Raw genomic sequence first — 140,933 nt, 5'->3', positions numbered from 1 at the left:
TTGTGAATATGCTTTGCACCCCTGCCTACAGGATACTTGCCTGTGGAAGAAGGCTATTGCTGCTAACAAATTTATACAGAAGGAATAGAGAAAAGTATATCCAAAACCCAGCAAGAAGACTTCATTCCAAACTCCAACTCAATTCCTGTTTAGGATTGAATCAGGCCTAGGGAAGATGGAATGTTGCTCTTTCCTGAAGCAGAATCTGTCGTGCCCAAGTTCAGTTTAGAATTATGAGATTTCAGGCACCAAACAAAAATACTTGGTCGAGACAGGAAAATAAGAGTGCCTCAAAGGCATTCTATGTTACATTCACCAGCACCACAAAATGAATGGTTAGCACTGAAAGGCTGAAAGGAAAGGACCAACAAGATTTAAGCCTAGTGGGACTGGATTTTAAGAAGGTTTTCTTTTTGGAAGGGTGGGCAGGAATTAGTAGAATAGCACACCTCCTTATATTCACACCTCCTATATAAAGTCATGTGGCAAATGTCCTAAATAATAACCAGTAGTTCATTCTCCAAGAAGACAGCAACTGCCAACAAGACACATAATGGACCATATTGTAGACTCCCATTAGTATCCAACAAAAAAATGGGTTTTATAAGGAAGTTCCCAATCTTTGTAGAGATGTCTCTTCAAACTCTCTCACCGCCTTCCACCTCCGTTCAGCTACATGGTTAAAGCAAAATAATTCTACCCACAATTTTTTCCAGCAGTGGGGGAAGAATAGTGTGCAGCAGCCCAGTTCACTCAAATGGAGAAAACCATTTCCTGTTTGACCAGTAAGCATTTGGTGAAGCAGAAAAAGCGTCATGCAACATTAAGGGTTGAGTGGTACCTAACCAATATTTCCAATGCAGAACGTGTTTCATGTTGGCAGATGTGAAGCTATGCTCCTGCAAAAGGAGAAGAATGACACATGCCTAAACTACAGGCTTTGGAAACTGGAACTTACTCAGGACAGTTCTACAATAACAGTTCTTAACAGTAAATGTCAAGGTCAAGCTCAAAAGAGCACCCTGCCAATGACAAACCTGTGAGCACAGAAGAGGAGCTGCAGGATTCCTAAAAAGCCTTCTCTCTGAGCATGACATTTGTGTAATAATCAATTTCATTCTATAGAAGCAGTGCAAATCAGAAAGGTGAGCTAAGGATAAGGTCACACAGCAGAATTTTCTTCAGGATGCTTTAAATAACCTGCTGCTAATGGAACCCTTGGAGTTGCTTGTGTCACTGCTAACTATTCCAATGTTTAGCCATCGTTGAGGATTTCTGGCAAGAAACATCCCACAGCAGATTTGTCTCCTACGTAATTTCTTGCTTTCAAAGCAGGAGTTCTATCTAACAGGTTTCCAACACTCTTTGGATTGATGTTCCATACTCTGTTTCCCTGAACAGTACCTTGCAAAGGAAGCATTCTAAACTAAGGTCCTTCCTTTTCAAGTTGCCTTACTCCACTTTCCAGTTAGTTTCTTCTTACGCTAATAACTTCCACATGATATTTACAGAATACCAAAGACATGGTGGGTACTTCCTCAAACCCAAAATAAAAAGCTACAAAAGCAGTACAGGTGACAGTTCTCTGCAAAAGTCAGGTCTGAAGCTGGGATTCAGTTAACTGGCACTGCTAGCGGAAGCCTATACAAGGACCTTCATTAGAACTACAAGGCTTTTCCCTCTCCCCTCGCACCCCACACCTTCCCAATTTGCTGGGGGGGGGGAGGCAGGAGAACTCCCAGAGGAGCCCCCAGGGAGGAGGAGGAGAGAGGAGATTATTCCATTGGACAAGCAGAAATGCATGTCCTGATGGAACGTTTGTAACAGCATGTTGCTGAATTCCTCCTGACATGTTTAACATGCAAGGCTACACAAGAATGCAGGGATCTGATAGATAAGCTAAAAGGGCCGCCCCTCTAAATCTGGATAGCCCGGGCATTAATATCCCAAGACTGTGTCTCCCTGATCAAGCCTCTGCAAAAGATGACACACACATAGCCCCAAGAGATGAGATTGTATGCAATAGTTGGGAGCCAGCAGGCCCCTCCTCCAGCTGCTGCTAATCCATTACGTGCATTCTCTGAGGCAAGCAGACACATCAAACAGGCTGCCATTTCTTTGATGTGCTGTTCTTCAGAAGGGGAACAGCAGGCAGATTAGATTCCCTCATGTAGGGATCTGACAGGGCCTGTAAACATCTTGTGTAAGGACTAGAGCATGCCGAAGGAGGAGGAGGAGGAGGTGGAGCAGTTCACAATAGCTTCCAGACCTTCTTCAGACCTAATTAGCAGAAATGGACACAAGGGACCTGGGGGGAAATTCCAGTGGGTTTACCATACTTATCCCCCTTGTGCTCCAAGAAGAGTTTCAGAACTCCAAGAAAACTCTCCAAATGGGGCTGCCAAAGGAGGATGCAGAAGGGTCAAGCAGCTAGACAAACAGCTGTGGCTACCAGCATCCATGCTAAAACAGCTACTGAGCCAGATGGCTTACAAAACTCAGAAGCACCCCAACTTACACAACAACCAAATGCAGCCAGGAAGATCACCAGCTCAGTTCACTACTCTGCCAGATCACGTATGGCTTTTTAGTGTTCCTAATTTTTTAAAAGCAGAATACCATCCAAATGGCTGCCTTCCCATCCCGGAGGGCAGAACATCCCAACTGTCTGTCGTGGACTGAAATTAATAATAATTAGAACTTCTGCTAGTGCTTCTCATCTTCAAAAGAGATGTTTCATCAGCACTGTCATACCTTAAACCACAATAAGCCAAATGTCTGCGAAAGAGAAAGAAAAATGCCAGCTGATAAACCAAGCAAAGATATTGCAGAGACCAAGAAGCCGTGCTCAGGGGGTATGCACTCATCTCAGAAGCTGATAGTTTCATTGGGCAAACATATGAAGCTGCCAAAGACCAAGTCAGACCAGTGGCCTATCTAACTCACTCAGACTGGCAGCAGCTCTCCAAGGATCTTTGGATCATGGTACCCAAAATTTGTTAGTTTGTTTTAAATGGATACACTAGGGCACCGAGACACTTATTCGTGTAAAGAGTCTGCCATGGCCCTGCCCTTAGGTAAGACCACAATTTTAGTTCTTAAGGTGAGTTCCACTGGTATTTCTTGTATTTCTTTTTAGAGAGAGAGTTCTCTATTAAACACGTTTAAGGACCAAAGTAGTGGCACCAGCCTAGCCACATCATTGGGCAGCGAGCACTACTCTCCAAATTTTAAGAGCTTCCGAAATTCTCTGAAAGCAACACCAGACCCAAAATTTATAAATATATACATCCTGCCACTTCATGAAATGGTCAAGAGAGAGAGGACGTAGGGCAGGGAGAGGAAGCAGTGTGAAGACGAAACTTCCAGACTACTTTAAGAGAAGGAAACAGGAATAAGAAGTGTGCAATAAATCCTCCAAAATAAGCAAGCAGATTCCCAACTTCAGTGGGATCACTTGTAAGGGACAGAAGAAGAAACGTATGCCTATGGCAAAAGGAGGGAACATAAATTTAAGTAAATAGCAGGCTTCCAAAGAGAAAAGACAGCAACAACATGTGACACCAGCAGCATGAACAGAGTAAACTTGTATTCTGCTTTATGATCAGAAGCCAACCAAATTAGGCTAGGGGAAAAACCAATAAAAATTTTAAATTAAATGCAGCCTTTTGAAATACAGTTAGAGCCTCCCCAAGAGTTGAGCAGATGCCCTGGAATCAATTCAGTATTCAAGCAACAAATTAAAAAAACTAGTAGGACCCCCAAAATCATTGATACTGAAGTAGGATTTTCCATACACAGAGTTCTTCAAAATAACATTAGCTCATGAAATAAGATGACAGCATGCCACAAAACCAAGAGCAGGGGGAAACCTACTAAATGAACCAAACCCTTCTTGTTTTGTATTGCCCTTCCAGTGAATTTCTTATACGTCACAGAACTCTGGAAGGAAAAATATTTTGAAACATGAACAGTTTTGTGGCATCGAGACCTGACAGATGCAATAGACAAAACAAGTTTCTAGGAAGATAGGTATGATGTGCTATAAAAGTCGTAGAGCAAGAGTTGAAAAGCTTTACACACTAGTGGGGGTAAAAATAAAAATTAAAAAGCTATAGAAGAAACAATACTTCCCTACAGCACAGAAACTATGGAAGATGTCATAGAATGTCATCTGGATGGTCTGACTCTGTATTGGGTAGTTTCCCAATTTCAGAACTTTGAGGAGTAACTCTCATGCTTTGTGTGCTGAGGCACGCTGAGGTGCCACTACTTTGTCACACAAGTTAAATAATGAAAGGCTTTTGTGAGCCCAACTTTTCACCAAAAGAACCGGCGACCTGCTACATCTTTTCTATAATTCACTGCTCCAGTCTCACCTCCTTCCAATCAGCCTCTGCTGAAGGTGATTAGTGACTTCAGATGGAGACACATAGCAGAATTACCTGAAGTCGGAGGAGGCCATACGTTATTTTCAGGAAGAAGGCCCAGATCAACAACTCAGGAACTCCTCCAAGTGTGGCTATTCTTGTGCTCACTAAGAGCTTTAAGAATTAGCTGCGTTTTCAATTTTAATTCAGGAAACAGAAGTATATATCCCATGATAAAGTACGGGAGATGACGGCTTAAAGATTTCATAATCATAGAATAATCCATGACAAATTCTGCATGTCAAGATGCATTTGGAGTTCACAATAAAGGATGGGCTATCGTTGCGGGAACTAGTCTACTTTGCTTCTCATCTCATGCACTGACCCCTACTCTACAAGCTCCACCGCAAGCACCCCAGTGTACACCACGGTGTCCTCAACCTTCCCTGGCAGTGAGAGCAGAAGGTCTGCAGGAGGCTTTTACTCATGCTTGCGTGAAGGCGAGTAGAATCCTCTGATAAAACAGGCTCCCTGTCTGCAAGGAGTCTACTCACAAACACACACAATCAAGCAAACAAACAAACAAACAAACAAACAAATGCAAACAGAGGTTTCCTACAGATCTTCTCCATACAAGCATGGGGAAGTCCAGGGACTGGGGCGCCACACACTTCCAACACTTTGAGCATTTGCATGATCAGGTAAATTCCTAATAAGAGTCAGCAAAGTAAGGCCTGAGGGAATTTGTGTATGGTAATAAACAGAACAATCTTTACACAGATCCATCAGTTGGGGCTGAACTACAGAAAGAAGACTTCCAAGCGGATCCGAGGTAATCCCTAGTGTTTCTACAGAGTGTGGTGTGCACTGTGTACAATAAAGCCATTAGATGTGAGCCAGCACATGGACAAAGGGCTAACAGGTATATCTTTTGTAAACGTCTGAAATTAGGAGTGCTCTGCGGCAGTCACACAACGATGCAGATAGACATAAACAGTATTACTTGTGAGGTTAATGTCTCCAATGTGTTGGGCGGGAGGGGGGACGGGCAGGAATACAGAGACTGCAAATCCACTAGCTGGCAACGAAATAGCACTCATCTGCTTGTTGTTATTCATACCAGAGTCCAAGCTGGCCCACCCACCCCTTTCCTGGTAGTTCTATCATTTCAGCTTTAGAAGTCCTGGTACGACAGTAGGTCGATGACTCCTTTAGATGATTGTTGGAATGGTTTCTGAGCCCGAAAGAAACAACCGCCAATTACACAATCCTACAACGCAGCACGTGGACTACGGAAAAAGACCTTTAAATAGAACGGGAGCCAAGAGCTCCCATTGGATCAGAAAGAGAACTTGGAACGAATTCAAGAAGCAGAGATGACAGAAACCGTACGAGGCTGAGAGCCCCTTCCCAAGTGTTAGAAGATTTGCCTAATAAGTGACTGTGATGGGGGGGGGGGAGAGAGAGAGAGAGAGAGAGAGAGAGAGAGAGAGAGAGTGTTAAAGACGCTCCAATAGAATTTGTAGCAATCGCCCTCGATTTATGAAGTTCAGTCTTCCATGCCACAAAAAAGAAACAAAGTTAAGCAATAAAATTGTCTTGGACTACGGATCAATCGTTTGACATTTTGATTTGAAAGAGCACCTTTTGTTCTTGAATCCTCTTCAGGAAGAAGGAAAGCACTAAATGTAGGCTGCAGCAAGAGGGAGGCAAACCCTCACAGAAGCTTTCTAATACAGAGATGCTATATTGGAGGTGTAGACCGCTTCCAGGTTAGAACAAGGCCTTGCTCCACTAAAACCATAACTCAGCAAAGGTTTGAAAAAGCCCATTCAGTCAACCCTATGAGCTGCAAGCATGCTTGGAACTTCTCTGCACAGTCAAAAGTGTGCTCAATCAGGTTCTAGCCTTGGCACAATTCTCTTACACATCCCCTTTCAATCCCATCTGTGCATATGGGATTTCATACAATACAACCCTTCTAAAAAACAAAAACAAAAAAGGGATCATTAAAAAATATAACTATGAACAACATGATGATACTGTTACTCAACTTGTGAAATGTACACAAGAATGGCTGGGTTTTAATTTCTCTTTTCCTTTGCTTTCTTTTTGTTAAATATGTCATTTCTATTGTTTTATTACTTTTGAATATAAGTGACTTTTTAAATCAAAAATGGGGGGGGTGGAGAGCAGGAGCATACAACCACTGAAGACTGAAATAAAACACTGTGTTGGGGGTGGGGTGGGAAGAGAAAGGAAGTTGTGTTTGTGTCTCGCCAGTCATACGGCACAATAGCTCGTGGCACTTGTGCAACCACATTTCATAGAGCAACCAAAACAGCAGCAAATGTACCCTCCTGGTGAAAAAAATCACATCATCCTAGATAAAAAATGTTGTGTCTGAAGCGGCAGTTCAAAGGATACTGAGGCAGGCACACAGAGACATGCGAACAATGTACAGTCATTGATATACAAAATGCATGTTAATGGCACAATAAACTGACTGTGAAGAAGTACCCCTGGAGAAAACACACACATACACGGCTTAACAGGGTGTGTGGGTGTATCAAAAGCTGCTTTGGAAGTGTGCAAGAGGTAGCAAAGAAGCAGCAGAGGAAAAGAGGCACTTTAATGAGATATAAAAGAGGCACTCTAATGAGATATAAAACGGTATGTTTGGACAAAGGCACAAGTCCTCTTCAAGTGCTCAAAAGAACACATGAGGACTTAAACTGGGTAGGGGGTGTGAATGTGCGTGCACACACACTCTACCTAATTTTCAGTACTCGTATGTTCTTCTGAATGCATGAAAACTGACGGCTACATTTTAAACACTATGGACAGGGAGGGGTGATTTGAAGCAAGGGACTGATAGGTTAGGTAGGAAAGGGTTAGCTGCTCCCTTCCCTCACCACTTCTCAGCTGAAGTCTTCCACAGTATCTGTTAACTCACAGAAAGGGCATGGGGCTGCAGTTACATGCCTTTGTGTGTAATGAGTAGTTTGGACCTAGTGGTGTATCTTCCCGTCTTTCTGCTGGGAGCTAAACGAAACAGGAAAGAGGAGAAGAAGTCTGAAAATGGCAAAGTACTTAACCAATACTCTCTTGCCAGCATTATTCTCCTCAAATGCAGACTGAGCTATCATCCACTTCCATTGCTGAACCCCCGCTTTTAAGCAGTGATTCCAGCTTCCTTGAAGGAAACTAGCAGTTTTTGCCCTGAATGAATCAAAGTTCCAGGACAATGATGAAAGGTGATCCCATTTGCAGTATAACCTAGTCCTGCCCAAAGCAACTGTCATTAGTGAATAAATAGTGAACAAAGAGCTATGAAGCATAACAATCATATTAAATACAGTCATTAATCTGAAAAATATTCATTAGTGGAGCCTTATTCAAGTAGCAGCACAGAATCAATTCATTCATGACATCTTAACTGTCTGTGCTTTTCATCTTCAGCTTTCTGAAACATTTCTCTCTCATCGCTCTCTGCTTGCACTCACCTGGTCTGTGCAAAGTGGTTAAGAATATCCCACAAGGTCTGACTGGAGCAAAACGTGTCTTGGAGCCTAGAGCAATCATCCAGCTGCAGCACAATCCGTACCTAGGAGGTAGAACCCAGGGAATTAGAACAGAATATATATGTCCCAAATAACTAATGGCAGAACAGTATTTGACAAGTTGCTTAAGGTCACATCTGGCAAGTCAGCCATCCAGGGTCATGTCAGGCCAACTGTATCCTGACCTCCCCATCCAGAATTTTGACTAATGCTTCAGACCAATACATATCAGCACATACAGTGACCCAAAAAACCAAACAGATCATGTGGATCAAATTGCGGTTCCATTATTGTCTCTCTAGAGACGTGCATACAAGGCTTAGAGGGCAGAGCTATATTTTGAACAAAACCACACTGCAGAGTCCATGGACTGTATTACTTCACACTTCAAGTGAGGGATGATATTTGTCAATAGCCGCCTGTGCAGAAAAGTAGAACATTGGGGAGACTCAGGGAGAGAATCAAGTTATTCCATGGGAACTCTATCATTCTATGATTGGAAGTGTTCCTAATTCAAAAAAGCCTGTTTACAATACCTAATCTTGACCCATCTGCATTCAACTGCATCCTGACCGGTCCTGAAAAAAATTGCAGCAGGAGTGCAGAATGGAAAGTTATATGAACTGGGGTGTTTACTGTACTTGGCTATCAGTTTCATCGCCTGGGGTCAATGCTGGTGTACACGATGTGGCTGGACTTTGACATACTTCAAATGAGCAATAATCAGAGGTGTTTGAGTTTCTTCGTATATGCAATTACCTCCTTGGCTCCACAGAAAACAGGGAGATATAAAAAGACTGGATCACAAACAGAGTTCCTTAGGGTAGCTATGAAACTGGACTATTAACATTTGTGGGTAACTGTCATAGAGGGTTGTGCAGACTTAAGAGCTCCTCCAGTTTGCATGTCTACTCTACTATAAAATAATTTCAAATAAAAGGTAGTCACAACAGCAAGCATGTGCATGTTTTGCCAACAGTATTTTGTGTGTGTGTGTGTGTGTGTGTGTGTGTGTGTGTTCGCATCTGTTTTTGCCAGATAGTTTTATTGGCTTAGTAGTTAGGCACGGCTGCAGACACAATATATGTTACTGAAGTTTTCTTTTTCATGGGCAAAGACAGCTAGGCCTCACTATGCTAAGTCAGAAACAAGAGGACATTTGGCATAATCACAGGGATCCACAACTAAGGACAAAAGAGCATTAGGGTGGGATAACAAACAAAGGAATGCCACTAAGAAATCCTTGTAGAGATATCCCAATATCCATAGGAGTTTGTGTGCAGGCACACACAATAAGATATGTTTTCTCCCATGTATAAGTTCCTTAGAACTCATGATAAGGTATCTTATTCAAAATAGCTTTTCTTCTCACTAGGCTAGATCTCATCTGAAGTCTAAAGACACTGAATAATTAGCTTCCCTATGTCTATAGGAAAGTTATTTTACACTTTAGATCTGTTTTCACCACTGCACATGATCCTGGGATCCTGTCACAGGCAACTTCAAATCTCATAGCCACTGGGGAAAACCAACCCATCCAAAAACTGGACCTGAAACACTTTCATTCAGAGGTAGATTTCTTTCTCACTCTGAAAGCAGAATTAAGAGAAGCTGAATGCTTCCAATGTAAATTGATTACTTCTTTAGCAAGGAATTTCACTTGCACAATGTTAAAAATGGCCAGCTGGTAGATCCAAAACAGAAGGAGGCAGCCATAGTTCAAAAGGGGCTGCGTCTGACGAAGGCAGTCATGGACAAAACGATAAAGGGAAAGTCAATCAAAAGTTCCCTTTGGGAGAAGCCATCATGGAGGAAGTTTGGTCAGAAACTGCAATCACTTCTGACCAGCACAAACCTAATTTCCATTTGAGAACACTCTTCATCTGACACGCCACATGGTCAGCCCCTGGATTTTTGTGATATAAAATAATGCTTGACTTAAATAACTGTGCAACTGTGCAACGGACATGGGCAAGAAAAATCTCCTTTATGGAGAACAGAACTTTCCCCTCCTAAGCCATGGATCTGAGAACCATCTACACTATCAACTGCAATCTGAAAGCCTGAGCCAGTAAATGACATGCAGGGGTGGTCCAATGACGTCTATAAACATTCAACAACAAGCAACTCCTGCGAACACAGAATTCGTGTTCTTTTTATGATAGCTTTCACCATAACTGGGAGGGCAAAACGCTCTTTTTAACGAGCAAATTCTTTGAGAAAACACCAATGAAATCTCCAGAGTTGGCAATGGGGCAAGAGCGCTGAACCACCATCCCACTGAACTCATTCTGCACATAGGCCTCATCACAGAAGCATCCAAGGGTTCTGGGGAAAGAGACAGACACAACAAAATCCTTCCAAGATTTTAATAAGAGCTTTTTTAAAAGTAAACCCTATACACCATAAAATCCAGCGTGCCCTAGTGCTTTCGTTGGCAGGGTATGATTGCACCACGACCGAGAGATGTGACCTGCTTGGAGCCAGCATCACGCCCCTAGGAAGCGGAGCTTCAGACACTAAGCACAAGGGCCAAAGTAGTTTCATCCTATCACTGTCATGGCTTTCCCTGTTTCTTCATTGCCCAAGACCAGCCTCTGGATTATCCTTGGCTGCATAAGGGTGCCGACAACTGACATCACCGGGCTAGAAGACTCTTGCCCAGAAATCCACTCCGCCAATTGCATCAGTTTTTTAGGCAGCAGTTCAAAGCCAGTCATGACACGAAAGTCATATTCAGGCAATTAAATGAAAACTTCACAGAAATCCCAAGCTACGTATAAATATTAATCTTTTTATCCAGCAAACAGAGAGCCATGCAAATTAGTTTCTAAGTTTACAAACACACGAGTACAAGACTGATGAGCGGCTAAAGTGCTGTGTTAGTTCTTTGTAACAGTACACTTCCCCTGACCACTGAGGAATCTGCTTTCATTGCCTTACGTACATGTATTTCAAAAGCCAGAAAGAAAGAAAGATGTGGACTCAAATTCAATAAAGAGGACATGAATTAAAGAGGACAGTTCTTAACAGTTGTGGTCTAGAAAATTTCACAGCTTGCTTCCAGTCAGGATGTACATATCCTGTGTTTTCATCATGCTATCGAAGCTACAAATTATTCAGTTACACCATCACTATTTACCAGTTGAAGGCACTAACACTGGGAGATAGGACAAAGTATGCTGATTTAGCTCATGTAAAGGCCACTGGGAAATACAATAAACACTACAAAATATATATTATTTACCGTATTGGCCTGAATATAAGCCACACCTCTTTTTAGAAATTCCGACCGTGAAAAGTTAAAGTGCGACTTAAATTTGCGACCTTACAAAAATTGGCTTTTTTACGATATTGCTGGTGAAACAGACATACAGTAGAATGGAACGGGTGTGAGTCCCTGCATAATTTTAAGGGAGCAGCTTATATTCGGGTATTGTCTTTTTTTCTTTTTCCCTGTGAATTTTAAAGGTGTGGCTTATATTCGGTTGCGGCTTATATTTGGGCCAATACCGTATATGTTGTAACTCACCTTGAGACTATTTTCCAGTAGTAGGGGGGGTGTCAGAAATTAAATAATATGCAAATAACTTCACCTAGCATCGCAGCCGCAGAGGAAGACATCTTTATTATTATTTATTTATTGAATCTCTATACAGCCCTATACTCAGAGGTCTCAGGGTGGTTCACGGAACAAAATCAAAATATAAAACCACAAAATATATAATCATAATAAAAGCAACAACCCAATAAACCCCCCGCCCCCCCCCAAAACCCCACATTTTAAAAGGGTATTATTATTTAGCAAAACTAATTGAAGAAATTATGCAGCCATTTAAAAACTCTTTTGGAATGCGATATTATGGTCCTTGCAACCAACCAGGCAACAAAACCAAATGCCATATAACAGATTTTCATAAACTGCTTGGAGGTTTGCTTACAATTAAGCAGTATACTCAGTTCGTTAAATATATATATTGCCCCAATTCATACATCACATTTAGCCACAGTTTTTAGCTAACTATAGTTTAATGGGAACGAGAATTAGCTGAGATTCCTGTATTTTCCCGCTGTTGCCACACTATATAATAAATATGTCACAGCCAAACAAGTCGTATCATCTGAATTCTGGCTCATAATTCCCCCAAACTATGAGTGGGAAACCAAGAATAACCCTTGGTAACCGCTCATGGCTTGTTTGGAGAGAAACAAACCAGAAGCTGAGGTTCAGATGACACAACAGTGCAGCAGAAGCAGGGAGAGAAGTGTCACAGAGAAGCTTTTAAGCAGCAAACCCCAACAGGTTGACCCAAAACCAGGGCTGGGGAACCTTGGGCACTCCAGATATCATTGAAATCCAACTCCCATTATCTATCACCATTGACCTTGCTGGCTGGAGATGATGGGAGCTGGGCAATATCTGGAGGCTCAAAGGTTCCTCAGGCCTGCACTAAAACATAGTTCATTTTAAACTATAGGTTAATATGGAACGCAAGGCCCAGGCCATTGCCAGCCAACACAATTTAAGATCATCCTTTGAGGTGTCTAATTTTCAAGTTAAGGTAGTTTAATGACATACAGTGGTACCTCGGGTTACATACGCTTCAGGTTACATATGCTTCAGGTTACAGACTCCACTAACCCAGAAATATTACCTCAGGTTAAGAACTTTGCTTCAGGATGAGAACAGAAATCATGCAGCAGCGGCGTGGCAGCAGCAGGAGGCCCCATTGACTAAAGTGGTGCTTCAGGTTAAGAACAGTTTCAGGTTAAGAATGGACCTCCAGAACGAATTAAGTACTTAACCTGAGGTATCACTGTATACAGTTTAACTAGAATTCCCAGCCTCCCTATTTGCTATGCTGGCTGAAGCTGATGGGAACTGGAGCCCAACAAGGTTTCCGGAGTTGCAGACAACAAAGCAGTCAAGGTTTATAATTTAATTACCAGTACTGACAACATAACAAACCAAGACTCGGCACAAGGGGCTTATTTATTTAAAGCACGTTACAATCCCATTCTTCAACCAAAAAATGCCCTCAGTCTCACATAAAAATATCAGTGAGGAGACGCCACTCCTTGCCCATCTCCCCCACTGGTTGTCTCTGCCCTCTGGAATTGTCAGTTTCGGTTCAAGAAGCTCTTTCACAGACTTTAACAAACCACTTCTAATGAACTGAGTCACATTCCTTATAGTAATAGTTTGGAATTAACAGAATTAGGCATTGCTTAGCCTTGTTACTAACTCAACTGATAAATCTTGATTTCTGCAAGTAGTTATTTAGTCATGACCTGTCTCCCTTTTCGGTTTAAAGCAGCAGATAACAATTTCAATACTTCCAACAGATAAAATCTAACTCAATGAATTATTGATAAAGGATTAGTAATGAGTCTTAATAGCAATATTTTTATATTAATTAAACATGTTCCTTTTGTAATTAATAATTTAGGATTAACTGGACTAAACTGTTGATTAACTATTTATATCCGAGTCAATAATTAAATCTGTTTCTGGGATTACATATCTTATTTTTGAAGTAGTTTCCCCTGAACACTCCACCTAAAAATGTATGTGTGGTTTTTAGTCAATATCTTCCTTAAGTTCAACAACTGACTACTGGAGGCTAGACACTGGATTCATTTAAAGGATATACACAGATAATTCATTTACATTTCTGAAATATACAAACATCAATCCCCATATATTTTCCCTATCTAGTTCCATTCATTCCACTCTAAAAGTAAATATAAATAAAGAATATGCTTTGTTAAATTAGTTCTATCCTTCAGTTGCTAGTATTGATTAGTTTCCTGAGGGAGTTATTTCTTTTCAATTACAATATGTATCTGATAATTTTTTCAAGAGCTAAAAAATTAGAAGTCAGATGTTCTAAAGCTACACTACCAAGTCTGTAGTCCACAACCCTTAGGCAAGGGGGATAACTTTCCAACGCTACAACATAAAATACAGGTTACAAATCCACAGCCCAATGACTCAATCCAGCCTGCAAAACCACTGTTAGCAGCTTGCCAGCCCTTTACCAAAATCAAGCACTACCACTTAATTTGAGAAGATCCTCTTCTCCCCTCTGGCACAGTACAATTGCTGGAATCCCTTAGGCTCAGGAAACAAGAACGGATGCTCCAACCTCCAAAGGCTTCTAGCAGTGGTGTCTCACAAGAGGAAGAAGAAGTGCGATTCCAAGGTAATGTCTGCAACCAGAACCAGTGTGGAGGTCGAAGGAATGAGGAGTCTGGAGCTGGAACACAGAAACTGGAGCACTGAGGAGCTCTGAAGGGAGCTCTTTACCCAGCAAAGGTCCAGAGGAGTCTGAGGGACGTACATAGTCTCTCCCTGGTCCTCTTCTGGGTCACAGCCTGCAGTTGGGTCTTCTCCCCACTCCTCCCAAATAGATCCCTCCTCCCATGTAGAACCCTGCCAACAGAGCTGTCTGGAAGGCAAGAAGATAACCCTGCAAGTTAGGCCTTCCCACCTGCTCTCCCACCACTTTTCCTCCTGTGGCCCAGGGGATGATGGAGAAGAACTGCAGATCAAGGTGGATAGGGTTGAAGGGGAAGCAAAGGAGGCATCGTTGAGATGGGGCTCTTCTGGTTGCCTTTGGACTGGTATGCGTTTCTTTAAGTATTCGGTGGGAACAGGCTGCTGCATGCAACCCCCAAATCTCTTCCTCTGAAGAGGTCTCTCCAGGGTATGAGTCTGTCAGGATCCCAACAGGTGAGTGGCTTCCTCACCCACCTACCCTGCCCCCACCATCACAGTGCTGGGCCAAGTGGAGTCAATTTAATCCATCTGTCCCATCCGGTTGGTGTGATTTCCAAACATCATGGCGAGAGTAGAGAGAACATTTGATATTCACCTAGAGAACAAAGCTGAGCCTTCCAAATACTTCTTCATCAAAAGCTTAACTGACTCACGTTGCCAGTACAAATGCAGTTTCTCTCCATTGCATTCTCAGCCAACTAATTTCATGAAAAATTGTTGGCTAACTGACCATAAATTGATGATTCTTTAATTGGTTTAGTGTGCTCCAACAAATTTCCACTGGAAAGGATTTGCCTTGGTTCTTCATTTCTTCATTGTTGTATATATAATTTCGCTAAGTCTTTAGGGCTTCTTCTTTTTTAAAGAAAATATAGTTGGCCTTGGTAAATAACTTCCTTCTTTTAGGGATTTTAAGAGCGGAACTGCTTCAAGGCAAAACTATCCCTGAAAAAGTATATGTTTCGGTTTCACACTTAGCTAGAATTAAGCCCCAGTGAATACCATGGGATTTATTTCGGGGTAAATACACATTGGACTGCATTGTAAGTCAAACATATATCACCATTTCATAGCAAAGCTTAATCTATGCTTTTAAAGCAATATTAATGCCCTTTTCAAAACAATTTCTGTGCATTCTCCCATTTTTTTCATCACTCTTCCAACACTTTTATTATTGATACGTGAAAATCTAAGTGGCACACAGCATCTAATGGCAATATTAGCTAGGTCAACCATTTAGAGCTCTCTTTTAGGAGATCCAATTTCATTTACAAAACTGATAAGAACCGCAGTACAGTATAGTATATCCCAGACAAGGAAAGCCAAACCCTTTCTCTTTTGGCAACTTTATTCAGGTCAGACTAAGTCTTATGTCAGACGGTAATTACCAAAGAACATGAGTTTTAAAAATAAAATTAAGGAGAAATACAGTGGTACCTCGGCTTACAGATGCTTTAGGTTACAGACTCCGCTAACCAAGAAATAGTTCCACGGGTTAAGAACTTTGCTTCAGGATGAGAACAGAAATCGTGCTCAGGCGGCGCAGCAGAAGCGGGAGGCCCCATTAGCTAAAGTGGTGCTTCAGGTTAAGAACAGTTTCAGGTTAAGAACGGACTTCCAGAACTAATTAAGTTCTTAACCCGAGGTACTACTGTGTATGAAATGCTTTCTAAAAAGGACTGAGGTCCTACTACTACTATGCCATCTCTCACTCTTTATTTTATCAACTCCATTTAAGATTATAAATGAGTTGACAGAAAGAAGGTGAAGAGGTTGACAGCGAATGAGAGGCAACTTACAGTAAAGTACCTAGAGAAACTGAGGGATTTCTTTATCGTGCCTGTCTTTATCTTGTACAAAAAGCCTTATATGGAATCCAGCAGCATCTGGAGGGTCACAGGTTCCTCCACTTTGCCTTAAGATTTCACTTTAAAAACAAAGCAACATATATAGGCTCATAAGGAAGCTGAGAATCCTGTGAAGGGGGATATGTTACCATCATCCCTCTGACAAAACCCTGCCACGATCACGGCTGGAATGTGAGCTAGAAGTGTGTCATAAAGTGAAAATAACCTACCGTAGTTTCAATTCCTGCTCTATTACGAGAGACTGGCACCATCTCCAGTTTGGCGTTGTTGGGTAGGTTGGCAAATCTCCATTGTACAGAGAGATCCAGCACAGTCCTCTGAAACCTGCAAAAGAAAGAGTCTAATGATATTCTTTTGCCCTGAGACTAATTCAGACTACTTATCAGTGATTCCCCCCCCCCCCCCCCGCCCCTGTATTTTGTAACCTGATAATTTCTACTTGTGGTCTTCTGGCTGCTGCATGGAATAACGCATAAATCTGACATTTGGGAATTGTAAGTAAAATCCATTAAAACCTACAAAATTGTGTGGTCTGATCACTACAAGAGGGGGATAAATGGAGAAGCATTGTAAGCATACTAGACTGGATATTAAAAAGGTCTAACAGCCTTTATTCCTAATGCTTCACTGTTGCTAAACATTTTGTGACTTTTAAACTCTGCTGGGGCTTTCTTACTACTGGAGTATGTGTTCAGCCCGCACTCTGGATCTAAGGATCCAGCCAAGTCTTTTATTAATTACCCCCCACAGGTGATCTCTAAATCTAACCCCCCTCCCCAACAATCTTCCTTAAATTAAATTAAGTTACTACAGTACATGTGAGACATTTTCCCCTGGATTTTCCCCACAGCACTGTGGTAACATTTAAAGGCCCCAAACCACATGGGTGCTAACCACACAGGTCCTTCGCATGAAATCATCATTCCCTAGCCATGGTCAGGCAACAAGGATTTATTCAATTTGCACCATTCATGTGGTTATGGGCCTTTAAATGTTACCACAATGCTGTGAGATGGACCCACAGAAAAGCAATTCCCCAGCACCACAGTAATGCTTGAAAGGTACTCATAAAATATGATTTTGTGTTGCCACATTTTATAGTGTACTAAACAGAACATGTAGATTTGTGCAACCACGGTTTTAGGTTCCACATAGATATCCCCAACATAATCAGAATATCATGGAACAATTAGTACTAGTTGCTGATGCTCACAGAAACAATGGCTTGAATCCACAGGTATTTGCACTTGTGAAATTGGTGGTTCCAATATACACTAACATCCCTCTCCAGCAGCATCTCTGCACTTGCCATATCCCATGTCATTCTAGAAGGCTTTCTGACCTGCAGGGGCTGCTTTTCAGAAGGCACAAGGACTGTAGCTGGAAGGAAGAGGCAGGAAAGGTCCACTGCATGACATTTACCCCTATGCTCCCCTGGATTCAAGCCAACACTATTAGGTCAGCTACTTACTTCCCCCTCTCCCTTGCTTCATTTAACACAGTTTAGTAACTAGGAACAACAGGAGCCACTCAACTCTCAACAAACTCATACAAGGGGCCACACTCTTAGAAGCTATAGAGTAAAGCAATGTAAAGAGGTGCAACCATTTTCATATCAGGAAAACATTTGGATAGAAAATAGAAAAAAGCTGCAGGAGTTGCTATTTGGAAAGAGCTGAAATACATGTGACAAGCAGAGGCAACGCTACTGTCAGTGTTTTTATTTTCAGCGAAGGGCCCAGGCCCAAACAGCTGCTTAATAGAGGAACAGCTTGTTGTAAAAAGAACAGTCTAGAACAGCAGCATGACCCAGTTGCACATAGTGCCGTGTGATGTCGGTTATGAGAGGGGTTGTTTCCACCAGAGAGGTCAGAGACCTGGGGAGTCAGTGGAATCCTTTGTTAGAGGCCTGTATGAAATAGCAGCACAACAGTTAACTCTGCATCGCAGCTATCATAGGCAAAGTGAGATGGCATCTGTGGGCAGCAGATGTTTAGTGTTCCAAAGGACAGCAGAGTGGGAGGCATACAGGTCAAAACCATAAGGCACAATCCACCAGGACAGTTCCTGCATGAGCCCCATTAAAACGAGCAGGATCTGGAATAGCTCCCACTCATATCCATTAGTTATGCACAAGATGACTTTCTCTAGACCTGTGAACTAGTTCAAGTGAAGGCAATGCCATTTCCATTTTCCACCCCAGGTACATAAATGGCTTTGGCTCTCCCTAGCTGCAGCTTCAACAACAATAATAATAATAATAATAATAATAATAATATAATAATAATAATAATAATAATAATAATAATAATAATAATATAATAATAATAATAATAATAATAATAATAATAATAATAATAATAATTTATTATTTATATCCTGCCCCAAAGATCATTGACCAGCGCGACCAAGGCAGTTTCAGTCTCATGGTGAGGCCTGAATTCCGATTGGAACGGATCTAAATGGTCCGCATCCTCCAGGTGTGCTTGGAGTTGTTCAGCAACCACCCACTCAATCACCTTGCCCAAGAATGGTAGATTTGAGACTGGGCGATAGTTGGCCATATTGGGTAGGTCTAAAGTTTTTTTAAGAAGCGGTTTAATGACCGCCTCTTTCAGTAGGTCTGGGAAGGCTCCCTCGCAGAGGGAAGGATTCACCACCCTGCAGAGCCCATAGCCCAGCCCTTCTCGGCTCGCTTTTATTAGCCAGGATGGGCAAGGATCAAGGCAACAAGTGGTCGGTTTCACTCGTCCAAGCAACCTGTCCACATCCTCGGAGGTAACAGATTGGAATTGATCCCATGTAACATGACTAGACAGGACTCTAGCACTCTCCCACCCTGGCCCCACTCCCATGGTGGAGTCTACCTCTTCCAAATCTGAGTGACTTTATCTGCAAAAAAACTTTGCAAAAGCATTGCAGGAGATCTTGCAATAACAAGGGTATTAACTGTCTCAGTGACTTAACTGCAGGAAAACACAACCCTAGCAACACCATTAACAGCAGGTCTACCTGCAACTACAGCTTAGTCATGCTGGCCACATGACCCGGAAGCTGTACGCCGACTCCCTCGGCCAATAAAGCGAGATGAGCGCCGCAACCCCAGAGTCGGCCACGACTGGACCTTATGGTCAGGGGTCCCTTTACCTTTACCTACCTGCAGCTACATTTCCTTCCCAAAACATGGAGGAATGAACAGTCTTCTCATAGCAGTGATACTATTTATCATCAAAGGTTCCACATGTATCAAAGCCTGCTGAAAATGCTGGATTACACTATAACTGATGAAGTGACAAAGGCACAGAGAGCCTTCTGCCTTACCAGCATCCATTGAGCAACTGAATATTTAGTTTGGAACTTAATATTCCTTTAGATTGCCATGCCTCTTAACATCACCTGCATCAACCAGAATGGGGTGCTTCTTGCCCTAACTATGAAAGGGAATCTACTGTGGGGATTTTTCTTTTTTACTTGAGAAACACTTTTTTAAAAAACTAAATTTGAAATCTGGGCTCTTATTAATCATTTTCTAATTCACCTGTAATTATTGATTATATTGTTGCCAGATTTTGTTAATTTTTGTGGGGTGGTATGGTTTTAGTATTATACAGATAAATTGTTGGATTTAAATGTTTACGTTGCACTGTAAATATTTTAGTATTCTTGTTAGTCATCTTGAGTTCTCTGAGAAAGACATCTAAGAAATATTAATAATGATATTAATACATGCCTATTTCATAGACGAATTATGCCAAAATACTTGGGATTTTGGGCCATAAGTCCCTAGAGAAGTTGGCGAGTATGCATGGAATTAAGATATATTATTGCTAAAACAGGGAGGGAGAACCTGTGGCCCTTTAGAGGTTATTGAAGTACAACGCCCATCATCCCTAACCGCTGGTCATGCTAGTTGGTGCTGATGAGAGGCAGAGTCCAACAACATCTGGCGGTCCATCCGTTCCCCATCTCCATTCTGAATGAACTAGTGACTGTGTTTTCACATCAGGGAAGTGAGTCTATTTAGCCTAGCATCCTGTTTTCAACAGCCAGCTGCAGGTGCATGAGAACTGGTACTACATCTGACCAATTAAGGTGAAAGATTGACCTTGGCCAAGGAACACTCTGCTAGACATGTCAAATTTGGGATCACAGCCTTCAAAAGCAAATAGTTCTGGACTGCCACTGTGGGCTCCATATTACACTTCTCTCCCACCCATCCCCCAAATTAGCGGCAAAGAAACAGCAAACTGTCAAGCCATAAAGGTATGGAAAAAACAGTAAGACTCACTTCAAATCATATTCATTGGGACTGAAATTCTGCTTTCTACAAACCTCTTCCAGAATCTTAAAAAAGAAAAAAGACAAGATGTTAATATAAAATAGAGATTTCTCTCATTCTGTATCATAAGAGTGCAGATTAGTCATAGAATTATAGAGTTAGAAGGTACCATGAGGGTCATCTAGTCCACCCCCTGCAATGCAGGAAACTTTTGCCCAAAATGGGGCTCAACTCATAACCTCGAGATGAAGAGTCTCATGCTCTACCAGGTGAGCTATCATTTACTTCAGTCACCATCCTTCCCCCCCCTTCTCAACTCATGCTTATGGGTCAAGTTGTGATTCTAACTTACATTAACAATCCCACCTGCATGAGAGGAAGATTCTCCCCCACAGCCCGGCAAGAGAATTTAGGCCAAATGTGAGAGTACAATCAGAAAATTACATTTATTCTGGAGTAACACTGCAAACTATTCCAGGATGTTAACACAATACACTTCTGACAGAAAGTAGCAATCTCTCTCAACATTACATTAGTTTCAGGACTAATTTTTCATAATGAAGGCTAAATTGACTGGTTGTTTTTAGGTACCCCATTGATCCTTGTGGGATTTTATAGAGGATAATTATTTACATGAGTAAGTGCAAGGAAACCTCCTTATGGAATACTCATTTATGGACCACTGAATATGCAGATTGGGAAACAAAAGAAAAAAGACCTTACATGAAAGAAGCTTAAATCATAATCTTGGTGGTCCGATAAAAAAAGATAAAAAAAGAAAACCTGTGACGAAGTCTGATAGAGTGAGAGTGGAAAACCTTTTTAAAGTCATAGGTCCGCATGCCAGTGGTGGGCTGGGTTAAGGCAGAGTAGTGAATGTAAATATTACCTTTATAAGGTAGAGTAGTTTCTACAGACACCATTCTCTGTTCTCCATCCAGTTAAGTAAGAGGCATGATCATATTAAGGGCACATCCCAGCCAGACAAAAACACCTGAAGAGGGTGCAGAACAGGCCGGGGGAAGGGTATGGTCTGGGGGAAAGTCCCAAGGGACAGACAGAGGTCTGGAAGGCCACATTCAGCACCAAGGCCTGAGGTTCCCCACTGCGATAGAAGATCTACCCCAAAAAATATAAATTGCATTTCCCTGAGAGGCAAACACAAAAAAGAATCTTGCAGCAACTTAAAAGACTAGCATGTGCCATAATACATTTGGTAGCCTTTAAGGTGCCACAGGGCTACGGGTTGGTTTCCCCCCACATAAGACTGGAAAAGAAACTTTTAACATTTCAAAGGGACTTTCACGTCTCCCATTTGCACCTGCCTACATCGGAAGGCGTCTATTTTTCCCCCGGCGGGGTCTACTAAGGTTTTACAGGAGGAGATCCCTCCCTTCAGTTCTTTTCTCCTACAGAAAATGCATTTCTCGGCATAACCCCGTTCAGGTTGCAATCCTAAACCCATTTACTAGCGAGTAAGCCCCTGCTGAATGACAGAAGTCACTTCGAAGTCAGCAGCCATGATGACTGCGCTGTCAGGGGCCATTTCTTTTCCCCACCAGGGGCAAATATCTACGATCCTCCCCCATTTCAGGAGGCCGGAGTCCTTCCATTATCGCACAACTTCCTTTCAGACACCGAGATAAAGGGAGGAGGGAAAAGCCCGTCACCGGCTTTTATCAGTGTTCAACCCATTCCGTTTCTACCACTCCAGAAACTCTTCCCGGCCCGGCCGGGTCCGAGAGAAAAACCCTTGGCAATTATGTGCCCTCTGATCCAATCAGAACGAGCCTCTTTCCCCCCTTTCCTGCCCCAGGGCCAATCAGAGTGACTGCACCCGCCCAGCCTCCCCGTCGCTGGGCCAGACCCACCTGGAGCAGCGCGGTGCTTGGGCCTACTCGCACCGTCACTCGCCTCCCGTTCGGAGCCAGCACGGAGACCGCGGAAGTGCCGCCGCCAGCTGCCGCCATCGTCCCCCCTCTTCAGCCCCCGGCCGGCCCCACCCCTGGCTGGCCCTCGAGCGCCTCAGCCGCCGGGGTCACCCCCTGCGCCCCGGCACTTGTCTATAGCCAGCCTCCTCGGTAGTTCAGCCCAATGGCCCCGGCAAGGGGGCGCGGCCACCTCTCAGGCCGCCCCGCCTTACGCTTCGCCTCCCGCTCGCTCGCTGCAATGGGGGTTCCTCCTTCTTTAAAGGACTCGCGGCCGGTTCCTGAAAGAAATCTCTTCCGAGTATGCGCGGCTGTGCTTTGCTTTCCGTTCGTTGTCGAGGTGCAGCTGTGCCTTCACTGTTAGTGAAAAGCGGGGCGTGGGGGGGGGGACACCCAACTTTTTGATTCTTCAACATCAACTTCATTGGACTGGTCATGTGCGGATGCCTGATTATCGTTTTCCAAAGCAACTACTCTATTCCGAACTTTAAAATGGGAAGCGTAACGCTGGTGGTCAACAAAAGAGGTCTCAAGACAAATCTTTAAAAAATGTAGCATAAACACCAACAATTGGGAAACACTGGCTTGCGAGCGCTACAGTTGAAGAACAGCCTTTACCAAAGGTGCCATATGAGCTTTGAAGACACTCGAACTCAGGACAACTCAGGACACAAGGCAGAAACGTGTTAAGAGGAAGGCACGCTTGGCTAATCTACACCGTGATCTACTTCCGTCCGGAAACCAATGTCCCCACTGTGGAAGGACGTATGGATCCAGAATTGGCCTCCACAGTCACTTACGGACTCATTGTTAAAACTGTGTTTATGGAAGCCAATCTTACTTGGCTACGAGTGATCGCCAAAGAAGTAGTGAAAAGGGGGGGAACCCAACTTCTTCCACCTGGTTTTCTCTCTTGAAAAATACTACGTGTGTACCACTGCAGCATTTGCTCAAAGACGGCTACTTTTAATATTGGGAGGATCCCTGTGCAGCTTCCCCCAGATCTACATTTCTATCCCAGAGCCATATGTTCCTGTTGAATTTCTGCCTGCCTGGCACGCAGCAGGTGCAATGTACCGGGATCCTGCCAGGGAAGGAGCAGCAGCAACCTGAGTCCTGTATAATCTGCCAACCCACTGCCAGAGAGTAATAGATGAATAGGGTTGGATACATGAACTGGACTCCTGCCATATATAGCAGCTCACATGGCCCCTGCCAAATTGGTCACTCTGTTCCCCATCCGTGACATGAGAATAGTAATGATCTGCCTCACTCACAAGGATGTCCTAAGGAATAAAGATGGTAAAGGAAACAGGAGGACGTGGTATTGAATTTGATGCTACTGTAAAGCAGTCAATGTTTACTTAGAAGTAGGTTTCGCTCCCAGATAAATGCCATAGTAAAACTGGCATTCTTACCTACCTATTCCAACTACCCCTGTAAGATGCTTCCACTTTTCCCTATGAGTCATTTCCACAAATATTTCAACAATCGAATCTTCCATTAGCTTTTGACCCTCACTGTGTACAGGACCACAAGACCTGGGAGGGACTTGGGGCATCATGCAGACGGAGCTTCTAAACCTGCAACACTATTCCTTCCCCCAAAAAATATTTTCTACTGAGGCAGACCCAGATTACACAACATCAGGGGTTCATTAACTGCACTTGTTCCAATGACATTTATGCCATAATTTGCCAACAATTTCCTCTTACATTCTGCATACAACGACAGGCCTTCCTATGCAAAGAATAAATTCACACAAATCCAACTTCAGAAATGGTTATATTCATAAACTAGTAGGAAAACGTTTGACTTCCCAGGGCATTCTGTAACTGATCATAAGGCCAGCATTCCAGAAACAATCATCAATTTTAAAAAATCAGTTTTCTTGCTTGTGGATTACATCAAGACAAAGACTGAAGGTTTTAAAAATCCATACTACATGTGTTGATTGGCTTACCATTGGCAGAATAGCTGTGTTATCTATTGTGTTTTGTGAATAATTCCCTGCCCATTACAGGTGTCTATAATACAATCACCACAGAAATTCTGAGTAAATTATCACTAATCTACTACTGTAAAAAGTTAAAGATAAACCTATTTGTCATGCATATAAGGTCCAGTTAGCACTGATTGTAACTTTTGATCCGCCCCCCCATTCAACTCCCTCCTTACAAATTTCTCCTTTATATACCTGTCAACAAAGATTTTACTTCAGGCATCTGACAATGTGGGGTTTGGTCCATGAACTCTTATGCTATAACAAATTTGGTAGACTTTTCAGTGCCACAAATCTCTGTTTTTGATGTGAGACCAACACATACCCCGCTAGAAATCGGAACACATATTAACCCTCCAAGGCCAACACAGAGTTCATTTTATACCACCTTTTTCCTACAGTCTCTGAGTTTGCTTATTTGATGAAATCATTGGGAGGGATGGGGGGGGGACCTTTTAAAAATTACTATCTAGCATTGCAATATAGCCAGAATCAGTCGAAACAAGTCAGTCCAACACATGAGAACTGACAGTCCTGCATAAACAGTTAATGGTCCTGATGTGTTTATCTTTAAGCCTCTGAATGGTTCTAGATCTAGCTGATAGTGAGGTTGAGACAGATAAGACCAAGGGTAACTGATACGTGTTGCATCTTATCTTTTCCATTTTGTATAAAAGGTATGACACGCAGGTGCTAGCAAATGCTAAATTGACTGGATTAACATCTTCTGTTTATGAGACACGCCAGTTTAAATTGGCGGGAAATGGTTTTAGTGCAGAGCAGCTTGTTTCCATCAAGACAAATAAAAGGATAAGAAATTCCAGAGAAAACGACTTGTATTTTTTATGCAGTCAGTTGCAAAATAAAAGATACAGTGATCACCTATAATTGACCCCTACATGATAAATTAAAAAACAAGAAGCTACTACCACTTGACCCAACCTCTCCTCAGATAGATTATGAAAGCAAAGAGGGGATATAACGTTGAGGTCTGGGCTTCTAATTTTCACAATGGTAGAACAATATGTTTAAGAGAGTGCATTGTTAAACTTTAATAAATATAACATATTGTACTGCTTTTTCTAATGGGTAACTTAAAATAGTAAAAAAAAAAAAAGGTGAACTCCATCTGTGCTAATATTTTCTCATCAGTAAGTTAAACTTTATTGATAAATAGCTGCCTACTAGTCAAAAATACTTTCCCCAGTGCAAATACTCTCAACAGATTTGACATGAGCTACATCAGCCTGTTTGTACAGTATGTTCACACCCATCTACAGTTTCCAAAAGGGTCCATTAAGATTCCTTTAGCTTGCAAGTTACGTTTGTTTTTTTAAACATCCATTCTATCCTGCACATCAAATTATTCATATTCTACCTTAGACTGCAATCCTAACCTAATTTACCCGAAGGTAAGCCTCATTGGATTCAATAATTCAATACTTCTGAACTTCTGAACAGACACTATTAGGGTTGCAGTGGTATGGAAAACCTTTAACAGTCTCTTCTAACTTATATGATCTTCCTGAAGAATTCTCAAAAGTGTAGATTAGGAATCCCTACGTAGTAGGTGGGGGGCTGCGGAGGAAGGCAGAGAGGAGACAAATAGAAAGGGGGGGGACAGCATGAAAGGAAAGCGTCTGAATGAATGTGAGTGCCACAATATTGTCAAAAAATCAATAATAATAATAATAATAATAATAATAATAATAATAATAATACCCCGCCCATCTGGCTGGGTTTCCCCAGCTACTCTGGGTGGCTTCCAGCAGAATATTAAAATACAATGATTCATCAAATATTAAAAGCTTCCCTATCAGTACTTTTACAGGTGGCTTAAACCTATTTTGTAAATTGGCATATACAGCTAACACTTTGGAATTGCTAAAGTAACATATATTATTATAGGACCATATGCAAGTATTCTAGTGATGATGTGAGAAACAAGTGGTGCCATCATACCAGCTTTGGGAACAAATTCCCAGACTATCCCTGTACCTTTATCTCTATCATCTGAAGTTTAGACTGACACATTTAAGGTTCCATCTTGTTTACAATGTCCTCCTCCTTGCACTTTCTCTGGATTTCAAGGCTCAAGGTCATCTTGGAAGTATTTTCTGAGAACAAAGGGCCAAGTGTGGCTTCTTTATTTCTCCAACTAGTTTATTAGCTAGGACTATATAACTCTTCGATTGTGAATGTACGGTACTTGCTTCAATAAAAATAAGCTTTCTTGTTTTATACTAAGTCTCAAACTGTATACTTTTCAACTAAAGCTGTACCGCAAGCAAGGATTCATTAACTAAAGCTAACTTCTGCTGTTGTATGCAAACTCTGTTGTTGTTTAGTCGTTTAGTCGTGTCCGACTCTTCGTGACCCCATGGAGCAGAGCATGCCAGGCACTCCTGCCTCCCGCAGTTTGGTCAAACTCATGTTGGTAGCTTCAAGAACACTGTCCAACCATCTCGTCCTGTCATTTCCTTCTCCTTGTGCCCTCAATCCTTCCCAGCATCAAGCTCTTTTCCAGGGAGTCTTCAGCTTCAGGATCTGTCCTTCCAGTGAGCACTCAGGGCTGATTTCCTTCAGAATGGATAGGTTTGATCTTCTTGCAGTCCATGGGACTTTCGAGTCTCCTCCAGCACCATAATTCAAAAGCATCAATTCTTCTGTGATCAGCCTTCTTTACAGTCCAGCTCTCACTTCCATACATCACTACTGGGAAAACCATAGCTTTAACTATACGGACCTTTGTCGGCAAGGTGATGCAAACTCTATATACTAACAAATTATTGTTCAAGCATCATTTCTGAGACTATTTTGCATGATTGTTAGAAAAATTGAATGTTTTAATTTTGTAAGGGTTTTCCGCCTTACAAAACAAGAAAGAGTTACGAGTTATGAGGATCATTCTGACCTTTGTATTTCCTGGTCTTGCAGCATTTAGCGTTAGTATTTTTAATGCTACATTAATTAATGTTTCCATAATTAATACTTCTGTGTGTTTTGCAAAGGCAATGTGTTGTCAATGTTCATATTACTGTAAACAAAAATTACAAAACATTACATTCATTACCCATTGCAAGGTTATGATGTCACAGGTGACAGTTAATTTAAGGTTTGCCGAACACTGAATTTCCTGAATTTGGAACATTTTGAATTTATAGCCATTTTAAGTTTAGCTGACCAATTACTAGGCATGGAAAAGTAGGCATTTAGACTGGCTGCAGGTTTAATTGTTTTGTAAACATTGATTAAAAAATTATTGAAGGCAACTTTTTGTTGAAGTTCAGCAAACTATGTATTGGGCACCAAATGCAAAATTAATGTCTTACCATAGCTTTTGTCTGACAGCAGGAATGCTTAGTCTGTGGCTTCTGTTGTTGGATTCCAACGCCAATTAGCCTAGCCAACATGGCCAATGGTCAAACATTCTGAGAGTTGCAGTCCAATATCTGGAGGACCTCAGCTTTCCCATTCCTGTCTTATAAGTGATGAACATGGGTATAATTAATGCTGATCATATAGGAGACACCCTGGGCAAGACACTAGACAGATATATATATATATAGGGAGGGAGGAAAGGAAGACACAATAGCTCAGGGATGGGCAACCTATGTCCCTCCAAATGTTTTGTTAGACCACAACTCCCATCATCCCCAACCATTGGCAATGAAGGCTGTTGGTTATGGGTGTTGGAGAGCCAGAGGTTCCTAATTCCTGCCATAGCTAAGTTGTAGTGCACATGGGAAATCCCAGGTTCCATTGCTGATGTACCGTATTTTTCCCTCTATAACATGCAGATTTTTTCTCCTAAAAAGGAAGGGGAAATGTCTGTGCGTGTTATGGAGCGAATGTGTGGTCCCTGGAGCCAAAAAATCAAGCAAAAGTCAAATTGCGAGTCACGGAGAAGGGAAACCTGAAAAGAGGAAGTGGCAGCTTTCCTGCATTCTGCCTCAGGGTCTTACTGCCCACCCTTCTCTGTTTCGTTGCTGTGATTGCTGAAACGGAACAAAGAGCAGGGAAAGCCCCTCCCCTCCAGGCAAGCAGAGTGTCCTTTCTAATTCCTCTCTGTGCTCCGGTGCTGCTGGGGGAGAGGGAGAGAGAGTGGGGGAGGGAGAGGGAGAGGGGGGGAGGGAGAGGGAGAAAGAGGGGGGGAGGGAGAGAGAGGGAGGGAGAGAGAGAGAGGGAGAGAGAGAGATGGCTGGCTTGGGGGGGGGGGGACTTTTGCCTTTCTTTTTCTCCCACCGGTTAAATCCCTCTCCAGCATTCTTAGCCAGCTGCTTCTCTGCCCTCTCATGTCCCTTCTTTGTTTTTCCTTCGCTCCCCACTTAAAATGTGGTTTCAAAGCATAGATCCCACTGTTGCCTGGGGCTGCAATGGTGCAAAAACGTGGTTAAAAAGCATGGATCCACATGGATCCTCAGGATCTTTGCATTGGGTCACCCCAAATTCACCATCAGATCACATAGCATGTCCATGGCTACAGCCTGCACCAAAAAAAGCACGCACCCACTGTTGCCTGGGGCTGCAATGGTGCAAAAACGTGGTTACAAAGCATGGATCCACAGGGATTCTCAGGATCTTTGCATTGGGTCACCCCAAATTCACCATCAGATCACATGTCTGTGGCCACAGCATGAAGCACAAAAATGATACATCCACTGTTTCATTCAGAATGTTTTTTCCCTTGTTTTCCTCCTCTAAAAACGATGTGCGTGTTATGGTCAGGTGCGTGTTATAGAGCGAAAAATACGGTAATCAATTAAAACAGAGGTGAGCAACTTGCAGTCCTTGGCCTAATTTCATGCAGGGGGAGGGGGCGCAGACCCAGAAGGAAATGGAGGGAGGAGTTGAAATGGATGCAGCAATGGGAGGGGGAATGTCTTCTGCAAGGGAGGAGAGAGAAGGGGATGTCCGAAGGAAAGGATGGCCCTTTCTATTATTGGCTGTAATGTCACTTACAATTGGCTTTGACCTCATCCTGTACCAGTACCAGCACACACACACACAAAATTACCCCACAAGGAAAGTGGTCCTAGGGTGGGGGTGGGGAGCCTACCATGCAAGAGTTGAACACCTCAACCGCTGCTGTCCATCAGAATATGCAACAGTGAACTAGATGAATCAGTGGTCTGATTCAGCAAAAGGTAATCCATACATTAAAAGAGCACAACTTTAAACCTGCCAGAACAATGAGGACTTGTCTTCTGATTACATCTTATATTATACTGTAAGATGTCACCATAAGACTATTATACAGAAAAAAGGAAACATTTGGTTCTTCTAATAAACTAAAAGAGGACTGGTTGCTTGCATAAAAAAGGCCTGCACAGCCAGAGCTTGTTTCCTCATCCACTTTGAATTTGGGATGGCCCCCATCTTCTGTCTGAAGCATACAGCTGTTTTCTATTTTGCATCAGAAAGTGGCACATCCTTATAAGAACTGTATTACTTCTGTTAGAACAGCACTCTTTGAAGTAACTTGAGTCGAATTATCCATGTTGCAGGATTCAAGAAATGCCTCCAATTTCCAAGGGCATGTAATAATCAGAACTGTTATAAAGAGGTTAAAGGTCACATTTCATATCCAGCACCACTTCTAATTTGAAATAGTTGTATAAAATTAGAAGCATCGGGGCACAGAGGAGGGGGAAGGGGACTACAACCTGGAGCTCATTACAGTTCTGAAGAGAGATGAATTCATCAGGGAAAAGATGAATACACCCTACATAATTCATTTTTGGTCTTTTTTTGTACACTCCATTGATACCTAATTGATGAGGAGTTGGTAAAAAATATTTAGATAGATAGATAGATAGATAGATAGATAGATAGATAGATACTTCAGAGCCACCTTTAGGGGTGTGTCACCTTTAGGGGATATTTAGTTGCATTGACCCTCAAATAAAATAGTTTGTGCTATGGTTGACCCCTACGCCCACCAAACTTAACTTATTCATATACACACTCCCTGCATATTCCAATTGTCACCCAAGGCTGTACTCATTTATGTGAGCTCAGACTTAGTATCACATTCATGACTGAATGGGAGGATAAGTGGCTACCACATTGATGGGTTGGGCATGCTTTGACAAGACCATTTTGGCCACTCCACCAGTGATCTTCACTGGTGAGGTGTTCCACTGGTGTTATTGGGAGGAGTTCTTCCAGTATGTTAAATTCCACCAGTGTTGCAGGGCTTCTGCCAGTTTCTGGAGCCCCTCGGCTGACAAAACTCAAGCAGAGGATAATTGCAGCCTTAATATATTAGTCAGATTGATCAAGTGAAAGTCTTTTGAATGACTAAAAATATTGATTGATTGACTCTGATGAATTGGGTAGACCGGTTTCTGAAAAAAAAGTATTGTCAATACAAGTATTTATAAAATCTGCAGATAGCAAATGCTATCTTCTAAGACATTCCCTCCCTTTCCCCGTGCACAGAAGGCAATGCTTCTACTAAAATACACTTCTCCATCAACCTAAAAGATGCTTCTGCTTCAGATCTATTCCTTTTACCAATATGAAAATATGTGCACATTTCAGCAAACAACTGATTGACAAGAACCCATAAAATTAAGATATCTCTAACTGGGTATCAGTTAGCAACACCCACAGATGATGTTAAACAGACTTATTCCATCCTGCTTCTCCAAACCCAGACCTGCAGTTCTTCATAAGCGCTAGCATTTGAACAGCTCCACTCTCCAGCATCAGGGACAGCCTAGGCCTGGCTCCTTAAACAAGTAGGCTGCCTGTCCAGCAATCCAGCACTTGAGACACGAACGAGGCTTTAGCAGAGCTTAGAGGACTCCCTTCCAGGGAGTTTAGCCGTCACCAACAGCTCTTATTTATTAATGTTACTTTTATATCCCCACTTTTTCCTGACACTATTCTCTCCCTCCTCATCCTCACAGCAACTCTGTGAGGTAGGCCGGTCTGGCAGGTTGCGACTGGCCCGAGGTCAGGCAGTGAGCTTCTTGGCTGAGTGGGGATTTGAAGCTTGGTCTCCCAGGCCCTAGTCCAACATTTTAATGGGTGCACCACAGCGGCTTTCTTAGGGGGCAGATTATTAGCCATAAGCCCAAGGAAACCTGCACGTTCTGCGGCAAATACTTCTGAATGCCAGTAGCATGAGAAACCTTGCTCTGAACACCAGATACAAGGACAAACAAGGAGGGCGGGCTGGGCCTAGAAAGAGGCCTCCAGCTTGCCATTGCTGGAAGGTGCGGGGAAGGCTGTGGAACTCTATAGGGACACTCATCTACCCCCAGTAGGCCGCTTCTTGTGCCCTCGTGTTGGGGAAGGGAGTCCTGGAAGCAGCTGGGCCTGGACGGCCACCCGCTCCCAGCCCCTACTCTCCTTCCGTGGTTCACGCGAGCAAAGTTTTGCCCGCTCCTCCTCACGAACACGGTAGCACGTGAAAGCCGACCGGGCCGCCTGGCGCAGCACGTGGCTGGGGAACCCCGGGAAAGGAAGCGAGCGGGCCACACAGCGCTGGGGAGCCCGATCTGTGTGCGGAGTCCCTCCAGTGCTGGGGGGGTGGGTTCAGAGTCGGATCCCCGCTGGACGGGGTATCCCCAGGCGAAGGGGCGGGTTGTGGGTGTCCAGCCCCAGTGGCAATGCCCCAGGCCGCGAGGGCTCCTTGTTCTGCCTCGGCGGGGCCCCCCCTCCAATACCACAGCACAGCCCCCCGCCTGCAGCCAACAAGAGGCAGCCAGTCTTTTCATCCCTGTACGCACACCGCAGCTGGGGCGCGGGGGCTCGCAGGAGGATGGGGGGGGGAGAGGCGGACGGAGGGGAGGACTTCAAAGCCCCGCTTGCCTCCTTCCTCCTCCATCCTCGGCGGCAGCCAGCCCCTTGGAGCGGCGCCCCGCGATGCTGGGCGGGAGGTGGCGAAGGTGTTTTTGGCACTCGCCGGGCGTCTCTTCAGACGGGACGGGAGGGGAAGTTGCGGGGGGGGGGGAGAGAGAAAGGAGGGCGGCCGGCAGAGCGACGTCTGTCGGCTGGGAAATGAAAGTCAAGCCTCGGAACGCTCCCCACCCCTCCGCCCCCCGTTTCTGGTCCTCCTCGTGCGGTGGGGTGGGGTGGGGGCGGAGAGGAGGGGGCGGGGACTGGCCGGCTGCTGCCGCCGCCCCACGCGGCGCCGGGGCTGGCGGCGCCCCCGGCGGGCTCCCCGTGCACTCCGTGCCCCTCTTGTCATGTTTGTGGTTTGGGACGAGGCGGCGAGTCCGTGCACCAAGAAAAGCCGCGCGCCCTCCAGCCCCGCCGCAGACCCCGGACAGCGCGGGCCCCGAGCACCGGCTCCCGCTCCCCACGCCGCTTTGCTCGCCGCTCTTTGGAGCCAGGGAGACGGGTCCAGAGCTGCCAGACCCTCGGCGAGGCGAGGCAAGGAGCAGGCACAGGCCGGAGCCCCCCAACCGAAAGCCCGCCAAGCGCCGCCCGCCAAGCGCCGCCAGGGGCAGAGCGCGCACCCCTCCGCTGCCTCTGCCGTCGCAGCAGCAGCCCGAGGCCAGGCGAGCGAGCGCCGATCGGCCGTCCAGCAAAGCGGCGGGCTGCGCTCACCGGTTCCCTCTCCTCCTTCCCAACAGGTGGCTCCGCGTCGCCATGGGCAGAGGGGCCGTGCAGATGCTGCTGCTCTTGGGGCTGCTGCACTGGGGCCCCGGCGGGGAGGGCAGGAAAAGCTGGAGGCGGCGTGGGCAGCAGCAGCAGCAGCAACAACAACAACAACCAGCAGCGGCTCGGGAGCGGAGCGAGGCGGCTGGGCAGCCGGTGGAGAGCTTCCCATTGGACTTTACCGCTGTGGAGGGCAACATGGACAGTTTCATGGCTCAGATCAAGAGCCTGGCGCAGTCGCTGTACCCTTGCTCGGCGCAGAATCTGCACCAGGAGCTGAGGCTGCACATGCTGCTCAACAGCTCGGTCACCTGCAACGACGGCAGCCCCGCCGGGTGAGTGCACATACCATGCCTGACCCTTCTGCGATCTCCTTGCTTCGTCCCTGGCCCTTCAGGCACCTCCCCTCAGCCCATCTTCGTGGCTCCTGTGCTTAGTAGGAAGCGAAGAAACTTCTCAGAAAATAGAGCCCTTCACCATCCTCTCTGCAGCTTTGCTCTCTCTTTATTTGTGCACACAAACCCATGGCCACTTCCATCGGCGCGTGCTTTTGGGCTCTCCCGTTCCGTGCCCAACAGTTTTTCTTTTCTCAAGTTCATACCACTAAGAGATGAACTTACTCTTAAACCTGTGCCTGAGGGCAGACAGAGCAAAAGACCCCTGTAGAAGTGGGTAGTAGGAAGAGAAGACGTTTCTGAATGCACCTATTTATTTTTTCTTATTCTCCCTCATCACTTTAGTTCCTTGTATTTACTAGATTTCCTTATACAGTAGTCTCAAGTTAGTAGCTCTCCCTTATTCCGAGGAATATGCTCTAGTCCAGAAATCAGGGACTTTGCAAAGCAGAGTAGATAAAAAAAAGTTATCTCCCAGCAGTATAGTTCCTTGGAACTCTGTAGAATAGTCATTGAAGCTCTGCGGTGCCCCTGTTTCTTTTAGATCTCAGTTCAACTACCACAGCCCCTCCAGTAGGAGCTGCTTTCTGAAACAAGAACTCTGTGAGTTCTCAAACTAGCTCCACGCAGACGCTCTGTGTATGTGCTGAGCAAACATGGATAACATCACCCGCTTCTTTGTAAAGCACCATTTCTGCCGAGGGGATGCTTGACAGAGCACGCACACGACTGTTTACTATTAATACCATTTGCTGGTCCCTCTCTGCTCCTTAGTACTTCAAAAGTGCTGAAACAATCCTTCCTAGTGTTCAAGCTTTGCTTCCACCATGTGGCCTTTACTAAGAACGCAGCCAGTAACAGGTGGAATAACTCTTTCCTGCCTGGAAATACTTAGGAATGCTAGGAATTTGTTTAATGCATTTATTTTGGAGCAAGATGAAAGCCTGGCTCAGGGTCCCCGAGAAGGCCCTTTGATCAGACTTCGTTTGGAGCTCCTCTGACAGCCGTCCTGTTTCTTTCTCTTGTTCTTTAACCAAGTATTTTATGTAACCCTCTTGATATTATAATGAGTTGGTGTATCAAAGGGCTTGTGGCTGAGTGAGCCAGTCTCCCTAATTAAGTTCACGCTGCCTTCTGTTTGTTTTTATTTTAGCTACTACCTCAAAGAATCGAAAGGCAGTAGAAGGTGGCTGCTTTTCCTGGAAGGTGAGCTTGAGTTTTCTTTTAATTTATTTAAGCAAAGTTCAATCATTTTAGGCTCTTTTTGTAAAAAGTCGAGGGATGGCGGAAGAGCTTCCCAGCTGCTTTCTTCAAAGACTTACAGTGAGTGCTGGCTGCCTTCACTATAACCAATGTCTCCATCCTTTCCCCCTTTTTACGGTTTCATATGCCATGCCACCTGGAGGTTTGCTGGCAGCCTAACTACTCACCAAACTTTAATCAAAGCTACTTAGTCAATCTACTTCTTGCTGTTGTTTGCTTGCAATGTTACTTTTGGCGTTGTATTTCCTAGGTTTCAATGCATACATGCAGTAAGTCTCCAAACAGATTTTGGTCTACACATATATGCTGTTTTCTCTAATTTTCTTCTGCGTAATATGAAATAAATTAACTGATACTTATATTCCGGTCCTGAACTCATCATCTGTTTGGAAATGTCCCATTTTATTCGATGGTACTGTGCTCCAAGAAACAGTGTTTTGGAAATTTTGCAAGTGACCATATGAAACTGTGGCTAAGATTTATCATTATTAACATAATTACTTCTTGCTACAGTGTTTGTTACTAAAATAAACAAACGTTTTGCATGCTTTTGACCATGCAAACATCTCAGCCACAGAATTCTCTGCAGTTTACAGAAGTAGTGTTTTTTGGGTACCAGTAATCGGTACTAAACACATGTGAGGTAGATGGATCCACATAGAGAAACAAGCATTTTTGGGTGCTTCTGCATAATAGTGCAAATCCAGGCCTGGTTGAAAGGTTGGACGTGCCTTTTCAGGCTCCTCAGAAGATTAAGTATAAGTTTGGCTAGATCTAAAACCGGAAGGCATCAGATTAATTGTCAGGAAAGTTAGATGTTTCTGAAAAGGCTTGTGGAAGTTAGCAAAATGTTCATAGGAGCACTTCAAGGCAGATCATGCTTTGGAAATGATGGCAACCTACCTTTTGAACAGCCTTATGCTGTAAGTGGCTTTTTATTTTACAGCACATACTGCTTTTAAATTACACTATATTCAGAGATAGCACTGTGCAATGCAATCCTGCGCATGCTTACTCATAAGTAAGGAACACTGTGTTCAGTTGGGTTTCTTGGAGGGAAGCAAGCATAGTATCACAGTCTTAAAGTCACAACAGGATCCCACTATCACATTATGCTGGATATTATGTAAGTTTTATTATGCTTTTTAAAAATCCCTCTGCATTATAAACCCTACTCTGTGGAACCAGGATGAGTAAAAAAATAAACCCCTTCAATTAATTTAATGACACTAATAGTTTCTTATGCAAATTACAGTCTAAAAAGATGTAATAAGTGAAACAGGAAGAAATGGACACTATCCGATTCTTGCTTTGTTTCTTTTTTGAATCAGGAGGCTGGTACTGCTTCAACAGAGAGAACTGCAACACCCGGTATGAAACAATGAGGAGACTTATGAGCTCCAAGGAGTGGCCCACTACCAGAACTGGTAAATTCTTTATTCTCACCAACCTGGGATTTACTCTATTAATTATATATTGCTTCTACTTTCTATGTTTTATTTTACTGGAGTGCCTTCCTGCTCCATTAAGTCAAAACCATGACAGCAGTGAAGCAGCATTCCATAATGCCATTTTAAATCAAACAGAGGAGACACTTCATGGTGCAGTTGCCACTGTGGAGAAAGTCCAGCCCTGTGCCCTAGCATTGCTGACTTATCTACACTTAAGGAAGGATCGTAGAACAGAGCTTTCTTTGCAGATCTGAGGGTGCACTTATCGGAGGGTATGCTGCCCAGCAGTGGCGTAGCGTGGGGGGTGCAGGGGGGGCCGGCCGCACCGGGCGCAACATCTGGGGTTAGGGCAAATCCACAGGTTAGGGGGCGCAAATCCACGGGTTAGGGGGCGCAAATTACTTGCCTTGCCCCGGGTGCTGACAACCCACGCTACGCCACTGCTGCCCAGACCTGATATAAGGGCAGTTAACATATTGTAATGAGATGTTGTTACAGTGTGAGTATTATTGAAATGGACTGCTATGTCGCATTTTGAAATAATTTTTTAGTAGGCTTTTACGGTGATGCTTTGATAAGTGTTCCTTTCATTGTCTTCCTATTCTTGGCTTGGATACCTCTGTGTGGGAAATGGCATTAAAAATTCAAATCGTTGTAAAAATGGACTTAAACTGTTTCTAGAAATCAGGAATGCTAATTTATATTGCATCTGACAGCAGGGCAGCACATATTCAAACAATGTGAATGAGAACTGAAGATAATTTCTTTTTTCTTTTTAAGTCCTGCATCAGTTTTCTCCCCCTCTTTTAGTTTTGATTCTTTCTGTTTTTCTCTGTATTGTCCTTTTATAAATAGTTATCATTATTTTTAATGGTGAAAAGCCACCTGATTGGAAGTGTATTGGACACCTGGGGGAAGAGCACACCTGGGAATAGCGACCCATGAACACTTACTGTGTCCGTACCTTCAGTAAACTGGGCAGCGATGATAGTTGCCTGTAGGGATTGCAATGAGTTGTAAATCTAATAAATAAGTCATAAATCTTCAAGATATGCAGAGAGACCTGTTAAGCAAATTCTACCAGAGGCTTGTTCAAGACTGCATTCATCTCTATGGCTCCAGGAAACACAAACATCCATTCAGGGAGGATGAAGTAGATGCCACATTGTGAGCAGACACACAGGAAGGCTAAAGCCGTCCGTTATTTTCCTTGCTTAGCACATTTACATCATCACAGGAATAAGTACTAGTTCAGAAAAACAGCTGGCAGCCCTGGGGGCTGGGATCAGGTATTGGCATAGCTGTCAACTTTTCCATTTTCTTGCAAAGAATCCTATTCAGAATAAGGGAATTTCCCTTAAAAAAAAGGGAAGCGTTGACAGCTATGAGTATTGGTTTTTGGCCAGCACTTACAGTTGGTGTTGGGACCTCACTGCCTAATTCAGTCTTCCACATCCTGTTATCTTCCAGATGTGTGGAACTCCAATTTCCCATCAGCCCCAACCAGCAAGGCCAATGGACAGGGATTATCCGATGCAACAATTCTCAACCTTGGGTCCCCATATGTTTTTGGCCTACAACTCCCATGATCCCATATGTTTTTGGCCTACAACTCCCATGATCCCTAGCTCACAGGACCAGTGGTCAGGGATGATGGGAGTTGTAGGCCAAAAACATCTGGGGACCCAAGGTTGAGAAAGGCTGCTTAGAATCATAGAATTGTAAGGGACTCTGAGGATCATCTGGTCCAACCTCCTGCAATTCAGGAATATACAGCTGTCCCATACGGGGATCGAACCTGCAACCTTGGCACTATCAGCACCACGCTCTAACCAGCTGAGCTATCCAGGCTGATAAGCATTGTAGTTCAACAATTTCCAGAGGATCACAAGTTCCCGTTCCTGTTCTTAAAAAAATTCTGTATAATTCTGTTGTCTCTTTGGGTGGAGAGATTTGAAAAGAAGATAGGGATCCTAGATCTTTAATTCTTGTGTACTTCATACTCTAGTGAAATATCCAACTCTATGATTCTATGTGTATGCATCTGCTTATTTGCCTGGAGTAGGAATTGGCTTCTTATTTGAAATTTTAGAGTTTCAGTTTGGGAAGTGTATAATTTGTATCATTTCCCCTCAGCCTCTCTTTCTTGATTCCCTTCCTCTTCTCTATTCCTTTAATGGCACAAACATGGATACATTAGGGGATGTTTTATTGGATACACTGTATTCTTTTAAATTCTGAGAAACCAGGAAATGATTTATTGTCTGCATTTTATTATTGCAAATGCTGAGACCCACATACATAAGACATGGATGGGCCAGACTAAAGGCCTGTCCTTGGAGATACGTATACAAAGTCCTTGCCTCTTTAGGATCTTTTGCTATTCTGTTACTTTCAAATGTTCTCCACACATTGCTGCTTTGATATCTGACAGATGTTTTTCTTTTTTAATATATTTTTATTCTCCCATCTACAGGAACTGGTATTCTGTCATCGCAACCGGAGGAAAATCCACACTGGTGGAATGCAAACATGGTGTAAGTAGGGGAATGATTGTGTGAGTTGGGAGGAACACAACGGATGTGATGAAGCAAGCAATATACAGGGACTGGAATCAAAGTCCTTTGTGGCTGTAAAATGTCAAAATGGGTAGGACAGCATAATTGACAACTTCAGTTTGTTTATTTGAGGGTATTTGTACCCCACCTACTCACCAAAGTTTTCAAGGCGGCTTACAATATATTTCAAACACAGTAAAAGAGATGGTGATACAAATAGTCACTACAGCAAAGCAAAAAGCCTGCCATCCCTTTGTTGTCTGATGTTCCAGCAAATGCCATCCTATATAGTCAAATCTCCTGGCTGTTGAAGCAGCTAGAGTTCTATATAGTCCAGGAAGTCTTCACTGGGTGGCTGGTGCTGATGTCTCTCACAGCCCCAGCCCTAGTGATAGACACAGGAGGTACTGGGTGGAGCATAGATGTTACCATGCCTTCATTTGCATTATATTCGGGAAGAGAAACTAGATGGAGAAAACAAGAATACCCCCAAAAGCTTCTCCATCGATGTAGGAACATGGCAGGCGGGTAAGGGTTTGGGACTACTTAAAAGTATGACATGGTTGCCGTAGCAAACACTGATAATATACAAGGGGCTGGCACATGTCTCCATGCATGCTGCGGACATGCACCAAGCTGCAGGCAGTGACATATATCTGCATTTGGGCATGTGTGTTTCCTTTTCAGGCTTTATGCCTTTATCATGTCAGGGGTACACAGGGATATGTGCCTGTTTTGCAGAGTGTAAAACACACTGTTAAAGGTAAAGGTACCCCTGCCCGTACGGGCCAGTCTTGACAGACTCTAGGGTTGTGCGCCCATCTCACTCAAGAGGCCGGGGGCCAGCGCTGTCCGGAGACACTTCCGGGTCACGTGGCCAGTGTGACAAGCTGCATCTGGCAAGCCAGAGCCGCACACGGAAACACCGTTTACCTTCCCGCTAGTAAGCGGTCCCTATTTATCTACTTGCACTTTAGGGGTGCTTTCGAACTGCTAGGTTGGCAGGCGCTGGGACCGAGCAACGGGAGCGCACCCCGCCGCGGGGATTCGAACCGCCGACCTTTCGATCGGCAAGCCCTAGGCGCTGAGGCTTTTACCCACAGCGCCACCTGCGTCCCATGAAAAACACACTGTTAATGTCCATTAAACAAACACAGTGCTCCTTGATCGAGTTCTTTCTGGGAGTATCCAGCTGGTACCATGAGATTTGAATGGGCATGAAATTGCTCTCTTTCCGACTCCCTTTGGGTTTAATTTGCTTGACCCCTGCTTCACCCCTCCCTGCATGTCAGAGGAATAATGGCGCTCACATATCTCTTGTCTCTTGCAGTTTCATCCCCTATTGCTCAAGCGATGTCTGGAGCGGAGCCTCTGCCAGGATTGAGAAAAGTGAGTGCTTCTGATAGGCTCCTGCTGCCAGACAGACATTATGCATTAAAGGGGATATGGCCCAACTTCTCTACAGTTATGCAAATGAAGAAATGGTTCTTGCCAATGGGCAGGAAGGAATAATAAATATTCTCCGGATAAAACATCCGCTTGCTAACTCTGCTTTGTCATGGTTCAGAGCCCCATCACGCAGCAGTAGCCTGAAGGGAATAGCTGCATCCTGAATGTCTGAGGCCCAGCCAGTCCGTTTAGCTAAATGTCCCCCACTCCCCCCGCAGCAGCCAGGATTTGGTAGGGAAGAACTAAACAATGCCAGGATTCACAGACTGAATCATGAATGCTCCCAAGGATGGGTTTGAGGGACTTGATCACCTAAACCTATCACCAAAAAATGACACAGAGAGGCCAGAAGAAAACTTTATTTTGATAGATTTTGACCTAAATGCAGTTCAAAGGTTTGGGGCTACCAGCATCGTTGGCTCAGTAGGTCAAGTTTGGGGAAGCTTTGACTCTTCAGATGTTACTAATCTTCAACTCCCATCAGCTCCTGCAAGCGTAGTCAATGGCCATGGATAATGGGAGCAGCAGTTAAGCAACATCTGGAAGGGCAATGGTTTCCCCACAGCTGCAGCAGTTCAAATCTGAATCCTATTATAGTCCTTTCCTCTCATTAATTCACTGGTCTCTTCAGGATGACTCTTTTCCTCTTGGTGGCAACTGCTGATACCTTGGCTTGTCGGGTGCCTCTGGTAAAAAGATAGAGCTCCCTCATGAACTTTGAATACCCTTGCAGGAGAGGGAGCTTCAGAAGCTGGCATGACAAGGTCCACCTGCTGGAATTCCCTCTTCTACAAGGTTGTTTAGAGCAGTGTTTCCCAACCTTTTTCCGACCGTGGCCCATTTCCAATCCTATTTCCTTCCTGCGCCCCCTCTGGTGTAGCCAAGGAGGGGGGACAGGGGGCAGCTGCCCCCCCCCCAATAAGTAAAAGCTTAAACCCTGGCTACGCCCATGCCCCCCTCCATCCTACCAGTAGAAAGGTAGCTATTTAAATGTTTTGTTTGTAAATGGAATATGCATTATTTATAATTTATACAAAATACAATTACCGGTACATAAAATGATAGGAACATAATGAAATATTGTTGAAGCAGAAAAACATAGTGTCATAGAGCTAGAAGGGACCCCATCTTTCTAGTGCAACCCCTGCAACGTAGGAAACTCAGCTGAAGCATCCATGACAGATGGCCACCCAACCTCTGCTTAGAAACCTCCAAGGAAGTAGAGTCCAGAACCTCCCAAGGGAGATCCATCTTCCATGTATTATAAAAAGTAAGCAACACTTATTTGACCCCAGTCATCTGACACAGAAGAGGAAACCTACAGATACAGTCCAAAAGGTGCACGGGGAGTTCTATATATATATGGGAGAATTTTAAAAAGCAAGCGGTCCTCACTGATCTGCTGCAAAAAGATCTTGTCACCTGGAGGAGCTCTGGCTGCCTAGATAAAACACTATAGTCCCTCACACCCTTACCTGAGTGTAAGGCCCACTGAACTCAGTGTGGTTTTTTTTCTGAGTAGACAGTTATTTACTAGATGCTAGTCAGCAGCACGGATACGGGTGGTGCTGTGGGTTAAACCACAGAGCCTAGGACTTGCCGATCAGAAGGTCGGCAGTTTGAATCCCTGCAACGGGGTGAGTTCCTGTCGTTTGGTCCCTGCTCCTGCCAACCTAGCAGTTCGAAAGCACGTCAAAGTGCAAGTAGACAAATAGGTACCGCTCCGGCAGGAAGGTAAATGGTGTTTCCGTGTGCTGCTCTGATTCGCCAGAAGCAGCTTAGTCATGCTGGCCACATGACCCAGAAGCTGTACGCCGGCTCCCTCAGCCAATAAAGCGAAATGAGCTCCGCAACCCCAGAGTCGGCCACGACTGGACCAGTCAGGGGACCCTTTACCTTTACCTTTAGTCAGCAGCACCAGATGATCCCGCTTGGCTAGGCGCTGGGATGGATTTCACCCCATGCCTTGCAGAGCCGGGCTAACACTGCTGACGGGCCCTGCACCCCTAGGCAACATCCAAAGGCCCCGATCCGGCTAGACGCTGGGGTGGATTGCATCCTGCACCTCGCAGAGTCTGGCCCAGCACTGGCAACAGCAACAAGCAGCCCCACCACCAAACTTACCTGACCTGCTTGTGATTGGCCAAGCGGATAGCTAGCCAATCAGGATTAATAAAAAATAAAAAATTATTTATTTCTCACTTCCTACTGTGGCCCCCTAGCCTTGTGCTGTGCCCCTCCTTTACACATTTTTCACCTGTGGCCCCTGTAGAATATCCTGGAGGGGGCCATATGGCCCAGTGGTTGGGAAACACTGGTTTAGAGGCACAGGGGTGCTGTCTCTTTTACCCTACTAATAATGTATCACAACATAATGGTCCTGCATGAGAATACTTAACATTTCACAATCCTGCCTCTTATAACAGTACAAGATTAACATCTGGTTCAATGAAGCATTTCTGACATAAAAAAGGACAGAGAAGAGAAGAGAAAAAAAACAATATCCTTTATTCCAACAGACTATTTCAGTCAGTCAGCATTTTTGAAGTGGGTTGAGCAGATCTACTGCCTTGACTTCAGAGACATCGATAGAGGAAGTTATTTGAGCCACCAGTATTGAGAGGGTGAGCAGATTCAACTGCCTTATCTGTATTTCCTTAAGAAAGAGTTTCTTGAAATACTTCAGGAACAAAGGATATTGTTTTTCCCCCCCTTACACTGCTGATCTTGGTGTTTCCCAAGTAGCATTGGTCCTCAGGTGAGCTCCACGGTAGCTATAAATTTGAACTGAAGGCGCATCTAGTGCTCCCACTGGCCTTGTGTAACTTCAGAGAGCCAGGATTGGTTGCCACCGTTTTAGGCTGTGTGTGTATCTTTTCTCTTTGCCTTAAAGACAACAAAGGGATTTCTGATACATTAAAAACTTGACAGTTCCCCTATGGCATAAGCTTTCACCACATAGGTAAATCAAAAACCAATAAGAATGGATCTTCACTTGTTATGCTGTGGAAGGTTGTTGAGCTGCTGTTCTGTCTTTTGCCTAGAGGTGGTAGCATTTCAGAGATGGGAGATAGAACCTTCTGCAAAATTACATTCTAGTGATTTTAGGGCTGAGACATCAGGTAACGAAAGATACTGAGTTCTGCTAGCAGAAACCCACACAAGAGCCTCTGTTTGTGAAGTGGGACTTTCCTCTCTCCCACGAAATTGCCTTGGCGGAGACGTATTGGAAGTACCTGCCAGGACAGTGTGCAGGAGAAAGAGAGGGGAAACTGACAAGCTGAAATGTCTGGCAAGCTGAAATGCTCATGCTGATGGAACAATTGCTGTGGCACTTTGTTAATTCCTCTCAGTACACCTGAGGTACATGGCTAGACCCACAAGCACCAGCCAGGTCCCCACAGAATTTTGTTTGCAACAGAACTATTTTTAAAAACAAAATTTAATTACATTTAAATTCTGCCTCCCCTTCAAGGAGTTCAAGGCAGCACCCACGGTTCTCCCCACTCCATGTCATCCTTGCAACAAGGTTAGGCTGAGAGATACTGCGTGGCCCAAGGCTACCCAGAGAGCTTCATGTCTGAGTGGTGACCCTGCTCTCCCAGGTCCTAGTCTGAGACTCTATAAAGATCTTGTCTGTTCTTCCAATTCACATAGGCCACAAGCCTTCAGTGGAGAGGAAGGGGGAAATGTTTTAACTGCAGCTTAAGCAATTTTGTTTACTGTGAACTTTTTTTCTTTTCCTCCTCCCCACAGATGAATTTGTCTTCATGGGTGCCCTTATCATTCAAGAGGTTGTAAAAGAGTTGGTGGGAAAAGGTCTTGGGAATGCCAAAGTCCTCCTACTAGCAGGAAGCAGGTGTGTGTATACAAGGACTGTCTAGAAAGTGTGTGTGTGGGGGGAAGATTGCCGATTGACTTGTTGGTGATGGGCATGACTTTTATACCACAGGCCCCCTTGCCCTCTTGATGGAAAAAAGTGCTGAAGTTAACAAAGGCTACCATTATCTTGATTTCTGCATATTTGTGATTGTCCTACTTTTGGTGTTAGAAGATGCATTCTTGAACAGTAGCAGCACTTTTGGGTGAGGAAGAAGGGAGACTTCTGTGTGAGATTCCAGTAATATCCACAACCGATGCCATAATACGGGGGGTGGGGGATATCTGAACTGGATATTACATTTGGGTAGTGGAATATTTTGATGTCAAGGCGCTTGGGTTTATTCTCCTCAAATTAACCTTCCAGCAGGTGATACAGCTCACTAGCTTAAAGTGGTAGATCTCTGGGTTGAATGGCAGTAGATCAGCAAGGATTTTAGACTTTCAATTGTTTAACAGTAGCAAACACCAAATAAGCCCCACCCCCCGCCTTCCCCCATGAAATTAGAATGCTGAAATAAAACTTGGGAGAACCAGCAAAGGATTTTTATATGGGGGGAACTGTGAGCTCAGATCAGTTATGATACCTAGGATAGAATCTTGCAGTGGCGTAGCGTGGGGGGTGCAGGGGGGGCCGGCCGCACCGGGCGCAACATCTTGGGTTAGGGCAAATCCACGGGTTAGGGGGCGCAAATCCACAGGTTAGGGGGCGCAAATCCACGGGTTAGGGGGCGCAAATTACTTGCCTTGCCCCGGGTGCTGACAACCCACGCTACGCCACTGGAATCTTGTACTCAAAAGCAGTTCAGTGACAAAATGTCCAAGTGAGTATCTTTTGCACCTATCTCCTGTGATAGCAGGATTCTATTGAAATCCAAAGTAGATCCCACAAGCAGCCACTGTCTCTTCCAAGCAGCCATCTCGTTAGGTTAGGTCAGGGGTAGGCAGCCTAAGGCCCGGGGGCCCAATCCGGCCCAGTCACCTTCTCAATCTGGCCTGTGGACGGTCTGGGAATCAGCATGTTTTTACATGAGTAGAATATGTCCTTTTATTGAAAATGCATCTCTGGGTTATTTGTGGGGCCCGCCTGGTGTTTTTACATGAGTAGAATGTGTGCTTTTATTTAAAATGCGTTTCTGGGTTATTTGGGGGGCATAGGAATTTGTTCATATATTTTTTTCCAAAATATAGTCCACATGGTCTGAGGGACGGTGGACCGGCCCATGGCTGAAAAATGTTGCTGACCCCTGGGTTAGGTTTTCCAAGCACCCACCACTCCTTTAATTTCTAGAAAATGGAATTCTAGAGTTGGAAGGTGCATGGAGGTTGCAATTCTGCACCCTTTTACATGGGAGCAAGCTGCATGCATAGGATTGCACTGCTAAGATAATGCAACCCTCTAAGGCAGGATTGGCACCATCCCAATTCTTTTATTCAGTAGCTCCCTATCTTGCCACATCCCTTAACAAATCAAAATGGCCATAGTGTTCTGTGCAGTTTTATTTGTCTGAAGCATCTTTGGAATATAGCTAATATATATAAGGTTAAAGGTTTAATTACAAACAAGCAGTAATTTTTCTTAAACAAAAAAATGCAAATGAGCACAATTTACAAAAGGCACACTAGATAGCACCCTATGAATTCAGATGTGGATGGCAGGTGTTTAGAGAGTCATGGCCCTTCTGTAAGCAATCCTGAATGTGTCTGTGGTTGTGTTACAGTCTCATTTGAAAGACTGATGCTGTCATTGCAGTGCTGGTGGAACAGGGGTGCTCCTGAATGTAGATCGAGTAGCAGAGCAGCTGGAAGAGATGGGGTATCCTGGGATTCAGGTCCGTGGCCTTGCAGACTCTGGATGGTTCTTGGACAATAAACAGTATCGTAGAACAGACTGCATTGATACCATAACCTGCGCCCCTACAGAAGCCATCAGGAGAGGAATTAGGTACTGAAGTATTCTAAAGTATCCTTTCCAAGACTGGGCAGAGACACCTAGTCTTCCTTTCTTTTTGTAATTATAAGAAATATCTGTTCCTTTAGCTGATGAAGTTCTATTTGGAAAAGAAATAATATTAATGAAATGTGGCTGAGTAGAAGGTGTCCCCTGTATAGTAATCTGGCACGAAAGTAAGACAAGTAGAATTTTCTTCTTGCTGAAATGTATGATTTGTTCAGTTTGCAGCTCTGCTGCCCTCTGCTGTCTGTAATTTTTGTAACTTGCACATTTTTGGATCTCCGCTGCAGAACAAGCTTCTGTTATTAACTCTTGTTATCATGTCATCTTTCAGGTATTGGAACGGACTTGTTCCTGAACGCTGCAAAATGCAGTTTAAAGAGGGAGAGGAATGGAATTGTTTCTTTGGCTATAAAATTTATCCCACACTGCGATGTAAGTATGAAACGGAGAGTTTTCTGCTTTCTGTTTGCTGATCTGAAATGCACTTCAGAAGATTCCTCATTATCAGTATTAGCAAGTGTCAACGCATTGAAGACTTTAATGGATAGTCATGTGCCTTTTAACAGGAAGAATTTCTGACTCCCAGTTGCTTAGCAGTAGCAATATCTAAGTGAATTGTTGGATTTGAATAAATATTACCACTCAGAATAGATGTTCCTTGAGATGCTGAAGGAATGCTGACAACTTACAGTTTTATAAACAAAACCTACTAAATTGTTAAGAAAGGATTCCATTTCCTATTGCAGTAACACACCAGAATCAAAATAACCTTGAAAGAAAGTGTATTCTTAAATTTCTGCCTCACTGACTAAAATTGTGCATTTTAAGCTTTAGCTGATTAAACCAATGGAAGTTTGCATCCCTGATAATGGGGAAACCTTTCCTCAATTCTTCTTGCTGCAGGTCCTGTGTTTATAGTACAGTGGCTCTTCGATGAAGCCCAGCTCACTGTGGACAATGTACATTTGACTGGCCAGCCAGTGCAGGAGGGGCAGTGGCTATACATCCAGAACCTGGGTCGTGAACTTAGGAACACCCTTAAAGATGTGACGTTAGTCTTGCCTCTTCTCTTTTCCTAAATACTTTCCAATATGTTCTTCTAAAGATGTGATCTGGAAACCACATTCTTTTTAAGATCACTGTGTGGTGTTTGTTTTGTTTTTAAATTGACAATAAGGCCAAAGTAAAGGTAAAGGGACCCCTGACCATTAGGTCCAGTCGTGGCCGACTCTGGGGTTGCGGTGCTCATCTCGCTTTATTGGCCGAGGGAGCCAGCGTACAGCTTCCGGGTCATGTGGCCAGCATGACTAAGCCACTTCTGGCGAACCAGAGCAGTGCACGGAAACACTGTTTACCTTCCCGCCAGAGCGGTACCTATTTATCTACTTGCACTTTGCCGTGCTTTGAACTGCTAGGTTGGCAGGAGCAGGGACTGAGCAACGGGAGCTCACCCCGTCGCGGGAATTTGAACTGCCGACCTTCTGATTGGCAAGTCCTAGACTCTGTGGTTTAACCCACAGCGCCACCCGCGTCCCACATAACTTCAAATATCCTAACAATAAGGCTACATATACACTATACATTTAAATCACCTTTCCCTGCCTCAAAGAATTCTGGGCACTGTAGTTTGTTAAGGGCTGCTGGGAATTGTAACTCTGTGAGGGGTAAGCTACTGGTGCCCAGAATTTTTTGTGGGAAATAATGTTTTTTGAATGCACTTTAAAGGTATAGTGTGGACTTAGCCTAAGACACGTTGTCAGATAAATTCTCAACTTACTGTCTACATTCATTCTGTGTTAGGAATCTGGTTTGTTTGGTAAGGCACCAAAAATAATTGGAGGTCCAGTCACAGTTATCCCTACAAATGAAGCACAAGGATACCCAAAGCCGTATTGTGAGGAATGACCAAAGACTGGGTTGCTGGGAAGGAAATGTATCAATATTTTGCATTGCTCCTATCACACCTATTCTATATCTTGTTCTTTTCTGCTTCAGTGCCAGCTTTGCTCCCGCTTGTTTGTCTCATGAGATCATCACACGCAAGTAAGTACCTAGGTTGGGGAGATGAACTCTCCCTCTTGCTTTGTACTTTCTCCTATTTGTGGGGGCTACGGTGCAGCCCTAGCCATGTCTACTGAGAAGTAAGTCCTATTGAATTCAGTGGGATGTACTCCCAGGGAAGTAGGGTTAGGATTATAGCCTTGGTACCGAAGAGAGCACCAGGGAAGACAGTTCCCCAGCCGCCCACTTGGGAAGGCTCACTAGAAAATGGCAAAAGGTCCTGATAAGCAGAAGTAATTGCTCTTGAGGAACTTCTTTAACCCTCTAGGAGCCAATGTAAGTTGGCTCCTGTGTTATCTCGGATTTGATTCTGGAAAGAATGACGCAGAGACTTCAGCGGCATTGCGGAACGCCCACATTCTCACCTGTAATGGGAATTGGAGGGTTGCTCGTGCGTAAGTTGTCGCCACTCTTGGTGAGGTTGCCTGGATAAACCTTTCCCTGGCTGGACAGTCCTGATTCCACGTCTGTCTCAGTCACTGGCAGAATCCGTCAGTGGGTGTTTCCTAAACTTCTTCCAACATAAAAGTTCCTTGACGGATAGTCTCCGCCTAGCCTCCCTGCGCAGAAGTCTTCTGCGCAGGGTGGGTGTGGGCAGTGGAGGACCCGTGCTCTCCCTGCTGGTCTCAGGCGAAGAGTCCTGGAGCCATCTCTCCGAAGCCCGCCTCTGCCCGCCTTTCTCCCTGGTGTAACGCTGATTTCCTTCCCCGGCCGCTTGGGAGCCCTTCCTCCACTCCTGGCAGCGATGGCAGTTCCCTGACATCACCGATACTATTTCTGTGCTGCATCTGTCAAGAGCTTACTCTGTCCCCTTCCTTGCAGACACATCACGATGGCATAATGCCTGCATGTGACATAGGTCCATGTTCTTGGTGGCCAGTGGGAGGAAATCAATGTAGCGCTGTGGCAATTGTTCCATCAGCACAAGCATTTCAGCTTGCCAGATGGAACAATCCCCCCCATCCCTCTCCCCATGTGTTGTTCGGGGGGCAGGGTGTTCTCCTGAACTTCCCCAATCCAATTGTGTGGGGCCTCCGGGAAAGGAGGAACCCTGTTGCATTAGTAGAAGTCTTTTTGCGAGCTTCCACTAGCAGAACTTGTCGACGGACTCCCATTTTGAGCATGTTCTTCTGATCACAGCCTTTCTATTTTGGAGCGTGCGAAAGGTTAAGCGCAAATGAACATGAACAATAACAGTGATGCAACTTGTGTGGTTTGTGTCTGCAGTCACTGGACAGACATCCAAGTGAAAGGGACCTCTTTACCCCGCGCCCTGCACTGCTGGGATCGCAGCCTCCACGACAGCAACAAGAATGGGAAAGCTCCGCTGAAAGGCTGCCCTGTCCATCTGATTGACAGCTGTCCCTGGCCACACTGCAACCCCTCATGCCCTACCATCCGGGACCAGTACACAGGACAAGAGATGAACGTGATCCAGTTTCTCATGCATATGGGGTTTGATGTGCAGAAGATGGCGCAGCAGCAGGGTCTGGAGCCCAGTAAACTGCTGGGGATGCTGAGTAGTGGTAGCTAGGAGAGTTTTCCACTAAGGAGGACTGCATGACTGCGTATTGAGCAGGAGCCTTTTAGCTCCCCTCTCAAACTTCCTGCCCTCCTTGCTCACTTTCATAACATAAGCATCTACACAGACACATACAGGCACAAGTCATGCACGCACACTCTGGCACAGTTAGTATTATCAGGATAAAATGAACACCAGTTGATCGAAATGTTACCTCTACTTCAGGGGACAGTCTCAGCTAAGCGTCACCTCTGTCTGCAATAATTCACTAACGGTCTGCAGGGAGCGCATAGAAAATCACGAACCCTCTCCAGAGTTAAAAGGACTGTATACTTTTTGCCTTTTCCAAGAACTTTTCACACCATGAGACTGACAACAAAAGGTGCTTTGGGGGGGAAAAAAGAAAAGCCCTGGATTATTTGTCCAATTAGAAATGATGAAGGTATAGCTGACTATATGACTTCCTGGAGGCCAGCATCTCACGATGTAACATAATAATGTACAAACCGAGCACACAGGCTAGAAAAGGACTTATCTTGTACTCAATTTACTTTTGTATTATTTTATAAAATGATTTTTATTAATTTTTAAAGAAATAAGCAAGAAATATAAGATTAATGATATTGTTTTGTAACATATTTTTTTAAATAATGAAGAAAAAAACGCCTTGTGCTATTTTTTGGCAATGTGAAAATATTTATTTTAATATGTAAATGCTATTTATAAGGGCTGACCCAAGATATGCTCACATGTTGTTGTAAAGTTGTAAATACTTCTCCTTTGGAAAGGTTTTCCTTCTGATCACATATGTGTGAGAAAGGGCAAGGGTCAGCAGTGGCATTATTATTATTATTATTATTATTATTATTATTCAAATTGTTTATTAGATCCCCATGACTCTTTTGAAGTATGTTTCTTGCTGTTTGTGAAAGGGGGAAAGATTATCAACCACAGCCTCAGTAAAGAGCTTTTATCCTTCCTGCTCACCTACGTTCTCTCCATCTTTTGTTCAGAGAGGACTGTGTCCTTACCTGTGAATCAGATCCTGGAGATATCCCAGATAATTTCTGCCCTTAACAGTGGAGTAGCTGATTTTGAAGTATATGGATGTTACTGCTCAGAAATAGCCCATCACATTTCTTCTGTGCTGTTAAATTTTAGTTGCAGCATTATGTCATTAAAAGCTTCCATGCTTGTCAGGGTTGAGGGCTAATGCAAATTCCAGACTCCTTCCAACACCAGGCAAGGACTTGGCAGATATTCTGCAGTCAACTCTGGCTTGATTTCCAGGAACCAACTCACATCTGGTTTAGCCTTTTCTCTCTGGACTTTAAGGATACGCCTCTCCTGGTATGCCCCACAGAGAAACCTACGGTCGGTAAATAAAAACATCCTTAAGGTCCCAGGCCTCAGAGAGGTTAGGCTGGCCTCAACTAGAGCCAGGGCCTTCTCGGCTGTGGCTCCAATCTGGTGGAATGCTCTGTCACAAGAGACTAGGGCCCTGCGGGACCTGACATCTTTCCGCAGGGCCTGCAAGACAGAGTTGTTCCACCAGGCCTTTGGTTGGGGCGCAGCCTGACCCCCTCCTCTGGCAACCTGCACAGTATTTTGGTTGCCATCAATTTGATTTTAATTAACTTTTATAATGATATATTTTAGAATGTGTGATTATTCAACTATTTGGTTATTTGATTGTTGTTAGCCGCCCTGAGCCCAGCTTCGGCTGGGGAGGGCGGGATATAAATAAAATTTATTATTATTATTATTATCATAATAATGGAAATGAAAGGAATAGAAAGGTGCCCAGACATATTTTTCCCCCAGTTGCCAGGCACCCTCATATTATCAAATGAGTCCATTATTGTCACCTCCCTCTAATTTACTTCAGATGGTCGGAAACAGAATCACATCACCGTTGGCTACTACAGGTAAGCAATTTTGGTTTTGAGTCTCATAGGTCTTGCAAGCCCTTAATCTCCTGTACTCCTACCCTAGCTAGGAAGCCCTAGTAGGTTAAAAGATAGGAGAAGATCAAGCTGTTGCAATGCACTTGACTATTTACTATCATAAGGATTGTTTATTTAAGACCAAATGCAAGAACTTAATCCATAAAGTTTTTTTTGTTTTAAAGGTAATGTATAAAATACGTACCCTAGGCAGACAAATGGCAGAAAAAGGATGCAGGAGTTGTTGCTGTTCCAGCTGATCACAATGAAAGTAAATACTGGGTTGGGTTATCCCAGTCAGATAGTGGGGGGAGATGGCAGCAGAACAGGAAAGGGAAAAAAGCAGCCTTCAATGATGCATAGTCAGCTGAGAGAGGCCACGAGTCTTGAAATGAACTGCCCCAGATCTTAGCTCTGTGATAGAGCACAAGAGGTCCAAGGATTTCCAGATAGGACTAGGAGAGACCCTTGTCTAACACCAGGGGTCAGCAACCTTTTTCAGCCATGGGCCGGTCTACTGGTCCCTCAGACCATGTGGTGGGCCGCACTATATTTTGGGGGGGAAATAGGAACGAATTCCTATGCCCCACAAATAACCCAGAGATGCATTTTAAATAAAAGGACACATTCTACTCATGTAAAAACATGCTGATTCCTGGACCATCCACAGACCGGATTGAGAAGGCGATTGGGCCGCATCCGGCCCACGGGTTGCCTAACACCTAGACTACCATGGCCAGGCAATGTTGACCATGCTGGAGCTAGTGGAAGCAAGGGACTGACTCTCTAAGGCACCTCTCATCATGTTCCTAGGGCAAAAGTTGAGAATCAGTACTCCAGATTGTTTGAGTGGTAAGAAGGTCTGGCATCAAACAACAGAGGAAGGAAAGAAGCCATTTGATCCATCACAAAAATCTGACACAGAAGGATGCTGTTACTCTCTCTAGGACCTGATATCACAAGGCAGTGTGGGAAAGGGTAAAATAGGGGTGTTCCTAGGTGTGATGAGATGACAGAAATTGACTTGGGTGTCTTGTCTCAAGAAGGGAGAGAGCTAATTGCCTAAGGCAGGGATGGGTGACCTGCAGTTCCCCCAGATGTTATTGGACTCCAACTCCCATCAGCCACAGCCAGCAGGGCTGGTGGTCAGGGATGATTGGAGTTGTAGTCCAGTTACAGCTGCAAGTACTTGGGTCCTTGCCTAAAAGCATCAATTAAAGTGTCACTGATGACACTGCCTCTTTTCTCTCTGATTACCCCCATTTCTTATTTCTCCCTTTTTTATTCAAATATCAGCATTCAAAATCACACAAGGAGCTAACATGAGCTTGATGTAAAAATTGGGGTTTGGATTTTGCTGCCCAACTCCCCATGATTGGTCAGAGAAGAATGGATGAAGACAGGACCCAGTGGAAAGCAAGGCAGATACTTATTTTTCTATCATACATCATAGGAGGCGGTTTACAGCAGAAATCCTGTCTGCCAGGATACCTGATAATGGTCGCTGATTGCATTACATGGGTAGCCTGGCCATTCTTTTGTGATGGTTTATACTTTAGTTCCTGAATCCAGGTCATAGGCTCACCCTATTCATACACAAATACTCCCTTAAAACAGGATTTGTAAGCGAAAAGACAATGGGAAGTCTTTCCCTATTTGCCTCCCTTACTGCAGAGGAATATTTGAGGTCATTGGGAGAGTCAAAATGGCTTCAGGATTGCTCTTCTGTACTATTTCAGACACATAGTTTATATATTTAGATATGTGTGTATTTGTGAATATTATATATTGGAGACCTTAGAATTCTTATAGCAAGCTAAAAAGGCCCCCTGGTGCAGATGTCCACCTCTCATTACACGTTGAGGTCTGTACATGCAGCCAGCGACAGACAGAAAGGTGCTCCCCTCTTATGTAATGGTCTTGCAATATCTGGCAGCTGGGACAGGTGGCCTCACTCGAATGGCACTGATGGTCTGGCTTACTGTGAAAATTAGAATATTAAGGAGATGGGTGCATGAATGACAGCCTTCCAACAAACACTTGTGAGCTAAATATTTGGAGGGCTCCTGCAATTAATGGGTTGTTTGGTGTTCAAGCTTGGCCTAAACTTGAATGAATGAAATCCTTCCTCCTTTTTCCTCTAGCTTGTTATTCAACAAGTTACCTGAAACCAGAACAAGTAAAGTTAGGGCAAACCTGGGACATTGACATGTTGAATTTAAAAAAGAAATGAAGGGCTTGTAACACAAAGCAAAAGTAATCAGAAGTAGAAAGTGTTTGTATTATCTTGGTCCTCTCTAATCTGTGTCTAAAATGTTGGACAAAATCTGGTGTGGGCTGTACATTGCTAACAGCGTTCCTGTTATGTTTTCAGTTTATTTTAATTTTTTTAAGGTACACAAAAAAGAATTTGATATCATATTTTCCCTATATCAAAAGACATGAGTTTGAAAGAACATCAATTTCAGTCTTTGCTTCAGTGTTTTGGAGTGGAAGACCATAACACTACAGAACAATCCAACCATAATCCAGCAATGGATTTCTATATAAGCAGCTGTCGTTAGCACTCTAAGGATAGGTAGCTGAGGGTTAAACAATAACCAGGAAATCCGGCCTGCAAGCAAACTGCTTTCTATGAGATTGTCAGGTCACCATGCAGTCTATGATCCCTAGCCATGCTTGACTGAGAATGCTGCTCCAAACTATGAGAGAAAAGAGAGTGCCCTGCCAGGTTGCTCTGCAAAATTACCTCCTGACCTCACAGCTCAGAGTATCATTTCAGGCCTCCACCTACTTGCCCAGAGCAGAAGTAAACTGGCATTGTCATCAGCCCACATCTACTCCAAGCCGAGTGCTGGTGTGCGCCATTAAGTGTGAGCAGCAGCTTCAGTGACCAGTTTCTATGGAGGTGCCTCTGAAGCTACAGCTACCACTTGCCTGTAGGGGCAGGAGATAAGCTAACTTCCAGCTTCCCCACCCCCAAATCTGCAGACATCTTGGGGTTCATAGCTCAGTGGTAGAGCACACGCTTTGCATGCAGAAATTCCTGCTTCAATCCCTGGCATTTCAACTTTTTACAACAAAGATTAGAAAAGATGGTAATCCACTGTCTCATGCCCTGGAAAACCCACTGCCAGTCAACAGCTGATAAGAGCAAGCCAATAATAATGATAATAATAATAATAATAATAATAATAATAATGATAATAATAATAATAATAATAATAATGTTTTATTTATATCCTACCCTCCCCAGCCAAAGCCGGGCTCAGAGCGGCTAACAACAGTAAAAATAACACAGTTTACATAAAATCATAATCATTTAATTGAAATACATACTAAAATCAATTCATTCTAAAATCAAATTAATGGCAACCATTGGGCTAGAGTTCTATGAGGATTACAAAAGGAGAGGGTCAGACTGTGCCTCAGCCCAAGGCCTGGTGGAACAGCTCTGTCTTGCAGGCCCTGGGGAAAGATGTCATGTCCCGCAGGGCCCTAGTCCCTTGTAACAGAGCGTTCCACCAGATCGGGGCCAGGGCCAAAAAAGCCCTGGCTCTGGTCGAGGCCAGCCTAACCTCCCTGTGGCCCGGGATCTCCAAGATGTTATTATTTGAAGACCGTAAGGTCCTGCATGGGACATACCAGGAGAGGTGGTCCCGTAGGTACGAGTGTCCTAGGCTGTATAGGGCTTTAAATGGCTTTAAATAACTTAAGAGAATCAGGGCAAAGGCCCATCTAGCTCCGGAGCCTGTTGCCACAGTGGACAACCAGATGCCTGTGAGGAGCCTAAAAGCAGGACCTTAGTGCCAGAGCACTCTGCCCATTAGTGATTGCCAACAGTCAGAGGCATACCACCTCTGGGTATAGTATATAGCTATCATGGCTACAGGCCATTTCCTCCTTGAATTTGTCTAATCCTCTTTTAAAGCCATCCAAGTTGGTGGCCATCACTACATGTAGAGCAACAGAATTTGTGTAAGCCGGCTTCAGTACAAATGGCAACAACAAAAGTCACTAGCTCTCTTGAGTTCACTCTTGCGGTCAAATAGTCAGTTTTGGGGAATCCCTGAAAGGAGATGGAATGTCTCCCCGCAACCACCATCAACCATGCAGAAAAAGTTCAACATGACAAAACAAATGATATATTTGAGGTTGTCTCCTTGCTTCCACATGCTTTCTTCTGGGACTCTAGTCCAGGCGTCAGCAAACTTTTTCAGCAGGGGTCATTCCACTGTCCCTCAGACCTTTGGGGGGGGCTGGACTATATTTGGGGGGGGGGAATGAACGAATTCCTGCCCCACAAATAACCCAGAGATGCATTTTAAATAAAAGGGCACATTCTACTCATGTAAAAACACACTGATTCCCAGACCGCCCACGGGCCGGATTGACAAGACAATTGGGCCGGATCTGGCCCCCGGGCCTTAGTTTGCCTACCCATGCTCTAGTCTTGGGCAATTCAAATTACTTTCACTTGGTTTTTGACACAGAGCTTAAAAAGTAGCATGCAAAGCAGCACTGGGCGAAACTAAAACCCTCTCGTTACTTTGCACAGACCACGCAGTTCATTCCATTCCAGATAAGTCTATTAATACACCTTCCTATTTATATGCTGGCTCCTTGCAGCAACATAGTAGAGAGCTACAGCTGCATAACCGAGACGGAATAGGCGTCCTGCTAGCCACTTGGGAGAAACTGATCAGCTGAGGTCGACTGAGAGTGACAGGGATGCCTACAGACTACTCAACACACAGACCCCGGAAGAGCAGGGCTGATGGATCATAACTGCAGCATACCAGAAGGGCAGGTCAATATTCTTACTGCAGAGGCAACGCTATCTCAAAAAGCTGCCAGAAATGTACGCTCTGCGGCATAAATAGCAGCCAGCAAAGGTTTTTGGCGGAGGGATATGGGGCTTATTCACCCTGCAGCTCCCGCTTAGTCATCCAGCGTCGGGTAGAAACTCAAGGACAAGCAGCCGACATCCGACCACAAAAGAAACATTCTGGGGGGTCCTGATCTGAAGATGGAGAGCTCAAGAGGGACACACCTCAACATGGCTGCTGTGGCATCTCGTGTTGGAGCTGCCCGGTTGCTGCAGGCAGCCTTTGGATGTACCACGTTCAGCCTTGTGGCCCACCGAGGAGGGTTCAGTGCAGCCTATGGCACCTTCTGCATGTCCGTCTGGTGCTTCTGCTTCGCAGTCACCGTCTTTATCGTCACCTGCGAGTTCACGCGCCTCCACAGCTGCCTGAGCATCTCTTGGGGGAATTTCACCGCCGCCTTCGCCATGCTTGCCACCCTCATGTCCATCACAGCTGCCGTGATCTATCCGCTTTACGTCGAGTTTGGCTGCCATTCCAACGGGTGCGAGGCGAGAGATTTCCGCATCTCGGCCAGTGTTTTCGCAGGGCTTCTGTTTTTCGCCTACGCCGCGGAAGTATTCCTCACGAGGGCCAAGCCGGGACAGGTGACCAGCTACATGGCCACCGTTTCTGGCCTCCTGAAAATTGTCCAGGCTTTCGTAGCTTGCATCATATTTGGGGCTCTGGTGAACGGCAGCCAATACGACCGGTACGTGGCAACCCAGTGGTGCGTGGCTGTCTACAGCTTCTGCTTTGTGGTGACAGTGGTGGTGGTGGCCCTCAGTGTCACGGGAAAGACAGCCATGCTGAAGTGCCCCTTTGAGCGCTTTGTGGTTGTTTACACTTTTGTGGCTGTCCTGATGTACTTGAGCGCTGCAGTGATCTGGCCAGTGTTCTGCTTTGACCGTAAGTACGGCTCCCCACACCGCCCTTACCAATGCTCCAGAGGCAAGTGCCCCTGGGACAGCCAGGTGGTCATTGCAGTGTTCACGTGTGTGAACCTGGTGCTTTACATTGTGGACTTAGCCTACTCACAACGCATCCGCTTCGTCTCACACCCCTAGTAGCCACAAAAAAAGCCATAAAAGACTCCGGCAGAGGGAGTTTTGGGACCCGCCTAGAAAGCTGACGTCCAGGTCACACCAAAATAATTTGTCTTGATCGAAAGCGGCCTGATCATGAAAGAAACATAGTGATGCATCTGCAATGCTACCCTCATTCCAGCAGATGTGTACGCTTGATGCATCAGTGACTCTACAGGTTAATAGGTTTTGTAAGGCCTAGTACTAAGGGTGGGGAAAACAGGTTTTGGACCCTGAATTGTTCATCCTAAAATTGTTGGGTAAGTTAAAACTGCAAGAAGAATAGAAAAATATCTAGGCCCAAAAGAGCAACTGCCAAAATCCCAGCTCAATCCATGAAATTCTGTTAAAGTGAAAAACGTATAACTAAACGTAATAGATTCTGTCAGAAATTTCAGACAAGGCAGGGGAAAGAGAGGGGAGATTACAACCACCAAGAAGACTGAGACCCTCGTCCACAGCCCAGAGTATGAAAATAACAATTTCCTTATGCATGTACTTGGTTGTTGGTGAGATGCACATTCCTGTTTGGAAGAGTTTGAGAAGTGAAGTGAATACTGTCAAGTTTGTAATTGACAATGGGTGTAGGGAAGGTTGCTGCAAGCTCTAAAATAATTACTTCCAGATTGTTTCCCTCAGTTATTCCTTCAAGAAGCATCTGGGGATATTGCTATGCCTGAGGAAACTGTGGCTACACACAAGACATTAGCGTTTTGAACCAAAGCCAGACTTTTGAACCAAAACCACACTTTGAACCAAAGTATATTAATTTAGACAAAATAAAACTGTGTTGTTTTCGTTTTGCAAGAGTTAGGCAATAGACATTGTTTAATTCCGCAAACGCTTGGCACTGTGCAAACTGCAGATTACTTAATGATCTAGAACATGACCTGGATTTGCTGGTCTTTCACAATGCTGAAAGGACATTTAAATACATCCAACCAAGTGCCTATTGTCCGACTCCTGGAGGTGCTGATTCTTGATTCCCAGCTGAGAAAACATGTCTGTATAAATGCATCATGGTGCAAAGAAGTGTGCTGGTCTCCTTTGGTGTGGATCAGGATCATCACCTGAATTCAGAGACATTTTCAAATATAAGAAGCCAAAGCAAGTAGTTTATTCCAATTGCTTATATTAAATGTGTGTGAATTAGGTAGGAAGGCTTTATTCCAATCTAGAATAAAAATAGCAAGTTGGCAAAAGTATTCTGTGTTTTCCTTAATTGACAGAGCACCCTAGTCTTGCATTTATTCTCCTCCCTCAACCAACTCACTGTATATCCTCTCCTCCTCCTAAACATAAATGCACAGAAACACAGCCCAAGTTTCTTCCCGTCTGGAAATACACAGTGATTTATGGTGTTTGAATGCCATTGCCTTGTCTAAGCGTATGCTCACATTGGTATCTTAAAATGCAGTATGGTCACAAACACACCCACCCAGCCTGCTGCAGTTGAATCCACATTGGCACAGTAATGTTCACATCGGAGAGGGGCCAAGGATGTCTTCACCTGATGCATGGCACTGCTCATGACTGCCTCCCATCAGCTCATCAAGCTGTCATCTGCACATGCGTGGTGGCTGTTAGGGTATGTTCACATTATCACTTAACTCTGCATCCAGTTCTCTAGTGAGATTGAAGCTGATTCGAGAGGGGCGAGGAAGCATCAAACAACAGCATTTGTCCAGAGACTGCAGGACTGGTATGAATTGTGGCTAACATAATGTGCCTGCTGCTTCAAAAACTAGCAGCTGGATGAGGAATAAGCACTAATGTCAACACACCCTAATATAGCTCAGATGCATATTAAAATGAAACAGAGCTAAAGTTACAGGGTGTGTGTGTGTCCTAAAGGTCTCATCTTTTCAGAGGGGATGCTGTATTAGTCTTTTGCAGCAAAACAACAGTTTTGTGGCACATTTATTATGGCATAACGTTTCATGGACTATAGTCCATCAGATGCGTGAAGTGCTACCCTGAGTTGATTGGAGAGAATGTGGGATTGCAAACAGTGAGGTAAGAAGGGAATGGAATGCAGAGAAGTACAGAGTGTGTGAATTATGTCATTAAGTGCACATTCACACACACAAAATATTTGAAAACACAAGACATTCTGGCACTGGTAAGAAACCTAATACAGATAGTGTGATTTAAAAATAACCCACCAGGGGTGCCACAATGAAAAGACACATACTCTGAGGCACCTTGTAGTCTCCTTCTGGCAACTCCTGCAGCCAAGTTGGTGCCAAACTTATTGCTCTGCATTCCTTTGAGAGCCAGTGTGGTGTAGTGGTTAAGAGTGGTAGACTCGTAATCTGGTGAACCGGGTTCGTGTCTCTGCTCCTCCACATGCAGTTGCTGGGCTAGTCACACTTCTCTGAAGTCTCTCAGCCCCACTCACCTCACAGAGTGTTTGTTGTGGGGGAGGAAGGGAAAGGAGAATGTTAGCCGCTTTTAGACTCCTTCGGGTAGTGATAAAGTGGGATATCAAATCCAAACTCTTCTTCTTCTTTGGCATCAGCGAGGCCAAGGCGGGGGGGGGGGTCTTGTCGTCTGAGCAGCCCAGGACCTGCATACACATTGCCCAGGCTTGCACCCTGGAAAGGTCACTTCGTTGCTGCTAGTGCAGTGGTTTGACTTCACGTTCGGAAGAGACACTCCATTGTCTCATGAGATGGACATATACCAACAACAACATTTTCAGTGTGACTTAAAGGATATTTTCCACCTAAGGCAGTGCAGCAGTGGCACTCCCCAACCTCCATTAACATGCATGGTACCTAGAGCCAGTCAAGTTATTCTGGTACCTGAGACAGAAAATCCCACAAAGGTCTCACTCCTTCCCTAGCAGTAAAAATACTCCAATAATAAATTAAACAACTTGCTGTTGTTTCATGGCACCTAGCAACAGCCTCTTTCTGCCTAACAATAGCTCTAGCAGAGTGGCATATGAAACAAAATCTAGCTGGACAATAAGACTCAGCTATACAGCTGCAAAAGGGATGCGGGTAGCACTGTGGTCTAAACCACTGAGCCTAGGGCTTGCTGACCAGAAGGTCGGTGGTTTGAATCCCCACGACGGGGTGAGCTCCCGTTGCTCGGTCCCTGCTCCTGCCAACCTAGCAGTTCAAAAGCATGTCAAAGTGCAAGTTGATAAATAGGTACCACTCCGGCAGGAAGGTAAACGGCGTTTCCGTGCGCTGCTCTGGTTTGCCAGAAGCAGCTTAGTTATGCTGGCCACATGACCCGGAAGCTGTATGCCGGCTCCCTCGGCCAGTAAAGCGAGATGAGCGCTGCAACCCCAGAGTCACCCGCAACTGGACTTAACGGTCAGAGGTCCCTTTACCTTTATACAGCTGTAAATAATTTTTTTTAAGTGTGTTGTAAAGTGCATTATACAAATTTGACACTAGATGGTAATGGTGAGCTATGGCAAATTCAATAGTTTTTCAAAACATTTTTTAAAAAGCTTTTTCACAACTTTTTTATATATATCTAGATTCCACCTATGTCTCCAATTGATTCTGAATAGCAACTTGAGCCTGTCTTTCCGGGAGCCCCCTTACACTGAGCAGACTTAACGGGGGGGAAAGCAGACAGCAGTTAACTGCTCTGGCTCCTGTGCAAAGCGGAACGATTGGCGGCTGAAGTATGCAAGCTGTAGCAGTAAGCCTTTTAAATATTACTAGCCATTAGTGACCTAGTTTTTTCAATTCTGTATTTCATAATTTAAATGATGAGCTTCTTTTGCCCACTGAGTGGCTGGATTGACTACTGTGAATTTACCAGGTTAAAAGGTGGCCATCCCAGCTGTAATGCGGGAAAGGGAGCACCCTCATAATACCAGGAGGAGTTCTAGAAATCTGCAAAATAGATTTCTGATTGCAATCCTGTTTTTTCTGAATGCAGAATAGGATTGTTTCTTCTTAATGCTGACATTTACAGCTTTGATTGGTGGGGGGACGGGACCCAATTTTCTAGTTCTGCTTACTCTGAAGTAAGAGAGAGAGAGAGAGAGAGAGAGAGAGAGAGAGAGAGAGAGAGAGAAAAGTTTGAGGCTAACACCAGGCAAAATACGAGACCCAAGTCAGGATCTGAATGCATGATAAAATGATTCTGGAGGTCAGGAACATTTAATTGCAGAGCATCCCGTCCTTCCATTAATTTCCATCTCCCCAAATTGAATGTGTCAAGCTTCCTTCCTTCCACAATTATAAACCTTGCCAAAAAAATAATATCTCTGCGTGTGCCTTCTATAGCTGGCAAATGGCTACTTTGCCAGAAGCTAAATTCACCCCTGCTTCCAGTTACTCTCCTCTTGCCACAAAACCTTGTGCTTCCTCTCCCACACTTCTTCTTTCCCCTATCAGCTACAGTTGACAAACACCAAAATAATTTATTAATAAACAGAATAAACCAATAGAGCATAAAGTAACACTACTTCAGCAGTTTGAAAGCAGCATAAGGTGGAATATTAATATTGAACTTGTGGTTCCACAACATTACAAAAAAATACCCAAGTGGAAGTCAAAACCATCCATAGAACATGACGGCAAGGATGTTGAATGTCACCTAGCCTAGTCACCCTCATTCTTCCTGGACATTTTTTACACAGGATTTTGGTTAGTTTTGTAATTCTGTAGCAAACATCCTGAACAGAGTTCCAGCAGGCTAGCAATATAGTTGGGATAGAGGTCAAAGGATGATGAAATGTTTGCTGTGTTGTCTCAATTTGTGTAGCATAAGTGGCCATTGGGGGCATAGATCAGGTACATAAAATATGGGATGGGGAACTCTCCTTGGTGCTAACCCCCGTTTCCCAAGTTTTAATTAAGTTTCTATTAATTAGCATTAATTAGTCGTTAATTGGGTTTCTAATTAAATCAAGAACTAAGGACAAATAAACTCCTAGGGCTTTCCTCTGCTCCTGCAGAAAGAGTGAGAATCACCGTGAATCACTTCCACAGAGAGTGAGAAGGATGGAGCTAAGCAGTTCCATTGTGTACGATCAGCAAAAATAAAACAAAAATTTGCTCTGGGATTTAATCCAATTACTTCCCCATATTTTTCCATATTTGCTAGGTACATTAGTACCAAACAGGAAGGTGGTGGAATATGGTCATATTAGAATTACAGGCAGTCCCCCGTTTACAGGGGTTACATTTCAAGGCACCTTGCGTGTCATATAATTGAAACCCATTGAAAAAGCCTGCAAACATCCAGTTCTACCCCCGTTCCACCCTTTTAGCGACATCTTTATGGCACTTCTGCGTCAGTTCCGGGTTCAGTGCTATGTATGTATACATGGTCACACACATATTGGACACGTGTAAGTGGGGGGCTGCCTGTACTGGTTAATTTAATACAAAGAACATTAGAAAGGGTAACTATTTCTGTAAAGGAACTACTGAGGAAACTGCAATAGAGCAATGGCATTTTGCTGATTATCAGAGTGATAGCTATCGGGGTGGCACTGGAAGCTGTATAATGCTCAAGAGGATGCCCCAGTGCTGTTGCCACTATCCAATTCAGTGCTATGTGTGTCAGCCACAGAACCATAGAATTGAAATGGACAAGAGTCATCTAGTCCAATCCCCTGCAATGCAGGAATCCATTTTCTGCTTGGATGCTCCAATCCTCCACATATTCACTGTGTTAGGAGCCAGACAGGTCATCTGCCAGCTCCCCATGGAAGGTGCTCAGCAGCTCATAGGATGCATCCTGCAGGAGACTTCCAGTTGAGTTGCACCACCAGCTATTTGATGTGCACCTGTGTCCAGGTCTTAGAGATGGGTGGTGCTGTGAACCCATTTACCCTCCGCAGAGAGATGAGAAACCCCCTATGCTTGGTGGAGTTGAGCTTCTTGATGTGGATGAGGGCAGTGGGCTCTAGGCACGCAAACCACACTGTGCTGTTGTTGCCCATGAAGATGTAGAGGCCCTGAGGGTCTAGGGTTAAGAAAGGCTGCAGTGTGACATCACAGTGCACAAGCTGGAGAGTCTTGGGCAGCTGCAGTTGATTCCAAGGGTCATTTAGTTTGGCCGTGGTGCTAGGGACACTGGTAGTGGTGTTGGCAGAGGAAGTGTATGGAGCTTACTGGCTTTTTTGCTGTGTTCTCAGTGCCCTGAGGGTTTTGCACGACTACAGAACCACAGGGTGGTAGCAACACTTTCATTATAGCAATGCAAGTAGAGCAGGGAGGGCTGTAAGAAACCTAGAGGAGGATGTAGCAACATGATTTGAGTCAGCAGCAAAAGCAGAAGGGCAAATAAAATCCCAGGTTTTGATACAATGAAAGATAAATATTTCTATCAGCAGAACAACAGGAGCTGGATTTTCTCACTTCTTGAAATCTGTTTAAACGCACATCTCCACAGGAGCTTCCTGTGATTTCTGGAAATAAGTTAATATTAGGTCTGAGCATTTTGAGCACGAAGACAATAGCTTCCCTCCATGTGTGTGTGATGGTCCATTATTTTCTGCATCTGCCCACGTGAATTGGCAGCGGATGAATGTAGGTTATGAGTTTTGTTTAGAATTGGATGCACCATGTTACTAGAGAGTAGTTCTCACCTGGTCCTTCCAAACATGTAGTCATGCTTGCCGTGGACAGAATCTCTTTATAGCGTACCTTTTCCTGCTGCTGCTCCACATCCTTAGCTGTCATTGATGGGGACAGAGAAGCACCAGGTATGATGATGATGATGATGGTGGTGGTGGTGGTGGTGGTGATATTTCACAGACCTTAATAAGATGTATCTGAACTGCCATGGAAAGCTGGGTGGGGATGTGAATTATTGTATAGGCATGAAATTGTGATCTGTAAATATAAAACTGGTAAAACCCATAAACAATAAAAGATTATATTTCACAGACCAAGCATTACAATGACATATTAGAGGGGTCTGGGGATGCCATTTTCAGAACTGTTTCCATGTCTCCAATACCTTACAGTGCCTTACAGTGAGTGTGCTAGAAACCCATAGAAACTGCTGTGTGCCTGTGGAAAGTCAACTTCTGCAATTAATAGTTTGATTGCAGGTATGTGGATTTCCAGGCCTCTTGAACATAAAAGATAATTTTAAAAGATACCATTGCTCAAGGAGGAAGCTGATTGAGGATGCCAAGATCTCCAAAATAAGAATTATCATAACATAACCTCTCTACCTGTATATTAACTGTGTAGAGGTTTTGATTATAAAACAGTGTATAAATCCTATTAAATAAATACCTGTAAAGACATTAAATGCAAAATGCTGAATGTATTTTTTTGATGTTAGATTATGCACAAGTTATAAATAAAACCACAACTTTAACAGTAGCCTTTCCTCACACCTGCTATTGACTTTAAATCTTCTTTCCACCCTTTAAAAGTGTCATTGACAGTTGGAGCCATGCCACATGCATTCCTCAAAGTGTATACTGTTTAACACCAGCGGGATTCCAAGGCAATTTAAAATAAAAATCAAACAAAACGCAGAAGAAGCATGTCGGGAATGTTATGAATCAACAGCTGGAAAAGGCCCCTCTCAAATTAGCTTAAACTCAAACTACAGTTGTAGCTTGTGTGCCCTGAAAGTAGAACTGAACTGCTCATAGTACCTCCTCACTGGTTGAGTGTCAGTACTCCTCCAAGTGTGGTTAATGAATCCTAGATTGGTTTGTACTGTTAAGAACTCACTCTGCAAGGATTCTTTTTGCAACACACAACAGTATATTTGCACGTCGTAAAAGAATTTGCCTATTAACACATTTGGCAGCACATATTAAAACAAGCTATCTGTTTACAATGATTACGGTATACCAGGACAGTGGACCCTAGTATTCAAACACTGGTGGTGACCATTTGCAGGGAATTTGCAGTCGTTGCTTGCTTCTCTCATTTTGATTTCCTACATGGATATAATTTCCATGTAAGAAAACCACATGTGTGCGATAATGTGCTATGAACTCACCCCTCTCTGTTCAGCTTTGTGAATATTAATTTTAGCATATATACATTATATACTACTAAAATTAATATTCACAAAGATTTGAAATGTACCAAAATGTGAAATTATATCATATAAATTTTGATGGCAGAATTTTGACTTATAAATTAAAATTAGAAAATTGGATATGCCTATTGATTTCAAAAGTAGACATTTGAGCACTTAGGACTTGCTATCTATTGATTGCTTTGATTTTGGCAGTTGTCAAATGCGAAATCTTTTTTTAGTTGTCAGCTGTCAAATACTAAACATTGTTGCATTTGATTCAGCAAATATAATCAAATGTAATTTTACCATGTTGACAGGATAAGTAAATGTATTTGTTTGGCAGTAAGCATTAACAGTACAAAGTAAAATCCAGAATTCAATACTTGCACATGTACATCATTTACAAATTCAGTTCAGTTATTGGTGATGTTAGAAAAACCTAATTTGATAAATAGATGTTAAAATCTATACAGTCATTAACATTAGAACTATATAAGTGATCTTCCCAACAAACAAACCCTAGTATCAATTCTCTGCTATGAATGCATATAAAGTCAGCTATCAAATATCAAATATTAAATTCCATTGCATCCAAACTATGAAATTAAATTCAGTTAAATACAAAATCATCAAATACTGTTGATTATTTGAATAACCTTATCTCTCTCTTTTTTATAGCACTTCTAGCCTGGTAGATCAGGGGAAATACTGTGGACACAATACTGTATTGATTTCAGCAAGAATTTTGACAATTCATGTGGATTAGACAATGCAAGTGTTAAGTGGATTTGCAGTGTTCATCAATGTTACAAGTGGAGTAGCACAGGGTTCTGTTGTTTGTTTATAGACTATTTGGACTGAGTGGAGGGGATCCTAACCACATTTGCAGACAACATGAAAGTGGGTAGGGTAGCTTCGAAGACAGAAACAGGATTCAATATTTATTTATTTAATGCATTTCAAGGTGCCTCTTCAGCTAACAAACGCCACCAATAATAAATGTTCAGGCTTACAATCCAAACTAAAATACAGGAGGAAAAGGAAAATGTATTGAGAGGGAGGAGGAAAAAAAGAAAGCCGAGACACGATTTCTTAGGTGCAGAGTTCTTGTAACAACCAGCTGGAATGGAAATGTTTCAAGAAGAGGAGCTAATAGGAGGAGTTTTTTTGGCACAATGGACAGAAAGGCCCTGCAGTCCAATATCTGTCTGTCTGTCTTTCTCCTACAGACTGATGAAATGGCTGCTGATGACTATTGAGCTTGGTGAAGCTGGTCTTTAAGCAGAGTAGATGGAAGAGACACTCCTGAGGGGATAGCAGCTAATGACAGTTGAGGGAGAAGCCAGATTATCTTGGATTGTTGGTTTGTCTGTCATTAGTAGGAGCTAATAACACGAAAGAGTTTCCCTAGTGCTCTTATCTACTATATATTTTGGGGAATTGTTCACTATGCATTGCACACCTTTTAAAACGTCGTAACCAATTTTTGCATGATGGTTCCTGAGATCAAGGAGCAGATGGTTTTGTTTGTTTGTTTTATTATTTATTAAAGAACAGTTTAATTGAACAAAATAAAATAAAAAGGAAAAGGAAAGGTATGCTATATAGTTATGAAAGTTAATAACTGCAAGGAGCAAGTTGTCATCTATGTTTGGATAGCATTTTGAATCAAGATGGTGGAATCAGCCTTTCAAAACTGCACTGATAATAACCAAATCTTGCATTTTGCAGAGCAAGGAACGGGATTTTTTTGTCTGTATTTATATACAATTAAATGTAATTTTCAATAAAGATGGCAGACTAAACCTTTCAAAACTGAAATGATTTCTTAGATTCTTAGAATTCCCAAGCAACACCTGGTATGTGACTGCTAATGTAAAATAAAATAAATCCTGAAATACCATCCCTGGAATTTCTCGCCTGCATATAACAGAGGAAAGGAATCCAGAGCAGTCTGACAAGAGATTTGTGTTCATGCATTTAGTTCACAATAAATATCTCCATTGATGTATGTATTTGTACCTACAATTTTAACTATAGTCAGTCATGAGCAGAGTAAAACTGATTTCACGAAACACCTAAAATAATTATTTATTGCTTCAAATCATTGCCTAAGTTTGGAAGTAGTGTGCTCTGGAGGACTGGAAGACTGGATGAGCAGCACGAACACGTGTGACTTTCACAGCTGAGAGCTGCCCCATTTAAAAGGTCTCATCAACCTTAGTGCATGGAACTGCATTAGAAGATACTGACATTCAACTCAGAAGATTCCAGGAGATTAAATGAGGAGAAGCACGGATGGAATTTGAGGCATGTGAACACATGGAGAGCTGAGTCTCAAACTGGCACTACTCAACTGGTAAATCCAATGAAAGGTGCAGAGGGTTTCTTTAGAGGCGGTATTGCCTTCACTGCATAACTCCAAATATCTACAATTGCCAAGCTCTTTAAGCTCCCAGACCTGAACCACAAATGGAATCTATTTTCAATCTCAGGGTTGGTTGTTTTTTTTTAGGCAAGACAATAAGCTGGCCAATTAAAAAACAAACCCCAGCTTCTTTGGATAGGCCATTCCATTCATATTGTTGCACGTCACCCCAGCCTCTGAGCAGAATGAGATTCCTGGGGTTCCAGGCACTTACCCAGGGTTTGTATTTCCTTTTGGAAATGAGGCACAGCGGAGACTGTAGTGTCTTTAGGATACATGGTTTATTTGTACATGTATACAACCTGAGTCTACGATGGACGGATTCATAGCATTAACACCCTCAAAGTGTATTGTTTCTCCCATAGCCACAGCAGTGATCTGGCATGGCTCTTTCTCTCGGCTTGCTGTTTTGCTGCTAGGCCATATCACTGCAAACACAACTCTAAACTCTTGCTTTGTCCTTCTAACAAACTGTGAGCTGGGGGAGTTGGGGAGGGGCCCCACCCATTTACCATCTCACACAGAGCCGCTTTCCTTTGCTTCCCTTTATGACCCATCACTCAGGCTATCACAATCAACACAGGAAGCTAGCCTGACTTAAATTTTAACACTTGCAGGATCCAAGGGTTAGAAGGATCTTACATACAGCCTACTTCCTTCACCAACAAACCCACACAAATACATTTGTTTATGAGAAATTAATTCCTTAGTTCCTGCCATTAACGGCAATTTTGATATCATGCAAAATAAGAGCTAGGCCTGGCGAATGATTGAAGGAATTAGCAGAAGCAAATAACATTTCTCACAGCACTTGTGAATGAAAGCAATGGGATTGTAATGCTTATTTAAAACATTTATACCTCATCATTCAGTTTGCCAGGATAGCTTCTAATAGCACAAGACACAGTATTAGGACATCTATTTTTAAAACAAGCAAAATAGAATGCAACTAGGGGATTTACAATCACATTAAATGCTTGACGCAATGTTTCAGTCACCTGTGAATCTATTTAGCTCTATCTCTGTTTTAGCCCAATACAAAGAGTAGGCTTTTCATTTGTTTGTATATGTAATAGTTTTGACAACTACAGCTTCTGACAGCTCTGCAGCAATATGACGGGATGTATCTGTCAACTTCTGTGTTCTACGAGAACTATGTATATTTAACATAGCAACCACAATATTGCGTATGTCACTGTGCTCCATACATTGGTAACTGCATGACTGGACTACTGTAATGCACTGCATGTGGGGCTAGTCTTGTGTTTGGTTCAGAAGCTGCAGCTAGTGCCAAGTTCAGCTGCTAAGGTGCTTAATGGAACACCCACTTTTACACATATTACAGTGGTGTTGAAAGATCTGCAATGACTGCCTATTAGTTATCAATACAAGAAATGAACAAAGTACAAAACGAGCCGCTTGCCCCTTTGGTATTACATGTTATAGTATCAGAGTTGGAAGGGTCATCTGGTCCACCCACCGCAATGTCATGCAACACAGCCCTATTTCCAGTTACTTTTTGACATTTTGTGCTTTCCTCTGTGTATGTGTGCATGTGAGTGTATACTAAAGCACGTATGCAAACCAAACAGAAAAATAAGGAAAGGTTAAAAAAAATAATCGCTTGGGATTTCTATGTCAAATGCGGTAAAGATTTGCTCCAGTTTGGCTTTTCTGTGCGGTTGTGCATTAGGTGAAGGACATACACAAGACATTTTGCTGCCTGAAGCAAAAGAGAACCCGTCCCCCACTCCTCATTCCAAGCACAAAAAATGACTTGACTAGGAACAGATATTACTTCAACACTGTCCTTCAGGACACCTGAAAGCATGGGGGGCAAGGGAGAGAGGGGCAAGCGCACCACCCTCCAAGGAGCTTGCACCCTCTCCCCATTGCTGGACACCTGTTATTAATCTAGTTATTTTTCTTCAGAGATCTTAACATGTGGGACAAAACTCACTCACCTAAAATGTACTGTGCCCCTTCTGTCCCCTCACCCAATGGTTGTCCTATGGTAGGACCTACATGATTCCTTCAGGATTATACAGGATAAAGCAAAACTACAGTACTGTTTTTCAAATGCTGCATGGAACCAACCAGTTATAGACCTGCTTCCAGCTGGTTGTGGAAAAGCAGTGCATCGGTAGTTCTAAAGGGCTCTAGTGTGGAAGGACCAAGTAGCTCACTGATTTCAGGGCACCTCTGAGCATATACGAAGTGAACTTCACTAAATAATCATAGCTGAATAATTACAGTTAGAAAGCAAAGTTTCTAACTCGAATAATCTGATCTCTAAATAATTTTCAGGGCAGACACTTGTTTTAGAAATCGCGAACTCATACCCTCCAACATTTCTCCAATGGAAATAGGGACATCCCATTCCCTAATGATAATTTTACTATTTATACCTCGCACATCTTACTGTGTTGCCCCAGCCACTCTGGGCAGGTTCCAACATATATAAAAACATAATAAAACATTAAACATTTTTAAAAAGCTTCCCTATACAGGACTGCCTTCAGACGGCTCGGGGGTTGGATAACTCCAACATTTCTCCAATGAAAATAGGGACATCCTAAGGAAAAGTAGGACTTTCTGGGATCAAATCAGAAACCGGGATGGCTTCTCTAAATCAGGGACGCCCCTGGAAAATAGGGACACTTGGAGGGTCTGCGAATACTGCACTTGAAAGATGCAACTATATTATCACACCTCTTCTTTAATCTGCTCCCCCAAGACTACGATTCCCAGGGGTCAGCGCGGCCTCACGTTGTACGTATTGCTTGCCATCGGAAACGCCCAGATGGGCCGCAGCAGCCATTACCTGCTGAGAAATTACGCCGAAAACCAAGCCGTCGAATAGGTCTCTCACGGCTTCCGTTAAAGCATCGACTGATGCAACCGCAAACAAAGGTTGCTCCAATAAGCATCTGTTGACCCGCCTCCTCAGCATTTGATTGAACGGGATGCCAACGATGCCGCACCCCCTTCCCTCGGATTGGACGAGGTGTTATCGCTCTGTTCCCTTTGCCACGCGACGCCGCGTCCGCTCTTTTTTTCCTCCCACCCAAGGAGCCACGTGGGCGCTATCAGGTTTGTGCTCTGGGGAGCAGGTTGAGCCCAAGTAGAGGCAGGGGATGGGGCGAGGGCTGCGAGTAACGCGGAACGGATCAAACCGAGACTTGGAGCGGGCGGAAGGAGGGGAAAGGGGCTTGCCGAGACAAAGGGGGGAAAGTGGGAAGCGAAGTGGAGCCGAAGGGAAGGAACGAATTGGGTGAACTGAGTTGTGGCGGCGAGTGATATAGAAGAGAAATCGCCTGGCATTTTTGTATATCTGATATACGGTGAGCCCCACCTGGTCTGGCCAAGTTCCCTGAATCAGCGCAGGATCTGAAGACAGTCGGGTCGCTGGCAGGGAAACTTCTAATTTGTCGCGTTCTTATTCACTCCCAAGAATCCATTAGGTCACCTCCAGGCAACTGACACCATGAGTGTGGGATTCATCGGCGCGGGGCAGCTTGCCTTCTCCCTGGCTAGGGGTTTCACCGCAGCAGGTAGGCAGGCCCCAGTGCTTCCTGAAAGAAGATGTAACATGAAATAAACAGTCAAAACTGCTGTCTGCATGGGATTCTTGGTATCAGAGTTCCTTATTTATATAACTTTATCGTTCTGATTTTAAAAAATGGAAATGATGTTAAATCCCCAATATGCATATTTCTCTTCCTGTCAGATGGCACAACCCTTATCTGGAGTGAGGTGTTGTGTTCAAGAGAAGTGTCTGGCCTGGGTGTGTGCTTTTATTTATTATTTGCTTTGTTTATTAACTCCATAACACCCGTCATCCGGTGATCACAAGGTGGTTTACAATACAAAAACACAAAATAATAGTACTGTATAGTAACTAACAACAATAACAATCCCCCTTCCACAGTTTAAAGGGCCATGGGTTTTTTAATTAAACAAAGTCCTGGGAGAAGAGGAATATTTTTGCTTCACACCTAAACGTATGTAATGAAGGTAGCAGGTGAGTCTCCCTGGGGAGAGCAGTCAACAAGCAGGGAGCCACCACAGAAAAGACCCACTCTCGTGTTGCTGGATCTCTCATGAAGAAAGCACCAGAAGGATGATTGCAGGGTTCTGGGTCAGTTCATATAGGGAGAGGTGGTCCTTGAGGTATTGCAGTCCTGAGCTGTTTAAGGCTTTATAGGCCAAAACAAGCACATTGAATTGGGCCTGAAAACTAATTGGCAGCCAGTGCAGTCGGACCAGCGTTGGCATTATGTGCTCAGACCTTTTTGTATTTGTTAGTACACACCCAACTTTAATCTTATGCTTCATTTTTGGAATGGTAAGTTAATTAATGAAATTCTGCCCATAATGGTGTTCCTGATAAATATCAGCCTCTCTGGAATAACCTGTTCTGCACTAAAGGATGTGCATTGTTTAAAAAATGCTAGCTGCTTAGAAACAAGAGTGGGTGGTGTGTACTGTCAGTTTTCCTTGCATTTATTCCTTTAATTTTAAATGTCCAGGTTGCAGCAACCATTGCCTGCAATCAAAACCTACAATGGGGATTCTCAAAGGCCTCCAAAGGATTAACATGGAGAAGAAAAATTCTGTCTCCTTTTGCCAAGTGTCATTAGGAATGAAGTAATAAGACTGGTTACCAAAAAAAAAAAGGCCAACTATGCAAAAATAGGCTTGGTTTGTCTCACAGATCTGGGAAGCATAAAGTTCTTAAGGGTGGTGATTCTATGTGCAAATTACCTAGGCATTTGCCTATTGGTATGCCACCTTCTAGAAATATATGTATCCATTCTTTAGGTGGGGGGAGGATATAAGACCCCACAACTAACGGTTGCATAACGTGAAGGGTAATGCTGCTCATACTAACAGTCTTAATGGAAGGGATATGCTGAAGAGGGAGAAAATGCTCAATAGCTGTTGGCAGAAGACTGTGTTAAAGCTAAAGTTGACCATTCTTCTTTCTAGGAGTTTTGGCTGCTCACAAGATAACAGCAAGTTCGCCAGACACTGATCTCCCTACTGTATCAGGGTTGAGGGTAAGTGTCAGGAACTAAAAAATCTAATATTTCTTAACCCCACACCCTGTCCTCCGTGCATGAGGCCACCCTAGCTTTTAAAATCAATACCAGCACTTTAAGCTGCTATGCCCATGCATTTAATAGCATTGGTGTGATTTGTTCTGATTGTCACACAGCAACCAAAATTCTGCCGGATACATTTTTTGCTGACTGCAGATTCTGAACTCTTCACATAGAGAACATTGCAGCTCTTGGTCTTGATGTAATTAGGCATAAGTAACTGAGGCCATGTCTGTTTATCCAGGCATGGCTGCAGTAGGTGAGCCAAATGAAGCTGATACAATGTACTGGACACTAATGTTGCCTGAGTATTTAAGAATAAAGCGAAGTCCAGGAGCATCTCCTAATTGTGTACCTGATCTTCTATGGGGAATGCAACCCATCAAGGAGAGTCTATTTAGGACACTTCATCCATATTGGCAGAAAAACCCAAGCAGTAGTGCAGTTTAGTCTCTGCCTCCCACATTCACTGTTTGATATGTAAAGGACAAAGTCCTGTGGCCTTGATGGTGACTGACAGAGTGTGTTCATCCAGTTTCTGAAATTTTCAGTAAACTAGATCCTGCCTAATTCTAGGCTGACCCCGCATGTCTAAATCCTGTTGTTATTCTTGTTACACTTCACCTGTTCCAACTCCTATATTCCAGAAAATGGGTGTGAATTTCACTCTAAGCAACAAAGAGACGGTTAAAAACAGTGACGTCCTGTTTCTGGCAGTGAAACCTCCCATAATTCCATTCATCCTGGATGAGATTGGCTCAGATATAGAGGATCGGCACATTGTGGTCTCATGCGCTGCTGGGGTCACGATCAGCTCTATTGAAAAGGTAAGAGACTCACAGCCCTTCCTTTCTGGCAAGTCTTTTCAGGTGAGGCTGAGTGTAGAAACAGGGTAGCCTCTGGACTCTTTTCTGAAGACCAGACTAGAAACTGATGGTGACAATCCTGTGACTTTCTCCGGTCAACAGGGGTGAGGATCAACTTGTGCTTTACTTTCTTACAGCCCCTCTGCCAGAGCAATTTCCTGCTAGCCAGAGTCACTCCTTAGTAGGGAACTTAGCTGAATTATTATTTAGTCATGATTTAAAAAGCAAAGTTTAACTGCCCTTTATTGAAGAATTCCGGGTGGTGTATAGAAATGTGAATAAACCTATTCCATACACCATAGGTGTTACCAAACTAAGTTGTGCTCAGACTAGACCTACTGAAATTAATCAACATAAGTTTAAAAGTCCATATCAGTGGATCTACTCTGAGCAGTGCCAGTGGGAGGGGGTAGGGGAAGGGGACCATTTGGTCTGGGACCTAAAGCTGAAAGGGGGCTTCAAATTTAGACACCTGCTAATTTTTTTGGCGTCCGTTAAGTTTTGCAACTTGTTTTTATGTTCATTGGATCAAATTATGACACAATTTCTCAGGTTAGAACGACAAATTTAAGCAAATGGGAGGTGTGATTTGGTAAAAGACATGCAACTTTTTTGTTAACTGATACAGATTTTGTCATATGCTTAACACCAGCATTGCGATTGCATGAAAGCAAGATTTTTTTAAATCTTCCACTCTTCTTTTTTTCTTTTGCTGCCTTATTGTGTTATCACGTGTCGTCATTATTCCTGTGGCTGCCTTTATTATGGCTGAGGGGCTTCAAAAGCTGGAAGTGTTCCAGGCCTCCCCAGGCTTCTTGGAGAGCCTGACTGTGTATGACTATCATTGCTCGTATCCCTATATGAATACAATAATAAAAACCACCAGTGAATATAAAGCAAACCACAGAATAAAAAAAGCAGACTAAAACACCTCCATTGTACTATTGGCTGCAGAGGCTTCTTTCCTGGACAAACTCAGTTGCAGAGCACTCTGTTGCCACATCACAGACACATTCTTCATTTTTCACAGGATGGTGTCAGTGATGTATAGCCTCTCAATGTGATCTAGAACCCTGAAAATGGTTATCTCTGCCCTTTGCTAGAAGAGCTCATTTTGAATGCAATTTGTATGTTAAATATACTCACTCGTCTCTCCTATTTCTCTTTATCTCAAGAAACTTTCTGCCTTCTGCCCCACCCCAAAAGTGATCAGGTGCATGACCAACACACCTGTGATTGTAAGAGAAGGAGCTACTGTCTACGCTACGGGGACCCATGCTGACGTAGAGGATGGAAAGCTCTTGGAACAACTGATGGCTAGTGTGGGCTTCTGCACTGAAGTGGAAGAAGACTTGATAGATGCTGTCACTGGACTCAGTGGCAGTGGACCTGCTTATGTAAGTACCATCTCTTCCCTGTATGAAGCAAAAAGAACTTAGTAGGCAAGGGGGAATTTTAAGTGCAGAAACGATGCTTGTGGTATCCTTACATTTTCACAGAAGGCAGATCAGCCTGCAGTACTTTTCTTTATTAGGTATATGGGTGGCACTGTGGTTTACATCACAGAGCCTCTTGGGCTTGCCAATCATAAGGTCAGCAGTTCGAATCCGCGTGACGGGGTGAGCTCCCATTGCTCTGTCCCAACTCCTGCCAAGGTAGCAGTTCAAAAGCATACAAGCGCTAGTAGATAAATAGGTACTACTGCGGTGGGAAGGTAAATGTTTCCATGTGCTCTGGCTTCCGTCATGATGTCCCGTTGTGCCAGAAGCGACCATGTGGACCGGAAAAGCTGTCTGCAGACAAATGCCAGCTCCCTCGGCTTGAAAGCGGAGATGAGTGCCACACCCCATAGTCGATTTTGACTGGACTTAACTGTCCAGGGGTTCTTTACCTTTTTTGATTAGGCATTTATAGCAGCATGTTGAATCTCTAGAACATCATCTGAGCCATGGGCTTTTCAGTTGCTTAATGGATTTGAAGATAAACCAAGACCAAGAATCAGTTAACATTTGGGAGTGCCTGCTGGATAAATAGTCTCAATAGTCATAGGCACAGTTTGGATGGGAGCTGTCTCCAAAATAAACTTGTTTATGCAGAGATAACTTTCAGGAATATGAGGTTTGCTTTCCTTAGAGTGTCTATTCTGGCTTCTTCCTTTTTTTCTGGCAGAGGAAAGATAGCACTTAAGAAACAATCTGTGTTTGTGGGTGGACAAACTTTTGGCCACTTTGGGGCTCACACTACGGTGGTAGGTGGGTGGTTGTGGACCAGATCAGATGCTCCCACACACTCATTCTCACACACATGCTCAGTTTATATGAGGAGGATGTCCCTCCCTGTGGCTTCCTCCTCACAGAATTTGTACTCCGTCTGCCAATCTTCCTATCAGCTGCTGGGGGAGCACAGTGGTTGTATTAGAGCAGCATAGGGTAGGATATCCCTGCACACCTTTCTTCTCAAGCAAATCACATTCCACAGCCAGTCAGGCAGTGGGGAATTTGGCAGTAGAGGGGCAGCTTGGACACCTAAGGCAGGCAGCACTCCAGGCCTCTGAGGGTAGCATGCAGTCTGTGGATTGTCTACCTGTAAGCTAGATGATAATGTCTGTCTCTTCGCCCTGTCCCCTTGGTTGCATTTTTATTTTCTTGTGATAACTTCTGTCCTCCTAGGCATTCACAGCCCTGGATGCCCTGGCAGATGGAGGCGTGAAGATGGGCCTTCCTCGCAGGCTAGCCGTCCGGCTGGGAGCTCAAGCTTTGCTGGTCAGTATTTCACCTTGTTTGCTGCTTCTTCAAGCTATGTCCACTCTGCCTTTTCAATATTTGATTGAAAACATCTCCCAGTGCTTCTATTCCATTTACCTCAAAAAGCGGTATTTATGAAAGCACCCTGCACCATGTTGCTTTCTTCTATTCTTGTTGCAATTTCAAGAAGGAAACAAAGGCACTCTGGGAAAGGCCCAGCAGATGTCTGTGATGGTGTTGGCTTCAGTCCTGCGCAATGCAGGTCAGGCTTTTTGGCAATCTTTTCAGAATTTTCCAGTTTTGAGGCAGGTGTTGCAATTCTTCTGGTTTGTGTACTTGTGCATAGTTTTTGAAATCGCCTTGAGTGTTTCCATAGAGAGGCTGTGTGTGTGTGTGTGTGTGTGTGTGTGTATATGTATGTAGCTGCCACTTCTGGTGAGCTTTTCGACTCATCTTCTCAATGCTGCAGGGAGCTGCCAAGATGCTGTTGGATTCAGAGCAGCACCCCGGACAGCTGAAGGACAATGTTTGCTCACCTGGGGGTGCTACCATCTACGCCCTGCACTTCTTGGAGAGTGGTGGCTTCCGTTCACTCCTCATCAATGCTGTGGAGGCATCCTGCATCAGGACAAGGTACATGCCGGCATGGAGTCTTAAGAGCTGCCCTGCCTTAGCTGAGCCTCCTGAGCAGCTCACAAGCTTTCCCCTCTTCCCCCAACAGGGAACTACAATGCTTGGCTGACCAGGAGACGGTCTCCCCGGCCGCTGTTAAGAAGACCTTAATGGATAAAGTGAAACTGGAGTCTTCCTCTGCCAACAAGGTCAGCTTATTCAGCAAAAAGAATCCTGGCAGCAAGAAGCAATGAGGAGGCCTGGGCCTTGCCAAGCCAACACTTTCCTTTCCCTTTCAGGGGAAGCAGTAGCTTAAGCCATTTTTTTGTGGTGGGGCCTAGCCTGGTTTTGCGGCTGCAGGAGAACGGGGTTTTAGCTTCCAGATGTGATTAATTAAAGAGTAGCAGGGACCAGCATTTCTGGGGGCTGAGCAGGAGGCAGACTGTCACCAGCACTTTCCACTGGGTGGGTGACTGTGTGTACTTCTGGCCTTGAGGGATTTTGGTCCTGTAGTTGTGATTATGATGTTTTGTTATTTACATCCTCCTCCCTTCCTCTGGGGCACACCCTTCCTGTTAATCCTTTCATCAACTTCGTGAACAGTGCTATTTTTCTAGAAAAAGAGGTTCCGGGACTCACCATGAACACCTCCCTCATTCTTTTAGAATGGCAATGGTTCCTACCTGAGAGGTGCCGGAACTGAGTTTCAGAGAGTTTTGGCTGAAAAAAAGCCTTGCTTGTGAGGTACATTGCCCTGAGAGACAATGGCTGGCCCAAAGTAACCTGGGGAGCACCATGTCTAAGCAGAGATTTTAACCTGGTCTCTCCCAGTCTTTGTCTGTCTTCTGTGGCTGTATCAGGCTGGTAGACATTCACTGGTATGGGCACACTTCTTATTTAATAGGCCAGGGACTTGACCCCAGGCAGGCCCTTCAAGTCCTGGCAGTTGTTGTGTATCCCATTCTCATGAAATAGTGGCTGCTGTACAGTCTGCAAGGCACTCTGGACTTCGGGCTATAGCGGCCTTTTTTTTCCTTTTCCTTTTTTTTTTTTTTTGCTCCTCACTGCAAACTGGATTGCCACTGTTCCCCACACACTGTTTATCTTACTTTGTATAGAGGACCCCAAATTTCCTTGGCAGCTCCACTTGTACAGCCCCTACTATGCTGCCCACAATAGTAGTAAAATAAAATCTCTCACAATTTTTCTGTTTCTGCCTCCTTCCACCTTCTCTTATTTTTGCTAGGCCTTTTACATTGGCTACATATATGCTGTTCTCCTGTTACCAGCAGAAGTGGATGTCCATATAGATTAAAAGTCTGGTGTAGCTCAGCTACTAGAGAAACTTAGGAAACTGTCTTATGCCAGGCCAGACTCCTTGCCCATCTACCTCTGTATTATTTCCAACAATGACTGACAGCAACTCTCCAGGGCAGAGGAAGGGCTTTCACATTGTCCGCTACCCAGCCCTTTTTAACTGGACATGCCAGGGAGTTCACCATGCTCCCTTTGGCTGATGGGAGTTGTAATCCTGCAACATCTAGAGGTCCACAGGTTCTCCATCCCTGCTCTAGCTCTATGAGTATGGTTTAGTAATGACAAGCCAGAATCAAACCGTGGTTTCCAGATACGTCAGAACTGGACTGCTGTTTCAACTACATTTGCTTGCTTTTTATCACCGCCCATTCCTTCAAAGGTGCTGTCTTCATATACAGTGGTGCCCCGCAAGACGAGTGCCTCGCAAGACGAAAAACTCGCTAGACGAAAGGGTTTTCCGTTTTTTGAGTCGTTCCGCAAGACGAATTTCCCTATGGGCTTGCTTCGCAAGACGAAACGTCTTGCGAGTTCTTGCAAGTTTGTTTCCTTTTTCTTAAAGCCGCTAAGCCGTTAATAGCCGCTAAGCCGCTAATAGCCGTGCTTCGCAAGACGAAAAAACCGCAAGACGAAGAGACTCACGGAACGGATTAATTTTGTCTTGTGAGGCACCACTGTACAGTGGTACCTCTGGTTACATACGCTTCAGGTTACAGACTCCGCTAACCCAGAAATAGTACCTCGGGTTAAGAACTTTGCTTCAGGATGAGAACAGAAATTGTGCGGCGGCAGCAGTGGGAGGCCCCATTAGCTAAAGTGGTGCTTCAGGTTAAGAACAGTTTCAGGTTAAGAACGGACCTCTGGAACGAATTAAGTACTTAACCCGAGGTACCACTGCATAGAGAAGAGGTTTTAAAAATGTATTTGGGGTTGTTTGTTGTTGTGTTTTTTTGTTTTGTTTTTTGCTAATGACATTTGCTCTAGTAACAAACACTTAACCTCTGGGAAGCTTTATGTAGAATACCTCACGATCCTTTCAAAATATGCTGGTTGTTATTTGTAACTTGTTTAGTTCAAGGTGCTCAAGAGCTAACTCCTCAGACATTCTCTATTCCTCCTCCTCCTCCTCCCCAGCTCCAACAGAAAGCCTTTGTCCTTCAAGGCTCTGCCCTGCCAGCCTCTTCATATGGTAATGATTGGAATAAAGAACTTGGTGGGTGGGTGAAAGAAATACAGTGGACCAGGGTCACGCTTGGATATATGATAAGACAGACACCTGAGGATACAGTATTATTTCCTAGATACTTGCTGGGTTTCCTGGTTCTTGCTTATTGGAAGGTGTGGAGATGGGGAGCATTATGCTCAGTCTCTCTAGGGGGGTATTCCACTCCCCACCCCCATTTTCCTCTGGAGAATAAACTCTGTGCTTCTCAGCCTGAGACTTGGTGTGTGGACTGTGTGTTTATTACCTGTGTTCCTTGCTCAGAGAGGCCAGAACATGATAACTTCTCTCAAGGATGGGTGTGTGTGTCAATGATTTATTTATGAAAGTGGGGAGACATGGATGTTCCACTTAAAATGAAAAAATGGTCAGCCTGCCAAGACCACACATAACACAGAGCAATACTTCTGTCAACTTCTGATAATTTGAATGGGCAATAGATGCATCAAGATTAGTACACTTAATTATCTCTTTTAATGTGTGTGGATATAGATATGCTGTATACATACTTTTTCATTTCACCTGATGAAGATCTCTGTGTAATTGGTAACTTTTAAAAATACTTCCAATAGAGACTGCCTCCTCACTTACTGTATATTTTTTAAAGATACAAGTCTTTGGGGAAGTCTGAAGGCCTAACAAGGGACAGGATCCTGAATAAAACTTCTGAGTAAGGTAAAGGTAAAGGGACCCCTGACCATTAGGTCCAGTCGTGACCAACTCCGGGGTTGCAGCACTCATCTCACTTTATTGGCCCAGGGAGCCGGCGGACAGCTTCCGGGTCATGTGGCCAGCATGACTAAGCCACTTCTGGCGAACCAGAGCAGCACACGGAAACGCCGTTTACCTTCCCGCCAGAGCGGTACCTATTTATCTACTTGCACTTTGAGGTGCTTTCGAACTGCTAGGTTGGCAGGAGCAGGGACCGAGCAACGGGAGCTCACCCCGTCATGGGGATTCGAACTGCCGACCTTCTGAGCGGCAAGTCCTAGGCTCTGTGGTTGAACCCACAGCGCCTTCCGCGTCCCTATAAAAAAAACTTCTAAGTAGATCCATTCAAATAATGAACTGCAGTTACTTCAGTCCGTTGATTAACCTGCAACTGCTTTCTGTGGTGAAAGTTGTTTTCTTAAAGGTGGAGGAATTATAATCTGTACAGTATTGCTTTTCGGTGGAACTTATTGAAAAACATTTACTCTTAACCAGCTCTCTCTGCCTGTTGCTGATATTGCTGCTCCTGCGTGCATCTGGCCCAGGGTTCCATAACTTCACCAGCACAACTGTGATCCTGCAGAACTGTTGCAACCATACACAGAAAAACATAAGAGATACATTTCTGTGTGCATAATTACTGTTTGTGCACACAAGTATTGGTGCCAGAATCCCCCAAACTGCTGATGCTGAAACAACTCTGTATACTAATCTTAAGCAGGAAATGCTGAACTTTTTCCTGTCTGGGTTTAAACATGCTATACAAGATATTCCACCAGAGGGAGGGCTTACATAATTTTAAAGGTCCAGTACCTTATTGATAAATTGCTGTAATGCTGCGATTCTAAACACACTTAACTATGGCTCACTTCTGAGTGAGCATGCTAAAGATTGTGCTACAGAAGCCTCAGTCCAGTCCCTGAAGATATTGCAGGGTTTGTGGGTTGGTTTGTTTTCTTGCCAGGGTATGGTTTGGGAAAGAGTTGTGTGCTCTTGCAAAAGCTGTATCTCCTAAACCTGTCATGTTTCTAAATAATTGAAAGTAACCTTTTTTACATTCCTTCTGCCATGGATGGAGCCTCTGCTCCTGCAGTTGCTTCTTATTCTTATTCTTATTTGGAGTCATCAGTGCTTTTTTCCAAAAAAAAAAAAATGTTTTGCCGTACTCTCATTTTCCTACTTCTATTGAAATACTGCCCCTCAGTGAGGCCAAACCTAGATTCACAAAACGTTTGGGGGTATATGTACCCCTGCATCCCCCCAGAAAAAAAGCACTGGGAGTCATTATGCATAAATGACATTTTGTTTTTTTCTTTGAATAATCAGTACTGGTAATACAAACAGAGGAATATGGTTGCTTAGGTTTGAACACACCATGCATCTGTTTTGTGTTTTTTCCCCCTGCCTGAAGCCATAGCTAATATAGTTTTCACCAGACCTATAACATTTGTTTTTGCATCTTGCTTTACTTTTATGGTTTTCATTTTGAAACCTGTGGGGCTTGCACCACCCTTGCACCACAAATGTCAGATTACTGTGTAACATGACCGGAATTCAGACATGGTTTGCTGATGTCAACAAGCACAGCAGACCTAGAAGCTTACAAAGAAGCTTCTTGCATAAAAGTTTGGAAAAAATAGCACAGAATGAGTTCTCTTCAGCCTTGCAGTTGGAGTAATGTATAATGCATGTGAGAGTAAGTGAATGAATGATGGGGAGAGGATGAAAATCAGGGTAGGCTTTAGAGCAGGTGTTGCTTACCTGGTGTACGAAAGAATTTATGGTGCACGTGTGTAGACAGAGTAGAGTGTATTGTATATCTAATTTTAACAAAATGTATACACTGCTCGATTATGGAAAAAAAAACTTATAAGAGGTTTACAACAATATAAAATAAAACATTTAAAATTGTTGCAGAAAAGATATATTCAAAAGATTACAATCAGCAGTAGGTAAAAAGATGAAAACATTTCAACATTTTTGTGGATGCTTATTAGAATCATAGAATTGCAGAGTTGGTAGGGACCCTGAGGATCATCTGGTCCAAGCCCCTGCAATGCAGGAATGTGCAGCTGTCCCATATGGGGATCGAACCTGCAACCTTGACATTATCAGCACCACGCTCTAACCAGCCAAGCTATCCAGTATATGGAAAAGTGATATACAAATGAGTAAAGTGCCTATATATGTGAAAAATATATTGTATGTAAGAAGGGGAGAGAATTTTGGTGGAGAGGCATATATGCAAAATGACAGGGATAGAGAACCTGTGGACCTTCTGGTGTTGAGCTACACCTTCCCATCATCCCTTCTCACTGTGCAGGCTAGGCAAGATGGAGTCCAACAACATCTAGAGGGCCATAGAACAATAAAATTGTAGAGCTGGAAGGGTCCCCAAGGGACATCTAGTGCAACCCACGGCAATGCAGGAATCTCAGCATGTCTATATCGAGCATTTCCTATACCTGCCTATGGGGTGGGTCAGTGTACAAGAGGAGATGCTATATCTGACACCTTTGTCCTTTTGGGGGGCTGTTCTGTAGAGTTATCCATATCCCCTCTCATTTTGCGCATGGATAAGCTAACACTTCTACATCTGGGTAGGCAACCATTTTCTGTGATGGAGTCTTTACAGAGGCAAATAGAAGCAGCTTACTTTCCTCAGTTGTCAATGTTACTGAAGTGTGTCCTGTCAGAACTCCCAAGGTTCTGGATTGCTGTTTCGTTTTTTAAAATGCCACACAGTTCAGTGAAAGCGCTTGGCAAGGTCTGTCCTGTATATAAAGGAAGCCACACTTTTAAAGGCCTTCTAAGCACCTTCCCCATGCCTGTTGCATCTGCCCAACCCAATTTTAACTGATGTTCAACTTTTCCTGCTGCAATTTTGCTATCTCCTCAGTCTTGGTGTGCGATACATTTTATGGATGGTCCTTGAATTGCTTGTCTGTGGGAAATGGCTGCTCATTAGCAGTTCAACAAACAGATCACCAAACAGTTGTACCATCAGGTGAAACATGAGGTAAAAGTTACAACAGAATAAGAAGAGAGGATCATATTTGAGACCCAAGTTTTTCTGCGCTATACCCCAATAAGGGAAAGGGGGAAGATGGTTTTATGTGAGCTTGTTCAAAGTTTCCCATTGATAATAATTTGTGCCTGATCTGCAGGGGAAGAATGGTCAGTGGTAGTTAGGTACCCTGACACCACATCTGTAAAGGGGTGTGATGAATGTGTATAATAGAGTGATACCCCAACTTGTGAGTGCCTGGCCCTGGAAGGCAAACCTCTTAAGAGAGCCGTGCTTTTTAACCTCCTTATGATATGGTGTGTTGCTGAAGTTTGTATACCCAAGAGGATGTCCAGCTGCCACAAAAGGGAGAGAAATGGCCTTGTAGATTTTGCTCACTGCACTGAAGCTTCTGTCGTGGTTATGGCCTCTATTTCTGTGGCACGAGGCCTGGAGTGGGTAGTATTTGCACTAGGCCCACAGTGTGCGATCACAGTCTGAATCCAACCTTGAAAGTGAATGACCCATCCACCCAAGCATGAAGAATAACCCAAGCACCTACCTTTGTGATGAAGGAAGCCTGTTTGCTGCGGGACAAATGCCATATTCGTCATGTACATTGGGCCACCTTGTCCCTTCTCCATAATGCCTAGCAGCTGCTGAGCAAAGGGCAGTAGTTCTTCTAGTTCAAGGGCAAAGTCCTCTTTTCCACCCAACTGTGGGTATGGCTGGAGGAGGAGCTATCCCACAAGGAACGCTGATCCGTACACATTGCCTTGAGGAGCAGTTTGTGCCCTGAAGCTGCAGATTTGCTGAGCGGCTCTTTTCTCTGAAGGCTACTGGTTGCATCCTCAGTAATTGCAAGGGCTGAATATAGTTGGTCTCTCCATTTCACAGGACGTTGCTGTTGCGAGGGGCTTGCTCCCAAAGAAGAGTACTTTGAGGCAAGACATGGTTCTCCAAGATTCTTTCTGTGCTATTTTTCTATAAAAAGAGGTTTCACCATGATCGCCTCCCTTGTTCTCTTACAACGGCGCCCACCTGAGAGGTGCCAGAACTGAGTTCCGGAAAGTTCTGGCTGAAAAAAAAGCCCTGTTCTTTCTCCACCTGCACACATGGAGCTGTTTCCCTAACCTATATGGTCCTTTTACAGTGGTACCTCGGGTTAATAACTTAATTTGTTCTGGAGGTCTGTTCTTAACCTGAAACTGTTCTTAACCTGAAGCACCACTTTAGCTAATGGGGCCTCCTGCTGCTGCCGCACCACCGGAGCACAATTTCTGTTCTCATCCTGAAGCAAAGTTCTTAACCCGAGGTAATATTTCTGGGTTAGTGGAGTCTGTAACCTGAAGCATATGTAACCTGAAGTGTATGTAACCCGAGGTACCACTGTATAGTCCTTGTAAATGGTGTGGGGAACCTCAGGCCCAGGGACCCAATGCACTCAGTCGGGCCTATCTAGCCTTCAGATGCCTACTGTGGCCACACGCCTCACTGACTCTTGCTTCACACCCTGAGTTTTTGCCAGGCTGGAATGTATCCTCTTGTCTGGATGAAGGATAGGTGGCATAGCTGTCCACTTTCCCCCCTTTTTAAGGGGAATTCCCTTATTCTGAATAGGATTCCTCACAAGAAAAGGGAAAAGTTGACAGCTGGAGAAAGTAGCCCACTATACAAAGTTGAAATGTGCATACGTCCTTCCAACCATATTTGCCTCTGGATACGCCCAGCACTGGCATGTGGCCCTCAGAAGATTTAGAAGATAATGTGGCTTTCAGGCTGAAAAAGGTTCCCTGACTCGTTTGTATATGTCATAATAAGCTTTGTAGGGGTAGAAACTTTGTTCATTTGGAACAGAAAGAATGCTGGAATGATGATGGATCAATCTAGAATTCTGTGGGTACTTTTCCACTTTGGCATTAGCTCTCATGCCTGCCTGTGGCATTAGCTTTCATGTCTGCTTGCTGCTATTAAACCATTTATGTATGGCTTCTCAGTTACTTCCACAAACACTCCATACGCTTGCTGGAACTTAGGTCAAGGTGACATGGCATGACACCCTATTCCATATTTACTTCTGAATGAGCACAAGTGGAATAGTTCTGGGTAGTGGGGAGAGGACTGTCACATTCTTTCTTATGTCTGAATGGGGGCTGCTGATTTTGGACTATTGATATACATTGTTGCTGGTGGGTGATTATAATGGTCCATTGCAGAAACAACTAATGAATACCTGACAGCATGAGCACACTAGGGTTGTCCTAGGAATGTTTAATGGCTTAAGCATCTGTGGTTTTTAAAATCAGTTTATTACATTTTTTAAATAATTTGCTTATAAAACTAACTGTACAGGTGTCTATATTATAACAATTCTATTCAATACATGTATGTAATACAACAAATGCTTATACAGTATAGGTGTGTTTTGAGATACTGGAGGAAACATAACTTACAATGTGGTTTAAAAAGGGGGGGGGGGGAACGACCATCTTTTCCTTTCTCATTCCCTATTGTAAAGTACAGTGGTACCTCGGGTTAAGTGCTTAATTCGTTCTGGAGGTCCGTACTAAACCTGAAACTGTTCTTAACCTGAAGCACCACTTTAACTAATGGGGCCTCCTGCTGCCGCTGCGCCACTGCTGCACGATTTCTGTTCTCATCCTGAAGCAAAGTTCTTAACCCGAGGTACTATTTCTGGGTTAGCGGAGTCTGTAACCTGAAGCGTCTGTAACCTGAGGTACCACTGTACACCAGAACCAGCAACGACTAAAATAATAATAATTTGTGAGTACTGTGTGCCCTTTACCATTTGCCCCATGGATTAAGCAGCAATGGCTGCAATCCTCAGCACACTTTCAGGGCCGAACTAAATGGGATGAGAAATGTTGTGGCTCTTCCTGCCCTTCTGATACAATGATAACATTGTGAATGGAAAGAAGTTCCCATGCACTAGCCTCTCTGAACAAGGAATGCATGTAATAAACACACAATCCACACACCAAATCTCAGGTTGAGAATCACAGGATTTATTTTCCAGAGGACAGGAAGAAAATCTGTCTAGAGAGACTGAGCATATGCTTCCCATCTCCACGCATCTGAACAAGTAGGAACTAGGAAACACAGCAAGTGTGTAGGAAAGAATATTGTGTCCTTGGGTGTCTTATCACAATCCAAGAAATATGAGCATGCAATAAGGGGAAAGATTTTGAGAAGGCAATCTGTTGCCCCACCTGCTGAGGGAAAGATACTGGGACTTTCCTGACAGGTAAAGGGGGCTCTTATCATTTCCCCTTCCTGCTTAACTCTCAGTGCCTGAAGGATGTTTGGTTAGGTAAAGGTAAAGGTACCCCTGCCCGTACGGGCCAGTCTTGACAGACTCTAGGGTTGTGCGCCCATCTCACTCAAGAGGCCGGGGGCCAGTGCTGTCCAGAGACACTTCCGGGTCACGTGGCCAGTGTGACATCGCTGCTCTGGCGAGCCAGAGCCGCACAAGGAAACGCCGTTTACCTTCCCGCTAGTAAGCGGTCCCTATTTATCTACTTGCACCCGGAGGTGCTTTCGAACTGCTAGGTTGGCAGGCGCTGGGACCGAACAACGGGAGCGCACCCCGCCGCGGGGATTCGAACCGCCGACCTTTCGATCGGCAAGCCCTAGGCACTGAGGCTTTTACCCACAGCGCCACCCGTGTCCCTGATGTTTGGTTACTTCACACAAAAAAACAGTCAAAGGAAAAAGAAACACAGCCACATGTGTGATGTAGCCTTTAGCCTTAAGCTTAATTTGTCAAAGCGTAGGCTCAGGCTGTACACATTTAGTTGATTTTTTTTTAATCATTAAATTTAAATGACATTTTAAAAGTTTCAAATAATTTGTTTTTATTATTTTCATGAATAAATATAACCAGAACAATTTCTCTTCAATGTACGTTAGAAGTTTGACATCTCAGAATGCAGTTTGTTGTTTACTATTACATCTATGGATTCTGTATGTTTAACAAGCACAATTACCAGTTTTACTCAGGTATAGGTGTATCTCCCCCCAAAAGATGTTTGTTACTTTGGTGGTTGTAAACTCTGCACCCCCTTATCTACATTAGGGGAGGAGTTTTCAAAAGGGCTTTAAAGCAAATAATCTATGTAAACCTTCACCCAACAATCCTGTTCTTCCTAGGCCCTATACCCTAGAAAGAAAGAAAGAAAGAAGGAAGGAAAGTGTGAAAAGTGAAAGGAAAGAGAAATAAAAGGCAGAAGAGAAAGACTTGCTAACATAATGGATTATATACCTAGAACTATCACTAGATAGAATCTGCAGCAGCAGTAAGGCTGATTCATAATTTCAAAGATTGAATTGCCAGTACCAAATTACATTTCAAAGAGTTACAGAGCAACCGACAACCTAGACTGGAATTTCTTGAGTGCTTAATTTCACTTAAAGGCACTCCATTTCCACTCTTTATTCGTAATAATATCTTCAAACCCAAGTGTCTGGAGCAACAATTCAGCATCCAGAATGGGGAGACCCTGCACACAAATGGCTTTTCTTTTTGGCGCTAGCTGTTAAGAGTAATGTCTGATGTGGGTCAGAGCTTCTTTTGTACCATCTACCCTTCAATCCTCCTCTTCTTGCTCCTCCTTTAATCTGGCCATCGGATCTCATCAGGCTTTTCAGTACCACCATCATTTAACACATCTCCTGCTCCTCACAGGATTACAGACTCAGCACATTTAGGCAAACAACTTTATTGCTAAAACTCTGTGGGTGGGAAAAGGGAAGTGTCAGCAAGCTGCTGCATTGTGTCGAGCATTGTGTAAGGTGGTCTTTTCTTCAAGAATCAGGTTCAGCTTCCTCTCACTTTTGCATGAGATCAATAGAGTGTGCGTGTGAAAGAAAAAGGGGGGTGCCTTGTCTCCTGTTGGAACTCCGGAGGGGAAAATGGATCTGGCTCAGGCTTTTCTCCATTGCTACAGTAGTTTATGCAGTGCCTCATCTCTGGGCTTGGAGCATGCCGCAGCATTCCTGTCCCAGGCACCTAAGCAAGAAACAGCTGTGAGCACTGCTTCCCTACATCAGCACTTTCAGTCCAGACCTCGCTGCTCCCTGCAATTTCCGCAGTTTTGAGAAAGTGTAGACACAGCAAAGACTGAACAGAAGCGTGGGGAGGGGGAGCATTCCTAAGGGAGGGGGGACAGCATTGCAGAGTGGGCATTAGAAACGTGGGCCGAGATTTGGGGCTGGCTGCGCAGGAAGGTGAAGAGAGGAAAGGAAGAAATATGCTCAGTGTTCATTCTCCCCAGCTCCATCTTTCTCTCTCATGCAGTATGTAAAACAGTGCAATTAGATAACAATTACCAATTCAATTCCTACAGCAGGTGCCAATTGACACCTGCATCAGACAGTGGGTTTCTAGTATTTCCAAACAGAAGCCAAAAGCCAGCGGAGCTTTTATTCCTGGAGCACACTTGCCCTGCTGCTTTTTCCGCATGTAGATAAACGGAGCATGCTGCTCGATGAGAAGAGCGGTCCTAATCCAGCTCAGGCAATTCTGGAGAAATGATGTGCTTGCCAGGAGTCCTGCCCATGGCTGAGCATGTATCACTGGGTCTCTGTGTATTTTGGGATATGAGGGCTTGTCTTCAATCAGCTAGCTTCTGGGCAAGTGAACCAAAATGCCTTATGACAGTTCAGGCAAGCACCTGCAGGCTGAAAGGCCCCTGCTGCGCAATCATCTTCTGGCTCTGAGCAAACTTTATATATCAGCAGTAAATCTGGAGCCGGAGGGGTCTTTTAACAGGGGTTAGTTGCAGAGCAGCTGGGTGGATGATCTCTTCACTCATGAGGCAAGCACTGCTGGGCAAAATACAATGATGGGCAGAATTGGTTTGGAAAACTTTCCAGTAAGCAAGTCTCCCTGGCTTGAGAAAATCAATTGCAAAAGTGCTGGCTCAGGCACACTCCTTGTGGTAAAGTTGCGGAACAGGTACAGTACCAACTACGAGCAAGAGAGTAAGAAATGCCAGTCATCCTACAAGGTGTCTAGAAGGGCATTCTAAGCCTTACAGATCTGGATGGGTCAGCCACAGAATAGCTGTTTTGGAAACTTAAATACTAAAGAACCCTTTGGCAAAAAGAATCCCCCACTGGACAGCTTTTCAAACAGCAACTCTGTCTCCTCACTTTTTTATCCCTATGCCAGCCAGTCTGCACATCACCAATTTATATATGGAGCAGTGACCAGTATACGTTTTTTAGAAGCAAGGCTTAATGAGAGCCAAGGCTGAGACCCACAGTCTACCTGGCTCTATCCTGGAACATGCAGAATATTGGAGAGCAGTGCCTCTAAAAATATGCCAAATTGCTCCCCCTCACTGCTGAATAATCACAGCATCTTAAGGGCAGCGAGTAATACTTTCATGTATCTCTTTCTGAATAAATTAACAAAGGTTCATAGACTGGTTATACCAAATCTATCTAGGCAAGGGGAATGTCAGTGTTTTCTTCAGTTAAAAATATATTTGTGTGCTGAAGATGCATTTTAAAAAAACACATCAATTCAATGTGCCTGCCTGATGCAGCCTTCCCTCAGAATCTGACCATTTCCATGCCAGTAAGGGAAATGGAAGGCAAAAATGTAAATATTGCTGATTGAACAAGAATATCTAACTTGTTGCTAATATCAGCCGGAGGACTTGACAGTGGTCAACGCAACACCATTTATAAAAGGGATCCAGAGAGGAGCTGAGAAAGTACAGTTTGGTTAACATAACATCTGTTCTTGGAAAACTAATGGAAAACATCATTAAAGAATGTCCAAGCATGAAGAACAAGCCTCGATGAAATGGAACCAGTATGGCTTCTGTAAAGGTAAGCCCTTTCACTAAACCTTTAGAGTGTTTTTTTTGAGAGTCAACAACCATAAAATTGGGGTGATTCAGTTGACATGTGGAAAGTCCCACAGCAAAGACTCCTGAGTAAGCTTAGAAGTCATGGAATAGGAGGACGGGTCATTTTATGAATCAGTTAGTGCTTAAGGAACAGGAAGCTGAGAGTAGAATAAAAGGGCAGTTCTCCCAGTGGAGGAATATGGGAAATGAGTCTCCTGGGAAGTGGTATGGGACCCTTGCTTTATAGCTTGTTCATAAACAACCAGGAGTTAAGGGTGAGAGCAATGAGGTTGCCAGGTTTGCTTCCACAAGATTCTAGTGATGGCCACCAGCAGTGGATGACTTTAAAAAAGGTTTAGGCAAATTCATTGAGAATATGGCTGCCAATGACCACTAACCATGGTGGCCACATTCTAGCTCTACGGTTGGAGGCAGAATACCTCTGAATACCAGTTGCTGCGAATCACAAATGGGGAGACTGCTATTGCATTAGGGTCTTGCTCGTGGGCCCTCTAGACTCGGCATCCAGTTGACCACTATACGAGGGCAGGATGCTAGACTGGATGGGTCATTTGTCTGCTCCATCAGAGCTCCTCTTACCTTAGGATCCGTGGCTAGCAAACTTTTAATCTGTGAACCAGGGCTAGGGTGTGCTCTCTGCCACACAAAGGCATGCATGCCTACACGACATGCACATGGTGCCCTGGGTTTCCCACACAGCTCTTCTGCTGCCCCCTCTCAAAAGTTTCTTCTCCAAGGAGGCAACAGAAGAAGGAAGGAATAAACGGGGGGCTCCCTGAGTTCCCGGTCCTTCACCCACCCCGCAGAAATCGCTCAGTCTGTGAAAGCCCTTCTTGAAGCTGGATCTCGTCTAGCGGGCTGTTTATTAGACTCCAAGCCTCGGCCTTGATTTCATTCCTTTTGTTCAAATCCCAGAAGCCCAACGGGGCTCCCTCGGATTTGTCCCCAAATGGCTCAAGCAGCGGGGGCCTACCCACGAGACGGTGCCCCCCCCAACCCACTCCCTGTAGGAGCTGCAGGCGCGACCCGCGCTTAAGGTGCCCAGCCTTGGCTCTGTCCTCGCCCGCCAGGCGAGCCACTTGTTTCCCCACCGGCTCCGCAGCCCCACTCCTGCCTTCCGGCTCCTCTTTATTTCCGCCTTCCACCTATTTCCACCCCACCCCCCGCCCCCCGCTTGAATATAGCCGATATTCAGAACGTCTATCTCGAACCGTCGGAGGGGGAAACCTCCGGGCGCCTCCCCTTTAAGGCTCGGGGCGGTTGCACCGAACGGCTTCATGAATGGAGGCACGTGACCCAAACATCACGTGACGTGTCCGTGAGCGGCGGCAGCGGCGGACCCCGGACTCTCGGTCCCTCTCTGCGTGGCGGCCTCCCCCCCTCCCCGCCCCGGCTCCCCCCCTCCCCCGGCGGCACCGAGCGGAGAGGGTGAGAGACTGCGCGGGCGGCCTGGGGCCCCCGGTTCCACCTTTGGGGGAAGAGGGAGGAAGGCAAGCCAGCGCCGCCACCCCCCCCTTCTCCACGAGGGAGGGAGGGAGCGAGCGAGCATTAATAAGCGCGGGGGGGGGGGCGCGTCTGACATAGAAGCGGGGAGGGGGGTCTTTTTAAGGGGAGCCCTGCCTCTCGCTCTCCAATTGCGCCCGGGAATTTCGGGCGCCGTGGAGTTCAGCGTTTCTCTCTCCACGGTGTTTATTTATTTCCATGATTATTATCTGAAGAAGCGACTCTCGCAATGTAGGTGGAGACTTATGTTGACAGGAGCATGGGCCCCCCTCCCCAATTTCCACCCGGGAATGTTCTGGCGCGCTCGGGTGTGTGTGTGAGAGAGATAATGATAATATAGTGTGGGGGGGGGGGGAGGGATAGGTGGGTCTAGGTGAGCGGGCTTCCGTATTTCAGCAGCCGATCTTCGTTTCCCCACCTCCTTTCTTCTCCTCTGCTCGTTGACTTCATTTTCTGTGGCTGACAGATGGGTGGGTGGCTTCCCCCCTTTCTTTCCTTCTGAGGGGTTTCTGCGGCGTGGGTGGCCGTATTTATTTCCCCACCGCTGTCGTTAGGAGGAGAGAAATGCCATTGCCACCCCACCCCCGGTTTTGCCTCGATCCTTATTGTTGTTGAGTTTGCTTCTCAAGTAGTGGGGATGAAAAAGTAGTTGGGCACCTTATTATTCCGTTTCTTCGGGCAGGTGCTCCCTCTCCCCTGCCTAGAGTGGGGGGGGGGGGAAAGCTGCTCCCTACACACTTGTGTGTGTCTCCAGGGATGTGCAGCCATGTCTGCTAATGTTAAAGGGCTTGCCGTGCTGACTCATCAGGTGTCTGGGTGGGGGAAAGAGTGAGTCTATGTGGGGTGGGGCACAGGAAGGGGAATATGTAGAGAGTATTCGGGATTGGAGGGGGGGATGTAAATCACCCCATTGCATCCCCTGGCACAGCCTGCTGTGTGCAGAGCCCAGACACTGCTGACTCATCAACATGAGGTCACCACTAGGTATATGCTGCACAAAGGGAGGTAGGGGCTGACCGGCTGATGGGACCTGTCAAAAGGGTTAGCTGGGGGGGGGGGGAGAGGGTGACTTGCTGACTCACTTTCTCACTGGGCGATAAGGCAGAGAAGGGTGCAAGTTCAGGAGATGGTTGGGAAGGGGATTCACCTGAGATTCTTCCTCTCTGCTACTTGTCTATATTTTGCCTGCATTCAAAATGTTGTGACAACTGTAGCTTTCTGAGCATATGTCATACAGTGTATATCCATGTGCAGTTTATGTGCATTAAGACAGAAGTAACTGTATGTGGGGAGTGTGTGTGTGTGTGTGTGTGTGTGTGTGTGTATGAGGGAGAGAGAGAGAAAGGGTTACTTGGCAGAACTTTTGTGAGAGACCCATTCCTAAGTGCTTGTAGATTTATATCAGTATGTATGTTTGCCCTGTCTGCTCACATGTCCTCAGTGCTCTCTCTGTACATGTAGGTCTTAACTTTACTGTTTTGGCTAGCTTTATAGACTCTGTAAAATGGTAGTTCCTGAATACCTTTATGGAAATTGCTGCTACTTGTCTATGCCGTCTTTGTCAGACAGGCACGATGTCCTCAAGGACTCTGTGAAGGTGCTTGGCATACTGTCACACTGAAGTGGGAAGGGCACAGAGATGCAGATTCCCTTGTTTGTGCCTGCACAGCTCTGCTTGATTTGTATAATGGAGCACGTCTGTGCAACAAGTGCATGCTGTCCTACCCTGCGTCCCTTGTGTGAAGTTCCCACAGTGAAGCTAGCTGAAGCATGCTATCGTCTACAGCCACAACTCTGGAGGGCAATCTGTCCTCTGCCAGTTTGAGAGCGGCTTGGCTACTGGGGACTGGGCAACTTAATCAGTATGTCATAGATATTTAGATTGTGATTATATGGAGATGGTTTGTGTGACAATAGCTAGCTGCGGTTTGATGTCCTTTTGATGGAGATCTCCACAAACTGATTCTAATTCTAAAACGGTAATGTTAGAAGGACAGAGAAAGTTAATCTAGTCTGATTCCATTCTCTGTAAAAGGATACTTCAAACCTAGTGTTCCTAACAGACTGATGCGTAGCATGTCTCTTTGCTGGTGTCATTGTAGCAGGATAGGAGATGATGAACAGCTGTCTTGATTCTCATTCTGGGTGTCTGACATGGCAACCTGGACAATGTATTATCCCTTGGATATTTAGATAATTGCAGTGACTTACAAAGCTTGTGGCAAATAGGAAGCAAAATAGATGTGCCTTGTCTAGAAGCATTGTACAGTACTTGAAAATAATGATTCAAAGGTGTGGAGAGAGATGAGCCAGCTCAGTTTTAATTATAAATATGATGAGCTCCTCAGTGATCATAACTAAGGAGTCTGGCAGTCTGGTAGGAAGAGGTCAGGTTACTGATTTTTGGTCCCCTTTACTTCAGTTCTGCTGAGTAAGAAGAAAACTTGTGTAAACAGCAGTTCTGAGGCACTTTCTAAGCATAGTGGGGATATTGCTGGGGCCAGTCATGTCTGCTTTGAGGAGACAGAATTCTCTAGTGACTCTATGTTTCTCAAAGTCTTAACTGGGTAAGCATCTACTTTCAGGTTAAATCTTCCATAAGTGAGAAGTTATATATAGACAAGCCCTCATAAAACACATGAAAGTCATATACTTGCAGATATGTACAGTGTAGTGTTGAAACTACTGTTCATACTTCACCTGTTGAAAAGCCTCCCGTTGCTGTTCTCGTCATGCCCATCTCCTTTCTCATCCCTTGTAGCTGGGCCTCCTCTGATGGGGCTGTCTCTGCTCCTGGAATGGGTGACGTCACCATGTTTACACTAGTTTGATGGCACAGCTCTGTGAATCAGGAATGTTGAGAATGGGGCCTGTGTTGAATCATGCGCTCTGCTGTCAGCTCTGTTGTGAGCGAAGAATTGGCGGTGCTTGTGCTGAGTGCAGGCCTTTTGAGCTTGGCAAAATGTGTCGAGGTTGCACTTTTTCCCTTTGCAGCCGTCGCACTTGGCACTTTCCAGTGTGATCTTTCTTCGGGAAGCTGTCAAAAAGCTGAGAAATCAGCAGTCTGGGGAGTTAGACCAAGTTTGTCTCTGTCTGGATGCCAGTTCTCTCTGGCCGTCCTCCTTGCATGATGTTAATAAGTCCTTCTGTGGCCAGCAAGTCAGGACTGTAGAAGGGTCTGGTGCCATCCCAATTTATGCTGGGTACAGAACACGTTAAGTTTTGTCGGTATTCCACTTCTTGACTGCCCTCTTTTGGCCTTTTAAAATCTTTCTAGTAATGAAAGTTGTGCTTGTCCTAGGCAGAGACGCAGCCCACATTACTCCTTCTGATGAAACTAAGATGCCTAAGTCTCATATACAAAGATGAGTTCAAGTATCTTCATGCTTTGACCCATCAGAGTTACTGAGGTTTTTTTTGCTGTGTCTCATCTTTTTCTCACAACATAGACTTCCCCAATAATTTCCTGTGCAATGAAAGAGAACTATGAGCACTAAAGATTATTTCCAGGCAGCCTTAATGTCATCTCTTCTCTTCCCAGATTATAATAAGTAACTTCACATTCTAAACATTGATCTCTAGACATTATATTAGAGTCCTGGACTTGCCCTATGAAAGACATTTTTGAGTTGGCTGGGCAGGGCACTAAGCGTATTTACTCTCCCACTAAGTATCTCTTTCCTGGGATATCTGTGGAACATCACTTATACTTGGCATGGTGAATCTTATTATTTCCTTACTTCTGCTGGATTTACAAACGTACGATGGGTCTTTGCTTAAGCAGTTTCTGTACTTTAGAAATGTTCAGATCACTCTCACATGAATGCCTGCAATGATGCCTAATACATTCTCACATGTTTTAAAAGAAAATCCTATAACAGGAGAAGGAGATTGTGTTTGGAGTATCAGTTCTAGTACTGTGGCTATTCAGTGAGTGGAGGACTTTCGTTTACAGTTCTGCTGCTGGAGACCTATAACTGCACATGGTTTTTAAATGGAGCAAAGTCAGAAAAATGAAAGCATATACTGTTGAGAGGCATACTTGTGCATTCTGTAGCATTTATTTTACCAGTATTGAAAGAACATGATTTTTTAAAGCATTACCGTGATGACAGAGGGAAGCCTTTGCTCTGTTGCAAATTGTGTTTTGGGGGATGGCAATACTGTGTTCCTCCTAGTCTATTCTCTGAATTAAAAAACTTAACTAGCAATTAATGTCTCTTCCCCCCACGTATTTTTAGAATGCTGACTCCCAAATGGCGAGTCCCAATACTGCCTGCAATCAGGTTTTGGATGTTATAGTGCAGCAAGCTAAGTGTATTTTCCTTCAAGATCAGTAATTGTTTGGAACCTACTTGTCAGTTTTAAAGACAAAAATAAGTTGGTAGGTCCCTCTAGTAAGACAGTTGGGACCCACTGTGTTAGTGTGCAGTAAGCCTTTAATCAGTGACCACAGCCATATCCTTTGGGCATAAGCACTTTGCTTGTCAGCAGTTTTCGGTGCTCTAGGAATATCAGAGTTGTTGCTGGCCTATTAGTGATCTTGGAAAGCGCTGAAGCCATCCCTTCTGGGGGTGCTGCTGGGGGACCGTTCCTTGGCTTTTGCTGACACTAGCTTGTCTTAATTCTCTGCTATAAATGTGAACTGATGTTTTATGCATTTAACAAACAAGAACATGGGCTGTGTGGGAGAGGCATTTATTATGCCATGTAAGTGCTGATGATGTGCCTGGTGGGAGGTGGATGTAAAAACATCCCTGTCTGGATGCACATAGTGACTCCTCTGTCCCTGACACAGTCCTGGCCACACCAGCAGATTTTCTTCTTGCTTAGGGAAAAACCGTGGCTTCTGAACTATTCCAGACAAGTAGCCAAAGGTATAGTATTTATGATGTCCAGTGTGTGTGCATTTTGGGGATGCATGTGACCTGTAAGACACGACTCATCTCTTGCTGCAATCCCAGATCTTCTGCAGGAGAACATTACCAGTGTTGCATAAAGTTCCAGATTAAGCCTTAAGAGTAGCACGACAGGATTCTGCTTTCTTTTTTGTTCGTGGTATGTGGTAGACTGTTCTGGCATATACCGACAGCTACACCAAGGCACGTCTGTATGTGATGTCTTTTTTATGAATCCACTTTTGTCTGCTGGTTTCAAAAAGAACATTCTAATAATGTACTCGGCAGTAAAAATTTGCTTGCAAATGTACTTGCTGTCCCATGTGTCTTGTGAATTCTGGCATTGCAACGCTGAATTTTATTCTCGCTAGACTAACACAATGGATGTAAAATTACTAAATGTAAAAGTATAATCAGTGTGGGTTCTTTAATTTGCCTTCTGATTTCATGAGCTTTAACTATAAAAACCTGACTACACTTCCCAGGCTTATTTCTGAAATCATAATTGCTGGAATCTTGAGAATCTTTAAACTTTTTTTTTTTTAAGTTGCATTTGGCATAGATTTCCCTAGCGACACACATTCTGGAAGCTTAGAACATAGTGACATGAAACCAGTAAGCCAGCCTTCCCTAATCTTGCACCCTGTACTACAATCCCATAATTCCTAAACATTGCCTATGCTGGATGTATCTTATAGAATTTGTAGTCTTATTATTATTTATTTATTTGAACCCCATCTACTAACTGTCCTCTTTCTTTCTTTCTTTCTCTCTCTCTCTCTCTCTCTCTCTCTCTCTCTCCCCCCCTCTCTCACACACACACTCTTGTGCATTTCCTCCAACCCAGAAATGGCTCCCAAATGTTGAGTCCCTTAGGTCGCAAATATCTGGAGAGCACTAGGTTGGGGCAGTTTTCTAGGAGCCTGTATGCTCCCTATCATTCCCTCTTCTCCCTGCCCGCCACCCCCTGTGTCTTGCTATTCTGTTTCCCAGACAAAGAAAGACTTGAGACAGCTTGGGTCAATTCATATGCACCAGCTTCTGTCATAGGGAGTATTTATGAAGACTGCTCCCACACAAACTCTCTAGTTTATGGGGTGTCATCGTAGCTCGTGTAGCTTTCAGCCCAATCACGGAAAGAGAGACAGGCTGGTTCCCTGGCAAGCCTCTTGGGCTACAACTCTCCTGCTTGGTTATACTACGAAGCATGTACTGTAAGCAAGGCTGTTAGTATGCTGAGTCAGCATGACTGGCTCGGCACAGGCGTGCAGGACCCTGGCTGCCAGGCTATTTTTAAATGTGGCTTCATCCTGCTCTGGCTCCTCCCAGGGTTCTTAATTCCCCCCTGCCATTTGCCTTTAAGTATTATAGAGAACTGTGGGGCTGGTAGGGACAGAGGTGGCAAGGAGCTGTTGTAAGTCTCTCTGTTTGGTTCATGCTGTGTGGAGCGCATAGAGATTCATTCCAGCAGGGAGCCCTGCCCACTTCCCTGCCTGGTTCCTGAGCCAGATAAGTAGGGATCTGTAAATGAGGGCTCAGAATCTTGAGTTTGATGGTGACCTCTGGCCATTCTCTTTTCTTGCAGAATCTGACTGTGAAGGCTTGCGTGTTATGACGACCCCCAACAAAGGAAACAAAGCCTTGAAGGTAATGGGGCACGAGTGGGGCTGAGCTGTCCGTGGACACTACCAGAGCTCCCGTGATACGTGTGTTCCCTTCTGTGTCCCCACAGGTGAAGCGGGAGCCAGGTGAGAATGGGACCAGCTTGACAGATGAAGAGCTGGTGACCATGTCTGTGCGGGAGCTGAACCAGCATCTGCGGGGCTTGTCCAAGGAGGAGATCATCCAGCTAAAGCAACGCCGGCGGACCCTGAAGAACAGGGGTTACGCCGCTAGCTGCCGTGTCAAGAGGGTGACACAGAAGGAGGAGCTGGAGAAGCAGAAGGCAGAACTTCAGCAGGAGGTGGAGAAACTGGCCTCGGAGAATGCCAGCATGAAAATGGAACTTGATGCCCTGCGCTCCAAGTACGAGGCGCTGCAGAACTTCGCCCGGACCGTGGCCCGGAGCCCTGTCACCCCCGCCCGGGGCCCCCTTGCCGCCAGCATGGGGCCCCTTGTGCCCGGCAAGGTTGCCACCACCAGCGTCATCACAATAGTGAAATCCAAAACGGACGCCCGGTCTTAGTGAAAGGAGCACTGCCTGGGCTTGTGTGTGCAGGGCAGTTAGGCACAAAGCTCATCCGGAATCCCCAAAGCACAACCCTCTCCCAGATGGCCTAGCCCACACAGGCACACGCTGGCCTGCTTGTCACTGCAGTCCCTTTGTTTTTAGCTTTGTTCTGGTTGGTGTGACTGATGGTAATGCAACCCTTCTGTGTGAGCAGAACCTTCCACCCAGAGGTATTCTGGGGACAGAGACTGAAGGACCTCGGTACTCTAGCCAAAGAGATTCTCAGCAGCATGGAATAAATTCTTGGGGAGAGAAGTCGCCCAAAGGGGGGAGGGCAGAGGTCATAGAAAGTTGGAAGACCTGCTGTCAGTGATGACTTATACCATTCTTCCAGGGTTGTGTGTCAGCTGTCCAGTCTGCTGCTTGTAAATTGCTTGGTATCAGTGGCTATAATGGGGGTAGTTTGTGTAACCATGTTTATATTAACATCTAGTTGCGCCTTTTATGTTTAAAGGTGGGATTCCTTAGGACTTTTCCTAAAAGGGGAGGGAAGGGGCAAAACTGCAGTTTCCTGGTGTCTGTGCTGCTGAGAAGGGAAAGGAGCCAGGAATGGGCACTCTTGTAGCCTGCCTGTCAGGTAAAAGGCAGGTTCTACCGTGGTGACTACAGGCCGGTTTTGTGCCTAATGTGTTGCACTGAACAAGACCAAAATCACTAGTTGTTTCCTGTGTTTGGAGAGTATCAAGTGTCTCTAGTGTGATGGTTTACACAAGTCTATGTGGTTTTAAATAGCCCTTTATTTAAGAGAGAAACATTCATTTGAAAGAATTCTTAAATGATCTAAGTCTCAAAAGTAAAACTGGATGAACAACTTGGATTTAATAGTCTCCTTTTTAACCTGAGAAGGGTGAGAATATTTGACTGTCATATTCCTGGAGACTTTGCTAATTTAAAAGAAAAGAAAAAGAAAAGCAAATTTTAAAAGTTTCTCGCTAAGTCTTTGTGGCTCCAAGGTTGTTTTTTATAAAGAGTTATCAGACTTTTATTTATAAATAATGTAGGGGGGGGGGAGACAAAAAAAGGCTAGTCCTGTTTGATATCTTTTTTGCAATTGTACCAAAAGTGACTTATTCTTGAACTCCTCACCCGCTTCTTTTGTGCTCCTGTTGTGTTTAGTTGTCTGTGCTCTGAGGTCTTGTGTGGCGCTGTGATGTGATGGTGCCAATGGCCATCTTTGCTGTGTGGATGTCCTGTGAGCATTCTTTTTTTTGCTTTTCCTGGGCTGAGGGCAGGGCTTTCTTGGGCATTTCCCAATGACCTTCTGACGATCCTCTCATTAGAAGGTTTATCTGTTTATGATGGCCTCACTTCCTCGGCAGCTGAAGTCTGAGGTAAATTGGCTCTTCTAGGGTGTTGCTGAAACTGAATAAATCAGGCATAGGCAAACTCGGCCCTCCAGTTGTTTTGGGACTACAGCTCCCATCATCCCTAGCTAACAGGACCAGTGGTCAGGGATGATGGGAGTTGTAGTCCCAAAAACATCTGGAGGGCCGAGTTTGCCTATGCCTGGCATAAATTATAACTGGCAGACACACTTGCCTTCCCCATGCCACTTTGCATCACAGAGTTTGCTTTCCTGTGGATACTGGGTCTCCAATGGTCAGTCCCAACATGTAAAAAAGGTTGGTTAGAGGAGGCCACTGCCCACGCTGCAGCAACATGAATCAGTTAGTGGAGCTGGCAATGTAACTAACTCCAGTATTTCCTAGGGTTGGGCCACAGGCTGCATACATCTAGGTTCATTCCTTGGGAAGAATTATTTTGCTGTCAATGCTACCATCAACTTACCTCCTGGCTGTTGTTTTCTATTCTTGGGCATGTTGAGAAGTACTTGGGAAGCGCCAATGGAAACTCCATAGAGATTCATGAATGTGTGATTGTCAGTGTGACCCAGGAAAATCCAGCTTTACTATTTATTTTCTGGATACTCATAAAGTGTTGTTGGAAGCCTGGTCACGAGGTTCTCCAAAGGAGAACCTTCTGGCAGCCTGCTCTTTTCTGAGAGGAGGAGTTGCCCTGCCTTCTGTGCTGCTACCCAGAAGTGTTTGGTTCACAGGGAGCAGGTGGTCATCCCATTATCAAGAGGAGCATGTTGGGACTTTGGCAGTATATATTTGTCAGGCTATCTCTCTAGGTGTGCGCTTAAAACTTGGGGCTTTGCCTAGAAAACGGTGTTCTTCAGAGCAAGCACAGCTAGTGAGTCCTAGTCAACACCACGTTCAGAAATCTTGACTGAAGCAGCATAAGAATAGCATTATAATTGGCAGACACTAGAACCCTCCAGCTGTTACGTTATTGCCAGCAGGATCGAGAAACTTGCATAGCTCAGGCTGGGCAGTACAGAATCCGGTGGCCTTTCAAACTGACATTCTACTAGATTTGGCCTTCACGGCTAAAGAGAAAAACTTCATGGCCAATTTTGAAGCGAAGAGGTCAAAATCGTATAAGCTGAAGGGCCAAATTCCTACCCAGCAGATACCCAGGGACAGCACTCAACAATTTCCATTGAAAATGTTTTTTCCATCTCAGTTTGCTGAAAATTAATTCCCTGGAGTCATCTTCCGAATAACCCACTCAGTGTGAGAATTTCACTGCCTAGAACATCTCTTAGGTGCAAGAAAGAAAGAAAGCTTTAAATGAGGATTAGTTGTCGAAAGTCCTCTTCTTGAGCTCTTTCCAACTGCAAGCTTGCTGTTTGCAATGTAAAGACAGGGCTGCTCTCTACCACCAGTGGTTCTTGTAAATATCGCAACCATTCTTTCGACATGGCAACCTGGGGTGCTTTTCTGCTGTCTTTTGAATGTGTAGACTGCAAATATGCAGTTGGCAGTACAGGAACAAGGAAGAGCAAATGGAAAAAGAGCGGGGTGGGGTGGGGTTAAATAACAAAAGAGCTCTGGTGTGGATGTACACTTAGCTTTGCTGGAGATTCCACCAAAAATCATATTGGCTACTCCATACTGCATATTTAGAAAGAATAGGTAAGAGGCTGCTATTGGCAAGGCAGCACCTTTCCCCTACTAAGGCTGTTAGGTGTCCGACCTGAAAAAGATTGAATTGTATGGGGTATGTTAGGGCTGCTGTGGGTCTGATGTCAGCTTGTAAGGTCTGGTAAGGCTCCAGGGATTTATGTCTCTCACTCCTGGTTTAAAAGGTTTAGAAACCATTGGAGGATTGATTATGTAGGATTGCTGGGTCCAGAGCTGTCCTACCTTTTATTGTTTTTTAATCCTTCTACCTCTCTGTACATCTTTCCCTCCCATCTTCAAGCTGTGCATATTTTCTTCCCCTTATTGCCTTCCATTTTCTAGTCCTTGCCAAAGAAATCCAAATTCTGTGAAAACCAAACAGTTGTAATCTGAGGAAGCAATATTTATGCAAACTTGTCAAACTGAGAAACCACAATAGCATGTAACTTGGGTTTCCTGGTCACCAAACTGACAAGCGAGAGGTGGGGTGTGTGTGTGTGAAGTGAAATCTTAGGTCACGTCATAGCTGGCTTTTGAGAGTCACGTGAAGGGCAGTTCCATGGGCTGCCATGCTCCCTTGATGAGCAACAACTCTTGAATGCCAGCTGTCTGACCTCTGCCTGCCTCTCCATTGGCATTGGTGTGCTTCTCTGTACTGTATACTGCTCCATGGAAAGCAGGGCGACGACACCTTTGGTGGTAACTTTGATATTTAAACACAGCTTGTATGAGAAAGTGATTGAGTGGGGCTGTCTTTCTGGGGTAGAAGTTTCTTTTCAACAAACCTTGTTGACTCTTATCATGGACATTTTGTCCAGAACAGTTCTTAACTGCTTGCTGGAGTTGGCCGGGCTTCCATTGCTGCTTCCTCTTAATGGGTTGTCTACTGTTTCCATCTAGATCTAGGATAGCAAGAAGGGCTTCTACTGAAAGTCTCTCCTCTAGAGTTGCAACTCGTGCCCTTTCCGAGGCCTCAAGAGGCGAGACGCTGTCCACAGCTGGGTTTGTTGGAAGAAGTTGCAGGTGCATCACCTTGAATACAGCAGGTGTGTTATCAGGCATGTTCTGGCTTTGGAAAGTGGGAAGGATTGAAATGAAAGTGATGGATCTTCCGACACTCAAGGGGCCCTTCAAACCTCCCATTTTCCTTCACCCAGTTTCAGTCCGTCTCCTACTGTTTATGAGTTCTTTCCATCCCAGGTGCCCCTCTCAAGCCCTTCCCCTTGATTTCTCTTTCTGGTATATAGAATTTGGAGTGTGATGGTTCTTGTTTTCGAGGTGCTTGTTTGTTTGGTTTTTCTGCTGTGAAGGGTGTTGTGTGTTTATTTCTCCTTTTTTTATTATGGGGCATTTTGTTTGATGCAACAGGTGGGGAGCTTTGCTTTCTACTTAGCTGCAGAGCAAGTACGTGAAGTATAATTCCGCCCACATGTGGCTGGCTTGTGGCGGGGAGGGGGAGGGGGGCTCGTTTTATGTCGTGGTGAATTGTGTAAAAGTGATCTCTTTGATTATGGAACAATTATTTTGCTTTGGAAAAAGCAAGCAAGACTGCAGGCTAGGACTAGGGTATTTGACACTTAGGCATGGGTGGGGATTGCTCAGCGTTTGCGCATGGGGAATGTGCCCTCAGGTTGGATAGCTGTGAGTGTGTGAGTGCATAGATACATGGACACACACATCACATGCATTTATTCTTAAAAGTCATGCATTCCTTGTGTCAGATGTTCCTTTTTGCATCTCTTGTGCCCTTGGCACACTCCAGAGATGTTGCAAGTTGGCCTTGGCAGGGGGTTGGACTAGATGACTTTTGAGGTTCCTTCCAAGTCTATGATTCTACGCTTTCTTCATATGTTACCTTTAAACAGGATTGGCATCCTGTGTATTGATGAAGCTGCACTCAGAATTGTAGCTGAGCTCCAGCGGCATCTTGCCTTCCCTTCCACTGGAAAACGCAAGCACTTATTGACAGCCCCCCCCCCCCTCTCTCTCTCTCACACACACACACACACCTTCCTGATGTCTCAAGCTACATTTTGTCAGAAAAAATGCTAATGCACAGGAAGGTCATTTCCTGTTTGATAACATTGCTGCTTTCTTTGATACCTGCAGTAGCAGGTAGCTGTGGCTGCTAAAACAGAGGTTCTCCCCCATGTTGAGAGACCAGGACAGTATCTCATGGCAGTCTTGCTGTGAACGTCAGGCAGGTTCTTCCAAGAGATGAGGATTTATGTTTTCCTCTCCCGCTATCTGATGTATACAAGCTCCGGACACTTGTGGCTGTCACCTGTATGAACACTGAGCAGTTGAAGTGAATAGCCTCCTCTTCCCCAATGAAGGTATGTTACTGTCTGGCTAAGGCAAGGGGGGTTGTTATCTTCAGAGAGTTCCAAAACAAATCCTACTTGTCGTTGCTCTTGCCCTCACCTGCAGTTTGTTCTGAGTTTATTACACCCTTTGCCAAAATGGAATATTATGGAGAAAAACAATACAAATAAGAATATTCAGAGCACTTAATGAGACGGGCTAAGGACTTTTCCTCCCCACCCTCCAGATGTTGAGGATAGTCCTTACAACATATTGATATAAGAAATACACTGCTGCTTTAAAATGTTTCTTAAAAGGGGGGGAAGAGGAGTATTTTGATAAATAAATAAATAATCTCAATCTCCAAAGCTAATAAAACTGGAGATTAATTCTATGTGCCAGGGGTGTAATAGCATATTGTCAAGTCCTGGGGCTCTTCTATACAATGGGAGAGCCCAATGAATTAATCAGTATTTATTGCTAAATTATTGTCCTTTTTCAATCTGTAGATATCTGATAACTGTTGGGGATTTGTTGCCACAGCCCCAGTGGAGGTGTTGTTAATTTATTTATGTATATAGTGTATGTTTGTTGATATGAAGCATTCTTTATTTTGTATATGACCAATAAACATCTTTAAAGAGGCTGGTTCCTATGATATTACTGACTAAATTTAGACTGGCAGATTTGTTTCCTGTTGCTGACTGAATTGACTGAGGCTTGGTTGATTTCATGCAGTGAATGTACCTTTTTTCCCTGCTGTAGAAAAAAAACCAAATTTGCTTCCTCTTAGGGACTTCCCAGACAATCCATTTTATCACAATACTTGTGCAATTATTACCCATTTGTTGCAAGCAATCCAAGTAACTTCCCTCAAGTTTGCACTTCTGATGCCTTCTTCCCGCACTAGATGGATATTTTCTACCTTTGTAAGTCTTTCTTCAATTAGCTGTTCTGCCTGCTGTGTGGAATTGTGTTGTCATCCCTCATGACATCAAATAATTTTTTTATACTTTTTTCCATTTTTAAAAAAAGAACTGCATCTCCAGTTGTGCTGAGCACTTGGAACATTTCACTACTTAGAAAAAGTTTTAAAAGCATGAAGTCTGTTGCTTTCCTCATCCACTACCCTGCTATTTTTTTTAAAAAAAACACTCTTCATAAAAAAGAAACAATTCTTTGCTGATTTTATGCTGTTCAATTGTAAATAGCCAGTTGTAACTTAAAAAAAAAAGAAAAGACATTGCAGCAAACCCATTTCCTTACTAAAGCAGACATAAGGTACTGCACTACTGGAGCTAGAGTTTGACTAGTATTAAGGGTTATATTTTATTTAATTGCTTAAGAGTGGCTAGCTTTTGTATGGACATGCTCAGGTCCTTCAGTCAATCTGGAGGTCAATCTAATTCTGTGTGATTGACTTACATATAAATGGGCGAAGGATGGGGCCATAAATGCAGTTGACCTCAACTTTGTGATTCAGAAACAGGTCAAAGCACAAGACAAATGCCCGTTTCTGTTCTCTTGTATTGGGTAAAATCAGAGCATCAGTAAAAAATTATTGGTGGTTTTTACTCCACAGTGGATGTTGAGATGATGATGATTAATTCATCTACCACCCTTTGTGAAAGACCAAAGGGTTGTTTACAACATAAAACATAAACAGTATATGTCAATATGTCACATGATAGTTATTTAAAGTAGTGTAAAAGAGACATAATTAATTTGTTTTTGTAAATTAGCATGAGAAACAAATCATAATTAACAATGTAATGCATAAAACCTGTGCTATCACACCAGAATTCCATGTATTTTGGTTTTGGCCAGTGCTGCTGGGAGGTACACACTTTCTGTCTGAAGGCAGCAGTCCTTATTAGCCCCCACTTCCCCATCAACAATTTTCCAGACCTATTCCGCCCCCCGCCACTCAATTTTGAAAAATAAACCAAATAGACTAAGACTTATTTTAATGTGTTTATTATGATAAGTAATCCATGTGCCTGTGATAGGCTACTGACTTTGTGTGGTTTTGCTTGCTCATGTCACAACGTTGTTTATAGTCATAACAGGACTATAAGTCAGGACTAAGTCAGACATCTGGAATTACAGGGCAGAACTAGCTGCATAAGCTTCTACAGTACAGTGGTACCTCGGGTTAAGTACTTAATTCGTTCCGGAGGTCGAACCTGAAACTGTTCTTAACCTGAAGCACCACTTTAGCTAATGGGGCCTCCCGCCGCCGCGGCGCTGCCGGAGCACGATTTCTGTTCTCATCCTGAAGCAAAGTTCTTAACCTGAGGTAATATTTCTGGGTTAGCGGAGTCTGTAACCTGAAGTGTATGTAACCGAGGTACCACTGTATATGGATGGCTCTGTCTCTCTTTGTGTCTCTTCTTTTAACTTGTGATATTCTTCTATGTTTAACTGTAAGTGAAAAAGAGGTGAAATAAGCATAAGGGACAAAGGAAACTGTTTGATAGAGTCAGAGCATTAGACCATCTATCTCAATACAGTATTGTATACAGTACACTGACGGGCAGCAGCTCTCCAGCATTTCAGAAAGAAACATTAACAGCCCTACCTGAAAATGCAGGGATCAAACCTGCAGGTAGAACTGGGGGCGCTTGCTTTATATATGAAGGACCATGCTGGTAACAGCAAAGTCGCTGACTTACAGCATGGGGCTTTCATTTCTGCTGTAATTAAAAAAGAAAAGCTAGTGTCCAGCTGTAGCAGCAAGGATGTGCACGGCTTATGGGGTATAATAAAGAACATTTGACAGTTGTCAAATAAGAGAAGGTCAATTGCTCACTTTCTCTGCCTTCCTTAGATCATTTGCTGATGCTGCTAATTGTATAGAAATGACCAGATCTGCGCAGTTGCCTCGATTTCTGATTTTCCATTGGGGAAAAAGTAATCACAGAAAACTGGTGTTTCACAGCAGTTATGAATGCCAGCTGTTGACTCCTTTAGCTGTAATTTCTTGCTCGACCGTCAGGACTGTTAGACAAAATGCTCAGATTGTATCAGCCAAGATCTCGGTCCCCTCTTTCGGGAAAACGGCAGGAGGGGAGGTGAATATCAAATCTGAGAACGACCTGGCCAGAACTAGCGCAGCTCCGGCGCGCCTAAGGTTGGAAAGTGCTCGGCTGCTACCACTCTTTCTACCTCAATGCCAGCGCGGAGCGGCGAGATTCTAGCGGAAAGATCCCGGGAAGAGGCGGGCGTCAGGCTAGCCTGAATGCGGACCGGCGCTTTCGATCTTCTGCTCGGAAAGCGAGAGCCTCCGGCGCTTTCTCCAGCCGCCATGGGCTGCGAGTCTCTCTTCACGGAAAGAGATGCCTGTAGAGCGTCGTCGTTCTGACATCTCTATGACGGAACCCTTGTAGCCATTGGACCGGAAGTTCCGGCGAGGAGCCTCGTTGGCCCTTCTAGCCTCCTTTGTGAGGAGTTCTGAAAGCGATCCTCGTCACCTTCTGTCTCTCTGAATGGCCGCAAAGTAAGGGCACTCTAGCTTCCTCGGTCGCTGCTCTGGGAGGCCGGAAGCGGAAATAGCGGAAACCACCGGCAGGGCCAGTTGGTACCCGGAAGCCACCGGGACGATGGCGGCTGGTTGGAGTTTGAGCCGCTCGGAACGGAAAGCGGCGGCTCGTGCCGAGTTCCTCCGGCAGGAAGAGCAGCGGGAGCGACGGAGACAGGTACCAGGACCTGCGGTTGGGGCGAGGGGGTTGTGGGTCTCGGTAGCGCTTGTGGGCGCCGGTGTTTCTGCCTTGCGCCCACGCCCCCTTCTTCCCCATCAACCGCCCCCTTCCTCTGTCTCTCTCTTTCTCTCCCTCCCCGTCTCTTTCTCCCCCGCCGTTCGGCGCCAGGTGTCGCGGATCCTGCGTAAACCGGCGGCCGAGCGGAGCCCCGACGAGGCTGCGCTGCTCTCCGGCTGTCAGGAGATCGTTCGGGATCTGGAGCGACTTGGCAAGAAGCGCGAGAGGCTGCGGCGGCGGCTGGAGGAGGTGTGTGCTCCTTGCTAGCTATGCCCCCCTCGATGCGTAAACGAGCGCGAGTGAGTACGGAGGAAGGAGGGTTTCTCGGCGGGGCGGCCATGTCAGTCGCTCGCCGGCAGGCAGAAGCAACACCGAGTCACGCGTGGGGCACCCTAAGTGGGCGCTAGTCTGCAAACGAGCCCGTTAGCCTTTACGGTGCTACAGCGACGCTTCACTTCTGTTGGGATTAGAGTGAAGGAGTGAGCTAGTGAGAAGGACAGAGGGGATGAGCATCTGGTATTACCCATGTATACATTTACAGTATCTTGCTTGTTCAAGTACTACCTGCGGGTGACAAAACACACAGTGGAAAGTATGTGGCCTGCTTAAGAAATATGTTGTCCAAAGTAAATTCTTTCCTACACTGCTTAGTGTGGCTTGCCTAGGCCTCTGATTATTCTATTTTTACTACCTGAGAAAACTTACTCAATTTAATTTTTTAAATTTAATATATTTAGGCTGTTTTTCTGGGCAAATGTCCATCCATGGCAGCTTGTGTTCAAAACCTATATACACTTAGAACTATCCTTTAACAGCAACCCCCACCGTTTTTTAAAGCAGAGCCAGGAAGAACATAGTTCAGTCAGACCATTATCTAGCTGATATATGTCATATTCAGAAGACCAGTTAAAAAGTGAAAAGTGTTTCTGAAAACAGTGTTTCTGCAGGGTAATTTGACTGAGGGCTTTATTTTCCTATAGGCAAGGGAGCCAGTTGCTGTTAGAGTAGCATTTAAGTTGGCTTTCAGTTGTTACAAAATCAAACTTCTGCTACAACCCAAAGTTGATTTGGTCCATGTGCTTGAAAGTAAGTTTTGTTACATCAGAACGCCTTCTAAAGAAAAATGCTTAGGGTTAATGCTCTTGTTAGCCATCTCCTTGTTCTTGATGAGCTGGTCCCCCCTCACTTATTCCCACATGTCATTAATGTATCCTGTTTCTAACATGTAAGACGTTTCTACTGAAGCTCTTTCTTCTATTTCATGTCTTCCTTTACAAAGCTTGTAGAGTTGAGGACAAAAGAAAGAGAGCGAAGGGAAGAGACTAAAAGACTTGGCTGAGTTTATGTCATGTGATTAGAATTATACAGGGCTTAGCTGAAGTGGTCCTTTGGAAATAATTTCAGTCCCTCATTCATCCACTCTTAGGTTTGTGATGAACCTGAAGAGTTGAAAAGAAAAGTCAGTAAGCTCTCTGCAGCTGTGCAGGGAGCAAAGCATCTCATCATTTACACAGGAGCTGGCATCAGTACGGTAAGACTGTGTGGTTGGCTGTTCTAAAATCACCTGGTACAAGATCCTATAGTGGTTTGTATTTATTAGTGTGTGACTACACATTATGTTCACCATGCAAGAGCAGTCCAGCTCTGACTGTTGAGAATCCTGTAGGCTCCCTCAGCAACAGATAAATATAGAAGAAACTGTATTCAAACTACTTTTGTTCCCTCCTAGGGACAATTACCTGTTAATGAGAGAGGTAAGCAAAAATAAAACCACCTTTTTCATCCATGCATGTTTGACTGTGATTCCTGTTCAGTGTTCTCTGTCTGTTGTTTGGGGAGTTTGCAGAACAAGAAGAGCTAGACTGCTCTCTTGTGGTGAGTATAACATGTAGTGTGACTCTTGAAGTGAGTTGGGCCGCTTTCACAAGTGAAACAGAACAACTGTTTTGAACTTATGAAAATAGTTTGTTGTAGTATTGTTAACAGCTATCTTATTTAGAGGTATGGAGGATGCACTCCCAATCTGAAGTATGGGAAATGTGGATACTGAGATGATGGAACAACTGTTTTGAATGTATGCAGGAAAATGGGAAGCTGTCTTATATGCAATCATAGAATTGGTGTGATTAGCTGAGTATTGCCTATTCTTTTTGTAAGCTGCTTTGGGTTTTTTCTACTATCAAGTGGTATATAGATTTCATGAAATAAATGAATATACTGACTGACAGCGACTTTTCAGCACTTCAGATGAGACTTTTGTAGCCCAATTGAAGCTGTGACCTTTTGCATGCCAGGCACAGGTGGTGGTGACAACGTTGTGGAGTTGCATGAAATACTGATTTCAGCATTTCAGAAGCATTTTTAACTGATTGGGTGGGAATTCTGGTGTCTCAGAATTCATTTGATTTTGCATTTGATAGTTAGTTAGTTGCCTGACACCCTTTGAGATAGATTAAGGTTTTGCCATAGAAGAGGTTGTGTTAGAACTACTCTGGATAATAAGTGGGTGACATGCTAAATACGTTAAAGGAACGCCAGTTTTAACTGTCACTTTGATTCCTCATGTCTCAGAGAAACAGCTAGCATTTTGCATGCCCACCTAAGAACCAGTCTACACAGCCAGTCTGCATGTTATGTTGCTTCATGTTAAGGAGCATGTCTCTTTCAATCTAGAATACAGAAGACTCCTTTCAGAAAGCTGTCCCTAACAGGAAAGCTGCAGAATCATCATGTTCTTGCCTCTGGCTGTCCCATGTTATTGGGAAGAAAAGAGCATTTTATCAGACTTGCCTTTGGCAAAGCAGCTGTTGGACAGTGGGAGATGCTGTTTGGCTGGCTGGGTTTTTCCATTCTGTTATGTTGTGCATCTACCGTATTTTTTCGTGTATAAGACGAGGATTATTTATTTAAAAATTAAGTTAAAATTCTGGGGTCATCTTATACACGGATAGTGCAGTGTGGTGACGGGCGATAGGTTGCTGCGTCATGCAGGAGATTGTCATCTTTGATTGGGTGGTTGATTGGTGGATGTGGCAAGGTCTGTTATGGCTTTGCTGCCGCTGCGGCAATTTGGTGGGCGATTGGTGAGTGCTGTTGGCGACTCTGCTTACGATTAGTGTCATCAGCGATGCGTGAGAATGTCTAACAATACAGTTATTGTTCTGTAAGCTCTGTAACTGGGCAATCCTCCCCCAAAAAAGCTTAACAACTCTTGGCAATCTCCTCCCATTTTCTTAATTTGGAGTCCCCCAAAATAGGGGGCATCTTATACACGGGGATGTATACTTTATATACATGGAAAAATACAGTAATCTGCCTTAGCAATTTGGGAGGCAGAAGAGCAGGACAGATTAATCACATGTTTGCCATGTGAGCACCTTAAGTGCTCTAGCTAGGAAGAAGTTTGGAATAAGATTTTTCATGATAGAGGAAAATGTTGAGGCCATTTCTCAGGCAGATTTCAGTATGGTGTTAGTTGACCAATGGGGGTAGGTGCCTGCAACATGAAGGGCCTTCAGTTTTGGAGTGGAGAGATGTCTGAGCAGGAGACTATGGGGGTTGGCAGGGCTTTTAGGATGTGACAAAGTTGCTGATGAGTGTGGCTGTGTATTGCTGAAGGTCCCTTTTCTCTTATGTCTCCTGGTAACACAGGCAGCCTCAATTCCTGACTACAGAGGCCCTAATGGGGTGTGGACAATGCTGCAGAAAGGGAGGAGTATCAGGTAACCAAAATTTGACCGTTCAGATGCTTGCCTGGTGCTTGGGAAATTTCTTAGAAGATCATTTCGGCCTCCTCAGAGAAGGCTCCACCGGAACATGTGAGATTGACTACCGATTTTTAATACAGTTTTTATCTCCACTTGCCAGGGCTGTGGATCTGAGTGAGGCAGAGCCCACACTCACCCACATGAGCATCGCCTGTTTGCACAACCACAAACTGGTAAGGCTGCATATTAGTCAATCCTATACTCCCGGGGGCAAAAAGAGATGGCACCAGTGGGGAACATAGTTGAGGCATTAAATGTGAAATGGATATTATGTCTGGAGAATCTGGGATGCTGGAGAGCCTCTCAGTGCAGAGGATAAGGCCATGCACACCTTCCCTGCACAAATACTGTATTGTTAGACAAAGTAAATCAGATATGGGGCTTAGAGTAGCAGAGAAATAGACAGTCTTTGTATGTGTGTTGGAGGCTGGCACTTAGGACTCTGAAAATGAACCTCCCTGTTAGGTACTTGGTTCCTGCACAGGATTGAATTATAGGTTGAAGTGATAGCACATAAATAGATATTACTTGCTGTAAAAGGCAGCCAGAATCCACAAAGAATTAACAGGTTTGTGGCGTATTGTATGGGAGGTTTATAGGCTGCTTAACACACTCTGTACTTTCTAGGTTACTTTAAAAGACTGCGGTATGACACTGTATATTGACGGCACCATAGAAATGATGCTGCATGTGGGTTACAAATGCATAGTGTTAATTTTGGTGCACTCCTTCCAGAGCTGTCTGCTCTTGAATGCAATTTCTTAAATTAAGAAATGATGGATTCTGTTGATGATATTCTCTCATTTTGAATGCAAGACTATGCTGTCCTTTATCATTAACTCTGCTACTTTTGCTAACTGGCACCTCAAATAGAGGTGAGACCATAGTGCTCGCTCCTGGTGAGCAAATATTGTCCACCCATGCTTTATCAGGCAACCACATTTAGCCACTGTCTCTCTGCTCCTGCTAATCAGCTATATCTCCTCCAACTATTTTGGCAGAGCAGTGAGAAAGGGAGGGGAAGGTTGGCTATTTAACATGCAAACTGTGCAGATCATATCTTAACTGCTGATAAAGGGAAACAAGAAGTGACTTGCTTTTAACTCTACTTTCTCCATTCTTAACACTCTTATTTTCCTTGTTTAGGTAAAGCATGTGGTGTCACAAAACTGTGATGGGCTCCACTTGCGCAGTGGGCTCCCTCGAGAAGCCCTATCTGAGCTGCATGGAAACATGTATATAGAGGTGAGCATATGCAGAGAGCGGGGCTTAGTGTGCCATAGTACCATAGGGAATGATAACTAAGATTCTGTGCTTCCATTCAAAATTAGGTTTGCACATCCTGCACACCCAATCGTGAATACGTGCGAGTGTTTGACGTGACGGAGCGCACAGCCTTGCACAGGCACCATACCGGCAGAGTGTGCCACAAATGTGGGGCACAACTAAGAGATACAATTGTACACTTTGGGGAGAAGGGCATCTTGCAGCAGCCCTTGAACTGGGAGGCAGCAATAGAGGCTGCAAGCAAAGCAGATGTGATCCTGTGCTTGGGATCTAGCTTGAAGGTAAGGCAGGAGAAAATGTCATTCGATGTATAATTGCACTATACTCTGTAGTGGTTTTATTTCAAAAATTCTAGAATTATATTGGAATCGGCAGACTGACACCTCAATTTATAGTCTTTAAGGTTTATTGTGAAAGTGTTTGCTGCAATGCAGGCACAAATATGTATGTATTTCCCCCTTTGGAGCTTCATAGAAATGTAACAATAGAAGTTTCTGCAACATAGGCACAAATATGTATGCATTTCCTCCTTTGGAGCTTCTTAGAAATGTAACAATACAATCCTTTGAGAATATTTTCCTGTGTCATTGGTTATAGCCAAATATATGCCAGGGGAAGGTTATGGAAACAGATTTCAAATATCTGGTCAAAGATAGGAAGCTCTTTAAAAAAATTAAGTCTGAAAAGGCAAGCGTTTCATAAAGCAACTTGGTTTGTATGAATGTCTTGGCTTGCATTCCCCGCCCCCCTTTTCAATTAGAGATTAAAACAGGAGTGGGAAACCTTTGACCCTACAGACATTGGTGGACTGCAATTCCCATCAGTTCTAGCAGCATGGCTGATGGCCAGGGATGACGAGAGTTGTAATTCAGCAACATACGGTGAGCCAAAGGTCCCCAAACCTGGATTAAAGTAAGGATGTATATGGTTAAGTGGTTCATAGCTAAATAACCCAGGATATATATTTTTAAAGTTTCCCAATAAGGCAGTTTGTATTATTTCAACATGTTAGTGTTTGCCTCTCTATGTAAATGAGAAATGTAAGAATGAACTAAAGGATACCTTAATTGGCCTTATAACACATTTGAGTAGATCACTATTTTTTAAATATAATCATATAAATCCAGAATGCGTATTCTGGATCTCTTACAGTTAAAATACAGTAGACCCATAACTTGTGGTGGTGGTGGGATTGTGTTCCAAGCATAGCACATAAAGCCAAAATTGCATATAGTCAAAACACGTTGGGAATGCCAAAGGTTTCCTGGACACCTCCATTTTACTATTATTATTATTATTATTATTATTATTATTATTATTATTATTATTTAATTGCCAAGGGTGTCGAGCTGAATGCGCACAAGTTAAATGTGCATAACTTGCAGGTCTGCTGTATAGCTTTATTGCTGTTAGATCCTGACACTTGCTAGAGAGCGCAATAAAGAAAGGCCCATCTAGTCCAGCATGCTTTGCAACAATCCCAGTAACTAGCTGTTACTAGATGTTCCATCAGGAATTGGCCAGTGTTTTACCAAAGGATCATGTCCTGCTTACACTTCTACTTCTCCCCATCCATCTCCATACTTTAGGGTGTTTTGAGAAAGTATTTTAAGTTTAGAAAGTGTTTAATGTTTCTTGCCAAGCGGGACTGTAGTCCTAAGTACATTTCCCTGGGAGGAAGCCGCATTGGAGCTTGACACCTAGGCCTGTTTTACTGTACGACTTCCATCTAGCCGAGGTAATAGCTGGCTGAGGTGACTGCTAGTTATGTGTATTTTAATAGTTGCAATACCTGCAAAAGTGTTTGGTTTGAGTCTTTTGGGCATGCTAGCCATTGGACTAGAAATATGATCACTTAAATTTTAGCAAAAGCCTGTGTGTTGCCCATCATTACTCCAGACAGTACACTTTAGATGTTTACTGGGACTGGTCATTTGCATTTGATAGAAATTTTGCTGCAGATGTTGAATCCTGCAAAAGCCTTGGCAACCATGTAATCCTGGAAGTTGGTACCAGAAGACTGTTCCTGCTTCCCACATCCCTTCTAAGTAGTTTGCAGTAGGCATTGGTTAAAGATGAACACAAATGACTAAAGATGAACTGTGTTGCCAAGTATCTCAAAGTTTGGGACTCCTTCCCTCTTCTAGCACTGATGAATATTTTGGTTGTGTTGTCCTTCTCACAACAGGTTTTGAAGAAGTATCCACATTTGTGGTGCATGAGCAAACCACCCAGACACCGCCCTAAACTCTACATTGTAAATCTCCAGGTTAGTTTGAGCCTTGTCATTTATGGGCAGAGCAATTTGCACTGGTGATATATGCAAGTGTATATGATTACTTTAGTTGCTTCCATGTGTTTATAGGGTAGGACCAAAGTTCAGGGTTTATTCCATCATGCAGGTGGACAAATTGTGTGCATTATCAAAAAAATTGCGCAATGTAAAATATGTTTTTGTGCAGTTGGGCGTATGGGATTGAATAAGGAGCTAAGTGGTTTCTAAAAGAGAAATAGATAAGAAAAGAAATGTTTAGATTTAAAGGATATACAAAAAATAAGCAATTGACATGTCTGAGTAGAATGTATGGTAATGAATGGAACATCCCTATGGACCAAAACTCTCTTCATTGATTGGTCCATGGCTGATAACACACTCCTATTCCATGTTGTCACTGGCAACCTCAGCAGCACCAGCTAGCAAGGGGGCTGCAGGGCGGAGCTCTTCAGCTCTGCCCGCTGATAGGTTGGAATGAAGGGGCAATAGCTTGGTGACCTTCCCGAATGGCAGTTGCGGTGCCCCATGAGCATCGAGCATGGCAGAGAGTGGGACTGGGAATTGAACAGGAGCAAATATCTTTGTAAAGCCCATGCAGAGGGCTCTGTAGCAATCAGCTGTTGCCCAAAACTGCTCCTCAGTCTGCCCACACGAACATTGGGAGATTTTCTGGGTCAAGGAGGGCTTGTGTTTTTTTTTAATCTTGAAATTTTGTACCCGGGGCAAAGACCCCTGCCTAGAAGCCATCTGGTGGATTCCTACTTATCATTGGTTGAAAGTAATTCTGTAACAAGCCACATTGTCAGATTTCAAATAATTTTTTATGTTGTTCACGTGTTTATGTCGAAGTTTCGTTCCTTTGCCATGGGATAAACATGTTACCAACATTTTTACAATAAAAGTGAAAACCTAGTACGTGACACGTGAAAATAATTGTGAATGTCATGGTAGCAGTGCTAAGTCAGTTCACTTCATTCACAGTATTACTGTTCTGTCTACAGTGGACACCAAAAGATGATCTGGCAGCCCTGAAACTTCATGGGAAATGTGATGATGTGATGAAGCTATTGATGGATGAGCTGGGGCTTCCCATCCCTTGCTATGACAGGTCAGCAAAGATAATGCTTGGCTTGAGCACTGTGCCCTTATGCACTAATACTTCACTCTTGTAGATAGTCGCAGATTTTTGAATGAGCAGATGCTAAATATAGGCTCTTCTACATTTAATCTAAATGTTGGTTCTTGTCTGCTTATACAATATCATACACGGAGGTTTATAATTAAATATAGCTTCTTGTTTCTTCATAATGTGATGTAATTTAAACATGGCTTTTATCAGGAAGGAAATATGCACTGAACATACTTGCACTTGTGAGGACTTGCAGTCCAGCCCTGTTTTACTGGAGTATATCATGCATGGTTCTAAACACACCCTTTCACTTGATACTTGGGCTTTATGGTAATTCTCTGCGTGCTGCAAACTTAATATTACATATTATTGTGCTTGCAGAACAAAGGACCCCATTTTCTCTTTGGCTGTTCCTCTGCAACCTGAAGAAGAAGGCAGTCATAGCAGGAGAGCTGTGGCTCCACCAGTAGGTCTCCATGAAGTGCAGCTGGGAGAGCAACAGCAGACACCCGTGGGACCCCTTTCTGGCGGCTGGTTTGGCAGGGGCTGTGCAAAAGGCACCAAGAAAAGAAAGGTGTCTTGATAATGGCATTATAAGGGTGTGTGTTTTTTAACCTTGAGGACCAACTGAAGTTGCTAAAATCAGGACAAGACCTTACACCTGCACTGGATTTGACCAGAATTGCTGGGCTAACTGGAAAAACACAGCTGCTATTTTCATAAATGTTTTGTACAACTACTCAGTTTGTAAACAGAGGCTGAAGCCTAGCTTGGTTTCTGCTATGGCTGAGGAGAGGTTGGTGTTTAATACTCAGGGCTGTCAATTATTAAATATTATTAATAAAATAAAACAATAAAAGGCAATGGCCGTGGTTTTTATAGCACACAGCTTATATTCCCACACTTGTGTTGGTGTCAGCAACGCTGATAACATTTGGGTGTGCATGTTTTATCTAAACATGGGTCTGTTACAGCAAGGGTTACATTTTCAGAAGATGTGCAGTACAATGGTGCCAGATTGTTGCAAGTGGTCTTGAGGGTAGGGTTGCCACCCGTCCTGTATAATACAGGATTGCCCTCTATTTCAGTGTAAAATGCTACGTCCTGCATTCAATACAGGAGACAGCTCGTCCTGTATTTCCTCAGCGCTCTTTTTTTCTGCCAAGTTAGGGATCCTCTCCAAATGCATGTGTGTGAAAGGTCATGTATTTAAGCCCTGGGTAGCAAAGCAAAGACAAATTTACAAATTCATGCGTATGTGTGTGTGTGATGTGTGACAGATTTCAGAGGGGCCATCCAGTTAGGCTGCAATCGATTGTAATGGATTGTTTTGAAATCACTCAAGCAGCAGATGCGGGGTGGAAATTGCGCCTGCCCAACTGTTCTGCATTTTGCCAGAACAAAGATGGCAACCCTAGTGTGTATCTCAGATGTATAAGGGTGGGTGCCAGGGGAAACAGAATCACAAGGGCTTTGGTCTCCCTTCAGCAAGGCAGTCCTACAAAATATCATGTACAGTGGTACCCCGGGTTACTTACGCTTCAGGTTACAGACTCTGCTAACCCAGAAATAGTACCTCGGGTTAAGAACTTTGCTTCAGGATGAGAACAGAAATTGTGCTCCAGCGGCGCGGCGGCAGCAGGAGGCCCCATTCACCAAAGTGGTGCTTCAGGTTAAGAACAGTTTCAGGTTAAGAACGGACCTCCGGAACGAATTAAGTACTTAACCTGAGGTACCACTGTACAGTATTTGAGGGACCTGGGGTAGGGAATAGGCGCCACTTTGCTTATTAGGATGCAAAGGCTGACATCTGGCGTGGAAGAGAGCTCAAATGTCTCCAGCAGCGGAGGAAGGCCGGTGAGCGTCCGGCACAAGAGAGATGGTGCAGCAATGAAGGAGCGAGAGAACGGGGCGCCCAGTCCCCACTCAAGGAGAGGGTTCCTGTGAAGGGAGCGGGGCGACGCGCGCGACGTAAGGCAGGGGGGGGAGGCGCGCGCGCCGCCTGTTGGTCAGGTGACGGCCACCGAAGATGGCTGCGCGCTCGAGAGCTGCGGCTCCTCCCTGACCACGTGACGAGGGAGGTTCCCAGCGAGTGACAGCGCCGGGGTCAGGCCAGCCGCCCAAGAGCCTGGCACTCGCTGGCCGGAGATGCTGCGGAACGGAGCTGCCGGGGCCTCCTCCCCTTCTGGCAAAGGCGCCAACCGGCCCGTGCGCGTGTGGTGCGACGGATGGTGAGCGCTTGGGTGGGCGGGCGGGGGAGGCAGCCAAGCCCGTTTCCGAGGGGGACGGGACGGGGCCCACCTGCAGCAGCAGCAGTAGAAGAGACGCTTCCCCGGGTATTTCTATGGCAACCGCTCGCTTTGCCGCGGTTGCCGCCGTCGCTCCGAAGCGGCTGCCCCTTGTCCCCATAGCAACGCCCGTCCGCGCTGCTTTCGGCTGGGCTGCGCTCGCGTCCGCGACGGCGGCGCTGCTGTCACCCGCCGTGGGGCATTTCCACGGCAGGTGCCCTCTCGGGTGGCGCTTTCTGTGCGCCGCTGCCAAAGCCCCTCCGGGGGACGCGGGTAGCGCGGGATCCAGAGCAGGAGGCTGCTGCTGTCCTGCGCGCTTAGCGGAGGGAGTCCATAAGCTCGGTGGGGCGGGCAGGCTTGCTTCCGGGTAGAGCAGGCGCCGAATCGCGTCGTGCGTCCGCTGACGGGGAGATCGCGCGTTGTGTGTCGTGTGTGTGCGTGTGTGTGCCGCATGCACGTGGAGGGAGGGCTTCCTGCATCATGCTCGCCTGGTACCGAAGCTGCTGCCCGTTAACCGGGCAGGCTCCGACCTTCTTGTTTGCTTTTCTCTCTTGGCGGACACTCTTCGGCTCCCCCTTCTCTGCGTTTCGACGGGGCTTCTGTCTCTACGGTACCCGCTGCTAGCGCAGGGTTTGCAACGGGTTGCTCTGAATGTGGGTGGAAGAGATCGGCGGGCCAATTCGCATCAGCTGAGCGCTCGCGGTTGGAGAGCGCCAATCGCAGAGCCCCGGCTCTTGGCTGCGATCCCGCTGGTAAGTGAGCAGCGAAGCTTCTGTGGGTGGCGCCGTCGCTCCTGATTGGCTCGATCCCGAAGCTGGCTGGGTCCTGTGGCCCTACTAAACTTATCCCATTGAAGGGACTGGATGTTCTCGTCTCGGGGTTACGTAGCAGGGACTTTGGAGCTTGAGTACGGTTGTAAACATAAATTTCCACGTTGAGACGCGCTTTTGGATTATCCTGTGCCCTGAATTCCCCTCGTTTCGAGAGGTGTGTACGGTTCATGGCTGCAAATTGATGTTTGCTCATAGCTATCTTTTGACTACCCTATGGCCTAAATTGTACCTTATTGTCATGGGTTGGGTTTATTGGGCCTCAATGAAAACCCCTGGGCCTGTTCACCATGATTGTAAATAGGCCAGAAGGTTGTAACTGGCATAAATGTCACCTCACCAGGAAATGATACAAAGTCACACTGCTCTGTACAAAGTTCTGAAATGCCACATAGCCCACCCTTATTATTGCCTCCTTTGGTCACCACCTGGTGTGGGAAGTCAAGTGCATTAAATTTTGAGTTCAGTATCTCCTCTGTTATCCTTGTTTCCCCAACTTGGTGCTGCAGGGAGGGTTCTGGAGCAATTTATAAAGTGCTACCTGTTTGCCTCTCCCTTTCCTTACTGTTCCCCCCCTCGTCTGTCTATTACCTTCTAAACCATGGGTAGGATCTGTCTATTGTACTATTTTTGTATACTGCTTAGATATAGGTTCCATATCATAGAATCACAGAATCTTAGACTCTTAGGGTTGGAAGGGACCCAAGGGTCATCTAGCCCAACCCCCTGCAATGCAGGAATCTCAGCTAAAGCATCCATGATAGATGGCCATCCAACCTCTGCTTAAAAACCTCCAAAGGAAGGAGAGCCCACCACCTCTTGTGGGAGTCTGTTCCACTGCCGAACAGCTCTTACTGTCAGAAAGTTTTTCCGAATGTTAAGTCGGAATCTCCTTTCTTGTAACTTGAAGCCATTGGTTTGAGTCCTACCCTCCAGAGCAGGAGAAAACAAGCTTGCTCCATCTTCTATGTGAAAGCCCTTAAGATATTTGAATATGACTATCATATCTCCTCTCAGTCTCCTCTTTTCCAGGCTAAACATACCCAGCTCCTTCAAGCACCCCTTGTAAGGCTTAGTTTCCAGACCCTTCGATAATCTTGGTTGCCCTCCACTGTACATGTTCCAGCTTGTCAACATCCTTCTTAAGTCGTGGTGTCCAGAATTGAACACAGTATTCCAGGTGTGGTCTGACCAAGGCAGAACAGAGTGGTACTATTACTTTCCTTGATCTAGACACCATACGTCTGTTAATGCAGCCTAGAATAGGCTTTTTTTTTGCTGCTGCATCACACTGTTGATTCATGTTAAACTTGTGGTCCACCAAGACCCCTAGGTCCTTTCCATATGTACTGCTAGTAAGCCAGATGTCCCCCATCTTATATTTGTGCATCTGGTTCTTCCTCCTAAGTGCAGAACCTTACATTTGTCCCTATTGAAATTTATTTTGTTAGCCCGGGCCCAGTTCTCCGATCTGTTAGGGCCATTTTGAATTCTGATTCTGTCTTCTGTGGCATTAGCTACCCTTCCCTCCACACAGCAGCTATCCCACTTTCCCCCCCTCTCAACAACTGTATAAAGTAAGTTAGGTCAACCATCCAAGAAGAAATATAAGATGGGCAGATGCGTGATTGATGGAAGGAAGTTCTGAGGTAGAGAGAAACAGCTGGATGTCCTCTTAGTGTATAGGTGATACTGAATTCATGAGATTTAATGAGGTCACCTGGGGACAGTGTGTAGAAAGAATAGTAGAGGCTCAAAAACATATCTTCAAGGGAGAGAAGGAAAGGTTCTACTCACAGAAACATTCAAAGATTGTTTAGACAGGTAGGAGAATAACTGGAGGACAGTCACAAAGGAAGTCAAGTAATAGAAAGTAATTAAGTGCATCGAAGGTGACAGGTCAAGAAAGATGAGAAATGAGTAGAAGCCTTTGGGTTTAACTTTCTGTGCCGAGGGTGTTTTCAGCGGAATACAAAGGGGTTTCACTCTCCTTTCGGGGTTCAGAAGAGGAATTGGAGTAGAGAGCCAATATAGTGGAGCTAAGCAGCACCAGGGAGTTTAGATGCAATGGGCAGAAACTACATTTGGGGGTGGTTGAGGAGGGAGGAGGGATCAAACTGTTGGGGAGAGATTGATTAACAAATAGTTTACTGTGCTTTCTGTGCTTACTCCGGCATTCAGAAATATTTGTGTATGCAGTCATAATTAATGCAAGATTCCTTGCCATCTGGTTTGCAGTTTGTTCATAGCATTCTGCTTTAAAAAGTGGGACTAAAATTTCCTGCATAATCTGAGTGGGAGGGTGCATTCCATGTGAGAGCAGGCAAGGTCAATTTTCATTAAGAGTCTCAATTGCCTTGTTAGCAATAGCTATTATCTGGTATTACAGCAGTCTAATATTTTAATAGTACGATAAGCCTTGAGAAGGAATTCCATGGAGGAACAGCATGTCCTTATTGAAATGGAGTAAGCCTAGGACCTTAAGGGAAGGTCCCAGGAATATTTCCAGTGACTGAGCAAAGGGTTTATGTTACCAGGAAATTCTTTGGAGCTGTGGGGCACAATGAGTCCAACATCTTGCATGCGATCTCTTCTCTTGGTGTGTTCTGAAGCGTAGAAGCTGCTTGTATCAATTACCTCCGTGACTCCAAAGAGGGTTACCAAGGAAGGGGGCAAATGGCACCTGGAACCCTTCCATGTGTTGTCATGGTAACAAGGTTTGAAGCTATGTGGCTTCTGGAAGATAACCCCTGGGACTGCTGGCACCAAGACACATTCTAAATTGCAAAATCATAACTAAGAGCCCTATTAGTAACTGCTTGCCTTTAGTTTAATTATGTAGTTGCTACCTTCTGGACCAGAGTTAGATTAAACCTGAAGAATTCATGCTCTCCTCAGGCTTTGCTGTCTTTTTCATTAATTTGTAACCCATATTAGCATAATTTTGCTCTCATTACATCTTTGATTTTACCAGGAGTATTTCTCCAAGTTATAAGCAAAAGTGGTCTATTAATGCTTTCCTGTGTCGTTTTTAGCAAAACATGTGTGACCATCGCTGCCCTCACAGGCCTCCCTCTCTATTGAAAATGGCAAACCCTTCACCTTATTGCCAGTTATCTGTCCAGATTGGAGATTCCTGCAATATTAAAATCAAGTTGGGATTTTCCACTTGTGGTTGTCTTCAGGCTGAATAATTTAATCATGCACATTTGTGGTTTTCCATTCATCAAGCAATACAATGGGTCTCTCAGCGCAGATGATGTAACAATGAGCAAAAATGAGATGCAGAGATATGAGCAGATCTATGTTTAACAGAAGAGCATAAATGTAACTAGGACTAAAATCTTTTGCTGCTTGTGAACACCTTTCCATCATCAGTAACCGGGATTAGTGGTATAGCTGGCTGAAATGATGCATTGATTGGTGTACTATGAGCGTTACAAGAGGAGAGTCTTGTGATAACAGTCAGTACCAGGGCAAGCTCTTCACAAAAGCCCCTTTGTCTTTTCTATTCTTTTTTGTAGCTATGATATGGTCCATTATGGGCACTCCAACCAGCTGCGGCAAGCTCGTGCCATGGGTGATTATCTGATCGTAGGAGTCCACACAGATGGTAAGGAAATTGGTCCACTTTTCTCCTTGTTACAGAAGCATCCTTGGAAAGAAACCCAGAAAGTGAAATTGTGAGCAGCAAATACCTTTCAGTCAGAATATGTAACAATATGGTTAGATTCTCCCCCTGCCATCTGCATGATTTCACAGTCCACAATCTGGGGGTGGCTAGCCTGATGCCACTGAGATGCTCACAGCCTAAGCATGACAGTAGTGTTGATTTTCTCCAGCATCTAGTAGTCAGAGGTGTATTGCGAGAGAGGAGAGCGATGAATTACTGTCTTTCTGTCCGCTTAAAGCCATGTCTAGCCTTTTGAGACTTCACCTTCTACTGCCCATATTTTTCCAAAGTTTATTCTGAAGCGATGAGGACTAGGAACTCTTTAGGATGCGAGATGCCAGTTTGCTTAGGAAACGTATGGACCTGTTGAACGCACGCAGACCTGGTATTAACAAACTTCTCTCTCTCTCTCTGTCCTAAATCTCAGAGGAGATCTCCAAGCATAAAGGACCCCCTGTCTTCACTCAAGAGGAGAGATACAAAATGGTGAAGGCCATCAAGTGGGTGGACGAGATTGTACCAGGAGCTCCTTATGTCACAACATTGGAAACGCTGGATAAATACAACTGTGACTTCTGTGTACATGGGAGTGAGTACCCGATACTCTTCTAGCTGGTTATCTGTGAATGATTGGCCCAGTTGCATCTAACTGTGGCTCTCAGGTTAAAATAAATGGTTTTCTGTCTTTGCCAGTAAATCTCATGTTCATTCACTATCCTGGACTCTATCCATTCCGCAGCATAGACTAAAGCCACGGAGGTGTGCTCCAAAAAGCAGTAGGATGCTTTTGGGAACAGAAATAAAACGGAGACCAATACTGTCAAGTTACCTAAAATTACTACATCCGTGTTCCCAAAGGATTCTGTTTGATCCACAGTGCTCTTTATCATCTAGTCTGGGAAGGGCAGCGGACTAAAGCTTCCCCCAGCTTTAGAGAAGGCAGGCCTGCTCATATACACAAGTTTACCATAACCTAACTGTGGTGTGTGGTTTTAGGCTTTCACCGCTTAGTCTTCCTAAGCAGCTTCTCTAATTTGCCAGCAATGATCTGTTTCCCCCCCTTCCCTTCACAGATGATATCACACTTACTGTGGATGGCAAGGACACCTACGAGGAAGTAAAGAATGCTGGGAGATACAGGTGACACCCTGCTTAGGACTGTTGTTGCCCTGCTCAAAACCCGTCCCCGTATCAGAATTGCAAAACATTGCCGAGCGGATCGGTTAATTTTATTCATTGCGTTTGTAGCTTGCTTTCCTTCCATGCAGTTTGAAATGTGTACATGTCAATTCCCAGGTGGCCTCCTGCAGAAATGCTGGCCGTGCCTGAGCCCATTTAGCTTCGGTGTCAATATTACATTAGGCTTCTTGGTGCCGTTCCCTTGTCCCCATATAAATGTGGTGTGCTTCAGGGATAATCTTGGGGCAGGAAGGAGATGTGAATGTGAGCGTAGTGTGAACATGGTGAGTAGCCATTGCCAAGGGCCCCTGTCTCACTCTGAGCTTGTCTTGTTGCAGGGAATGTAAGCGCACTCAGGGAGTATCCACCACAGATCTGGTTGGCCGCATGCTCCTCATGACCAAGGCTCACCACAGCAACATTGTGAGTCAATGAAAGAGTTTGAGGTGGGGAACGGGGCTTCTTGGCTACATTGACTTACCAAGGCAATCCGGGCTTTCTGATCTGAGATTGCTTCCTGGACAGATTGTAGCAAGCTCTGCTGCTTGCGGGCGCCAGAACTAGAAGCTGTTTGGCAGAAGCCTTTGAGGCAGTAGGTGCCAAAAGCAAAGAGAAAAAAACATATGTTTGATGAAGTGGCCTTTGCAATCTGCACAGAATTATCACTCTTAGTGTTTAGACCACGTGTACTGTGTTGATGAACTGGCAAGGAGGGAAGAAAGGGACTCAGAAGCTGTTCATGTAGGTCATCAGATGGCAGCGATGGGATTAGGGAGCAGGGTTTTCAGGTGGGTTGCCTGGAGAATGGTACAGGACATCACAGGTCAGGAGTGTGTACATGTGTATTTGTGTGTTGGTGTCAGATTGTTGCCGTTTGCCTTGTGGGCACGATGGCTTGTCCTGAAGATATACACGAGGTTGTGGAATTGAAGCATTTGATCTTGAGTTTCACTTTGCATCTTGATGTGCGTGGGCTGAAGACGGAAACCAAACACTGTTCCATTAAACGTCTGTTTTAGTTTGAACTGAGAGATTGTCTTCTTTACGTGGATGTGAAATGTTTGTACTACCTCCAGTGTCGAGGGGCAGTATGCTTCCAAATATCAATTGCTGGGAATCACAGGTGGGGAGAGGGCTGCTGCACTTGCAGGTTTCCCATAGGTATCTGGCTGGCCACTGTGAAAAACGGACGCTGTGCTAGAAGGGCCTTTGGTCTCGTCCAGCAGGACTCCTTTTATGTACTTAGGGTGCGAAAACTTGAGTGATGGCAGCTATTCCCTATCACAAGGGTGGAGAACCTGTGGCTGTCCTGGTGTTGCTGGACCATAATTCCCATCATCTCTTGACCATTGGCCTTGCTGGATGGGGCTGATGGGAGTTGGAGTCCGGCAACCTTTGGAGGGCAATAAACTTCCCACCCTTGCCATTTCTGATGCCTAGCACCCTGTGTTTCCTTCCTTAACTAGAAAGTCGTATAGGCATTTTCCCACAATTCATTGACATGCTTGCTTTCTCTCTTAGGATGAAGACATGGATTATCGGAAGCACACAGATAACTTTGGGAAAGTGAGTACCATTTCCAGTGACTGCAAATGAAGCCTGGGATGTGATTCCTGCATGCTGTGCGGTTTTGCATTTTTTACTGTGGCTTTTCCCTGCCCGGTTTTACCCTGAGCAGACCTGACTTCAACAGTGGAGGGTGTGATGGGAACAGGCAGAATCTGGGACAATGTCATGGTTAAGGAACTACTAGATACGCAACACACTATTCACAACAGGGTAAAATGAAGATGAAAAAGCCACAGAGAGAATGGGTGGGACAAGCTGTAGTGGTTTTATCTCCCAATCTAGTGAAGGATTAAAAGACATGAATTGCAGCTTGCAGCCTGGCAATCGTAGCAGACATGCAGCTTCATCTGGTGTTAACTGTTAATGTGGCCAAGAAAGTATCTGCTTGTTCATGCCACTTTATTTCCTGTTGTTTTGTTGAGAGTTACTTGTGAAAAGATAAGCTTGCTGGTGTGAACATCAGCTCAGTGATCAAGGAGATTGTTTGGGGTTTTTTGCAGCTGATTTCTAGTCTCACCAGGACTTCAATGGAATATCTATTTCGGCCAACTGAAATACCTTTAGTATCTGCCAAGTTATACAGTAGAATCACGTGGAAGCTTATTGTGTCTTGGAAAAACTTTGTGCTTTTTTTCCCCTGGCCTCAGGAATGTGTGCTTTGGCACCAGCGTTGTAATGTGTGTATATCAGATTGGTTGACTAAACTAGCTGTAGAAGCAGTACTTATTGCTGCCGCGTGGTGGAGCTGAACTCTACAAATAGGTTGCTGAGATATCTCAAATGAGTCATTGAAGTTTTCTTTTTTACTTTCCGGATTTCTCCCAGAAAGGGGAAATCCGGATCAAATCGGGTAAAAATATGGGCTGGTATTTTGTCCACAATATCACATGGACACTGCAAAAAAACCAAAACTTTTGTGCATTGATCTGGCAGCAAACACCTGTCTGCAAGTACCTACTGATAAAGGTGGGATGTTGTGTTGACTGTGTGGCATGCCTGTGCTAGGAGTGTGTTCTCAATGACATTTCAGTCTGCTTCTTTCACAACTCATCCCAACTGAAACCTGCCAAGGTATTAAAGTTGTACTCTTTTCTCCAGTGCCCTAAAAGTCACAGCCCCTGGACCGGAGTTTCCCAGTTTCTGCAGACATCCCAGAAGATCATCCAGTTTGCATCTGGCAAGGAGCCACAACCAGGAGATACTATAATCTACGTGGCTGGTGCTTTTGACCTCTTTCGTATCCTGTTTCCTTTTGGGCCGGGTGGAAGGAGGTGTCTGTGAGGCAAATTACGGGTTCCTGACACCTTGTGTTTGGTCTTACTGTACCCCAGGTCTCAAATGGCCCTGCTGTGTTTTGCTTTTGTTTTGTTGAAAGTTGTTAAGAAACCCCAATTCCCCTCCCAGAGTGGTTTAACAATCAATCGCTCTTCCCATGGAACTCTGTGGATTGTACCACTCTGAGGAGAACAAGTCAGCTATAGTTGTTCTTGTTTGACTCAGACCTTGCAAGGCGTTGCCACCCCTTCTACAGTTTCTACTGTAGTAGAGAGAGCATTTTGAGCCCAGGTTCCTTAATGATGTGCCAGAAATACAGTCAGCTCAAAACACAGGCTTTTGCACATCCTCTTTAAAACTATATGTGTTAAGAATTTTCTGCTGTGATAACCAAACTAGCCCAGAAGTCTTTGAGTTATAAACTCTAACAACCATCTTCGGAAAAGCTGAACTCTGCCTGAGTCGTCCTGTATCACGCATTCCAATGCATCCCAGTCTGTTACATTTCAGCTGCTGCCGCTACAACGGTTGAGTGAAAGGCACATGAACAATAAAGGATGTGTACAGACATGCCTTAAACAGGGCTTTCCATGTTTCCCCCTCCCATAAAGGAAACCCACCTTACCCCGGCCTTCACTTTGCATTTGATAGACCTACGCATCCATGATTCATCTGATAGTCTCAGCCACCTGTCTTTGCTTGTCAGTCTTTAGTCATTGCAGGCAACATTTGTTGCTTTATTAGTATTTTTTAAAGGGAAAACACATTTTAAAAGAGTTACAAGGTCACTCTGAAGTTATAGGTCACAAGTGCCAAACCACCAGTGCTGTGCCAAGATTTTTTATGTCAACTGTAGAATTGGTTTCCCTTGCGCTTGATCCCTGATATAGGGTATTGGAAGTCTGTAAACAATGTGGTAAGTTCACTTCCACAGCTACTCAGTTGCTCCAGCGCTGAGTGTCTGTGTGCATCCAAACCATAGTAACTCAGATTGTCACAGCGGTTGCTGAGACTACCAGGAAAAGAAGCATAGAGTCTATGAGAAGCAAACAGAAAGTCGCTACTTCTCATTCTGTGCCACAGGCTTTTATCCTTAATACATACACTCTCCAGATGTTGGTCATGTGGACTTCCTGGAGAAAGCGCACCAGATAGCAAAGCGGCCTTATATAATTGTGGGGCTACATTTTGACCAGGTGGGTATCAGCATCACACTGCCCAGGCAGGGTTGGTCATTCGTTCCTTCTCATCTCAGCTGGGAGGGAGGGAGGGGTGGGAATGCAAAACTTCCACTTGTGCTGATTGTCATATTTTAATCGTAGGAGGTGAATCTGTACAAAGGCAAGAACTATCCAATCATGAATGTGCATGAACGAACCCTCAGTGTTCTAGCCTGCAGGGTGAGTATTAGATGAAATCTTCCTCTTACAACCAGGACATGGTCAGAATGAGCCAGATAAAGCCGAGCACATCTGGCTGTGGTAGACCACCTGGTAAGCTTAAAAATTTCACTGGAAGGTGCCTGATACACAGAGTTCAGTAACTGGAACAGCCATTGGCAGATGTGGGAATCCAGAGTGACTGTTGTCTTCTCTCCCTTCCTCCTCCTCTTAGTATGTTTCTGAGGTGGTGATTGGAGCCCCCTATTCCATCACTGCTGATCTGCTGGATCATTTTAAGGTGAGTATAGTTCCATTGATTGATTGATTGTGTTTGTGTGATTTCTACTAACTGGGGCAGGGAGTGTATGCTCTTGGGAACCTGTTGTTAAAAGGAAGTATCTATACACACCTGTAAATTAGTTTGGCCGGAGAACATGCTGGGGCAGATGGGGAAAGGGGAACGAATGCATGTATTTCTAGCAGCAATTACTCTGTAGCATCTCCTCTGGTTCTGAAAAGCTATCATCTGTACCCAGCCTGACTATTGTTCCCTATTTGATGAGGGGTGGGCTGCAGTACCAGGATGCTTGTGAGGAAGAGAACACATTAATGATTGTACCAACATGTTTTGGATCAGCCATGGAGGTAACTGCCTATATTTTTGTGGGTGAGTTGCTGCCAGTTGTCTCCCTTCACACTGTACCTGTGGTAGACAAGCACTTGAGAGATATGTCCCTTTGCTTCTGAAGTTTCACAGGTAGCCACATCATACTGTAGGGGAGCCTACGAGCGAAGGCGATAGTGACTATTGCTGTTTCTCTGCAGGTAGACTTTGTGTGTCATGGAATGACAGAGGTGGTACCAGACAAGAACGGGTCAGATCCATATGAGGTAAGCAGAAAACTCCTTCCTGGTTAGTGCTGATTTCATGCCATCTATTGCCCAAACCACAGTGCGTGGCAGAGAATTGGGTTCCCTTCTGGAGGGCAGTTTTTGAAAAATGAGTATGTGGGTAACTGGGCAATAAGGCTTGTCCTGTCATTTGTGTGACCAAGTGGCAAGCCTCTCCTTGCTGTGGGAAAGTGCAGTTCTGTTCCTTGAATGCACTTGAGTTGTCAGCTTTTCCTGCAGCTGTGGCGCATATTGGGCATTCAGAAACTATTTTGGCAAATGCCTGTTGTTAATTCTTTGGAATGCCTCTAAAGAGCCATTGCCTTGTGTCCTCTCATCTCTCTTCCCCATATTTGCAGGAACCCAAGAAGCGTAATATCTTCCGGCTGGTCGACAGTGGCAACAATCTCACAACAGATCTGATAGTGAAAAGAATAATCAAAAACAGGTTGGCTGACCTTGACTTTGGTTCACTTGGGCACAATAAGGCCTAGATTCTACTGTGCCATAACTCTTTGCTTATCTTTCTTTTATTTTGAAGTCCGGTACGATGCTAGTCATATTACAGACTAAACACAAATTCACAGATGGGAATACAGTGGTACCCCGCAAGACGAATGCCTCGCAAGACGGAAAACCCGCAAGACGAAAGGGTTTTCTGTTTTGGAGGCGCTTCGCAAGACGAATTTCCCTATGGGCTTGCATCGCAAGACGAAAGCCCATAGGGAAATGCTGGCGGTCGGGAGCAAAGACTTTCGCCCACAGCCGGCCTTCAGAAGAGGACCTCTTCTGAAGGCCGGCGGGGGGCAAAAGTCTTTGCTCCCCCCCGCCTGCCTTCCCCCCGCCTGCCCCGGGCGATCTTAAAATGCTGGCGGGCGGGAGCGAAGCGTTCGCTGCCGACCCCCAGCATTTTAAAATCTCCAAGGGACAGCAGAGAAGTCTCTGTCCCGAGGAGATTTTAAAATGCTGGGGGTCGGGAGGGAAGCGCTGCCGACCCCCAGCATTTTAAAATCTCCCCGTGTCCCGGGAAGGTTTTAAAATGCTGGGGGTCGGGAGCGAAGCGCTGCCGACCCCCAGCATTTTTAAATCTCCCCGGGACACGGGGAGATTTTAAAATGCTGGGGTCGGCAGCGAACGCTTCGCTCCCGACCCCCAGCATTTTAAAACCTTCCCGGGACACGGGGAGATTTTAAAATGCTGGGGTCGGCAGCGCTTCGCTCCCGACCCCCAGCATTTTAAAACGCTGTTCCGAAGGGGGGGGCGGGATCACCTGCCCCAGCCGCCCCAGTTCGGAACGCTGTTCCGAAGCGGGGAGGGGGGGCGGGATCACCTGCCCCAGCCGCCCCACTTCGGAACGCTGTTCCGAAGCGGGGAGGGGGGGCGGGAAGATCTGCCCCAGCCGCCCCACTTCGGAACGCTGTTCCGAAGCGGGGAGGGGGGGCGGGATCACCTGCCCCAGCCGCCCCACTTCGGAACGCTGTTCCGAAGCGGGGAGGGGGGGCGGGAAGACCTGCCCCAGCCGCCCCACTTCGGAACGCTGTTCCGAAGCGGGGAGGGGGGGCGGGATCACCTGCCCCAGCCGCCCCACTTCGGAACGCTGTTCCGAAGCGGGGAGGGGGGGCGGGAAGACCTGCCCCAGCCGCCCCACTTCGGAACGCTGTTCCGAAGCGGGGAGGGGGGGGCGGGATCACCTGCCCCAGCCGCCCCACTTCGGAACGCTGTTCCCAAGCGGGGAGGGGGGGCGGGATCACCTGCCCCAGCCGCCCCACTTCGGAACGCTGTTCCGAAGCGGGGAGGGGGGGGCGGGGACACCTGCCCCAGCCGCCCCACTTCGGAACGCTGTTCCGAAGCGGGGAGGGGGGGCGGGGACACCTGCCCCAGCCGCCCCACTTCGGAACGCTGTTCCGAAGCGGGGAGGGGGGGCGGGAAGACCTGCCCCAGCCGCCCCACTTCGGAACGCTGTTCCGAAGCGGGGAGGGGGGGCGGGAAGACCTGCCGCAGCCGCCCCACTTCGGAACGCTGTTCCGAAGCGGGGCGGGGGGCGGGAACACCTTCTGAAGGCGGGCAGGGGGCGAAAGTCTTTGTCCCCCCTGCCTGCCTTCCCAGGGGCTTTTAAATCGCCCCGGACAGCGGAGAAGTCCTCCGCTGTCGGGGCGATTTTAAAATGCCGCCCGCCAGCATTTTAAGATCGCCCCGGACAGCGGAGAAGTCCTCCGCTGTCCCAGGGTTTTTTAAAATGCTGGGGGTGGGAAGAAAAGCCCTTGTCCCCCCCCCCCCCCAGCCTTCAGAAGAGGTCCGGGGACAGACTGTCCCCGGACCTGGTCTGAAGGCGGTTTCCCTAGGAACGCATTAATTGATTTTCAATGCATTCCTATGGGAAACCGTGCATCGCAAGACGAAAAAACCGCAAGATGAAGAGACTTGCGGAACGAATTAATTTCGTCTTGCGAGGCACCACTGTAGCTAAAATACTTTCCAACATCCCTGAAGATGAAATTTCAACAGTTTCATTTCAATGTTCAAAACCAACAAGAAGTGTGGGCCTTGGAACAAAGATTCTGTGCTCTGCACTGTTGCTGCCTCCCCATAGTTTCAAGTCTACAACTATCCACTGCCTGATATTCTAGTTGCTGTGCCCTCTGTCATTTTTGACAGTACTAGCACATTCTGAATTCTTTGAAAACAGATATGGCAACCAGAATTTATTATGCAAGTATGAGTAAGCCATTGGTGTGTGCATAATAGTTACCTGGAGCACTGCATTTGCTGTTTTAAGGACTGTCTTGGCAAGGGAGAGCTTTTGTACCAAGCAGTCTGTTGCGATACTGGATTCTGTCTGGTGCTGCTGCCATGCCGTTTGAAGAAGCATGAGCGAATCCGTTGTCCTTGCCCACACAATTCTGATAGTGGTTAGACTATGTCTGTTCCCATGATGGTTCCTGAGCTCTGAACAGGCTTTTCCGGGCACCTTTAATTAAGAATGTTGAATCCCTGAAGCCATTGGGTCCTCAGCTAGAGTCTTCCACATGGCTGCCTTAGATGGTTTACTTGTCCAGAGCCTCTCCTAGGAGGGATCAGTGTTGAAGCAGCAGAAGTGAGTGGCTTAGCAGAGTAGTATTTTTTCTGTCTCGGCTGTCTCCACCCCCATCGTTCAGCCTGGACACAGCCTGGCAGTTCCCTCACTGTGAGAAGTGAAGCTACAGGGAGCCAGGCAGAGGGCCTTCTTGGTGGTGGCAACCTGGAACGCCCTCCCATCAGATGTCAAAGAGATGAGTAACTATATAACCTTTAGAAGACATCTGAAGGCAGCCCTGTATAGGGGAGCTTTTTAACGTGCAATGTTTTATTATGTTTTTATACATGTTGGAAGCCACCCGGTGTGGCTGAGGCAACCCAGTCAGATGGGTGGGGGTACAAATAATAAAATCATTGTCCTTACAATTGAAAGAGCACAGTGGACTTAAATATTCCATGCTGATACAGATTTCTCGATCATTGCAGGTTGGAGTTTGAAGCCCGGAACCAGAAGAAAGAAGCAAAAGAATTGGCTGTGCTGGAGGCCATGAAGAGAAGAGAGGAGGAAGGGGCCCCGGGGAAGGCAGGCCAGGAAGATCATGAGAGCTAGCATGGGGGACGGTGTAGCAGAATCCTTCCCTCCTGGAGCGGCAATATTTTCCTGGAGGAGAGGATACTGCTGCCAGCCTTAGGAAGGCCTGCGGTAACAATTCTCCCGTGTGTGGGGAAGATCCCGGATGCTGCTATCTAGTTAGCCCAGGCCCACTCCCATGGGAAGATTTTAACATTGCCCTCTCAATAGCAGGTTTCAATTCCAATGAATGTTTGCAACATGGTGTGATTTCACCTGATCTATTGGAGCTGGGGAGTCAGGGTTATCTCTGCTCAACTTCTTATTGAGTCTCTGCATCTCGGAGCATCTCTCTGATTTCTGCCTGCCAGAGACAATTTTTTAATCTTTAAAACCGTCCTTTCTGGTCTGGCTCATTGCTTACAGCATTAATAGGATCCCAGAGCATTCGCTCAACAGCAGTGCTTGCTGGAGTTGGGCTCCAAGCCAGACTGACCACTACATTTCCTAGCTTGGGCACAAAGGGTTCTCTAAGTGGCCTGCTGCTGCTTGCACACACTGCCTTGCATATGGTACCTACAAAATATTTCCAAGCTGTAACAGTGGATGGAGCTTAGGCAAGTCTCAGGGTTCCCTGGTGGTAGACAGTGGCCCTCACTACTCTGTACTCAGACATGTTTGTTTAGGCCTATGGCCAAGCAAGAGATCGGTGGCACTGCAATTCTCAATGTTCCCACAAAACACAAATAACCCATAGATCTTCAGAATGTGCTTGGAGCTCCATCCTAAAGCCCCAGTGCGTTGCTTCACAACCAGGGCTTCATTCTCATCCATATGGGCCTTGTGGTTCTTGTGCGGAGAGATGGAGACATCAGATACATTGAGCCCAGTATACTGTGTATTGTATTTAAAATGCTTTGTGCTGCTAAAGTTGAATGCTTTGTGGTGAGATCTAGGTGCAGATCACTGTCTGAGGCATCTTTTCATGCGTAGTGGGAAACACATGGGGGTGGGGCGCATGTGACCATGGGGCTCTTCCCTGTCCAGGCAGGCTCTGTGTCTTTTCTATCTCTCTCGTACAATTTCAGCAATGGGAATTAATAAAATGTTGATGACTTACTTGTGTGGCAGTGATTACTTTATTTTATTTATTAAATTTCTGTCCCACCCTTCATCTGAAGATCACAGTGTAAAAGTACAAAATACATACCATAATAACAAACAAAAAAACAATAGCCCCCATATTATTGTTATTAGCCCTGCTTTTGGGCTTCCTGAGAAGCATGTGGTTGGTTATTGTGAGTACTGGGGCAACCCAATAAAATGTGTGGGGGGTATAAATAGTAAAGTTAACATTATGGAATGGGACATCCCTATCTTCATCAGAGAAATGTTGGTGGGTATGGGACTGCGTCTTGTGTTACATTTCCCAGAAACTTCTGTAGTGGGAAATTCACGTCTGAAGATGGGAGGAGCGGCAACACGATGTACACATACAGTTGCACCACCTGGCAATTTGTTAGTTTTCATTTTGTTTATAAAGCCTAAAACATAATCTCTCATAACCACTATTTCCCTCAGTTCCTTGGACTCCCTTTCCAATGAAAGTCAGTTTAGGCAGAGGGATCTGCTCTATATCTTCTGCTGTAAGGCCCTTCCTGTGACATTTTGCCACTTTGCTTCTTCCTTCCCACTCCCCCTGTGCCCCCCCTCCTGCTTCTAGTTGCCGCTATCTTGTCCCTGCCACTCACCACGGACAGAAACTCGCCACTCCTGGATTCCTGATCCCCCTCTGCTGTAGCTGTGCCCCCCTGCCACAACCAATCCATGGCCACACACACCACAGCCCACACACCCCAACTGCCAGTCCATCAGGGCTTCCCCAGGAGGAGAAGGCACAGCAGTGGGTAGGCCGCAGCAGTGGGGTGGCATGGGCACAGCGAATGAGGAGCAGGATGAAGCAATGACCACCAGACAGCAGCAGCAGCAAGCAGCAGGTGGTGTCTGCAGCAGCAAGTGACAGGAGCCCACTGCCCTGTGGCAATGCGCACTGGGTGTGCAGTGGCAGCACTGCCCTAGGAGCCTGGCCCTGAGGCAGCTGCCTCACTGTGCCTCATGAGCAGGCAGGCCCTGTCTGCTGTGAAGCCAAATGCAAATAAGTTGTTCAGCTTCTCTGCAATCTCCTTAACCTCCTTTGCCCTACTGTTGACTCCCTTGGCATGCAAAAGTTCAACCGCCTCCCTAGCCAGTCTCCTGTTGCTAACTTATTTAAAGATTTTTGTTTATGGTTGGCCTTCATGGTTTAAGCAACGTGCTCCTCAAATTCTTTTTTTTTTGTGAATCCCTTGTTAAACCTGCTTCTTGGGAGAAAAGCAATGACAAACCTAGGCAGCATCTTAAAAAGCAGAGACATCACCTTGCTGACAAAGGTCCGTATAGTTAAAGCCATGGTTTTCCCAGTAGTGATGTATGGAAGTGAGAGCTGGACCATAAAGAAGGCTGATCACTGAGGAATTGATGCTTTTGAATTATGGTGCTGGAGGAGACTCTTGAGAGTCCCATGGACTGCAAGAAGATCAAACCTCTCCATTCTGAAGGAAATCAGCCCTGAGTGCTCACTGGAAGGACAGATCGTGAAGCTGAGGCTCCAATACTTTGGCCACCTCATGAGAAAAGAAGACTCCCTGGAAAAGACCCTGATGCTGGGAAAGATGGAGGGCACTAGGTGAAGGGGATGACAGAGGACAAGATGGTTGGACAGTGTTCTTGAAGCTACAAACATGAGTTTGACCAAACTGCCGTGGAAGACAGGAGTGACTGGCGTGCTCTGGTCCATGGGGTCACGAAGAGTCTGAACAAGTGACTAAACAACAACATTAAACCTTTATTTTTTAGTTTTGGCCAAAGTTTGTGTTCCTTTTTTTGTTCTCATTTGGACACGGCTTCCATTAGAAAATGGAATGCCTCTGTTAGCTTCTTTGACTCTGCTGTTAACTACACTTGGCCCATTGATTTCTAGGGGTAGCTTTCATTTCCTGGGGAAGAAGTGGTGGGAAGTGGTCTTGAAGGATCAGTAGAAGGGTAGGTGGGAAGGAGACCAGTAGTGGGGTTGTGGGGATAGGAAATTGTTGTGTTCATCCTAAGAGCTGTAATAATAATAATGTTGTGGTTTCTGCAGAGAGTGGCTGGCAGATTCAAGACCCTGCCACCAAACATGTAATATTTGGTGAGGAAGATTGTCTTTGGGGAACACGGAATAGTTTCACAGCACTTCCGGGCTTCGTTCTCCTTTGCCACACTCTGACTGCCTGCCCACCTGGACAAGAGGGCCTGGGCACCTCCTCTCCTCCTTTCCTAGCCAAGTGCCACCTGCCTATGGGCCGTTGACTGAGCTCTGTGCCCCTTCCCACCTCTCGCTGGAACCTTAACAAAGTGGCATTCATGCCCTGAAACTCCTCTCCTTCTGAGCATCTCATGTTTGTTTTTAATCTTCGCCTTGTTACCATTTTTGAATTAATTTCTCTGAAACGTGAAACTCCTCTGGGCCCAGCCGCTTCTGCAGAGTGCGAGATTTGGAAAGGATTTGTCATTAAATGCAAACAGCTCAGCCCAAAGTGGCAAATCTACCGCGGGCTGTGCATTTCCATAGGAAGAAGGTGCCGCTGGCTTCCAACTGTTTGAAAATTGTTATTAAAAATGTCAGACTTATTTAATTTTTGCCTTCCCTGCTGCTTCGCAGCCTGAATCTGAAACTTCAGGTCTACTCAATCAAATGCAATGAGCAGTGCCTGACGGAGCTGGAGTTACTCACAACACCTTATTGTTCTTTCTGATCACAAACCCTTTTGCATTTTACATTTTCCCTGCTCTTAAAGTGCCTGTGGGTCCCTGCCTTTCTGTGCTGGCATTTGCTGATGGCTTGTTTCCCCCTTGGGGAATGGGAGATGGTAACGAACTTGGAGTTAGATTATGGGGAAGGTTCATGAATTTCAAATGGAGGCTGTTTACTGTTGCCTGTCTCAATAAAAGCTCTGGGACCTGGCAGTCATTGCTCGCTCACTTTTAGGAGCAATCTTGTTCCATTAAACCAGGAGTGGGGAGCCTGGAGCTCTCCAGATGATCCTGGACTACAACAGGGCCATTGGCCAGGCTGGATGGGGCTGATGCGAGTTGGAGCCTAATAACATCTAAATGACTAAAGGTTCTTCCAATGCCACTGTCTACATTAACCCAATGGTCCACTTTCTAGTCCAGTATTCTGTTCTTGTGGCCAGTTTTTAGAATCAGTAAACAGTAAAGTTTAACACAGAGTTGTTGTTATTGTTGTTTAGTCATTTAGTCGTGTCCGACTCTTCATGACCCCATGGACCAAAGCACTCCAGACATTCCTTCCACTGCTTCCAGCAGTTTGGTCAAACTCATGTTTATAGCTTTGAGAACACTGTCCAACCATCTCGTCCTCTGTCGTCCCCTTCTCCTTGTGCCCTCCATCTTTCCCAACATCAGGGTCTTTTCCAGGGAGTCTTCTCTTCTCATGAGGTAGCCAAAGTATTGGAGCCTCAGCTTCAGGATCTGTCCTTCCAGGGAGCACTCAGGGCTGATTTCCTTAAGAATGGATATGTTTGATCTTCTTGCAGTCCATGGGACTCTCAAGAGTCTCCTCCAGCACCAGAATTCAAAAGCATCAATTCTTTGACGATCAGCCTTCTTTATGGTCCAGCTCTCACTTCCATACATCACTACTGGGAAAACCATAGCTTTTACTTTACGGACCTTTGTTGACAAGGTGATGTCTCTGCTTTTTAAGAGGCTGTCTAACACAGAGTACTTCATCCCTAAACTTCTACTGGCCTGACCTACAGGGATACAGTGGTACCTTGGTTCTCGAACTTAATTCATTCCAGGAGTCCGTTCAACTCCCGAAACCATTCAACAAATAAGGCACGGCTTCCGACTGGCTGCAGAAGCGTTGTACGTTCAGCTTCCGAAAAATATTTGCAAACTAGAACACTTTCTTCCAGGTTTGCGGCATTCAGGAGCCAATTTGTTCAAAAACTAAGCCGTTTGAGAACCAAGGTACCACTATACCATGAAACTGAATGCCCTGTGACCCACTTATTAAAAATGACCATAATATATGCTTAAAAATACCTGTGCTGAACTTTTTATGTTTGTAAAAGGGTTCACTACACATCTTGGGGAATTTTCCGTTCATCTTGGAGCCTAGACTGATGTGCTTATGTACAAAGGTCAGGAAGGAATAAGGGAAACTGAATCTTAACTAGTCCTTAATTCTGGCTTGGTGGTGGTTGTTTTTTAAAAGCTTCCATCTGCCTACCCATTGCTTAATATTAAGGAGGGGAGACACTGCTATTATTTGTATCAAGAGCAGGTTGCAGAAAACTTCCACAACGAAACACCAGTTTGGAGGGGCCCGCGTTTTCTTGTCAGTATTAGCAGAGCAGCAAGTGTGAATTTTGGGGATCAAGTGCATCAGCAGACCAATACAGAGCCTGCGGTGTAAGATAGGCTTCATACAGGTGAGTTGCATGCAGAAGGACAGTTTGTATACAAGGGCCCTCAGAAGATTTAACACACCATTATGGATGAGGGCAGGTTGGTCTCATCGTAATAGTGTTGCCATGCGCTTTCCTTTGTGAATGGGTACTATATATTTGTGAATGGGTACACATGTGAATGGGTACTATTCATTAAAAAGGGGAGGGAGTGAAAGAATTATTTAGGGACACTGTGGGAGTAAGTGCTAAACCTTTCCCACCTTTCTAGTGATTCCAGCCACTGAGAGTCAAACCTGCTCTTACTAGGATTCTGTTTTGTTGATCACTAGAATGTGAAGCAATGGCAGAACTGGGTATATGTTAGACGATTTCCCCCCAAACTTGGGTCTCCAGCTGTTTCTGGACTACAATTCCCATCATCCCTGACCACTAGTTCTGCTAGCTAGGGATGATGGGAGTTGTAGTCCAAAAACTACAAAGTTTGGGAAACACTGTGTTAGACTATAATGGGAATAAAAACTTTGCCCGCACAATAACATACATCAGCCTTCCCCAACCTCATGTCCTCCAGCTACTTTGGGCTACAGCTCTCAGCAACCAATCAGCATGGCTGTGTTGGCTGTGGCTGATGGGAGTTGTAGTCCAAAACATTTTGACAGACTGCTATACAGTCATACCTTGGTTGTCAAATGCCTTGGTACTCTGGCGTTTTGGCTCCTGAATGCAGCAAACCTGGAAGTGAGTATTTTGGTTTGCCAACTTTTTTGGAAGCTGAACATTCAACGTGGCTTCCACGGCTTCCAGCTGAGTGCAGGAAGCTCCTGCAGCCAATTGGAAGCCATGCCTTGGTTTTCGAACCACTCTGGGAGTCGAACGGACTCCCAGAACGGATTAAGTTTGACAACCAAGGTACCTACCACTGTAATAGATGTGCTGCACACCAATGCCTGTTAATATAAAGCACATTGTGTGACAAATTATATGTTATGACAATGGCACATTGTCAAATTCTTGGAAAAGGTATTTCAATACATTACCTAGGGAGATGCCTTATATTGAATGAGGCCATTGGTAAGCCTGGCTCAGTATTGTCTATACTGATTGGTTGTGGCTTTATAGACAAGTTTCAGGCAGGAGTCTTTGTACTGGAGACACCAAGGATAGCAACTGGTACCTTCTGCATGCAAAGCAGACACTCCACCATGGAGCTCTGGCCCTGGTTGCTAGAACTAAATGTGAAATCTTATTTCTGAATGCTCTACTTGGGTATTTTATTTATCGTCTGGTATCTTTCAGGAGCCAGGAAGGCTTGGGCTTGAAGAACGCTGCTACAAAGAAATTGATTTTATGTCACAGGAAGAATCTAGAAGTACCCCAGTGGCACAACAGTAGCTGCAGGGGTTATTAGAAGTGATGGTGAGAGAGCAAGCGCTCTTCAATAACTGCTCAGGTGATTGTGATCTATGGTTATCTCTCCATTAGCGCTTTGTTGGCAGCTGGTTTGTGAGGCTTCTTTCCCCTCACCCCTTCCATTATTCTGGGTGTACCTAACTTTGTGTGTCTGTGGGAACACATAAACAAGATTCAAAGGATGCATTTGTGTCAGATACAGTGGAAGTTATATAAGATGAGAAGGAGAAGAGAGCTGAGCTCCTTGGAGAAAAGGTCTGTGGAAGGTTCTGTTAGCTGTGGTACAGCTGCTGTCTTCTGAGTATAATGTTCCTTAGAATAAGTGTATCTGAAGAAGTGTGCATGCACACGAAAGCTCATACCAAGAACTAACTTAGTTGGTCTTTAAGGTGCTACTGGAAGGAATTTTTTTTGTTTTGACTATGGCAGACCAACACGGCTACCTATCTGTAACTGGTTCCTTAGAATAGTTTCTACTGCAAAAGGAGCCTTCTGTCCTCCTTCTCACATTTAGTTTGATTAATTCAGTTGGGACTGGTGTTATCTGAGTGACTCTGTCTTAGAGGAAGTCAAGGTAAAAGGTAAAGGACCCCTGGAGGTTAAGTCCAGTCAAAGGTGACTATGGGGACGCAGGTGGTGCTGTGGTCTAAAAACCACTGAGCCTCTTGGGCTTGCTGATCAAAAGGTCAGCAGATCGAATCCCTGAGACGGAGTGAGCTCCTGTTGCTCTGTCCCAGCTCCTGCCAACCTAGCAGTTCGAAAGCAAACCAGTGCAAGTAGATAAATAGGCACCACTATGGCAGGAAGGTAAACGGCATTTCCATGCACTCTGGTTTCCGTCATGGTGTTCCGTTGCGCCAGAAACAGTTTAGTCAGTTTACGTTTAGAGGAAGTCACTATCCTTAGCCTGCTTGTGACAGCACCCTTTGTGTCGGAAGGGGTCTATATACAGGGTGAATCTTTTAAAAGAGGCCCTGTGG

At 44.8% G+C, this 140,933-nt stretch overlaps 7 protein-coding genes and 2 long non-coding RNA genes across 15 annotated transcripts in view; 6 read left to right on the top strand and 3 right to left on the bottom strand.

The window, feature by feature from the left end:
* Positions 1-22,372, bottom strand: part of ASPSCR1 (ASPSCR1 tether for SLC2A4, UBX domain containing) — a 65,573-nt gene extending 43,201 nt beyond the window's left edge. Inside the window, exons 1-4 of the mRNA XM_028716104.2 lie at positions 22,235-22,372; positions 20,373-20,428; positions 16,294-16,408; positions 7,877-7,977 (exon numbers count right to left, since the gene is read on the bottom strand). Coding sequence (XP_028571937.2) covers positions 7,877-7,977; positions 16,294-16,408; positions 20,373-20,428; positions 22,235-22,333 — 371 coding nt within the window. The 5' untranslated portion in view covers positions 22,334-22,372. The remainder of the gene's footprint in view (positions 1-7,876; positions 7,978-16,293; positions 16,409-20,372; positions 20,429-22,234) is intronic.
* A 10,035-nt stretch (positions 22,373-32,407) lies between these two features.
* On the top strand, positions 32,408-50,430 carry NOTUM (notum, palmitoleoyl-protein carboxylesterase). The gene is made up of 11 exons (XM_028716079.2): positions 32,408-33,244; positions 34,458-34,510; positions 35,899-35,994; positions 38,495-38,555; positions 39,907-39,965; positions 43,782-43,884; positions 45,658-45,849; positions 46,193-46,293; positions 46,765-46,912; positions 47,857-47,904; positions 49,150-50,430. Exons 1-11 carry the CDS (start codon positions 32,901-32,903, stop codon positions 49,454-49,456), a joined length of 1,512 nt encoding a protein of 503 aa, XP_028571912.2. The 5' UTR covers positions 32,408-32,900; the 3' UTR covers positions 49,457-50,430.
* A 791-nt stretch (positions 50,431-51,221) lies between these two features.
* MYADML2 (myeloid associated differentiation marker like 2) lies at positions 51,222-67,135 on the top strand. 2 transcript variants are annotated; one of them, XM_077924129.1, is made up of 2 exons: positions 51,222-51,372; positions 56,020-64,662. In XM_077924129.1, exon 2 carries the CDS (start codon positions 56,420-56,422, stop codon positions 57,320-57,322), a length of 903 nt encoding a protein of 300 aa, XP_077780255.1. In that variant the 5' UTR covers positions 51,222-51,372; positions 56,020-56,419; the 3' UTR covers positions 57,323-64,662. The 2 variants fall into 2 exon arrangements, with proteins under 2 accessions (XP_077780255.1, XP_077780256.1); XM_077924130.1 differs by lacking the exon at positions 51,222-51,372 and adding an exon at positions 65,999-67,135 and having other exon boundaries at positions 55,664-57,164.
* Positions 67,136-68,566: 1,431 nt separating this feature from the next.
* Positions 68,567-84,033, bottom strand: LOC144326922 (uncharacterized). Its single transcript, XR_013391813.1, has 2 exons — positions 83,892-84,033; positions 68,567-71,323 (listed from the first exon to the last, which is right to left on the bottom strand). It is a non-coding gene; the product is annotated as an uncharacterized LOC144326922 (long non-coding RNA).
* PYCR1 (pyrroline-5-carboxylate reductase 1) lies at positions 71,209-79,828 on the top strand. Its single transcript, XM_028716064.2, has 7 exons — positions 71,209-71,302; positions 72,741-72,811; positions 73,501-73,680; positions 74,895-75,116; positions 76,389-76,481; positions 76,933-77,096; positions 77,185-79,828. Exons 1-7 carry the CDS (start codon positions 71,236-71,238, stop codon positions 77,327-77,329), a joined length of 942 nt encoding a protein of 313 aa, XP_028571897.2. The 5' UTR covers positions 71,209-71,235; the 3' UTR covers positions 77,330-79,828.
* A 7,475-nt stretch (positions 84,034-91,508) lies between the features above and the next one.
* Positions 91,509-104,779, top strand: MAFG (MAF bZIP transcription factor G). Of its 4 annotated transcripts, none has more exons than XM_028716022.2 (3): positions 91,509-91,659; positions 98,218-98,279; positions 98,365-104,779. In XM_028716022.2, the coding sequence occupies exons 2-3, from the start codon at positions 98,244-98,246 to the stop codon at positions 98,815-98,817; spliced, it is 489 nt and encodes a 162-aa protein (XP_028571855.1). In that variant the 5' UTR covers positions 91,509-91,659; positions 98,218-98,243; the 3' UTR covers positions 98,818-104,779. The 4 variants fall into 4 exon arrangements, with proteins under 4 accessions (XP_028571855.1, XP_028571866.1, XP_028571845.1 ...); XM_028716033.2 differs by lacking the exon at positions 91,509-91,659 and adding an exon at positions 91,739-91,965; XM_028716012.2 differs by lacking the exon at positions 91,509-91,659 and adding an exon at positions 92,073-96,611.
* A 1,317-nt stretch (positions 104,780-106,096) lies between these two features.
* Positions 106,097-107,442, bottom strand: LOC144326923 (uncharacterized). The gene is made up of 2 exons (XR_013391814.1): positions 106,948-107,442; positions 106,097-106,559 (listed from the first exon to the last, which is right to left on the bottom strand). It is a non-coding gene; the product is annotated as an uncharacterized LOC144326923 (long non-coding RNA).
* A 257-nt stretch (positions 107,443-107,699) lies between these two features.
* SIRT7 (sirtuin 7) lies at positions 107,700-117,215 on the top strand. Of its 3 annotated transcripts, XM_028715996.2 has the most exons (10): positions 107,700-107,833; positions 108,005-108,142; positions 109,320-109,424; positions 111,545-111,615; positions 111,761-111,833; positions 112,807-112,905; positions 112,992-113,228; positions 115,136-115,216; positions 116,224-116,330; positions 116,733-117,215. In XM_028715996.2, exons 1-10 carry the CDS (start codon positions 107,738-107,740, stop codon positions 116,932-116,934), a joined length of 1,209 nt encoding a protein of 402 aa, XP_028571829.1. In that variant the 5' UTR covers positions 107,700-107,737; the 3' UTR covers positions 116,935-117,215. The 3 variants fall into 3 exon arrangements, with proteins under 3 accessions (XP_028571829.1, XP_077780254.1, XP_028571838.1); XM_077924128.1 differs by having other exon boundaries at positions 107,738-108,142; XM_028716005.2 differs by lacking the exons at positions 107,700-107,833; positions 108,005-108,142 and adding an exon at positions 108,160-108,192.
* A 1,207-nt stretch (positions 117,216-118,422) lies between these two features.
* On the top strand, positions 118,423-134,143 carry PCYT2 (phosphate cytidylyltransferase 2, ethanolamine). Its single transcript, XM_028715975.2, has 13 exons — positions 118,423-118,582; positions 122,994-123,082; positions 123,570-123,731; positions 124,216-124,282; positions 124,660-124,744; positions 125,843-125,887; positions 126,989-127,127; positions 128,279-128,361; positions 128,488-128,565; positions 128,780-128,845; positions 129,373-129,438; positions 129,798-129,886; positions 132,940-134,143. The coding sequence occupies exons 1-13, from the start codon at positions 118,500-118,502 to the stop codon at positions 133,061-133,063; spliced, it is 1,176 nt and encodes a 391-aa protein (XP_028571808.1). The 5' UTR covers positions 118,423-118,499; the 3' UTR covers positions 133,064-134,143.
* The last annotated feature ends 6,790 nt before the right edge of the window (positions 134,144-140,933 follow it).

This window comes from Podarcis muralis, chromosome 2 (genome assembly GCF_964188315.1).
Source record: "Podarcis muralis chromosome 2, rPodMur119.hap1.1, whole genome shotgun sequence".
Lineage (NCBI taxonomy): Eukaryota > Metazoa > Chordata > Lepidosauria > Squamata > Lacertidae > Podarcis > Podarcis muralis.
The sequence above is the reverse complement of the archived record's forward strand: the minus strand, read 5'-3'. Positions and strand labels throughout refer to the sequence as shown.

Excerpts from the sequence above, each read along its gene's own strand:
- SIRT7 (XM_077924128.1), top strand. The coding sequence starts at position 107,738 with ATGGCGGCTGGTTGGAGTTTGAGCCGCTCGGAACGGAAAGCGGCGGCT. Across the intron at positions 109,425-111,544 it reads CAGGAGCTGGCATCAGTACG|GCAGCCTCAATTCCTGACTA; the intron begins GTAAGACTGTGT and ends CTGGTAACACAG. Across the intron at positions 115,217-116,223 it reads TCTACATTGTAAATCTCCAG|TGGACACCAAAAGATGATCT; the intron begins GTTAGTTTGAGC and ends TTCTGTCTACAG.
- NOTUM (XM_028716079.2), top strand. The coding sequence starts at position 32,901 with ATGGGCAGAGGGGCCGTGCAGATGCTGCTGCTCTTGGGGCTGCTGCAC. Across the intron at positions 33,245-34,457 it reads AACGACGGCAGCCCCGCCGG|CTACTACCTCAAAGAATCGA; the intron begins GTGAGTGCACAT and ends TTTTTATTTTAG. Across the intron at positions 35,995-38,494 it reads GTGGCCCACTACCAGAACTG|GAACTGGTATTCTGTCATCG; the intron begins GTAAATTCTTTA and ends TCCCATCTACAG.
- MAFG (XM_028716012.2), top strand. The coding sequence starts at position 96,455 with ATGATGTGCCTGGTGGGAGGTGGATGTAAAAACATCCCTGTCTGGATG. Across the intron at positions 96,612-98,217 it reads TTCCAGACAAGTAGCCAAAG|AATCTGACTGTGAAGGCTTG; the intron begins GTATAGTATTTA and ends CTTTTCTTGCAG. Across the intron at positions 98,280-98,364 it reads AAGGAAACAAAGCCTTGAAG|GTGAAGCGGGAGCCAGGTGA; the intron begins GTAATGGGGCAC and ends GTGTCCCCACAG.
- MYADML2 (XM_077924129.1), top strand. The coding sequence starts at position 56,420 with ATGGAGAGCTCAAGAGGGACACACCTCAACATGGCTGCTGTGGCATCT.
- PCYT2 (XM_028715975.2), top strand. The coding sequence starts at position 118,500 with ATGCTGCGGAACGGAGCTGCCGGGGCCTCCTCCCCTTCTGGCAAAGGC. Across the intron at positions 129,439-129,797 it reads ACGGGTCAGATCCATATGAG|GAACCCAAGAAGCGTAATAT; the intron begins GTAAGCAGAAAA and ends CCATATTTGCAG. Across the intron at positions 129,887-132,939 it reads AAAAGAATAATCAAAAACAG|GTTGGAGTTTGAAGCCCGGA; the intron begins GTTGGCTGACCT and ends CGATCATTGCAG.
- PYCR1 (XM_028716064.2), top strand. The coding sequence starts at position 71,236 with ATGAGTGTGGGATTCATCGGCGCGGGGCAGCTTGCCTTCTCCCTGGCT. Across the intron at positions 75,117-76,388 it reads GTGGCAGTGGACCTGCTTAT|GCATTCACAGCCCTGGATGC; the intron begins GTAAGTACCATC and ends CTGTCCTCCTAG. Across the intron at positions 76,482-76,932 it reads TGGGAGCTCAAGCTTTGCTG|GGAGCTGCCAAGATGCTGTT; the intron begins GTCAGTATTTCA and ends TCAATGCTGCAG.